Below are 144,179 nucleotides of genomic sequence, written 5' to 3' on the forward strand. Positions count from 1 at the left end.
TTCATTGCTTCATTTATTAATGACCACATCAAGCACCATGCAAAATACCTCAATGCTTGAACCATGTGGATGTGAATGCTAATGAATCAAGAGAGAGTGGTGACCTAAACAAAAATCATTTGCTGAAGTAATGTTTGTAAAATGGAGCTCTTCTGATTGTCCTTCTAAGAAAAATAAAAGTCCCAGTTAATTTGATGTGTGTGCTTTAAAGCATTGGGAATGTTCTTGCATACTTAGAAAACTCTTAATGCCGTGAAGTTACACCTGGTGCATTTTGGGTCAAAATGTAAGCCAGTGGATGAGTGATTTTCAGACCATGAGTGGGTGTGGATGTGGCACCTGCAGAGAGCTTCTAGTGCAACTGTGCAAAGACTGTGATTATCAATAGTGTGCCCATTCAGCTAATTAATTACACACAGCTAATCAAGCTACTTAATTAATCTGAAGTGGTAGGAATGGTTTTCCTTGGCCTGTGTAAATCCCTTCCAAGGACCAAGTCAGGTGGAGAATGCAGACAAAAGCCTGCTGTGCACAGTAGTTTACTGTCCTGTGCACTGTCAAGCAAATGGGGTTCCTTCATGGATGATACTTATAGAAAAGTCCTCTTATAAAACATGTGAAGGAAGCAGTCTGTAGTAAAAAAGATTTTTTCTCCACTTGCCTTTCTCCACTGCCTCTTGATTCTTAAGAGTGTGAAAGACTTGTACTGTGTATCTTAGATTTGACAGGGCTGAGAGCGCTGAATAGATCTGAAAAAGCAATTGCTATCTAGATGAGATGATCTAGCATCTCATTGCTGAAATCAAGTATGCTTATTGTACAAAAGATGGCAGAATTTAGTCCTGACAGTTGTAGATCTAAAATAGCTCTTGGTGGTATAATTCTGCCAGCCACCCTGGACAAGAAGACACATTGTTCCAGCTGCAAGTCATCACTTGTAAACTCAGCTTTATCAGGGTTCAGCTGGACCTGAATTGTTGCTCAAACCTTGACTTGCTCTTGCCAGGGAAATACTCCAATAGATGTAGGATGGGTTTCCTTTTTTAAGCAGTGCTGAATGCTCTCCTGACTCCTGCTAGATTCTAGGTTACAGGCAGGCTGGTGCTGGTGACAGCCTTAAATTATGCATTGACTTTTATCAATCTTGCATCTATTTATTTATTTATGAAGTTCTGAAGGCTGGGAAGATAAAACTGTATGCATTGCAAGAAAACTATTGCAGAAAGACTCTCTGCTTCCAAAATCCATTATCAAATGTGAAAAAGTACAGCCCAGAAAGTCACTTGTTCACTAAGGTAAGGCCACTCTGTTAGAGAAATTGGAATCAAGGAGAATCTGTACTTGGATGACTTCAGAAAGCTGCATGGGCAAGAGAAGGCTGGATGCTGTGAGCTGCTCCTTGTTTCTGCAGGCAGGGGTAGAGCAAAACAGCTGAGCACAGCCCTGGCACACTGGGTTATCCCCAGGGCTGAAGGCTTTACTGTGTTTACTGCTTGGATTCAGTACTGTCAAGGAATCTCCAGGTTTTGTTTGAAGAAGCAGAAAGCTGCAAAGCAATCTCTGCATTTCAGGAGGAGAAAAGGCTGCCCTGTAGAGAGAAGTGTCAGCAGTAAAATGAACAACCAGTGTGAGCAGCAGCAGACTGAAGGAGGGGTCTCCCCCCTCTCCCTGAGCCCAGCCCTGCCAGCAGAGGGCCGGTAATTCACTGCCACTGATGGACTGGCAAGGGGCCACAACAGGAGCAGCAAAGCTGCAGGGAGAACACTGCAGGCACCCAACAGCTACCAGATGGATCTCATACCTACTTTAGCTGAAAAATTACTTTATTTGCATCACATTATCTTCCCCATCCCCAAACCCAGCATTTCCAGTGTTAAGCTCTCCAACTACCCTCTCTTTTACAAGAAATCATCAGTCACAGGGATAGCCATTAAAGGGTTTCTGCAAATAATATAGTTTAATTGTAACTACAGTAAAGATTTTCTATATACATTATGTTCACTGCAGAGGGTATTAAGAGATTTGCCATGCATGTTTTATTGCACATATAAATATTGTACAAAGGATCATGAAGATTCTCTTTTTAGCCATACAGGTTAAGACTGCATAAAAAAAGCTGTATTACAAAATACTTCGAGCTATTTATTTACAGCCAACTTCAAGCAAATACTGAAAGACACTATCAGGAGAAAAACAAAATTTTAATTATGAAAAAACAAGATTTGTCAAAATAATAATAATTACAAAGCTTCATGTTGCCATATATACATTGTAAAAAAATACTCAGGAAACCTGCATTTTATCCCTCAAGATGCAGAAATCAATATTCCTATTTTTATACTTGATCCTTGAATGCTTTTAAAATTTGATAAACTCTGACTTGAAAACTTATTTTCTTTACATTGCTCGTGCTTTTTGACAAAACAGATATTTGTGCAGCTCTGTAAAATATTAAAATACATTTTCATTTAGTGTTAAAGTGCACAGTACATTTTATAGGAAACAATATGCTAGCTGCCGATCAAATTACAATTTCAGGCAATGTTCCCTCTATAAAATGAATGTTTTTGCTTTGGTTGAAGTAACTGGATATTCCATGCACGCTGTCTCATTGTCTGCGAGCCCACTTTCCTCCTCCTCCCACACTGCTGTCACTACCTCCCAGCCCGTTGGCAAGGGGTGCTGCTGAAGTGTGCAGTCTGCGTTCAGACATGAACATGGGTGGGTGTAAATGCAGTGCCTGTGAACGCCTGTGCAGCTGCCTCGGGAGGGGGTAGTGACAAGTATGCATCACTCTGCCCAAAAGCCTTCATACAACAGTTCCCTCCATATCCTCTTGCTTAAATATTTAGTCCTCCCACCCCCTTGCCTCTTTTTTTTTTTTGCCACTCTACATTTCAAACTCCCCTGCTTCTGTGTCCCCAGCCAGCTTCCCTTTTCACCACATGCAGCTGCACCATCCTGCTTGCCCAAGTCCCATCACTGGCTTCTTGTGTGAATGAAAATGGGATGTTCCAGATAGCAGAAGAATCACTGTGCTGGAACTTTTTGATGTCTTAATAATAAATTATGCTTTTAAAAAATCTCTTTGTAAAATGTAAAGTGGTGATAAGGAGAAGAACTTTTATTTCCTATTGCTGACGTGGAAGTAGAGGTCTGATGCTGCAAATGTGCACTACAGAACATTGTGCTTAATTCTGTGGCTACTTTTAAAAAGAAGCACTGTACCCAGGCAGGTTGGATCCGGAAGATCGGGTCTTTGAGACATTCATTTTGCCTCCTCTTGAAGGAATCACTGAAGTTAATTTTTTTGGCTACCTGGTGAATCTTGTTAATGTTCTTGTGCTATTTTTTACTATTTGTTCTGTAGTGCTGTAATCTTTAAAAGAAATCAAGTTACAGTGCAAAATTACATTTCAAGACACATGATCCTAATGCACATAATTCATTTTGTTGTGGCAAAAGTTAAATGTCTTGTGCATAGTAAAATAAGCAATCAAAAATATTTTTTCACATTTATTTTTCAAGTTTACATATTTCCTTTTGGTTTTTTGTTTGTTTGTTTGTTTTTAAACATCTATATACAAATAAAATGGGTGTGCTCTCACTTTCAGCCGATTTATTCTAGTGAGGGGACAGGTGTTACTGGAATGTAGGAAACTCAATGGAATGCAGACAATTTTTTACCAATGTTCCACAGATTCAAGAAATAAAGAATGCCATTCCAGCTAGCTGTTCTTTTAATAGAAGCACCTATTTTGTTTGCTTTTTATCTTACATATTAGAAAATACAATTTACGGAGATCTAGAGCTACTGCACACCAAGTAGAATAAAAAATAACTAAGTATTTATATTAAAATAAAGTGTTTAACCACAAAAAAAGCAGTAATAAAATACAGTTTCCTAATTTACATTTTGCATCCAAAGGATGAATAACAACTCACTAATAAATAATATTTATATAAATATTTTATGTCTGGATATTTTTAAAAGACAATAGCCTGAAGCAACTGCAGAAAAACCTAAGGTGGTAGCAGTCTGATTTACTCTCCCTTCTCCCTCCCCCCAGGTGATTACAGTGATTCTTAGTTTAGTAATACAAAGGTATCTTGCTGCAAGACAGCTGTGTACTCCACACGATTTTAAGTGGCAGAGAGGTGGTTGTTTTAGTAAGTACTGTACAAAGTGAGCTATAAAAGCAGTGAAGCGCCAACTTCCCCTAGAAAAATGTTTCTGTTCAGTTTCTGCTTTGTAGTTCAACACATATGTACAGTCTGAAACATGGGTTTAAAATCATAAGAATACTCTTGGAGTACTGGAGTTGTTTTCAATGCAGTTTGAAAAAACAGGCAGTTTTTTGATTCTTTCATGGCACAGTGTAGCTGGTAACAGCAGAGAGAGTAGTTTCATGTGAATAAAGCTTGTTTCACTGTGGTTACATCTAGCAATGCTTGAACTGTTATGCTCACTTTTACCAAGCCCTTTTCTTCTAGGATGTGATGTGGTAGGCAGAGCTTCTCCTAGAAAAAGACAAAAAAAGGAGTAAAAATTAGAATATTCAATACTCACTGCAGAACCTCACTTCACATGATCACATTTGGAACACAAAGCCCAGCAAGCAGGAATCGTTTCCATTTTTTTATAATTAGAAAGAACTTCCTGTGATTTTGACAGAAAGTCTTTGATTTTACTCCCACTACACCTAAGAGTGAGTGAGAGAACTGTTAATATTCTGGGCCCCAGAAGCCAAGTTGGTCTGTGGTCATTACAGCATGTAAACAGCTAAGAGTGAGGGCCCGCAAGCAGACACCAAACTTTCACCTACGAAGCAGGATAATTTGCCCTGCTATGGATAAAATCTACGGCATTTGCCCTGCTATGACATATGTGTGAGATGGGGGATGGAAGGCTGACTTTTTAAAAAAAAGCAAACCAAAAAACCCCATTCTCCCACTAAGCTCCAGACAGGTCTTAGGATATGCACCTTCAAAACTACACACTAGCATGTACAGGGAAGTGTGTGCAATGCTGTGCATTCAATGGGCAAACTGTTTTGTTCTGAGTATGTGCACCTTATTTGAAACACCCAGGTAATCAACTTTATTCACCATAAGGACACAGCAGTCATGGCCAGGATGGAACACACTAGCTGTCCACAGAGGCTGTTACAGCAGAAGACAGTCAAGCAGTAAATACTGTATCTCCTACAGGGAAAGGAAGACACCCACCCATGAAATTAGAGAAAGCCTTAGAGGGGCAGCCTTGTGTCATGACTGACTCTCTCTTTAAAAAGTTTATCTCAATGTAACCGGGTATTTCTACTAAGAAATCAATGAAATTATGAAATTGGGTAGCAGGTCTATAAATAAATGGACAAGCCAGACTACATCACATAAACCACAGTTAGAACTGTGAGACTCACTGCCACAACAGGGAAGCCAAATGCGTAAGTGAGATGACAAAAATATACAGGTAAGAGAAAAATCCAGACAATGCTGTTAAACATGAACACATGGAAACAGTGTCTGGCTCAGGAAGTCCCTAAGCTGTAAGTCATTGCTTTAGGCATGAAAAAGGCAATACCTGTGTGATCTAACCCGTTCCTTCCCTATGCATCCGTACATGACTATCAGCAGACCTGGAATACTGATTTTTTGGAAGGAGAGGATGGTTTTGATATTCTCAATACTGGTTATTCAATAAACCTTCAGCTTTTAAAACTACTGATGCATTTGAGATTGTTTTAATTAACTGCCTGTCTTCTACTGATTATTCCTCTTGCTTTTATAATGTTAACTAAAGGTCCCTTATTTTATCTTAATGCAATTCATGGTCCTTTTCCACACTTCCTCATATTGTTTATTTCTTCAATTTAAACCTCACTGATCTTCTGAAAAAAACCCCACATTTTTTCAGCTCTAGTCCCTTCCTTGACTCCTGTGGACCCTGACAACTCAATATAACAGAACTGGTACACACAAGAACAATTCATTCAGTCTTTATTATGTTATGCACCTGTGTTTAATTGTTTTTATCTCCTTCCACTCTTGTCCAGTCCTTGCTCAGAAGACCTCCTCTAGTGGGCCACAGCTCCAGAAAAGTATCAGTCCTAAACAGCTGTTCCACTACTTCTGGTGTTTATGACTTTCTTTTGTTAATGAATATTTCCCTTATGCATAACCAACATTCAGCTTGTTTAAATTTCCTGCGAATTTCCCCACACCCCACTCCAGCTTCAATGGGAGGAAAAATTGCAAAATGTACCCGTTAACTACTAAGCCTGAAGAGAAGAGACAAACTTCATTCACAATCACAGCGTCTGATATTGGTAACTGTAATTTATCTGTATTTTGTTTACATTTTATATTTTACTACTGAGGCTTTTTTAGTATTTATTATGTTTTAAAGCTTTTTTTAAGACCCCCAAACAACTTCAAACAGATAATTTTCAAGGAGCTTGGCTGAGTAGGTTGGCAGGAGATGGACAATACTCATTTCCACACATGGAAGATAGCATATGTAGTAATATTCTTACTAATGCTGAGTTACTACTTCTACTGAGTTTATTGATTCTGATTCACATTGACCAAACTACTGTGGCAACTGCCTCCTGGTTCCTCTTGGCCACTCTGCCCCCTCTCGGCTGCAACTACTTGTCCAGTCAGGCCAGGAACTAGCCCCATCCTGCAGCCATTTCAGGTCATCAGCCACATTTCCATTCCAAACCTGCCTACCATAAACCGATCATTTAAGTTAAGATGCTGAGTTATGCAGTTTGTTCTTCTGACTGAAATATTGACCTGCAAGCTTTCAGAGGTGTTTTCCCCCAACTTTTATTCCTCAAAAAAAAAAAGAAAAAGAAGTGTCTTTTCCAGAAAATCATATAGTTTAGTATGCAAACTCCTAAAATGATACCAATTAGCACTGGAGTATACATAAGGCAATTACAGTGATATCAAATAAAAGGGGAAACCCACCATCTCCAATATTCTTATACCTCAAAGGTGTGATTTCTACTAGACATTTTGCCAATCTACTGTCCTGGGAGCCAGTTCATTTAAAAATCCACAACACTCTGATTTTGAATTTATTTTCTTTTTTAAATAATTTTATTAACCTTACTTGAGAATGTAAATCAGACACCTGAAGTGAAATGTTATTCTTCCCACACTCTTCTACTTCTTTCCAGTGTCCTTGCACTGTAGGCTTCTGTTTCACAGATTTGGTGGCCCTTAGCATGGCAGTATTTCATTATTCTTCCATGCTAGACAAAAGGTATTTAATAAGAAGGCCTGCTGAATCTAGTACCTGAAAACTAAGGGACTGGCATTACATGGCTGAAGGGTATGGACTGAACCCAAAAACCCAACTTTAAGAAAACCAACCTAGACATTTATATTTGAAATGATTCTACGTTTTGTTATTGACAGATTTGCTAAACTACAATGTTTACTTAAGAAAAATTCAAATTCCAAACCCACCGTTTTTGTGGCACCTTGTAGCACTCACTGAGCTGTTCTGTCATGTCCCCTTGCTAGGATTTTTGCAGTTGCTTACAAGCACATTTGCACTAAAAGCATAAGGGAATGCATGCCCCATTTCCTATAAAAACCCATCCAATATGTTTTCTGTTTTTTAAAGGCAAGTATTATCTAATTATTTTAAATACAGCATAGTAATTTAGTTTGAAAGAAGCAACCTCTCTCCATCTGCTGTATTTAAAAGATGCATATTCCAATCAGAAAAGCTGTCCTAGGAGGTCTGTAAAAACAGAGGACCATACAACTGTGTTGTAGGAGTGAAAAGTTTCCCATCACCTAACTTTATTTATCATTCTATGTTAGTGCTCGAAATATGCACACTTGACAACCTTCTCTTATGAAGCATGTGGAACTTGGCTAAAATTTTATAATTCTGCAGCTAAACACATGGTTTCAATGAACTTTTCAAACTTGACAATATAATTTCTAGGAGATGGCATCAGTCTCAAACTTCTCTTAATGTATCACAAGTCAGTTCTGATATGTAAGCCCTAAACACTATCTTTAAAGCTTTGTAAACGGCTTTCATCAAACCTGTGTCACATTCTTTTCAAATCAGAGTTTTTGATTCACATATTTCTCAGACTAAGTCAAATCTTGCCAAGGATGGAATCCAAAGCACAAACAACAGCCTGCCATAACAGCAGTAACACCCCAAGTGTCTCCATATTAAAGTTCAGCTGCTGTCTCTGCTTTTCCATGCCTTGCCTCATTCCCTCACCAGATACAACTGGAAACCACTGACAGCAGAGCTGTGAAGCTGCATGCCATGGAGATTTCAAAGCTTACCTTAAATCCTAGCATTTTGAAGCAAATGCCAGACCAACCAAGAGGAGAACTTGCCCTTGACTCTGAGGAGACTCAACTTCACACACTTCTCCACACATTTAATAAAATTTCTGTCTCAATTACAGTAGTTTCAAATGCATAACCCTTCTGTATAGAAGTGTGAATTCTCTCTCTAAAAACACCCCTGAACAGATCAAAGAAATGGATACTAATTCTACAGACCAGCCTAAAACATTTGTAGTGGGAAAGGTTGCCACTCCTCTCAGTGCAGCACCAATCTTTCTATTCTCTATCCACTACAAAAATGAAGATTTAATATATTTTTACTGCCTTTTTCTCTCTAAGAACACAAAGGAACTTAAATCACTTGTTGCAGACAAACCACCTTCTACAGACACACAGCCATTTTGAATGGATAAAGATGTTTTCAAGGTTATCATGAAGCAGAAGAACAAACTCCTGAAGGAAAAAAAAGCATTAAGAAGTGCACAAAAAGGAGGCAGCAGCAGGAGGCTGAACCACAAAGCAGCACAAAGAGACAGTACCATAGGTGTACCCACAAACATACACATGTGCATGTGCTTCCCAAAGCAAGTTTCTAATCCTGGAACAAAATGTCTGATTTAGGATAGAAGAAAGCCAAAAATATACAATGACATTAAGCCCTCAAGAATACGTAACACACTTCACATACGTATTTTTTCGTTGACATTGGTTGTCTTCAAAGTCAAGGCAACTGTTTGAATTAGTTTATGGCAGGGCAAGCAGCTTGGCAATTCAGATACAGTAAGTATTTATAACAAAGACATTGCTGCTATAATATCAGATTGGTAAGTGGTAAAATGACCACATCAGGATAAGAGCAGGGCCCAGCTGTCTGTATTTGTTAGTCAAAATACAGAGAAATGGAATCCCACGATTCAGCAAGAGCCTTTCTCTTTCTTCTTTGTATTTATAGAATATGAGATTTCAGATCTACAGGGGAAAATGTTAATAAAAAAATGAATATTGGAATGTGCAAATTCTCAAAGCACAAATTAAAAAACCTAAGTTCATGTAATGTCCATCATTTCATGTTTGAAGCCAACTATTTTGAAGTGGGAAGTCAACAAAAGGAACTTCAGGGCATTACACTTGAGCAAACTTATGCACAATACACTCAGTCTTTACACTTTTTTAGGTAAAGGCCAATTTTCTTTTTAAAGAGTTGGAAAAGAAAGCTACAGCACATATTTACTTTTTCTAAGTACTTTATCTAAGGCAATTTAAAATTATGTCCTTTTATATATTTTTTCCTTTTCCACTGTTACTGTTGATGTCTATATACGCCCAGATGCAACTGAACTACCATTTCAAGTACAAATGAAAAGTGATATAAAGAAGCACAGTAATTCAGGCTATACTGCAGCTGCAAAATTATGTATTTGGAGTCATAGCCAGTTAGACATCTAGATAGGTGTATCTTCTGCACATTCAACAAATTGGAAATATTTGCAAAACTGCAATTGCTGATGATGGGCTTTGAATTCTTCAATACATTATGACTTTGAGCCATAAAATTTAAAAGTACATCACATATTTTATAAAATCCCTCACAGTTTTATTCTAACATGCTTAGAAACAAGTCTGAAACTTCAAGGAACAAAAACCTTAATAAAGACAAAACACACATGAAATAGTAAGAGAAAACAATCTTACAAGGGAAATACCAATTATACCATAAACTTACATATTAAATTCTGAGAAAGTGATGAGTGTTTTGTATCATCAAAGCAGAATAGGTCATTACCTTACAGTATTTTTCTACTGCTGTTTCTGCATAATACAGCTTGTGTTCTAGAAATGAAGGAAATGGCGAAGGCTTCACAAAACCAGCTGTACCATTTTTTTCTCAATCTGCATGTATGACTGGGGTTTTGGGTGGTTTTTTTTTGTACCAGGAGAAAAATTTTTGTGAAAAACAATGGCATGCCAATTCTTTGGCAACTTATTAATGCATACTGAGCAGAAAACTGTATTGAATATTTGCTCAGGTCTAATTCAGTCCCCGTTCACATAAACTTCAACTTACAGAACACTTATCAAGAGCACATTGGGATCTATGTACAGCTTTCAGCTATAAAAACTTGTTAATATACGAGAGGCATTTTAAGAACTATTACACTGCACTTGAAAATACCTCTTTTTTCTGGATCACGTAAAAAGAAAGCCAAATCCTCACATCAAAATGGCACTTGTGATCCAGTGAAAACACAGTTTGCCTGCAAGAATATATACTACAAGCTGTATTTATTATTTTATCGCAGTATGGATGAGATAATCTCCACAGGGCATAAGAGTGATTAATATGATGGGCATAGTACAGATTGGAAACCAATTTATTAGGAAATCTTTGATGATCATTGCAATGGAAAAAAAAAACGAATGGGAAAAGAAACAGAGGAGCAAATATAATTAGTGTTATTAATGAATATGGGGTGAACTAGAGTGCACTTTTTTTTTTTAAACTCAAGGTGATCAGCTTATTTATGTGACTGGCTATGAGCAGTAAATACCAAATATATCTAACTGGATATTGCAATATTGACATCTCCTGAAAGAGGAGGAACCATCAAAGAGTTGAACTGTTTAGTACTTGTGAACCAAAGTCACAGAACAGCAGCACAGAAACAGGATTCTGAATTTAGCAAAGAATCTATTAGAGTAGATTAATCATGTTTTAGTTTCCAGTTCCCCATTTAGCGTAAGAATTACTGACTTCAGAGATGGAAAGACAGATATTTTTCATATGTGCATTATGTTTGAAATATATTTTGAGAAACTTTATTATATTCAGGCTTAGAAAATGTAAGAGTAATTTCACTATTTCTTTCCCTTTTAATATTTATAGATATTTGCAAGTGCAATCAATAACAACCCCCCAAAATGGATAAGCTTCATGTGTGGTAGCACAGCTGTGCTTGTCATGAACCAAGTATGTTTGGTGTTTTTCACCATTTGTTTCAAGACAACTTCACCATCTCTAACTACCAGAAACTGAACATAATGCTACGCTTTAAATACCAGATATTACTATAGCTGAGAACACACAGAAAATGGTCCCTAAGTAATTAAGCAATGACTCTGTTTGCATGGTAAGCATATACTAAGTTAGAACTTCGGACAAGTTTGAGAGTTGAGTGTCACTGTGACTGGGGGATGTTCACTTGGTCTACACTGGCACATGGAAGTAGTTCAGCTCCTAGCCCAGTGTCTACTCTGATAAAGCATTCAAAACCACTGAAGACATGAACTTCCATTTCTACATACAGAAAATGCAAAGCACACTGATTACTCCTCTTACCACCCTCCAAACTGTTGGACACAGTGGATAATCAGATGTGCTATTAGACAATGCAACAGACACGTATTATAGGATGGTAGCAAAACCTTTCTCCACATGAGTTTCTAATTTGAAAAGATGTACTCATACATGTAGTTCAGCACTATATGAGGAGGGCACAACACAAAGCATTGACAGGAGACCTGTTTACCACTTATGGGAGCAATAGCAAAATCCCAGCCCTACAGAAGACATCACTTCTGTCTCAAATGCCAACACTGGATTACAGAGAAACATATTAATAGATTCTGAACTGATTCAAGCAACATGTCACTCAGTTTCATCAGAAAAGCAAAATAATTAGAACAAGACCACAAAAATCAAAACAAAGGTCTGTTTAAAGTGAAAGCGTAAATGTCAAGCTGTGACTGAGTAAACAAGCGTCTCCTGTTGGAATTGCTGAAATTAGGCACACAGTTAGAAGACAGGCCTGTGCAGGATGAGGCTCAAGTCTATAGCTACATACCAAATAAAAAGCTTCGAAGCACTCACTGAACTCTCGCCTGGTCACAGATGACATTCTTTGCAATAAAGTTGTTTTATCTATGCACTGGAAGCTTGCAGACATCAAACCCTTTAAAATTTTGATTTATCCATCATCTGAATAATTTTCTCATTGTAAAATACGTATCTAATAATACACTTGCTACTTTTTTCTACATCTGTCTCTATATATGTATCTATCTATATCTATATATTTAAGCCACAGAAACCAGGAATAGAACTGCATATAAAAGTTTTTTAATAAAACTTTACAAGTATCTGTGGAGTGGGCATATTTATAGAGCAGCATTAAATAATAACTGTATGGCCAGAACAATCAGTAACATACAAATTCTTATCCTAGTTATACTCTAAAAGTCTATAGCTAATTTTATTATATACTAGACAGGGGAAAACAGATGCATGTATTTCCAAGACACAAAACTGAGGTCCTTTGTTAGCTAGCCTGAGAATGAGTTACAAATTTAGGCAATAGCATTTAGGGCAATATTGCAACTCCAATATGGGTTTATACTTGAAGGTTTATATTTTTCAATCAATTTTCATTTGTATATTTCATGTCAATGAGGAAGAAACCCAAAAATTGTCTTATTTTAAGTTTCAGAGTAGATGAACAGAACACATAACTGGAAGGAAAATGGAGGTCATCAGCCCAGCAGTCTAACCATAGGCAGAGTTCAAACACATCAAAATAGTTCCTGGCTCATGTACATCTAAGCTGCTCTCTAAAACCTCGTAGGATGGAAAAGCTAGAGTCTTTAGAGTCTTCCCAGAGGATTTGTTTTCCTAGCTACATAGCTTTTGCTCCATTGGCTACACAAACAAACAAACAAACAAACAAACAGACAGTATCTTCATTTCCACAGGTGATGAAACAGAGAAGATAGTGATGGGACTTGCTTGACGCCACACAAAAGAATGGCAGGTAAAGGAACCTAATAGCTTATTCCCAAACTGTCTCACTGTACTGCATGATCTTCATCCAGAAACATCCTCAAGTCCCTTGGATTCTATGGCTTGCTCACACACATTGCTAATTTACACCTTTGGGGTCTACTGTAGAAAGTGTTTAAAAGGAGTTCAACACTGTTCTGTGCAACAGAAGAAAAAGATTATTCTACCATAGGAAAACATAACTACTCCGGTATGGAATTAAATCAGAACAGTAGAAATGAACAATAATCTTTAAAGTTACAGTACTCTTGTTAATATGTAAGAATTTAAAAATCACAGTAATTTGAGAGATAGCTCTCTAAGTGCTCTTAACACACTATGTGCAGAGATAATTTGCACCCACTCAGAAAATACTATCACTTGCTGGAAGTGCCACCTGAATCTGCATCAATATCTGCAGTATTCTTGGATTTTCACAGGTAAGAGGCTCAGTTCTATTTAGCTTGTGATACTCATCTACCCTACATCCAGAAGTGGAACAAGAGGAGCTTCACTGCTTTAACATATTCAGTAAGTAGTCTAGGCAACATGAAAGAAAAGCTATAAATAAAGAGGTACATAAGTTCTTAAACTACAGCAGGAGGGGATAGAAGACATAGGACTTGCCTTCAAGATGCTACTCCTCTCTCCAGTTTCAAGAGATTAATAAAGATATTACAAGGAAGGGAAGCAAGGGAAAGGGAGAAGCTTGTAAGGCAAAGGAAGGAAATTAAGTACCTGTAATTTGCCAGAGACAAAGCAGAAAGTTTGTGCGCACATGCGAACAGGTTATGCTGTTAGCAAATTCCAGTGATAAGTTATATACATCAAGACTATAAAAAGTATATGGAAAAGACAAAAGCCTATTAGATCCCAGGAGCGAAAAGCAGAAGTTGATTGTGGGGGTTTCTCCCCGAGGGCGAGCAGAGTGTCAACAGTCTTTCGAATGTGACGAATATCCGACTGCAGGATGTCATACGGAGAGCAGAGGTCAGCCTATCCCGAAGGGCAGCCATTAGAACAGAAAAAGAGTGCAAAAAATTAAAAATACAAAAATAGAAAGATATTGATAAATAAATTATTACAATACTCTAGCATAAACATGTAGGAGTAGTTTCTTCCTAGTATTGCCTTAGTCACTAGACATCCCAGCTTTCTTTTCTCTCCTCTAAATATTGAAGCTATCATATAACATCAGAATGTTAAGACAGAAGAGCTCAGGCCTTCTAATCCTTCCAAAATTATGCCCAAATTCACAAGGCTGAGGAAGCTCATGTGATCCACTTGTTCCAATGAGGTCTGCACGCCTTTGTCCATATGGACCTTATTCAAATGCTTAAATGGAACCAGCTGAAAAAGCTAACTTATAAAATTGCAAACAGTGGGTTAGAAAGCTGTTAAAAGCACAAACAACAGTAATATGAAGTCTCAAGAAAAAGTACTTACAGAAATCATTAGAAATATGCAAAATTCTCTAATATAATAATCTAAAACTTGGTATTCAAATATCACCTCAAATGATACCCTGGGATAGAAACTTAGTAAGTAATTGTAGTACTAATTGTACTTAATTTTAGTAAAGTTTCTAAACTGAATATTTGGGCACTAAATTCCTTTTAGTAGCATTTTTCAAATTATTAGCAGATTAGATTTCCATAGCTTTTTTGGAAAGTATCAATGACTTGATGTGGCAACTTACTCTAGACTAGCTATACAATATGAAGTGTAATATGTAATAGTATCAATATGTTCACACAATATTTAACATTTAAATCAAACCAAGCAACACTAGTACTTTTGAAATGCAATCTAAGATACACCATTTTACATTGCAAATAGGTCCTTACCAAGATAATTAATACTTACTGAACAAAATTACATGCAGTAAGAGTTTGAGAGAACACTCCCTGTGAAGCTTTTCAGCCTCACTTAATGAACTGACAGTACACCAAATAAATCAAGACATGGAAGTTCAGTGTCTGTTCTCTGTAATGCAAAGTTTCAAGATCCAGTTTGAAACAAACTAAACTCTAAAATATTTAAAATGTCTTTCTATCCTGAAAAGTAGCTAGTGAAACTGGAAGTCAAAACTGTGATTCATACACAAATAAAACAGTGACACTTTTTTTTGTTTGTTTTGCTTACCATGACTTGTTCTAGCTTTACCACAAATTAAAAGCTACAAAATTTTGTTACTTAGGCCAGCAGATACAGAGCAGGGAACCAACCTGCCTAGCAACAACACCTTTTTGCTGTCATTTTTCAGAATTTTTTAACTCAAAGCTCTAATGTGATGGTAAACTTCAATGCAATTTGGTTATTTTTCTGTTATTATTTAGACAGCACAAACCACGCTGATCTTGTTTAAAAATGGGATAGAACTAGTACTGTATTCGAGAACACCTACATCCACAAACTGCTTATCAGAGAAACAAGTTTTAGTGCAAACTATTTGTGACTACCAACTACGTAATATACTGCATTTATAAAAAGACACCAATAAACCCAGTAAATACTGGATTAATTTTGGAACAACATCCAAGACTCAATTCCTACTTATTGCAAATACATACCAAAAATATATATCTAAGATACATTCAAGTTAAATTTTAAAATGAAAATGCCAGAACTTTATAAGAAGAGCTTCTCAAAATTTTTGTCCAAATCACCCCCAAAACAATACCAACAGTCCCTCCTGCAGCCAAATGGAGAAGGGACTAATTTCAGAGTTTAGAGACTGAGAGCTGGTAATAGGTTGACTTTTTACAGATACTGATGAAGTTTGCTAACCCAAGATTAACATCCTAAGCAGCATAATGAGAAGCCAAAGCATACAAAAACAGCCACACATGCAGAAGTAACTTTCTACAGAAACTGCCATGATGTGTTTTAGTTATATTTAGTAGAACTTGGGGAAGTCTAAGGAGTGTCTATTTTTGTGTGTTCTCTGATAATGGATAATTTGGTATTATATTCTCACCTTATAACATAAAATATTTGTATTTTATGTATTTCAGATTTCAGTAATGTAACTGTAGATGAAAAACACACAGCTCTTCTGTAATGGTAGTAGTATTTCCACTTATTGCACTGATATTGTGCAATAAAAATACAAAACTAAAACATGACATCATGAAATTGTGAAAAAGCACATGACCCCCCACAAAGTCTCAAAGTTAATCACCCATCCACCTATCCACGACAAACACTGCCGCTCTCGTTTAGGGGACTGAAATTATTGCTGGTAAGAACTACAAAGATACAGCTGCTTAATCATTACATTTATGGACTGACATTGGATGTCTGCAAAGCTGTATGATTAAATCATACAGCTGTCAATCATGCACACAGAATAAACACAGTAAGACAGAAATGGGACAGCAAAAGCATAACCAGCTGTTAGTGTACACAAACCACCCTCATTCTGCATGCCCCTGCAGTGACTGAAAGCAGACAGCATTTCAGAACTGATCTCCTCGGATTTACACTCTGGTAAAAAAAGTCAAGAGTAAATTTCCAGAAGTGTATTAAAGAAAAAAATCTGTAGTGCATATGCACTATACTCAAAACACAAATGAAAGGAACCTCAGAGCTCTGCTTTCAGAACTGTAATTGAGAGTGTACTGAACCACTTAACTGCATACCGTAGGCCAAACGGTGTCCATTACAGAGTTCAGAGGGAAAAGGTGGAGAAAGGGGTCATACCTGAGAAAACTTACTGCACCTTTATGGCTGTCTCATGATGAAACTATGGAGAAGTAACTGATTATGTGACGTGGTCAGAAAACAAACATAAGTGGCAATGATAATATGCCTTGCATTAAACTGAAAAACATGATCATCAGTTGAACAACTAACAGGCAGATAGAAGATAAAACACTTTAAGAGTCACTGCCTGGCTGCCTCCTTTACTTTGCTTTGCTACTTTTAGAATACAAAAGCATCCTATTATGTTTTTCTTTATTATTGTTTTACTTAATTTGCAATTCCAACACTAAATCAAGTCACTCTGATTTTTAGAATAATTCTGTCACACAGTTGATCTCATTATCAGAGGAGAGGCTGAAACACAGAATGAGGTCCCATTTGCAGGATTTGAAAGTCACTCAGAAGGGGCACAGCTAAACCTTTCATAGTCTGCATCTTCATACGTTGACTTGAGATCCAAAAATCTATTCCTTATCACCACCCTCTTTTCTGCTCAAAATGTTCACACAACCTAAATGACTGAAAATTTAAGAGACATGGCAGAAGTCACTCATCCCTACCCAAGATACTATTTGTCCCACTAAATCATGCTGCATTCACTGCTGATGTGCTGGAAAACAGATATTTGGTAAATCTGCTGGAATATTTGGCTGCGAAAGATTTCATTTTATCACTACTTTTTATAAACAGAAATTACCATTCTAGTACTAATCATGAAAACTTCAGCCTATTTTTTTTAAGTGGTATGAAGATTGACATGGTATGTTATGAGGGGCAAGTCTTTCTTTCCTTTTTAAAAAGATAAATCATATTTTTCTGACTTGACCCTGTAAAGGGTCAAAATATGTTCAAATGCCTAAACCCTTATGATACTACATTAGTGTAAGCTGCATACCATAAAAATTCATCTTTGTCTTTTTAAAAGGTAACTTCACAGACATTGAAAATACTTAATTTTCTTTTTTAAAAATGCTTAGAAGATTCTACTTCTGATATACCTTATTTGTTCATAACTGAGAACCAGAGAAAATGCAGACCAAAACTTGTAACTTTTATCTTTCAAACACATTGCATGTACAGCTCTGTTTTGGTCTAAATCTTACTCGTAGTGAAGTATCACTCAACCCACCACAAATAAATTATTTTTTAGCTTTTGAAAGGAGCATTGGTTAACACTACTGAAATTGCATAATATCCTGTAATATGGGTTATCAGGAATAAGAGCTACCAAGAATAAAAGCTCAAGTTTAATTAAGTTATTAATTTGCAGATTGAAATAGGAAAGCCTACATCCTTGCTCCTAGTATGAAGTTGAAGAAATCTGCGTGAATGTTTTTGTCTTTATTTACATATATTTTTACTGGGTTTATGAAAGAGCAGTTATAAACAAATACTCTCCATAACACCACATACAAGGTAATGTGATGATAATTCACTCTTCTGACAGTTTTATTATTTCTGGAATGAGATGTCACTAGGAAGAGTAAAATTGCAATAGAACCATTACATTTGACACTTAGGAGGCCACACTTCCATGCAAAAGAGAAGTAAAAACCCAGCTTTATTTTTCAAACCCCAAAGTATGACAGGGTGGGGGCAATATGGATGAACTGAGTAAGCAGTGAGGGTGTTATTATTTCATAACAACAGGTTCATGTGACATTAGCAATATAAGTCCAGTGAATGGCATCATCCAAGTACTGCATGTCACTGATGTGCAGCAAGACCTCAGCCCTGCTTGCCACACATCTACCATCACTTGGTTATTGAATCTGTGTCAGCCAAAAAGTAGGAATGTTTGTCACTGTAGATACTATAGAGGAAATCAGGTCATTTGATGGGTTTTAATTAACAATGTAAAATAAAGTATTCTTTAGCAATTTTCTAGGAGACAAAGACTGCACCTTTTTCTCCTACAATCATAAGGGGCACAGCAGACATTTTCTGAATCTTCATACTTTCAGATACTTACTTGACAACATGCCTTTCTCACATCAAACAAAAATATTGTTTTGTTTCAAGAAGTGATCTAAGAGGTTCTCTGATAAGCTGCTAAAGCAAAGCCTAGTGGCAAAACTGGACATAATTTCATTGTCCTACAAATCTCACACTTTTGACAGTTCTCCTGGTGCAGCCAGAGCATTGCTGTTTGTTTCTTATAAAGGGTCAGACTTCAAACCTCCCTTTTGCATGTGATCCAGCACATTCCTTCTGCATGCAATCAGGAGCATCATGTGGCTATTAACAGAAATCCATTTCAATGTGTTCCCCACTGTATTGAAATTCTCACCTGGCAGGTAATGGCTTTCAGAGTCATCGACATACCAGTCATTGTAAAGAGACACGGATGTTCCTGAATTTTGTATTTGGAATTCTTTGGTCAAGATGCCAACTCCTGATACTCAGCGTGATACATTTAGGTAGCAGCTGCATTGTTCTACATTTGTATGAAATTTCCCAGGATCATTCTGGGAAAGTAATTTTGATCCAAGAATCAAATGCTGAAAACCACAGAAGTAAGAGACCATGCACATCAGCACAACACAGCAACTATTTAGCTATTTTCTTATTTTCATTTTACATGATTAAACAGGAAATTAATCCAAACCTGTAGAGTTCAAGAAAAGGACATAGTCTATTCCTTAAGTAACTGAAACACAACCAGATTATGACCATTTAAAATCCTTTCAAACCCATGCAGCAGAATTTCAAGTCAATTCTCAGGAACTAGACATGGGCATAAGTACCACAGAAAAGCCCAATACCTACAGGTGTAAGGACACAAAAGTAGAACCCATCACTTTCCCACATAAGGTGCTTGTTTTAAAAAAAGAAATCATTCACTGCACTCCTTTTCCTGCTTTCTCCAGAGATAGTCAGGCGCTGCACAACTCATGAATCTGAAGCAGCATGAGCACGCCATCTGTAGTTCTTTAAAAACGTTGACAGCTGACTGTCATACTTGTTATTACACAACTTTACATTCCTAATCCATGTCCCTGTAACACACGGCAAAGTTCTAGCATCTACCAGCCAGTTCCACAACATGTGTTTTTACAAAATACAGCAAATATACATTTGCAAACTACTGATGGCTAATCAAACAGAATATCCTCAGAGTACCCAAAACCTATTGTAAGTTTACAATTCATTTATTGTTTAAGTGAATGAGTTTTTCCCTTCAAGATAAGTTAATGCTTATTTAGATACATAAAGATGCTTAGTTTACAAATCAGACTGGTAAGATGTGGCTTCATGCCCAAGCCTCAATGCAACTCTTCAACAAATAAACTTTAACAAAATTTTTAAAAATCTTACAGAATTCAACAGTAATTCTGATGAAAAGATTAAAAAGGAGGGGTAATAAATATATATATATGGAAATGCCTATTCACAAAATACGAAAAGATATTTCTCCAGAGAGCTTGCTTATAGAAATCCAAAATCAAAGAGAAGGAATAATTTCTGAAAGATCTCATACCAGCAATGACAATAGATCTTAGCCTTTTCTTTCCCAAAGGCTACAGCCAGGAAATCTGACCTGTATTCTATTCACTGATAATTTATGATGCATCAGAAGAATTTTGGGGCAGCTTATCATATATTCCATGACTAGAAGTCCACAACAATGAGATTTTTATCTTCTCTGAAGTAAAATTTATCTTTAATATGAAATCATTCTAACATAATAAATTACATAACTAAAGAATTAAATGATCCATTACAACTTAAGAGACCCAGCCAAGATTCATTGAAACTGTAAGAAAGTCGCCCCCTCAAAATTCCTACAAATAGCAGAAATGATCTGTCTCTTTTGCTGTTCTCCAAATCAAGTGCTAAAATATAGATAAAGCAAAGAATTGAAACTAGAATTTTTTTTCCCAATGTGAAATCTTGCATTACCATCTGCTCCCCAGGGGGATGGTGGTGGAAATCACACAAATATCTTTCCATTTCAGCATTCTTGAAACAGACTAAAAAGAAGTCAGTCTTCATTATACTGTCATATGTAGGCACCAGTGAAAATAATAATGCAATTTTCTTGTGTTCGGTTTAAAATGACCTTATGTAACACTTTACCTTCTTTTTGAGGGTCACATATTTGAAATTTAACTTTTTCTTAATAGGTTCTTCAAACCACAAGGGGGTCTTTGAAATAATCCAATGCACTCCAGTATTCATTACCTTAATTATGAAGAGAGAATAAATTACATGAGTGATACCATTCTAAATGAAAATCATAAAACACCAAGCACTGACTTTCCCTGTTTTCAGCTACTGAAACACTTCTAACTACATTATAGAATCTTACACATACATGCTTCCATACTTAACATACAAGGCTTTTTCTTCAAATCACTGCAGAAATGTTTCAATAGAAGAGATGAGATCTGTATTAGTCACCAATGCACAGAGTACTTAACATTGTAAAAAAAGGAAAACGCAAAAGAAAAATTAAAAAGAATGAAGTTCATATTCTAAAATCATGACATAAAAATGTAATTATGTTGTGCAATGAAAAGAATTAGCAAGCTTTTGGCTACTTACATAATATATAATCATAATTCCCTATTTATTTTCCATGGCAAGAAAGAGGTATTAGAGATAATAGTGAATTACTACTTTGAGATGACACTTGCAATTTTTAAGTGCTATGAACTACGCCATTTAAATGTATTAAGTAGTATTGAACCACATTATTTAGCTCAATTTTAAATTCTGTGTCTTTATTGCTAGAAACCTGTAGTTGAAAAAGTCATCCTTCAGCTTTCATATAATTAACGTGTTTTCATTTTTGAACCTCTAGAAATAACAGACTTAATTAAATTACCTCTGGTATCCCCAGTTTTCTACATGCATCCAAAAAGTTTTCCACGTTTCTCCTGCATTTGGCCATGCTAAGTTTAGGCTGTAGAACAGAAAAAAAATCATCTATGGCAAAAGAAATAATGAATAACAGACTTATCTGTAATTAACAGGGTCAGTCCTTCAAAACTGTTAACGTGCCTCACAAATTTATAGTAGCTATACACAATATTAATGTCCCTGAAGAATCAATGTCCCATTACTTTAGAATCGCAAACACTTCTATAATTTGTCCCACTCAGGACTATTCACCAAATACTACAGAATTATCACATTACTAAAAGAAAAGAAAAAAAAAATCCAAACTTGTTATTTTAGTTTTTCAATATCAGATGTGAAACAACGGTAATTCCTGAATATACACTTAACCAAGAATTTCAACTGTAGTAGCAAGGAATTCAAAGAACTAATTTTCCAGGCTAAAGGAATTTGAAGGCTGTTCAAGGAAGAGATCATCAATATAAAGTTTGAAACAAAATGAAGAAAAAAATTCAAAGTATGTGTCTTTGGTTACAGAAACACCACAAGATACTTATTTTAAAAATCAGCATGAGAAGTTTTTAGTCCAGAAATTTAAGTTTGCATATTTTGGCAATGTCCTGTTTTACCAAAGATAGAAATTATTTTAAGCAAAGGAACAGCAAAAGAAATTCCACTAGAATATCTGACAAAATATCTTTTTCTTAAATCTGTCTTCTTGGAAGTTCTTACAGATTGCTTCCAAAATCCAGATGGTATTCCCAGAATTGAGTATCAGGATCCACATGGCAAATTTGTACCAAAATGTATATTAAAAAGAAAAAGGCAAATAGTCTGAAAACACACAAAACCTCTTCAGAATCAGACTGTTACCAGAAATCTGCAACAACGATCTATTCAAGAAATAGACATAAACAAACAGAGAAAACACAACAGTGTTTTATAAAGTTTCAAAAAGTGCACACAGAGTTTATGTCATGAAATCTTCAGGTCCTTAGATTTAGGCAAGCCAATACTAAATCACTACAGTGCAAGTTTCTGTTCTGTCTGCAGTTAAAAGAAATCACCTCTACATTTCACTCAACAAGGACAAATACGCTAGTATGTGTCTTAAGCGCTTTAGTAACATGACATCTGCTAAGCCACACACTGCTGAAGCCAACCTCACATTTTCTCATTACAAAGGAGGGGCTAGTTTTATAAGGTGGCACTAGAATAAAAACTTGTAAGCAGACATTTCATACTGCTTTAAACAGAAATGCCATTATCAAAATATCTGATCTTATTGCAAGATCAGGGACAAGGCAGGCTAATATTTGTTCACTTATAGCTGTGATTGTATACATATACATGTATATCTAGATGATATATATAAATCTTACATCTAAAAGTGAATGAACATTTGACTTTGCAATCATATATATGTTGTCCTGAACAGCAATAGATCACTCACTGAAAACAGTAACTGTGTTTATGTACCCAAATATAATTTGGGAATGAAACAGTAATCAATAAAACATTTCAGTGCAGTAAGAAACATGCAACTTACTACTGCTGGTGAGGGTTACATGAATACTCCCGACAGAGCGAGGGCGAACGTATTCACCCAATGGCACAGAACGACACCATCCATCAGGGCTGAGCCCAGGTCTTCAGGCAAACAAATCTTTAGTCTTGACTCTATGTTCTGCAAAGGAAGAATGCAGGCACACTTTGATATAGAAATAGATTAATGGGACAAAAAGGGGATAAATACCTTCATCTCCTATGCTGTAGGCACATAGCCGTTTTAGAGTTTTTATTATAAAAAACCACAATTCCATTATATAACTCATTCTTTAGAAACTAACCATAACCTCCTTTATGCTGGTCACTGAACAACACAAACTTCGTAAAAGAAATCAACACTGCAATGCTACTGCCACAATATGCATCTGTTATATATAAAGAGGTTTAAAACACATCTTCATGCAATTAGTCATGTGACTGAACTCCATGTGGCTCCCTCCTTTCACCATTTCCCAAGTCTTCCACTTATTTATCTTAAATTTTCTTTATCAGCAGTACATTGAAACAACTACATTGTGTTAATGACTGTACAAGGAGAGAATAAAAGGCAATCTTTCCCTAGCAGCCTAAAAATTACTCAGGGAAGCATTAGAGTGATCAGAAAAAGTAAGGGAAGCCAAAACATTCAGATTTAAAAGAGAAATTGTGGAACTGTTAAGAAAACAGAAGTCTCAATGAATAGAATCTGATATTGCAAATAAAATACTTTTGAAAAACTTAAGAATTTAAAAAAATCCAACAGATTGTTATATATGATGTTTCCTGAATTGTGCTCCAATCTTGAAAATATTCCAACTCTACATGGAGATAATTACTCCCATTATCTTTAAATAGATATTTCTTAGTTGAACTTCTTAATGTCATTCCTCTCTATTAATATGTTACCTCAACCTATACTAGTTGAATATGAATATCTATTAATAGATAATTCTTTTTAGAATAAAAGAAGTAGGTTGGAAGGGATTTTTGAAGGTCACAGGTCTAACAAATGTGAGTGACACCAGAGCCCTGGTTAGTTAAGTTTTGGATATCTGCAAGGACAGAGAGCCCTCAAAGTTTCCAAGTAACTTTATTCAGTATTTCACTATCCTTATGGCAACAAATTTTCTCCTTATAACTACTTGAAATGTCTTTTTCTGCAATTTGTACCACTGTGTCTCATGGGTTCACTGTAATCTTTGAGAAGCCTGGCTTTACATCTTCTCTTTTACTACCCTTCAGTCATATGATATTCTCAGCACTCTAAAGCAAGAAATCCAATCTAAAGAAATCCAGCTCTTGACTTCTTTCTCATACATCCTTTATTTGGGTGGCCTCACCATGAAATAGCCTCCACTGAAGCACTCTGGTGGTTTCAATATGTTTTCCCCATTTTTTCTTTTACTAGACAAACTACTAGACAAAACTTGCACATAAGTCTCACAAGTGGCAAACAGAGAGTGCATCATGTTCACTAATATAATGTTTCTTTTTCACCTTGGTTTAATTCACAAATCAGAAAACATTTTTGGTATATAAGGACATAAAAAGAATACACTTTGAGACTGCTTTTACAAAACCTGTTACAAAAAGATTTATATAAATTAATATATTAAAATTTATTTCTTAGAATACTAAGTTGTCTATTGGAAGGACTATTCAGCAGAGATCAGGGTACACTTTTTATAGGAGCACAGTGCATCACAATACCAACTCAATGCCATTCATGCTGGAGTTCATGGCTCTGTGGAATCTCACTGAATGCTAACTTACCATTAAACAATTCAAAAGCAAAATCACTATATATATATTTATTAAATAAAGTACAATTGACTTACGTGTTCTGGGCTATTTTATTGTGCAGGTACATAATCAAAATGCTCTGGTGGTTACTAATGTCACTAAGGGCCCAGCTATCTAAAGAAGTTTTATTAATTTGAAAATCTCACTGTGTTTTCAAACATGGTCAGTCTTTTAAGCTCATTGACTCATAATGAAACTTCTCACAAGAAAGAAAATAATTTGCATTCCAGGTATGATGTCTCAACATGAGGGCAAGGAAAGATAGTGCATGGAGCTGAAGGTCAGTAACACATTAAACAGCACTATTGGTAATACATAATACTGCTTAGAGAATCCTTATACTTCTCCACAATTATGCCTGAATGGTGAATAACCTTGTGCTACTTTTCACTGTGAGGCTTAACTGACAAAATGCACAAGGCAGGCTCTGTGGAAATTATCTATGATGATATTAAGTACTTGGGAACTTGCCATATACTTGCGGTAACTCTTCAAAAAAATGTTAAAAAGCTGCTTTGATGTGCGCTAACAGACTAGGCTAGAATAACTACCAATACTGCAGTTTATTAACTGGTACTTCCCCATTACCACATTTTCTTCCCCATTACCATAAGTCTGTCTCATCTAATTCCTGCATCTTGTCCTTTTGGCATCATTCAAGTTTAGAACTGATAATATACTACATTTGACCAACTATGTTAAATATTCAACAAGACATGTTCTGTTGAAGAAAAGAAATCAGCAGGGCAAAGTTAGGTTAATTCATATTTAGAACAGTTGAGGGCCTGAGGTAAGACAACGCAAATCTAGAAGTCTGCATAGTTCTGCATTAAAAATCCCACCTTTTAAACACGTTTTGGTAAAGAGAAATAGTGTTGCTTTAAAATTAAATAATAGACGATATGTTATTTAAAACAAACATCTTTTCAATTAACCACTTCATAAAGCTAATGAGATAACAACAAATAATCTTATAATTCAGCGGAGAAATGAAAATTGCCTATCACTTTCAGGATTTGCCTCTGTTTCAGGATACCCTCTGTTCTGTTAATGGGATATAACTGGAAACCTTGATAGGTTCATGCTTGTGACAGTCCTTGCAGCAAAGGTTGTCATCTCTTTTTTTAAGCACAACCAGGTGTCACACAACATTGCTACCAAGGTATTAATTGTGTAACACAAATCCTATTAACCAATTTTCCCATCAGGCTAGCTTTTACATTCAAGACAAGTATCAGGAACCACCTTCCTGTATTCAGATTTTCAACTGATGAAAACATTGATTTAATTTCTAAGAAAGCTATCTCAAGCATTAGTTATCTACTTTCAGGTTCAACTAATAAATTTCACTATGCTTTTATATGCAAAACTGAACGTTTCTCCAGCTGTTTGGAAATAGTTCCTAGACTTTTCTCTCTCTCTCAAGCGCTCACTTCCTCCTTTCTGAATAATTAAATAAATCATTCATTCCACCATTGCAAGGCATGCTGATTAAAGGATGTTATCAGGTAACTCCCATATTATTTCTCATTTTTACAAAATCTTTCCCAAAGTACAGACATCTGGATTGTGATAAAGAACTTCAGCAGCAGTCTCATCAATGAGATTTGCAGAAGACATTGCTCATTTAACCTTCTTATATTTTCCTCCTCCGGCAACTTTCCCAAAGAAAAACTAAACAAGACATTCCATCAGCATAAATTAATTCTACCAACACTCACATACCTCACGTAGCTGTTCCACAAGCTCTCTCTCTCTCTCATCTGCTCCATTTTCCTTCGAATTGTGAACTGTGGATCTATTGATTCCAAATTTTCTTTGTGGTCTTAAGAACCACTGAATTTTAAAAAGAGAGAATTTAGTTTAAGAACAAACACTTTTTTATTTCTAAATTAAGCAAAATCCTAGGCATTGCCTCCAACAAAAACAGAAATTTTTTTTGTCCTCAGAAGACACAAAAATCTGATCTTGGATTACAATTATAAATGGCTGCTTTTTGGATATTGCTCTGGACAGTGTCCTGAGGCATCAATGGCACAGACAATTTATCATCCAAATCCTAATCTCACGGGCAAGTTTTGTCAAACGATTAAGCACCAGCAGTGTCCCTTAGAGAGTCTGATCTGTACTACACTTTGTATTTAACATGGCAGGAAACATCTCTTAAGTAGAACTCTCTTCTAACAAGATGCTGAATTGCGTAAAAAGCTGTGACAAGCCTCCTACACTGAATAAATGCTTACTAGATAAGGTTATGCTAAAAAAAACCCCAACAAACCCACGAAACAAAGACGAGTGTAGGAAGACTCAGCCATCAGTAAGTGCCTACACTAAACAGTCCTATTGCAAACGTAGCATTGTACAAACTCCTGGCAGTTCTCCTTCCCACCAGTCCTGTCAACTCTATCACTTTGCCCACAATACAGTTCCTTAAATCATTACATGACATTTCCGCAAACCTCTATCCCTCATTTCTGTGATCAGTGACTGCTTTGAAAGATTTGGAAGAAGATGATGTACAGCCAAAATGCAACTGTCCCCGTTTGTGACTTTGTTTGCCATCTCACACAAGTGTAGTCACAAGGAATCTCACCCAACTGTGTGCAGGCTAAGTAATGAGATGACTGATCTAAGTTACTTCTCTAGCCAAAGGGACAGACAGACAGCACCTACAGCACTTCAGCCAAAAGGCAGAGTTCTTTCCCACAGTTACTACAAAAAACTTAAGGCAACAAACTCCTTGAATATCTTTAGGCTATTCATCTGAGGCATCAAGACAGACTAAACCACGGCCAGTTACCAAACTTGCTTCCTTCCACTACTTGACTCATAGAGTCCTAATTTAACTTTTCTCAGCGAACTGAAATTTGCTACATTGCTGCTAAATAAGTAACTTCTGGAATGGTATATTAATGCTATTTCTTAAACAGAACTGTTTTTAAATAAAGCACCTAATATTACAGTTCTATATAAGTAAATTTTACTCTTTGTAGTGTCAGAAATCCCAGGGGCAGAGTGGGAGAACACATCTTCATCAGTGTTACCATTCAGAAGCATCTACATAGAGGTGCACACATCATAAATAAAAACATTCTTCATGCTGACCTGCCCCACAATGCAAAAGAGTAGCACAGCCATGCCTTCAGATGCAAAAGACCCATAGTTTTATTGATATTTAATCTTTTGCTTAGTAGAGGGCAACCTCGACACTTGGAATTGAATTCCACATCCCAAATAGAGTGTATGAACAGATCCATGCTTCCTAACATTTTGTAGAACGGTGACATGATACGTGACTATGACTGTACATGCTGAAAAACACAGAGGCTGTTAGAACCCTAATATATGGTGAAAAACATCTAAAAAAGTTATTTATAAATCATACCATTTAAGATGGCTACAACAACAACAAAAAAATCAAATCCCAAGATTTTCAAGAGCAGTAACCCTTACCAAGGATTTCTATTACCTCCAGAACTGTACTGTATTAAAATTTCTGCATTAAAAACTCTATAATAATTTACTGGAGACTGTTTGTAAATTTTTAAGAGGTGAAATAAAAATCTCCTATTGTATTAATTAAGACCAGTAGCTGCAACAACTAAGATTTTCTAGTTCATTGTACAAATATAATAATTGAGCTTTGCTGCCTTTCACAAAAGGAATACCTAGATAAAAATCCTTCTTCAAGAGTAAAACCATGGCTTAAATGGTACTTAAAAGCCATTGTAGCTTTATCAGCAGTAGCAACATTACAAATAATTATCTACAAAAACAGCAGTATAGAATCATGTGCAATTTTCATAAATTAGAGTATTATTTTGGTCTACATTCAGTTTGGCCACAGCGATAATCAGAAGCTTTTCAATAAAATAAATATAATTGATTAAAAAACGAATTAAAAAACCTCCACACCCTAAAGCATCAACTGTAGAAATTTTAGCTATGCACTGAACTTTTAAAAAAGTGTTGCCATAGAGGAAGTTTTGGCAGTCCTAAGTGTTGCTTGCTTCTCAGCATTACACACAGTCTCCAGCAAGGGGAGCCCATATCTCACACACACCTGAAAGTCTATTTTTCACTCTTATGAAGAGTCAGCTTCTGTTTTTTAAATCCATGTTCAAGCCAGGTTATTAAGTAGTACTTGTTCCAATAATTTTTTTTAAGTATTTTGCACACGTGTCAACAAGTTAGATGAGTTAATAACATAGTATGTACTCAACATATCACTGTCAAGGATAAACTTCTTGGAGAAAATTTTCATTTCTGCACTGAATTTCAATACACATTTGTGCACTACTAATTGTACATCAAGGAACTCTCAGTGTACTGAGTACTTAGTGTGACAACATCATCCTTCAACAACCCATAAAATGATTTCACCTGACTCTAAAAATAACAAACAAAAAAGAAGGTTGGACTATGACAGGCAGAGATGAAGTCAGGCTGAAAGTTTATAGTTGCATTTCTATTTGATTGACTTATTCAGTCTAAATTTAAGTAAAAAAAAGCAATAGCCTCAGTTAAAAAATTACGCAGTTGTAAAAGCAGTTTCTGCTGTACCACTCCAAGATAATAAACACCAACATCTGCATTTGGCTTGAGATTTGAGTGACAGGAGGCTTCTATCTGTTCCAAATGTGCAAGCTAGTCTGCGCCACTCCTTTCATTTAAAAGATTAAAATACTAACAAATATAGGTTAATAGAGATCAAAATCTGCACTGATAGAAGTACATCTAGGTTTCTGTTACAATATTAATCAGTGAAATATTAACTTAGCTTCACAGAATCATGAACCAAGTTCAGTTTTTTCAACTTACCATTATCAGAATTTTTATATTCCACACTCATTTCCCTTATGGATCTGATTCCTTACATAGGCTATATTTTATGGTTTTATAATCAAGAACACTGAGGCAAATAGGAAATATCCTCAAGTAAAGAACAGAACTAAGAATGAAATGCTCCCAGTGAAGGGGCTTCAGTCCTGAATTCTCGGGTGGTGCAAGTGTGACTTCCAGAGTAGCATCTGAATAGTCAGACAGGAAAGTTTCCGTAACAGTAAGCTAAATGTTTCAATTTATCATTCAATATTTATGGTCTTGGTTTCAATCTGATGCTTTTGACAGTTTCAGTACCTTTTAATAGCTAAACACCTTTCTGCTTTAGGGGAGCTGGCAAAACATGGCCCACTTTGCATATGAGTGCTGTATCTTAGTGTATTATGACAATAAAACTGTAGAGAAAAACAAAACAAAAGCAGCAATAACAGAAGTCCACTAATGAGCTTATTAACAGTTTCTATTAGGCAGAAATCACTATTTTTGCTTAGCTGATTGTTTCAGCTTTGATTCTTTATGGATTCTTCTATTATGCTAGTTATGCACCTGCACCAATAAATGCAGATAAAAGCAAGGTATTTTAATAATCTGAGTAATTTTCAAAAAATAATAAATAAAAAAATGCAGAAGAGAGAGCAGCAAAATTAACTGCTGTTTGAGTACAACCTTTACAAGTCTTGATAATAAAGCAAGTCAATAAGCCACACCAAAAATAGTTCTTGGAGTTAATACCACGGGAAAAATTGTTTTGACAAAGTAGAAAAGAGTGAACTTCACTCATTGACTTTTGACACTATATATTCCAGATCAAAGTGAAGTGCATCCTCTGAGGGATTGTGTCTTATAAACATCCCCTAAACAGTACTGCCTTTTGTCCTTAGCCACATGGGGCATTCACCACATACTCATGTTTCTGAAAACACAAAATTAAGTAAATTATATATGGAACACCTACCATTGTCACTGTCTCCTTCAGAGGGGATACTGTAGCTAAAGCTGTCCCATGTTTGTGCCTGTGTAAGTGTGTTGAAGGAGATAGGAGGAAAACTGAGGGATGGGTCGGCTGGAGGGGAGTGATAACCAGTCCAACCATGGTGGTAACAAGGACCGGAGTGGGGATAAAAGTGGGCAGCAGCATTTCATATATGGCATTAGGATTGTATGGTAATGGCAAAGATGTAATTCAAAGGTGATTAATACAAAATGCATAAATTTTGAAAAAAGAATGAAAGATGGTGCAGAATAAAAAGAATGAAAAGTTAAATGTTAGTACTTGCAAATCATACATTATATGTGCAGTTAAGGCTGTTAAGCTTAACAAAATATTGTAACCATAGCACTTCACGCAACTTGTTACAACCAAGTTTCAAGAAAAAGTACCCATAGATTTTACCTTATAACCTGATAAAAACTTTGACTCTGAATCAGAAGGTAAATATACCAGCTATGAAGTTTCAAGAAGAAAACTTTCACAGAATAAGAATTTTTATATATTTGTGTAACTATGTAATAAAAATACTTCTCAAAAAGACAAAGAAAATTTACACATCCATATGAAAATATTATTACATTACAATTTCCCAGCTGATTTTGGAAGTAGCAACTGCATTATCACTTGGATTCTCATTCTGTTGAAGGATGTTCAGTAAGTACATGTACTACAGATGTTTTCCCTTCATTTAAATTCACTTAATAATAAATGAAGCACTACTTTTTTTTTCTTGCCACCTCCCCCAGCAATAAATTCAAATCTACAATGGGTCCACCATGCTATGTGAGTACTGGTCCTCTACAACTTTTACAGGCTTCTGAGGGTCAAGAACAGGCATAGAATACCCCAAAGGCTGACCCTGAGTTTGTGCAACGAGCTTTGGCAAACTTGCCCCAGAGTCAGTCTTCTAACAAACACAACATCATTAATTATTTGATTGGGATCTCTGAAGTATCCAAAACTGCACATTTCCACAGAAGCTGCAACAATCTGCAGACTATTTACCAGATGACCATAAAAGCATGTCATGCCTACAGTTCATGATCACCCATGAACTCATTATAGAGCTAAACTGGGGCAGCAATATCGTCCCTCTTCTTCCTATTCCTTCTGTCTTCTCTCCATTAACTAATCACAACACCACCTCTTACTGATCCTCAGATCCTTCTGCAGAATTGTTTATTTCTTCCCCATCACATCTACGCTGCACTTCTGTCTCTTGTCTTGATTGTGACAAGGATTTCTGCCCAAGCTTTCCTCAAACCTCCATTCTACAGTGTTTCAGAACTGGATACTGACATCCTTAAAATATCTCCTTCCTCAATCTCTTCAGTATATCATCCATCCTTTCAAAGCTTCACAATGGTTTTCTATTTTCTGACAGAGATTCTGCCTTTTACAGTGATGTTGCTCCTTAACGAACTCTTCCTGTATCTGAATACCATGTTCCTTACCACTTCTGCAAAAAAAATTAATTCACTCATTTCTTGTTTTTCTACATGTATCTCAACATTTATCTACTGAATCCTACACACAGGCAACATTCATGTTCCTCAGGCCAAACTAGAGATTATAAACTATCTGTGCTCTAAATGCTAAACCATAAATACAAAACAATTTAAGACTGCTGTGTAGATCTAAAAGCAACTAAAACCACTCAATGAAGACCACTTAGAAGAAAAGTCCAAAGTGAAGTTTCAGTAAGCGCAGAAAGTCCCTCTTTTCTACCATTCCAAACCAATATTCAGAAGGAACTTAATCATGAAGGATTTCTCCATCTCACAAATTTTGGAATCTGTGTATTAACATGGTAATAATTCAGATACTGTCATGTAAAACTTCACCTTTAACTTAATTTCACAGTTACACAGCTCTCTCTTTTTCAACTTTACCAAGGCTGGGTCAATGCTTCTGGCTATTGGGACACCAGATCAGCTGAACTCAAGAGTCAGCAGAATTTAAACTCTGAATACAGTCAATACTGGGCAACAGAACACAGATTCACAGCAAAAGATAAACAGTCTGACTCTGGTAGCAATTGGGATTCTCAACTATTTTCCAAAGTACACAGATAATGCAGTTAGAGAAGAGAACAAACTGAAGGAATAAATATCCAGAGACAGAAAAACAGTAATGAGCACTCAAATGAGAGAAAAATACTCTCATTTTTCAATGATGGTTTCAATGGTCAGGTTTCAATGATCATTATATGTTCCAACTAACTTGAAATAACAAGCATGTCTACAACAGATCCTAATATTGTGTTTCCCGCTCTCTACAAGTCACCCAAACTGAAGGCCCTGGATTCACAAGTAATGTTACACTATGTGAACAGTTGCAAGGAACAACTTCTCACTTTGGAATTCAAAGTGCTTTGTGATTGTGAGTTTTGTGAGTGCTTCCTTCAGCCTCTGACAGTAGAAATTTTTTTTGTCTGTGTTGCTGTCACTTTGTTCAGCAGAAACTAAGACACATAGTGTCCTAGAAATTGCACAGCACAAAAGGAAAAACAACTCTTAACTGCAAAATGTATAGAAGCTGTTCAGACTTGAAGGTCTGGCATATTAAAGATACCACAAGACCTTGGCAGCTCTCAATTCCAAAAACTAGCACTACTTTGAACATTATAATCAATTCATGGACGAAGGTTAGGGAGAATTTAAATTTATTTGCTCTTCTGAGTGACTCCTTTTCAAAGAGCTCATGCACTTCCCAAGAGGAGAACTACAGCTCTAAGAAAATTGTTTCTGTTCAATGGTATTTAAGGTTCTCAAAATTATTGTGAATTTGAAAAGTCCATACTCCTTGAAAATATTTAAAACACAGAAGGAAATAATATGAAAACTTAAAAAATCATCTGTGTTTTTACATTCAAAGTAAACTTCTGACCCTTGGAAAAAATCTTTCAAGAAATGTAAACATTCATTACCTTTCAAAACATTTTCTTTGGGTACTTTGGGTTCTGTCAGCCATCAGATGTGAGTTTTCCTAATGTTTTGCCTAGCTTAAAAATGAAGGTATAAAAGGACCTTCAGTCCTGAACACATATCAGTATATACTAACACAGAAGTTTAGGCCACTGTGGTTTATCCTCTGGAAGCACTGACATTTGTGTGTGTACTGACATTTGTGTGTGTACTTCACAAAACTGGAATCTTTACCAGAAGTCTAGAACAATTTACTTTTACCTTTCCAAGAGACATAAATCATTATGAAATTATGAGGAGGGTGGAAAATCAAATAGAAAGTAACATTCATTTTAAATAGATGAAAATAAACACACTGAAAATAAACTCTCAAATTTCAGAAAAAATATGGTTGCATATATTTTCATTGAAAATTTGCCACTATTTTTTCCACAAAGCATGATGGACACATTTTAGTTCAAACACTTCAAGGTTCTTTTAATGCTGCACTTGGATTTAAGAGATTTATAGAACCAACTAATTCAAATGTAAGTTCTAACGAAGTTAGTCTTAATGACTTTTAACTATTTAACTTTGTTGGAGCTTACATTTCCAGTAAGTTATAACATTTCCCCTAAGGCCATTAAGAACTGAATTAAAAAAAAAAAAAAAAAAAAAAAAAAACAACCACAATTAAAGTACACTACAAACTAGGCTGAAAAACTTTACTAGTTCATAGAAATGCTGGGCCCCCGCAATAGCTCAGGTCTATGGCAATAAAGCAGTATATAATTAACAAGTACAAGTTCCAACCAGAATGGTTGGAATGATAGAATAGTTCAAATGCACAAAACTTAATACAAAGTTTTAAAGGAAATACAATGAAGAAACTACAGACCTGCCAAGCAAACCAGCTTTAAAAGGAAAAACATGCAGGCTTCACAAACATGCCAATATTTTCAGCCATGTACTACTTCTACCTGTAAATATTTCTTATGCATTAGCAAAACAGCAGAAGATGAAACTATATGCAGCTTTACTATGCCTTTGCAAGGTATCATTTTGCTACATGGTGCTACATAGCTAATATACTGTATTTTTATCTCAAACTGGATGTAAAATTTTACTATTGCCAAGTCCCCTATCTTACCATAGTAGGAATTTAAGGTAAGATGACTGAAACCAGACAAGATCAGGAGAGAAACTGTGCAGTTATGGTTCTTAGTGCCTGTAGTGTCTCATATGGAATAGAAAATAAATTCACATTATCAAGTTTAAAGCAACCATAATGTGACCAAAAGACGCTAGTCTCAAAGCTTTTAGAATATGTGAACTTCAATTAGTACAGTGCAGAAAATCAGCAGGTTCTAAACAATTGACTTTGGTATTCATTGAGGCTGTACACAGCTGCAATATAATCGGGGAAGAACTGTAGGACTTGTGCACATCTGGTCTTGAAGTGTGTGACTTGGTGGTTTTGTTGCAAAGGACTGCAAGTATTGCAGTCCAGTCTTTCTAGAAATTCTCTCCAAAATAGTCACTAGGCTATTTTGCCTGGACCTATTCTAGTCATTAAGTAAATGAAATTCAGGCATGGTATGCAAAGATTCAGAAGTGCACGTTAAGCTAACACTTGAACAAGAAGTCAAGCTTGTATATTCTTCCACAAAGCAGCTTCCAGTCCCCAGTGGCAGATTTCACTGCAGGCTCGAATACAGCCCACATCCTGTGAAAGCAGGATGGCCTGGGCCCCTTTGCTTTCACACATCTTTCTTCAGTGATATCGCAATATTGCCAATGGACTATGCAATGTTTTTTTATTGCTCAGTGTTTAATTTTCAACAAATCCTGAAAGGGCCCATTTGCTCCTCATTGAATCCATATTTTAAATGTATGTAGAAATACCAAGATTTCTAAGTCATCAGGAACAAGACAGAGACAGTGTTTGACATTCCAACAACCAAAGAAATGTAGCTGAACACATCTAACTGTATATCACAAATACATGAGAAACTTCAAGTTTCTTCCTTCATAAAAACAGCTTTCTAACACTTAAAAAAAAACCCCCACCAACAAAAACCAACTAAATCTATGGGTACAATTTCATAAATGTTTTTGCAATGCTTCACCAGTAGCTTCACAAACTGCTGCCATTATTATGAAGTATTTTGTTATGGAAACTACAAGCTTGTAGGGGTTTACTATCACTTGATTAAAAGCATTTGTAGTGAATGACAGAAACCAGAACTATGGTCGTAGTATGCTGAAACATACAGAAAACCTTCAGCTACTCATTAGAGGTGACATGGCATGACTCAATATTGACTACCTCAGAACAGAGAAGAAAAAAACTGAATGAAATGTAGCTGACCCAGTTTTTAAAGGAAGCTGCTATCCAAGCCCTCAAATACATATCTAAGTCTGGGAGGCTTTTTGTCATTTACTCGCTTTTAGGTTTAGTTTGTTTGTTTGTTTTTAAATAAACTGCTGCTTGTTAAAAGACTGGTGGTTATGCAGGTACAGTGCATTGCAAATTCATTGAACTCAGTTGCTGGCTGAAGTAAAGCTGTAACCTTTCCATAATGCTTGATCTTTACTCAAGCGCAACTACTGACAGACTCAATGAAGTGAAAAATTTTCAGAGCAACCTAAGTGTTTTCCAAAACAGTCTAATTATTCACATATATTATTCAACAAAATCTAAACTGCATTCATCACATATCAATCAAGCAAAAAAAATCTTATTTTAATTAGTATGTCAGCACAGATGATAAGTATGCATATGCATATAAAATATGTGTAGTTTTATCCAAACACGTATTTTTTGAATATACATATAACTTTATACAACACCCACTAGTAATGGATGATAATTGATCCATATATCATGTGCCAAATAAATACTTCCTATAAATTCAATCTTGATTCAAAACTAGAGAACCTTAAAATGTTCTAAGCTTCTTGTAACTGTTGTACAGAAAACGTTACATTGCTTATTTCTTAAGGGGTAAAAATAGAGATATCTAACAGAGATGTAAAAAGCCCCAAACCAGTACACACAAACTGCTTTCCCACATTACCTGATCGTGGCTTCAGGCCAAAAGGGATTGTGGTGTTTGTAGTAGGAGACATTGTTGGACTCTTATCCTTACTCTGTGTAATTCAAGAACATACATCAAAGTTAGAATAACACCCAGAACACATCTCAGCATATCTGAACATGCAAAATGCAAAAGTTAACAATACTGCATGCTCTAACTATTACACCATAATCTGATCACAATATGGTCACAAACCCTATGACAATCTCCCTTTTTTATTGCACCCTATTCTCTGTTAGAAAGAAGAGTTTCTGACAAAAGACAAGGTACTCCCTCTAGTTATAAATATGCTCAATTATTTCTCAGTTTTCTCCCATGTCATCACTTGGCTCCATCAAACATACATTTTTGTGGCACAGTACACTTAAAAAAACAAAGCAAAGGCACTTTTTTCCCTTAGACAAGTTTGTTTCTTTCACAGAACTAATTACAATTCTGCATGGTATTTTCCATGCAACACTGAATTTCTGCATTAAAAACAAAAAAGAGGAAATTAAGTTTATGTCTCAGAGCAGGATCGCCCCTGACCCTGAACCAGGCTAAGAGTTGCAGCAGGAAGAATGGAGCAGCAACATACAGGAGAGGGGCAGGTATAATCATCATACCACCAATGGCAGCACAGAAAGAGTCCTATGACCAAACTCCATAATGGGAATCCCATTTAAACAGTGATTGCACTGGGAGCTGAGAACTATACAAGCCCCATCACCAAGACTGGTGGACGGTGGCTGCATGCCCATGAATTTGCAAGATGCTTATGCCCAATGCAATACAGAAAGAAAAGCCCTATTTCTGCAAAAAAAAAAAAAAAAAAAAAAAAGGTAAATAATCCCCATAAGGAGCTCCACACAGCTTTTACCTTTTTAATCTTCCAATGAGACTTGCACTAGAAAGCTACAGGATCAATAAAATCAGATTCCTCTCTAAAAACTAATCAAGGACATGACAACTGTGCAAAAAGAAACTGCACTGAAATCAATAGAAAATCCTGTTGAACAAGGAAGAACTAAAATAAATTAATTTTTAAAAAAATGCATCTGAATGGAGAAAATGTAAAAAATTTAAATGTTTTATGGTAAACTGCATAACTGAGACAAGCTAATCAGAAAGTGAATTTTTATACCCCCTAGTAAATCTCTGAAATGACAAGATTAAACCACACACCAAGCAAACTACACATTCATTTCTGATGAAAATCTCAGTCATATGTTCTGTGGAATTCAGTTAAGTTTCATTTAGTCTATGAAACATTAGTCTAAAGCATATAAGAGACAAACAAATGACATCTTACTTCATTGTGAGAGCTTTGCCCGCTTCTGTTCCAAACAATTAGATCATTCTGCATATTTGGAAAGTAAACAAAAACAAAACAAAACAAACAAAAAAAAAAGACAAAAAACCATTTCAGAACCTATATTAGTGACACACTCCAATGGGACATTTTTCTAATTATAGTCAGATACACATTAATACTTTTTTCACTGAAACAATTAATTTGCATGAATCATAAATACTTCTATTGGTAGTGAAGAACATTTTTTAAAAAGCATGTGGAAACTATTCACACAGTTTTGTCATTAAGTTTTTGCTTCAATACTAAGGGATTACAACTGCATTTATAAGATTTTAATGTTTGCTGGTTAAAATGCAACATATTTTTAAATTAACCTATCACAAAGGTTTCCTTTGGAAATACAGATTTTCAATACAGATTTAAAGAGAGATGTATTCTGCAAAAAATTAAATTTGTAATTGCAACACAGCATACTTTTTGTTACCACTTCTGTTACAGTTACATTGGAAATGTACACAACATTGATAAATATGAAATAAAATTATTAATTCATAACTCAGCAGAAAGACAACTGGCATAAGTAAAAATAAATTATAATTCAATCCTAAACAATTTTCCTAGGGCAATTTTTTTTTTTTAAATGACAAAAAATGGAAACAGAAGAGAACACTTGGAACACTAGGTCCCAACAGTCACAGAGCTTTCCAAAAGTCAGCAAGATGGGAAGGAAGATTACATACCCATTTTGCTTCATGACCTTTCTTGGCCTTTTTTCAAGATTAAAAAAAAAAAATTCAGCCTTAGACATCTTTCATAATATTAGTTTAACCACTGTATTACCTAGAATAAACAGACAGAAATCTTACTCATCTGATTCCAGCCAGTTCTACCTGGGGACTTGTGTGCTTGAGCATTTCTATATTTTTCTAGTCAGAATTCTGAATTTATACTGAATTGAACTCATTTAGCAACACAAGTGCTTACTTAAGTAACACACAGAACACAGCATCATTAAAAGCTTGCTTTTGCAGGACATGTTTCTATTTCACAGAGTGTGCCTACGATTTTCACCTGCATAGGACAGTCCAGATCAGACCCCCACAAGGGTTTAGGAAGATTTTCCTTCTTTTGGAGAGGCGAATTAGTGGCATGTCTTTGCTAAACGCTTCATGAAAGTTCAGAGAACAGTTTGACACTGAATTAGCCTTATCTGTTTATCTCAGCAATGAAGAGCTGCTGCAAATAAAGTATGGTAAATCCAGTGTACAGTAATATAACAAGGGAACTTCAACTCCATTTTTTGGATGTTTTAAAGAAAAATCATAGACAAAATTAGGATTAACAAGGTCACAAGTTTATCACAGGAGTATTTGATGTTATGATGATGATTATACATAAAAATATTTGAAAAGCATCAAGACACACAAACAAAAAAAACCCTATTTCTAGATAGAACAGACAATATTAACATACAGAAGACAGCATCTTCTGTAATTTTGTTCTCACAATCTCTTGCAAAGTGCAGCCACAAAATCCCTGTACAGCAAGTTCTGAAGTAATAACATATGCCCCAAATATTTAAATTTTTTTTGTAGTTCAACATTTCTGGATCATTAAAGTGTACAAATCTTAAAATATTTTTGAAACTTTAAAAACTATCATCTCAACCTATATACAGTCTGCTTGCAATATTAAATACAATTAAAAAAACTGCTGTTAACACAAACTTAAAAATTTATATAACTACAAGAATATTTGAGGTAAGGGGAGAAAATGAGTCAGGTACTTCGTTTTCTTGAAGATCTAACTTTGAGATTACATTTTTCCAGGGGAATGCAACTGTTGCAACTACTATAATTTTACTGGATATACTAATTATACAAATTCTTTCCAAAAGGATAGGTCTTAATCAACTTTCCATTTAGAGTCAAACATTGAGATTCATGCTAAGGCAAAAGTAAAAGCCCAATCCCCACACTGAGCCTAAACCCCCTGCCCGCAGACACAAACTGACAAAATGCAATGATCCATTCCAAATGTTTCCACATATAATGCATATGGACACCTCCGTACCTGGCTCAATGACCATTTTTCACCCTGTTCACAAGTTCTCACTTCAGGCTTTGCTTTCTCCATAATTAACTCCCTCCTCCTCTGGAATTCCAGTTCCTCTTCAGCATTTTCTCTCTGTAAGATAAATAAATCTTCTGTCTGTTCTACTGGAAATGAAACTTCTTTTTTTTTTTTTTTTTTTTTTTTTTTTGCATAACATTACCTTGAAGTATTTCTTACAAATACTGTGATGAAAAGCAGACAGATAAATAAGTAGATACTATATAAGTGCGTTCCAGCACAAAAAGGTGGATAATGTAAATCTAAACCAAGTACTTCATAAAAAACATCACTTCACCAGACAGGATACAGAACAAACAATAAGCAACATTATATCACACTGTAAAACTCAAAACCCATACCTTAACTATGCTCTCTGTAACTATAGTGACAGTACTCTGAAAAAAGACTGATTTTTATTTTACAAAATATTTTGGGTTTATCTTTAATGAATATACTGCTTTCCTACACCAAAAGATGGAGACGGGGTCAAATGGTAGATGATGATGCATAGCTGAACTGGGATACAGGGACATAGTGGGGAAACTAAAATGAAAAAGTAACAGATAAACAGAGAAAAAATTCGCATATACAGACACCCACAGACAACAAACAAACCCCACAACAATTCCATAAATATGTTAAAGAAAGATTAGTTTTGCCCTTCAGCCTACTTACTTTTTATCTTCCTTTCTTGACAGATAACTAATTGATGAAATTGTGGGCTCATTTTCTGTCTCTCCCCCCCTAGTATTTTGTAATTATACACTCATTAACGTACCTGACCAAGAGAAGACATGTCCATCTGTATTTGACCACTATATATAAAGACAAAGGCAAATACGTAATTCATTGTGTAGCAACTTGAACATGAAGCATCTAACATTTTTTTTTTCCTAGAGAAGGTATATAAACACACTTTACTGTAGACTCCTGAAATTCTAAAACTGTTGCTGGTTCTGTGGGATACAAATTCACAGCACTGCTCTCTGAAATATCCATGCTTAATGTGCAAGGTTTGAAATAAAAACCTTGCACTGGGCTATAGCTTTGGTAACCACTCTGTTCAATATTTAATTTCAAACAAATATATACATGAAATATTTTTATGGTTATCATTATAACCTCTTCAATGTTATCTCTTAGGAGCTTTTGGAAATGCCTCCTGATGCTTCAGTTCAGTCTGAAACATCATTCATAGTCTCATCTGCGAAGTACCACCCGGAGCAATGGCTTGTACCAAAACAAAAGGTCCTGTTTACTACCAACAACCATGTTGTTATCTAAAAGCCTAGAGATTTCTGTATCTAACCTCTAGAATCCAGTGTTCAAATGGAGGTCACAGCCCTGCCTAGATATTTCCATTTAATTTACAGTGGCTGAAAATAAAGTAGTGAAACATAAATGAAAGAAAGCTGGAAATATAGGAGAGCAAATATAGAAATACGATGCAAACATAAAAAATATTGAAAAAGGTTGAATCTGAAATCTCTCTTTCCAGAAAAAAAATGCTGCCTAAGTGCAGTAAAGTATGCAGATTTTAAATTCTGCAGAACACTAAACCAACAGTAACTGGACAAGCATTTTACAAGTTTAATAATCACACCCACTAGATAAAAACAGCTTGAAAGAATCCCAGTCAGTGCATATTAGGTGGATGAGCATCACCAAATGCTCCAGCCTCTACAGTGTATTCTCCTAAAGGGCCTTCAGTTTGAGATAAGGATGGTCCTGGATAGAGCTAGTTATTTTAACTAGGTTACCTTGACTAGGCCAGAGTTATATGGATGCACAAAGGAAACTGGAAGAAGTTACAATGTTCAACATGCTCTAGGTTTAAGTTAAAAGCAAATGCCAGTTTTGTGCATCAAACTAAGGAGCAACAGAAGCATTTGAATTCCTTTCTGGATCTGGGTAAACACAAAACCTACTGAGTATGAAAAAAAATTCTCATACTGCTTTATATAAAGCAAGTATACAACAAAATGCCACAAAATCCAGTAATTATAATTTAAAAAAATTACAAGGAACCCATGGGCCAGAAGACTGAAAGTTTATAGCATTATTTGACAAGTACTGGGCACTCAGATGTATCTTGCTGCTTAGGTCTGGATGCCAATATACAGGAGGTATATATTGAAAAGCCTATATGGCGCTCAGAAAATTAAATATAAATGCTCATATTTTAAGGTTAGAAAAAAAGTGCAGCCACAAATGCCCCAATATGCTGTAAAAACAACAGTAGAGAAATACAGACATACATTATATGATTAGCCACTTCTAAAAGTAATTTTTGAAATTTACTGTAGTGTTAATAATGAAAGTATATCTGTGTGTACACAAAAAACAGATTTCCTGTATTTTATTGACCTTCTTAATTTACTAGACGTACCTAAGCATGTAGGAAATATTAGGGCAATGTCTGGAAACAAAAAAACAAAATGACAAAATTTATCAGGCTAACAACTAAAACATTTTTGCTGGTATTTTTTCCAAAGCAAAGACTTTCCTTTTTTAACAACAACACTCTTCTGACAAAGTAATAAGCCTCATATGAGATGCAGAAGGAATGGTACTAGGAAGCTAAGAGAACTAAAGAGATTTCCTAATTGTCTATTTCCTAATTTTACAACATTTTATTAAGCAAAAATAATTTTGATTCAAGTACTTAGTGTATGATTCAAGAATTCAAGTATTCTTCACATGATGCAAAATAAAGCCAGCTAACTGTCTCTCTAGAAATACTAACAGGAATCACTTTCTGTCCTAAAAGTACAAAAGTCTGCTAGGTGAAAAAGCAGTTCAAAATAGGCATTTAAAGTAAAGAACAGTGTAGTCACAAAAGCAAGCAGCTATCAAGGGAGGAAAGAGAACTAAGCATACTTAAGGCTGAAATGACAAGGAAGTATCTAATCTTCAGAGAAATGAAGCTGTAAACCAGCTACCTCACAGAAGTAAGAATTAAAATGAGTTTTGAAAGGAACTTAATTTCTGAAAGTGATTACACTAAGAAAAGCAATAGGAAGCATCTGGACAGACAGAACTACAGGCACCACTATTTTCATACTTTTCCAGTAAGGTAAGCACTTGTTTTCTTTTAAATATTTATTCTTTTTTTAGCCACAGTTCTAGAGCCATTCTATGTAACTCTGGCCACTTAAAATGGGAATCTGAACTATAAAAGCTTGCCTTCTGTAGTCAGGGGAAATCTAAATAACCTTTTTGCCTCTTCTTCTTTCTCTCTTGGATTTCAGAAAACTAAAGAAACTTCACCATCAATTCAGGCAGCTCCCTTATGTGCTTCATTGAATTGGCAAGAAGATAGGCCAGAAGCGCTTCTCATTCCAACAACATATACCAAGCATGAGTAAGAGGAAAATTCATAGTCCCTAAAAGAAACCTGAAAATCCTAGACAAAACTTCAGATAATCCCATTAGTGCACATGAGATGAATGGTTAAGGGGCGTCTCCACCTCTGATTTTAGGTTTCTTTTATACCTTCTTAATTTACTGGGAACTTTGTCTAGATACTCGAGAGCAAATGAGAGCTTCCCTCTAAACTACCTTGCACACACTGGTATGCTAACAAAGCACTTGGCAACTCCAGAGAGCTTCCAGCTGTCAGTTAGAAGAGAACTCTAAGCTAATTCACAAAAAACTTAGAATAGATAACATTATATTATTATTATATTATTATATCAGCTATTGTAAGCATACCTGTTGGAATCTTGTAATAAATCTACTGCTTCTCTTAGTTGTTCTATCATTGCTATATCAATAGTTTGTTCTTCTGATAAATTTATTCTATAACAGAAAACAAAAACATTCAAAAAAAAAAAAAGGTACAACAGCAATTATCAAGGGTAGTCTAATTTTCAATGTGCGAGCTTCACCTTCCAACTGGCATGCAAACACTATAGGGGGAAAAACAGCCTCTCTGCACACTGGGATGTGCTGAATTTATGGAAAGAGCCTCTTCTGAAAAAAACTCTCCAAACACTTTGTCCTTAACAAAGCCCGCCAGTCGAATACATACATAAATAAATGTGATGAAGTAAAACTTCTAGCATTCAATCAAACAGAATGACTTGCAAAATCAAAAATTTATTTACCAATATCTGACTCTGAAAGGTACTCATCCCATGCATTGTTTCAGCACAAAGAGTAAATATAGTGAAGTTTTATAAGGGCCAGCTTGCTTTCTTTTGCTTTTCAACATTTACAATTCTTTTGGAGGAGCAGAAATATAACCTCCCATTAGTTCTGCCAGTAAGGCTCTGTCAAAAAATACTTAATCTTTCCTCCCTTCAGGTTTAGGGGTTTTTTAATATCATATAGGACTACACTGTTCCGATGAGTGACAACTTCACAGTACAGTCATGTTGAATTCCCTTTCCTTATGCACTTATCTCAGGAACTGATGTTCGTTTGTTCTACTCTGGAATGAGTATCTATAAACTAATGATTGCTTCAAGGTTAAAATTATGGTAAGTAAGAAAAAGAAAGATGTTTTCTAATTAAATTGATTTTTTTAAATGTACATTAAATTTAGATCTTACAACTTTTGATAATATTTTTTCAGCAATGCCTTTTATAAACAAAATATCAAAGCACTTAATTAAAAAAGATTGCATTCTACATAGACAAAAAATTATTGGGGCATACAAATTAATTAGTTGTAATATAACATCCACTCTGTTCAGCAATAAAATGTAAAACACTGAGCACATACAAAGTGCAAGGTTATGCTACTGTCATGTGTCAAAATATACAAAATTATTAAACAGTAATAACATACCAGTCTTGGTCAAACTAATTAAATTACATCGCTTATTATTAATAGACACATAAAAAATACTCACATTTCGTCTGCTTGCCATTGCGTGTCCTCCTCTATTCTCAATAGCTCATCACACTCTGCTGCTCTGCTCTGCAAGCAGACAAACGTGATAATGAGAACTGAACTTTGCAATTAAGTAGGCAGATAAATTTTGCTTTCTGACTCAGCACTGACCTAATTTATGTAACATTTTAGGTTGGCTGGCTGAAGCAATTCAACACTTCTCCATTCCTCACTCTATCCCCTTTTAAGATATTGATTACAAGATCTTCTATTCAGAATATTTTATTGAGGTCAACAGCCCTTTACCCTTCTTTAACCGTAAAAAGAAGTCAAGCAGCATAAGAATTCTTTGTTCTAGGTCCCAGATTCCATTTGTGACTTTCTGGCATATAGAAACAATGCTTCAATTAACCATGATCCCAACTCTCCTCCTACTTGCTCTCCTACTGCAGCCAGATTTGTTTACGAAGCAAGGAAATTCCAAACATGCAAACAGTGGCAATTATGTACTTCATGCATAATTATTAACAGGATTCATATTTGACAATTTTGACAGTCATGAATCACTTATTTTTTAAAAGGAACAAACTGGAACAAAAGTTGCATCCAGGAATTCATATCAGTCAGGCAGTTATTTTGGGTTCAGTGTAGTAATAAACCGCATCCCCATCACCTATAAATATGAAGTGCTATTTATTTGAAAACTTGAATCTCTTTAATGCTTTCACTGGGTGTTTTGCAACTCTTCATCTCAGACAGGCTGGAGCACTAAAGTAGTTCAGCTGCCAGTAAAGACAGAAGCTCTCTGAATGAACGTGTATTTGTACTTGTAGAGAAGGAACAGCAGAAAACAGAGGCTTATCCTCTTTTGTATGTGTTTGGTACACCAGTTGCATCATCCTGTACCAATAAATTCTACCCAATTCTGCTGTATGTGACACTGAAAAGTGTACCAGCTTCTCTAACACTCTCCAATGATGGCTTATTTCCCAGAGACAATCCCTAGCAGAACAAATAAAGCCACTCTTTTTCATCTTCCTTCACCTTACAGGAATAAAGACCATGATGTTTTCCTATAACAAAGGTACATACCATAAGACAACAAAAATGGAGCACTTATTCGAGAAGGTGTTTTGATATAATTTATCTTTAAAGATCCCTCAACTGCTACTATAATGTTTAAAAAATTAAGAAAATTTATTTTTCTACCATAATATTACTCCAAAATTTTAGCCCCCACAGCTAACACAAAGTCATCTCACGTTTCAGCAATGTAACAAACACAACAAATATCTCAATTCAAAATATATAGTAAATAGGACAGAATAAACCTGCCATTTTTCTTAAAGCCTTAAACTAGTTAAAGGCTAACTCTCACATATCCTAAATAGAGTTCTGGGCAAATTGTACTATCAGGTGTATTAATTCTAAACCTGCTTATTTTTCCTTTCTGTATATTTTTTAAAAAATGAATATCAGCTGCAGCCTCTTATTCCTTAAAATATCTGCTCTTTATCATTCCTACTTATTCTGCACTTATAAAAGTAGTGGAAATTTTCCCCCACTTAAACATTGTCACAAACTTGCCTTAATGTAGCTCATAAATTCAGTAGTAAGAGTATCCGATTCATCAAACTGGTCTCCTGTTTCTCCTGACTTATCATTGACAAACATGTGTGAAGGTCCTTGATGGAATTCCACTAGGAACAGCCATAAAAAGAAAAAATATAGAAGAATGATTTCAAAGACAAAGTTTAAATTCACATTAAAGGTTTCAAACAGGTTCAGATCCTTTCATTTTAAACAGCGATGCCAATTCATTTCTAAGTTGTAATAAATCCATTCCCTGGACATACACAGCTGTGTATCAGAAGCACCACAGCAGGCATTGATGGAGCCAGTTTTATACCAACTCTGTCGTGCCAGTATCAACTCAAGAGCACAGCTGGCCAACTGTGCAGTATTTTAAGACGTTCAGATGTCTTAGGCAGTGACTTACAGTTGAATGCAATTTCAGTTACCATGCTGTAACAAACCACCAATCACCCAAAATCATTCCGAGCCTCTCCCAATCTCTTGCCTACATATACTATTTCCAAGGATATGATCCTATGATTTACCCTCTCCAGTTTGCTAATAAACACTGTAGGATATAATCCTGTTATCTCTACCAAATTCTGAAGAGTATCTCAACAGAGTTCAATAAAGTGAGTAACACTGAGGATTATGCCATCTCCCATTTATGTGGTTTCCATATGCAACTTGCTGACTTCATCCTGCCATTTATTATTAGTATGTGCAGAACTTGTTTATCAGTATATAGTGCAATTCAGAAAAATAAAAGTTACTTCAAAGAAATTGGATAAAATTAGATCTCTCACAAAAAACAAAGATTTATTCACTTCCAGAGATGAGGCTGATTAAAGCTTTATATACACACTAAGTCCAGCTATAGAATTAGACTCTCTTATTGCACTTTGCTAAATTACTGAATATTGATATTAGTTGTTGGATAGCATCACTCAAACCAACTTTAACCTACCCCTATTCCCCTAGTCAGAACCTGATCTTATTAACTCTTGAGACAAGGTGCAGCAAATTTTTAGGAATTTTTATGGAAATTCACTAGACAGACTCAATTTTCTAAGTGGCATACTTATTTCATTTTTACACAGTTGCAAATGCATGCCCACAGCCTTCTGGGTAAGTAGGCAACCATGGAAGCAACAACAGAATTTCCCTGTATTTAACATCCATGTTTTTTACATTCCAACCTTTTCTTGAGTTAGCATGGTGACCTGACTCATCCTTTATAATATGATCTTCTTCCACAATGTCTGACATGGGAACATTAAAGCTGATAGTATCTTCATCAGACGGCTAGGAAAAAATAAGAGAAACACTAGTCCCAGCTCCAACCAAGAATGATAAAAATGTACATGTTAACAAGAGTGCTTGCTAAAGAGCTGCAAATTAACATGGAAGAGGATACCAGAGCATCTAACATGACCACATCCTGTTGTAAGAAGTTGTAGTCACGCTGAATACATCCTCACAGGAGGTTTGCCAAGTAGAACAATTCACATGTCCTCTTTTCCTGTCTTACTCACTGCACTAGTCCTCTCTTTGCACTGACAGCACGGCACTGTGCTGTTCTCTGTGCTTTCCCTGAGGCTGCTGAAAACAGGGCCAGGCTCCTTGTAGCCACCAAAGTCTGTAGAAACACTGAGCCTCATATCACAGCCCTTTTAATCTTTGTCTCCACAACTCCTCTTACCTGCTTTACCATGCAGCTTCTGAACTAAATGGCTACAGCAAGCAAGATCAGTATCAAGCAAGGAAACATCTTTAACTATATTAACTGACAGAGCTGAATTTTAAAAAAAGCATAGACTCTCAAGTACACTAGCTTTTTCTGACTTAAAAGCTCACCCATTTTTTCAGCTGTATTACCTGGTATACCAAAACACATGACCTGCATCTGTAAGCCCATCCTGTCTATGACTTTACAGATAGCAGCTGCACAAGGAAGCACAATTCTGTCCCAGGCCACTGTGGCTCTGTTTCTCTGCAGGGACAGCAGTGACCTGCTCAAGTGAGACCTGCTCACATCACCTCCTGAGGTGAGCTACAGCAAAACCACAGTTTGCAGAAAAGGTAGAGTTTTTATTCTTGCTCCCCTGAGACAGAGAGCTTACCACTACAACAGTCTCAAAACTTTACAAATGTATTTTCCAGTAAACTCATGTGTGTTGCTTTTTCTTTAAATGCTCTGCGTTTCTATAACTTGCTACTCTGTGCACACATTTTCCATACTGTATTCTGTTATTACAGCTGCTATAATACAGACAGCACTTTGTTCCATATCCTTAAAAAAAATCTATTTTTAAGGAAATTCTACTCCCCATTTTATCAGTTCAGACCACTGTAACAAAAAAGATCTACAATGAAATGTTTTACATATAATCAGTTATTTAATTCTAGCTAGCATCTAGTAAAAATTTGCCATTCTTGCTGTTTTCATATGTTCACAATCTATGTAGAAGTATTTTTTGTAACTCCTGAAGCTAAAGTTTTTGATAAAGGGTGGAGCAAATCCACCTTGCTCTTAAAAACTCTATCAAAGATACATGTGGCTATTCCTATTTTCCAAGAATACCTTGGACTCAAAACAAGTTGTAAATGCTGAGCATGATGAATGTTCTTTCTGATTAACATACTGCATGTTACTAACTCTATGAATTCACTGGCTGTATACTTCAGCCTAAGGAGAAAGAAATTCAAAAGGGTGTACAGAGGCTTCATACAGCCTTTGTAAAATAAATTTTTGATTTTAAAATTAGTGGTATTTAAAAAAGAAATAAATTTATTTTTATTTTCAAATGAAACCATTTATTTTCAACAGAAAGTTGAAAAGTTTGTGCTAGTATCCTAAAGCACAAAAGTCTTTTAGGTCTGAAACAGTGACAATCCAACAGCTTAAAAATAAAAAAAAAAAAAAAGACTAGTACAATATAAATTCATTCAGACAACCAAGGTTACACCAAAGTTCCTTCTCTTTCAGGATGTTATCTCATATGACATTTAAGTACTAAATTTAATTATTCGAGATGAAAGTTCATGTTGTGCTAATTTTTCAACTCTCCTTTGAAAATAGTACAGTAAAATGTTCCTACAAACATTATTAGAAGTTCTGGATCCGAAACAGGTACAATTTTTTTTTTTTTTTCTCAGCAGAGTAATATACACTTCTTTTGTGTGTAAATATTTTGGAAATGTTTTGGAATGTTAGTATAAAAAAAAGGAACAGACTATTCAACTTGGAAACAAGAAAATATTCATTTAATTATTTATAAAAATGTAATTTATTACTAATTATTTACTTATTTATCATTATCTATTCAGTTCAAGTCCACATATATTTAGTGCTCTGTTCAGCTAAGCAGTCCCTCAGAAAAAAAACCCTCCGTGAATCAGTTCTAACTGCTTAGGACAACACTAGTCCCACAAAACTCTTTCTCTTTGCTCAGTCAGACGGAAAAGTTCAAGAAAAGATCTGAAGGTTTATTTTCAGCATTGCCTAGCTGCCAGAATGTTTAAACACATTAAAGTTGGCAAAGTTTCTAAAATTTCTACATGATAGCAATCTGACATAACCACATCACAGAACATATTGGGCCTAGGCACTGTAAATTCCCAACAGGAAAGAGTAATCAGTCAAAGAGGAAAAATACGTGAGAAAGAAGTCATCAACTTGTAACCTGTTACCATGTTTATTTTGTTGAAAACAGCAGATGTGAATTCTGGTTTGTTTCTCATTCTCTAGATTATGTAAACTGCCAGAAAACTGTAGAGAATTTTCACTACTGGCAAGTCTGTAACCATTTGGAAGCAAGTGTCTCAGTGCCCACTCCAAACAGTGTACAGAAGAAAAAACTTTAAGAAACATTTTTTAAAAAACCCAGTCTCCTTTTATCTTTGTTTTAGCCGTTTCTTAGTGTAAAATTCATGTCAAGGATATGGTTGCAGAGTTTTTAAATCCAAAAATCTTTTCACATTATTACCCAACTTAAAACACAGTCAAAATATGAGTGTTGGGAGAGGAGTTTGACACAAAAGGCAGGCAACTTACCTCTGTTGTTGACAAACGCTTATCACCATTATCACTACCAACACCTGAATCTGAGTCCTTTTTACTTGGGTAGATGTCATCAATGCTAGATGTGAATAAAAAAAAAAAAATTAAAAATCGGTAAAAAGCTACCATAGCATTTACATTCAAATTCTGTTCTGGTTTCACTTAACTCTGAGCAAACTTCAAACTATTCTTAATGGCAAAGGTGAAATAGCCTAGCACAGTAAAACACTAAACATTTACAATCTGGTGATGGTAAAATAGAACAGATTGAATGGCTAGTTAGCCCAAGGATTAATGAAACAACAGAAATCACCTGCTATCAGCTTGCTTTTGTCTATACAGTAGAAAAACTGCTTAGTTACTAGGTAAGTAGCACAGGACTGAAGCAATTTAGCCGTGGGAGAAGAAACCAAAATAGTAAAACTCAAAGTGAAGTCAACTGATTTAATTGTAACCATTGATCCATTAAAACAGAATTCATATTTCCCTCAGGGCTGAAGTAATTATTAACACAGAAACCTCCTTTTGGTGCCTTAAAATAGACTTTGGAATTTAGGTTTTTGAAAAAATTACTGTAATAATGACAACTGCTCTCTATTCTGGTTTCATTACCCAATATGACCTCTACTCATTTTAAAGTGTACTAATATGATCTCTACTCATTTTAAACTGTATTATAAGATGCAATACTCTCATCACCTAATTTTTTTTTAAATATACCTGATTATCCCTTTATTTGCTATCCTGAAAGCTGTGATATCAAAATCAGATTGACACAGCAATTTAAGAAAGAAGCTTTATCAGTTTTCACATGTGAAAAAGGTATCTGATTCATGAATCCTAATCTTAAATTGCCTCTTATCAGTAAACTGTTTCACAGAAACTGCTTTTGGAAATCCACTCTGTACCATCCCCTTACCCTAATCTGTATTCTTCAATATGACCAACATACCAGACAGGACATGACACACATGTCAATTTTTTTGTATGCTTAAAGAACAAAACAGAAAATTAGTAGGTGTTTCCTAAATGGAACACCTTACTCTTCATCCTGGATTCTTCTCACCTTTGACACGTATCTGATAGAAATTCACAAAGGGATCTCCAAAGGTACATGGAGAAAAACATAAAATACTATTTTATTGTTCGTAAGTGTTACGTGAAAAAACCAAGTGAGATTCTCATACATACCTCTCTTCCACAGGTTGTGGCAAATGCTGTGGTTCAATGGCATTAAGATACAGTGAATCTGCTGTTTTAATCTGACAGGCTTGGACAGTCAGATATTTGAATATATGCACCTTACCCTTTGTACAAATCTGTGGGACAAGGAAAAAGTTAAGTTGAGAACTAGAATAAAAAAGTAATTTATTCCAAGTGTCATTTAGTCTAAACCTCCCTGAAATTCAACTAATATTATAAATTTCACTTAAAGGAAAACAGATGTTTTAAATTAATTAATAAGTACTTCAATTATATACTCAATAATGTATACTGTCTACCAGTATAAATACCCTCAGAGACTAAGACAGAATTTTCTTCTTCTTTAAGTGCAAACCTCTTGCTTTGTATTTTTTTTAGTTTAAAGGCAACAACACTATTGACTATGAAAAGCATTTCTCCAACGTAATAAAATTCTTAAGTATTTCAACAGCTGCTGATACAGAACAATTGTAGCTTCCAAAGATGCAGTTTGAATCTACTGTCCAGTAAGTTGACAACAAAATTAAGCACCAAACACAGCTTGCATTCATTTATCTTTATTACTCAGAGTGGCCTACAGTTCCAAAGAGGAATTTTATTTATTTCACAATATATAAAATTACACTATAAAGTGAAATAAATTTCACATGGATTGTGTTTTAGACCATCTGCATATTTTTAAAATTAAAGTTAGCAAATCACTGTAGAACCTTCTCAAACTGGATTCTTTTTAACAGAAAGAAAAATTACCCAGGAAGTTTATCCCTCCTCTTTTTCAAAATTATACATGTATTCCAAGGTAAACTTTCATACGCAGACAGAAATTAAAAGAAAAAAAAATACAGCTAACAGAATGGACATTTAGATGTGTGCTGGTTTAAGTGCTGTACAAATTCATATTGAGAATAGAGGATATTTTTAATGTCTTATTTAGATACATCCTGTATCTTATTTAAATGACAACAACTATCAACAGTCTGTGAAGACTGAAATTCAGAAGCCTGCAATTGCAGAAGGTGACATTTTACAGTCTAAAATGTGTTAGCAGCCAACCAATACTAAGGCACAACTTAAATTATACCTGTTACTTACTTGTGCTGGTGGAGATTGCAAAGGATTATTCTCAAGCAGTAATACTTGTAACTGCATCATCTTTCTAAAACAAATTGGAATCACAAGCACTTTATTGCAGGAAAAGTCAAACTTTACCAAGGGAAGCTGTACTAGTTCTAAAAGTAAAAAAAAAGGAGAGAAGGTGTTATATCTGTTTTTATTTTTGGCATAAAATAATAAAATATTTCTGAACAACCCTTCTTTTGCATTCAGAAAAATACAAGCTCAGGGAGGAATAAGATCAACATTTAGTCCATTCTATACTGGGAAATAAAAGAGTGTTGTTGTTATACAAGTGACAATAAATTCTAAAATGAATACTTTGAAATGTTTTTTTTCCTGAAAGTCAGCTGACCATTGCCCATACAGCATTCAGACACTTGTTCAACTTAAAAGTTGCGTAGATTTATAAAGATACATTGAAGAAACCTCACACACTGTTCTTCAATGGATACCCTTGAATGTTATATCCTGCAGATCCAAATGGAATAAACTTGAACACAAGGTAATAATTATTTAGCTGCTTTTTAATCATATCTATTTATATGATTCTAAATACTTTCAAATTTACAATAAGAAGAGCTACAGTAAAGATTTTTTTGTTGCTGTTCATTTGCTTTTACCTTGGGGTAAAACTTCGAGGTAATTTCTTCTGACATTCAGCTCTTTTAAAGATTTCAGCTGGCCTATCTGCTGTGGTAAAGCTGTGATTTCATTACAGCTGACATCCTACAGTAAAACAATAACAACAAATAATAATGAAATATCAGCTCCTACATGTTCCATAGTACACACACAGCTAATTTGCTATTATCATTGTGACATTTTATTAACCTGAAAAAATGCAACAATCTATGTCCTGTAGTCACAACAACAACAAAAAAATACATTGCAAAATGTTCGCACATTACTTAAAGCCAGACCAAATTCTTATTTAAAGAATAAGTTAATTTTGAAAGTTAATTTAATTTCCATCAAAACATTCAAAACTACTTACTTAAGAAGATCTAATTTTTTTCTCTTTTCTTCATATGGAGAATTCAGTATAGTGATTATACAACTAAGTATGTTAGGATGAAATGTAAAAATCCAAGTGTGTGGATCTGCATTTTTAAAAAGGTTCTTGTTCTTCAAGATGGAATATTTAAGCAAAATAAAATAATAATAATACAGCAATAGCATTCTGTAATGCTCAGTAAAGGCATATATTTGACCAGCATAGCACATAGTAGGCCATAATGAAAAGGAACAGAGCTTTTTTAGCATTGCTTAACTATTTCAAGCAAGAAACTGCCATGAATGTGCATGAAAGATCAACTTCTTGAATTAAGTCAGTCTGAATGAGACCACTGTCAAATACTAGCTATCATTTTTGCTGCCAAATGGACATTGAAACCTCTGCTTAAATCCCAGGTAACCTGGAAATCTGAGTAATGTCCCAATTATGCTGTCATTTCTGTACTGAAGAATGAAACAGTATTTCACAGTATGAAAGGTAAATAGGATTATGCCAAATTTTCCTGAAAAGCCAACAGAATGCTCCTACTCTCTCAACTGTTTCAAATAGATTAATAAAGTATCTGGGAGCTCTACAAAAGTCTGAGAAGCCAGATTTCCAAGTCATGTCTTTGAAGATGCTTGCTCTAATACCAAAAGTATTATATTAACTCCTTATCTTTGAGCCTAAAATCTAGTTAACAAAAAACTTATACTAAAGCCAAAATGTGATCTTGCAACGCTATTCCCTGCATGCAACAAGTTTCTTTTTGTAATAGAATCTTATTGCTGCCAAGACTTCCTTCCCTTGTCAAAACAGAGTCAGGAAATTACTGTAGCTTTTAGACAAGGAAATTAAAAATCCCAGTTAATGAGTGTATTTTTGCCCAAGTTGTCACAAACTTTGGTTAATTGTATTGTTCCCTGATCATTTATTTTTAAAGCTTTACTGTCCTATTTTTAATTTACAGTCTTTAAATTACTTCATAATTAGATACTTGATTTTTAGAGCACAGAATTTAAAGTCACCTTGAGGCAAAGAAATTCTAGACCAAGGGTACTTAGGCACACACACCAAAACAAGTTAGGGAAAGAAACAGAGAATTCTGGAGGAAGCATCAAAAAAAAAGAAAAAGAAAGCTGGCAGTGTATAACTCAAAAACAAAGTCCACTTCCACTTACAGCCTTTCAAAACATCCTCAATAAGACTGATCTGTTGTGACAGCATGTCAGCATTCACAAGATCTCTAGAGACAGCAGTATCCTTTATCCTCCTAAATACTGGAGTCTAACTTGCTTTTTTTTATTACTTTGTTTGAATAGCCATGGAAAACAAAGACTTGTCACATTTATTTGTAGTTAGGCTCTTGGCTATTATTAGACTTCATGAGTGTGTGTGACAGAGACAGTGTTAAACTTTCTCATTACTTTGGCAGCAATGGAAACAATACTATCCAACACCTGTGGTTTCCAAGCTGGTAATTTTTTAAGAAATTTTGCAACCAGCAGTTTGAAACTCAGCTTCAGGGACATTTGCAGGTAACTGAAGTGCAAACACCCAAGTTCCATGGGGAACCAGTATTTGCTGAGATCAGACTTCTTGTATTAATTCTATTTTGTTCTCAGCAGATAGGTCATGTCCTGCCATGACAAGGCAATTTGTCAAAATCAGAGAAATGTAAGGTGTTTATTTAATGTTTAATAAATTGAGGAAATTTGACATTAATTACTGTGGCATGAAGATCAGCGGCATGAAAGCAAAATTATCAGCAGTTTCCCTTTAATTATGGTAATGTTTAAATGGTCTTAAACCAATCAAATTCAGCATATATGTTCAGCAAGATAAACAGAAAAAACAATAAGGTACTCTGACTCCAATGAACCTATTTATTCAAACACACAGGGAAGTTTATTCAAACCATTCAAATTGACGCAAACTTCCTCCTTACGTAACTTTAAACTCAGGACTCCTGACTGAGCCATTAATCCTAAAAAGCACATGGCTTTAGTCAGAGCTTGTCACATAGAAGCCACACTGAACAGTAAAACGCAGTTACACAGCATGTGAGCACATGGACCACTTAAGCAAAGAGCAGGCAGCCAGTCCTACATGGTCAGGCTGCTGTCTCTGATTAGATGAAGGAGGCAAAGGACATAAATCCCACAGTAATTTGAAGGCTTCCAACATGAGATAGGAGCATCCCACAGAGGGAGAGCGCTGTTACCTGAAGAAGGTAGACACGAAATACTGCCTGATAGGATGGATAATAGAATTTTACTGCACATCTGCTAGTTTGGGCGCAATTACTGAGCCATCTCTGCCTAATGACTTTTCCTTGGCAGAAAGTAAGTTTTAGATTATCTTCACACCAATTTTGCACTCTCCTGGCTGACAGTAGAGACATGATTGAGTTAAAGATTTTTTTTTGCAGCAAATAAAAGTAAATTTCCCAACCAAATTTTTTGCCAAATAATGGCAATGTATTCTGCAGGGAGAAAAATCTATGTTACAAGCACCAAAGTAAGTTAGGTGTCAGAACCCTAAATTTAAAATACCTGGAAGTTTTCTGCATGTAATATCAAAATTATTCTGTGCTACAGGTATGAAATTCATAGAAATACATACAGGTAATAGGAAAATCATTACCTACCCCATTTGGAGGATAGAAGGGAAAATGCAGAGTTAATTCGAAAGACCTAATTTGCACCAACTTATCCTTGTATCATTCTACAGTGACTATAGTGCTAAATTTTGTATTAAAAAGGTAGATAAAAAGGACTATTTGCTATGTACATCCAGACCTCACTGCATGCAGCTTATGAAATATTTGGGGAACTTGAGGTTGCTTGGAAATGTCCTGCACAGAGCCAGGTGGCATCTCAGGGTCTCTCCCTTGGCCCAGGCCAGCACCAGCACTGTGTACACACCAAAACAACAGAACTCCCTGGCAGAGGGCTGGGTGACACTTCTGCTTGAATCCCATGCTATTCAGGCTGGCATCACTCACACAGCTGAATTCTCTGTGCAACAACTGCAATATGACTTAATGTTTTTTGTTTGTCTCTTTCACTCATTTTAGAACAATGATCACCTTATTATCTAAACTGCTTTATATTATACATGCCAACACAGATCTCCACTTTCAATCCTACCACTATTCGCTTCTCCCAACACATCACAAGTTATGTCATTTCCAGTTAAATAGTGCCACTCATTTCCCTAGAAATGTACCAAACACACATGGTGGCATCAAACTGTGTAATCAGGTCATCTGAAAAGCCTCATGCTTAATTTAACAAAAACTTATTTTTTCGTTCATTGCCCCCCCAATGCCTTCTAAATAATGAAGAACAAGCCTCAGACCTTTTTCAGTTCTCATGTATCTTCTAGGCTTCCAAAGTGACGTGTAGCTAGAGCCTCTCATATAAAATACTTTTAAAGCAAGAATTGTTTTGTTCCTCATGACAAACAGTAACACTGAAACTATACTATAACTGGAAAGTAATATGAAAATCTTCCAGATAGTTCCAGAATTTAAACACATGATATCCTTGAACTAAACAAACCAAATGTGCTTTGGGTATGACTGACGTTGATTTCAAGCTTTTAGTTTTTACTAAACTTTGTATTAAATTTAAATTATTTATAAAACTGGAACCATCGCTCTTTATTGTGTCTATTTTAAGCACAACAAAAACAGTGCTATAACCTAACACATTTTTAAGATTAATTAAATCAGAACCATCTGTGTAAACCTCACTAAACCCATCACACACACACAGAAACTTAAAATATTTGATATGATAAATTATTAATGCTCACCAAACAAAACAAACTTGCTAGTCTTGAACTCAGTCATAACTCAGAACGGAAAAGGTAACTACCCCCATCACCCTCATCAACAGCCATATCAATTGTAATATGCAACAGAAACCTGATACCACAGGATGCTGCTCACGAATATCAGAAGGAAAAAACCCCACAGTTGCCACTTCATACCACCTATGAAGAATCAATAGTAGGGCTGGCGCCTCAAGCAATGTTTTAATTTCTCTAATGTAATTTACTGGAGGAACTAGTATTATAAAGACAAGAACATGGTAATAAGGCACTTTGAGGTACACAAAAGATGTGCAAGGTATTTGCTATCAATGGAAATACCAGCAGCTGTAAGGAAGTTCAAATCAGGTTGCTTTACTATGCATAAACTATCAGTGTCAAAATGCAGTTGGTCAATTTGTATCTCAAAAAGTCAAAGTGAATAGAAATAACCACCACATGTATATCATAAAGAATTCAGAGCCTCAGCCTACAATATATAGCAGAGGAAGATAAAGGAAGAGAAAGGGAAGCATTCTCTTTTATATATTTTCCACAAACACACACAATTAAATTAATTTCATGCTATAGTACCAAACATTTTTTGCTTTTTCAGACTGTTATTGACTGGACATTATATTCTAAATGATCTACTGCTTGTAGAAGCAGTAGTCATGTGGATAGCTTTGAAAACAAGAGAAGTATAATCATTTTGCAAATCTGTTTAGATAGGTGTTCCAGGAAACGAAGGTTGCATGACAAATGTAGTGAAATAAAATGAAAATAAGACTGATAAGACCAGTAACACGAGTGGAATGCAGTGTGGTAAGCAGACAGGAACAACACAGAAAGGAAGTGGGAGGGGAGGGTGCGCTGGGGGGTACAACCTTGCAGAGCCTGATGCCAGAACTTATGAACTTAATACAGTGAAACAGAGAGCCAAGGCAGGCAGTGAGCAGAAATGGTGAAGATGAGGAACTCTGAAACTGAGCTTTGAATTAACTGAGGGCAGTGATTTTGTTTAAAAGAGTCTTGAAGAACATAAAGGAAAAACTCTTACTGTGTTACTATCCAACACACTTGAAGTTAAAAACTTAAAAACTTAAGTTTTGCAAATTACATTATTAAGCACCTGTTCAAATATACGTGAAAAGTGAATTTTACTGTTTCTATTTAAACTCAAAAGAAGCCAAAATTAAAAGTGGAAAAAAAAAAGATCAATAACATACCAATTCCATTAACTGTTTTAGCTGACCTATCTCTTCTGGAAGGGAACCTAGCTTATTGTTACTTGCAATTAAGACTTTTAGAGGAAGACCACACAGGCAAGCTGGCAAAGAAGAAAGCTGATTTCGACTGCAACAAAACAAAACAAAAATATTAAAACCATCAGTGATGTTCTACTGTATACTCACATAAACTCTGAGAGTTGCAAAATTTCTTCATTTCTGTGGGTCACATTTTATGCAGATAAAATTGAAATTTTCAAATGGCAGTCATTAAGAAGACACTTGTACACCAGAAATTATTGTTATTAACTAACAATATTGTGGAATTTACCACTCTAGAAAAAAATGCATCATATCAGTTTAAAAACATTGTAGCAGACCTGTTCGTCACAAAGAACAGCTGTTTCCCTTCCTAACGAATACAGGAAAGTCAACTGAGACAGTATTTTTCAAGTATTTAAACATTCCTGTGGTTTTATGTGCCATTAAAATGGATGCCTTTTCTTACAGCTGAAAGACAAATACCTAAATTACAGACAAAATGGTTATTTTGTCAATTAATTTAAAGCACATTTACAGATGAAAACTACTTGGTGCATTTTGTTCTATGGTTATGTGCTATTAAACCAGGTAAATACAGCAAAAATTTCTGGGACTACCAGTGGTTCATTTCCTTCCAAGACCCCTAAGCTAGAGCATAAAGATGATAAATGTCATGACCCTTTGTGATGTCCACAAGATTAAAAATAGTAATTTGTGGCCCAATTCCCAGAAGAAACTTTATGCTCATCAGAATAACATAGTTATTACTCTTTTCTAGAATATTTTTTCTTTAAAAGAAAACACTTTCTTTCTTATGATTATTAACCTGTAGTAAAACAATGAACAGCAACTTTAAGTGGCACCCCAGTATAAACCATTTTTATTAGCTCCTGCCTACATGCCTACTTTGCTTCAGAAAGCAAAGACAGATGGCTGAACTCTGGAAACACATGGCAAGAATCGTCCTGTGTAATTTCAGCACAAGTTGCAATATTGCGAGGTGAAACAAAAACATAAAAAAAAAAAAAAAAAAGGCAGAATTCCACAAGATGCAAAGCATTTCTTCAATTGCAATCCAGCTGTGTGCTACAAAGCTGCATATAGAGATGAATATTCATGCTCCACACAACATTCTCAAGATGTTGTGCAAAACAAACTACCATCATATCTCTGTTGCATATACCAGGATACAGACAGATATCAGTATCCCAAAGAAAATAAGAATTAGAAATCCAACTACTAACCAGCAGCAGCTGAAAAAAAGTATCAATGCTTATTCAGAAGCCATGTTTCTTAATTCTAGTGTCCTTACAGAAGACCAAGACACAACTTCTTCAAAAAACTACTTGGAAATATTTTTTCAAGTTCTAAAGAACTCAAATTGAGGATCCTTAGACTCTAAAATAGTAACCCTATGCTGCAGATCAAAAACAGATAAAAAAAATAAGTAAAAACAATTTTTAAGCTCTACAGAACACAGAAGCAACCCACTAAGAGATAAGGAACAGAACATAACCAGGGCAAATGAGTAATAAATCATCATTAGTTTCAAAGGAATTTATTTAAATAAGACATGAACAGTATACACCAAGGACCAAAGACTATATTTAGATTTCTTGGCATCACTTTCTAATGCTATTCAACATAGGGACTCTGCTGGTAGCAGGCAGCAAGATATGCATTTTAAATCTATTATGTATTTCTTGCCAAGAAACAACTTGGTTAGAAAGTCAAGAATATATTTCCTTGTTCAGACTGTTGACTACGTTCAACTAACAGGGGAAGGGCACATTCAAGTGAAGAGGGAATTTTAAACTGAGAGAAAAGTCAGTTACTTAATCAAATGAAAAAAATCCCTTTTATTTTGTCCAATTCACTCTCCTATGTGATACAAAATCTATTCTAGTTTTGTGATGACTCTCACAAATTTTATCACTACACAGAGTTCTAATTCATGGTTTCATGATATTAAATTCTAACCAAGTTAATTCTGATCCCTAAATTTACCAAGACATTTTATGTATATTTAATAACTTAATCCAGTTTTTAAGTTCCTTATGTATATTTAACAAACACTAATTCAAAATCTCAAGTCCTATTTCTTGTATGTGTGCAGACACTCAGGATACACTATTCCACTACAATTTTTAGAGCCAAAATAGTGCTCCACAGTAGCCAAAACTGCAGTACGGTAATAATATAGACCTGAGACAGATCCTCAGTGTTGACAAAACTGATGATCAAACCTTCATCCCCTGAATTTAGAAGACAAAGAGCCACTTCACCCTCTTTTCAGACTTCATTCTTGCAAAGACCAGACTTATATCTTCACTATTACAGTTTTTACACAGTTAACAGCAAAGAAAACTTAGTTGCTCCAACTGAAAAAGGGCTCACCTGCCCTCTATCAAGAGCATATTCATCAAGTGCATTCACCTGCACTTGAGCTAAAAGCAATTCTCTGTACTGATCAGTATTCACACAGATTTTTCCTGCAAAGGAGACAAAGATGTCTAATTCTTTGCCACTTTCTCTTAAAAAAAGGCAGTAGCTATATCTCTTTCATAATATGACTATGGTAGTGATAGATATAGTATCACACTCTTCCATTCCACTCCCTATGGTGAAAAATATAAATGGTCTGTCTCTGTCCCTCCATATTTTAACCGCAAAATGTATGTCAAGCTTTACAAAAATTTGTCATCAGAAGTTAATTAAAAGAATAGAACTATGTGGATGTGCTTAGCATTCTGGATTTGTTAGAAGATTAGGGGAAAGAACTAGATTAATATTGCTTCGTTTTCTTTTATTATTTTTACATTTTGGCATTTATACAGAGCTGCCTCTGCAGCCAATGAGCTTTTTTGCATTACCCTTTTCAGTAACATGAAAAAATGCAGTCAGTTGTTCCAGAACTTTATAACATGCAGACAAAAAAAACTTCACCTATTTACAAATAAACACAAAAACGTGGCAAAGACAAACTTACCTCAAATTTAAGTAAGTTAGCATTTGCAAGTTTACTATGGCATCTGGTATAACTTTGATACAATTGTGGTACAGATTTAGTGTTTCCAGTGACACAAAATGGCACAACTCCGTAGGAACTTCAGTTAACCTATTCTTGGATAAATCTGAAAAGAGGAAAAACAGACAAGGCACATTTTTTGAACCATTATAAAGACGTACTTTGAAAAGCTGTATTTTATTTAGGTAAGTGAATAAATATAATTTACAGGGAGACAGCAAATTAGATCAATATCTTTATTATGCAAAGTAAAGCTAGTGCAAACTTTTACAATTTTGAAATGGAACAGGCTGCATATAAAAGAGCAAACATTCAATTAGGATCTATTTGGTCTAATAAAAAGTAATTACTTGCAGGACTCAATATGCTGAGGAAATAGTTGCAAACAGATTTAAAAGCTCATATAACATACCCAAAGATCTAGCCAATACACAGACATCGGCAAATAACGACAGCATTGAGAGAAAACAAGCAACCAGGATTTCATCTTTAACTTTTTTAAATAGATAAATAAATAAACAATTCAGGTAATTCCTCAAACTGACCAGTATTTCCTGGGTCTAAACCATTTATAAATGAATGCTACCCAAAGAAACAGTGGTGGTCTTCAAGAATTGATCTTATGTAAGTAGTAAGTACATACAAAACAACAGTGATGGATTCCAATCCCCCAAGACACTTGTACCCACAAAACAAAAGCTTTTGACTTTTTATAGTTATTCATTCTTCATTTCCCATTCTAAGCAGACAAACACAAAGGAAAATAAGAAGGAAAAAATGTTACTGAGCTTTGTTGCTTAACTACCACTGTATGAAGAATGAGGTATCATAGAGCTGATGTGAGCTCAAGTCATAAAATAACAATGCATGCCAGCATTCAACTGAATCAAGTGGGTTCAAATCATTGTTTAAATAGTGTTGCAGAATAAGTATCTTATCCTCAGAAACTACACAAATGCTTCCTACCCATGTCACCTGCCTGACCTGAAGAATGGTCACCTGCTAAGTGGAAGGAACAAGAATGTCCCTATGCAAAAAGTGAAATATCTGTTCGTAAGGAAAAAAAACAGAACGTAATGATCTCCTCACTTCATTGCTGCTATTTTAAGCCTAGTGCCTGATTCTCCAAAGCTAATTTCAAAGATAACTTAAACTAAAAGGAAAAGGCACTAAAGTATGGGTTATTTCCATGGCCGTGATAATCTGTCTCCTGTCTTTAGGACCATACTTTTGCTTTTTGTGAACAAACAGAAGTCTGAAGCATTTTTTAACTTCCTTATAAGTTTGCTGTGCAGAAGCACAGCTTGAATTCAAACCTACCACCAGTCAGAAGGACCTACAAGTTTTGTTCTTATCTCCTGCAATGCAAGTTGAAATTCAGCACATTCTACTTTTGTCAGCCTCTGCTTTGCCTCGTCTCATTGCTTCCAACAAGAACTTGGTTTCATTATTCCATCCCCTACCAAGACAATTGTGACGGCGTACAGGTGCAGTACCTGAGAGCAGCTCTGCTGACCCTAATGGTAGCATGATTGAATTGAGCACCTCAACCAAAATTATTCACTTGTCAATTACTATACAACAGCAACTCTAATTGCTCTGCTTTCTCTTACCAAGTTTGATGGTGATTAGATGCAGCATTACCTCAGCTTCTCTTCCCTTCATTTCTGAAGCATTCCCTGTTGAGCGACTCTTACTACTGTTTCAAAGCAGAATAAAGCTCTTCATTGTTGCCCTGGGCTTAGTGCTTTAATTCTCTACTGTTTTCTATTTATCCTGAGAGCACTTGTTTACCAGCATGGCATTCCAAAAGAATTCAGCTGCCTTTCTAGCTATGTTTATTATCAGATATTAACAGAAGACTGCCATGCTGTAACCTTCTGAATCATGCCAGGGCTATTTGTATTTTACAATTTGATTACAATACAACCTTGCTTTTTTTAAATCATGTGTTTCTGTGGTGACATTGCCAGGAACATTCTGCTCATTTTCTCCTTAAAGTGGAAAGAGCAGCAAAATCCAGATGAATGAAGTGAATTCTCTGTCTAGGGTGAAAATGACCTGTATGGCACTAAATGGAGAGTAACAACCCATCCTTCACGTGATCCCTGTCCAGTGATACACAGATCTAACTAAAATATAACTTCTTCTCAAGCTCCTAAAACTGCAGCCTACCACCTTAACTCCGTCCTCATGCCTGCTCTCATTTATCTTCACATCAAATAAAAGACTGTTGCCACAATATGACTAACTCTTGAAAAATTCTAGTATCTCAAAAAAGCAAAATAGCAACTAGATTTACCCCACTCCTAAAACAGACATTGCTAACAGTCAAATGCCTTTAATTTTTTTTTCATTATTTATTGCTGTCTTTTGTTCTCAAGGTTTTAACACTGTTAACTTGTTGAAAGAAAAAAAAAAACCCCACACAGATCATAGACAAATCTCCTCCTGTCATCCACAGGACCATGGGTTATAAGACACACTACACACACAACAAAGGAAGTCAATTATTTGTTGCTGTCTAGTTATCACAGTAAGATAATTTTAACACTTTTATCTACTTCTATCTACTGTTACTTCCTAAATAATGATTATAATGACAATAAAAATAACTTTTAAAAATCTAATCTATTCACAGTATAAGGCAGAGGAATAAAATTTGCATGTTATTTAAACTGTTGTAACATAACTTAATAAAAAAGCAGATGTTTGTCCCTATAACTTCCTGACAGAAAGTATCATTAATAAGAAATCTGAATGTCTTTGTGGAACACAGTACTGGAATGGAATCTGACATACAGAATGCCTACCACATTTTTAACTAGTGGTATAATTTTTGCCAAAAAATACATCTCCCTGATCATATGGAAGTTAAAGAAGAAAACAGATTACTTTTATACAATACCGGAGAGAACGTGAGCCTCTGAACATGAGGTAGTTGTGAAGAAAGCTCAGCAGCTTTCTGAAAACTCCACACAGGAAAGCACAAGTTGCAAGAAACTAAAAGGAAAACAGCCTGCATAACAGTTTTATACTCTACCTTATAAGCCCATACACACATGTAGAGAAACCCCTGAAGTTTACATAATTATTTTGATACTACTTTATGTGAAGGTACTTCTGCCTCAAATTTCTGCATCTTACAGTAAGTCTTTATAAAACTCAAGAGCTAACCTGAAGTACAAGTTCTAGAATAAAATACAACGGTTAAGACTTTAGGAAACTGCAGAACCATATGAGCATACTGAGGAAAACAGTTTGCATGTATCTCAGGTTTATCATCATTCATAAACTTTCTGGAAAATATTTTGCTATGGCATTCTTGGGTTATTTAAGGAAAAGGAAGAATGCAGAAACTACACTTTTAAACAACATGTGGCAATACTTTTAAAATACAGAAACAACTAGCTGGCAAACCTTTAGTTTCTTCCTGCAATTTTTTAACTCTACACTTCCCAAATTGCTAAGCTACACATCCCCCTTACGTCACTAATTTGAAGAATACTTCATGGTAATTACTAATAATGAAGTTACTGTACAGACTGGCTTTTGCTGCAGAAAAGAAAATGAACAGAGCGGTGGAATTTCCTGGTGTTGAAAAGAATTTTGAACAACTTGCTTAGACTATGTGACACAAAGGAGATCTAATACAATAATCTATGATAGCAAAAGGGCATTTCATGGTTGCCAAGACAGTACAGGTAGGTTTCACCTGAGGTCATTATTTCCTCTGATTTCCATTAAGAAATTTGTAATGAAATTAGAAATACAAAACAATGGGGCAGGGGGAGTCCATGCAATGGAGTGAGCTTCCTGTTTTAAATAAAATAGACCATTCATTCATTATTTGTGACACCAAGACATTTTCAAACTACGTCTGGCTTTACTTCATCCTTCCCTGCCAAGAACAAGTTTGTTAAAACTCCAAAATAAAGTAACAGAACACAAAAAAATAAGCAAGCCAGTTTAGAAAAATATTAGACGCAATCTTGATCTTTAAAATAGTCAGCAGAATTCTGGCACAATGACATGGCTTTTGTATGAGACATGTTACTATGTTGGAAGCCAGACAGGAACTACACAAAATAAGCACTTCCTTAGCTGGGAGTGAACAATAAAAAGCAAAAAAGTTCACACTGGTAAATAAGCATTTAACAGAAGGCTCCAAGCCTTGTTTGGTGAGTAGCACGCTGCACGGCCAGGAACCACGCTGCCCTTACAGCAGTAATTACTGGCCCCCACCCCTGCAGCAAAACCTTTTCATTCCTACAGCTCTGGCCTCTATCACAATGAAGTGCTACCACTGAGTAGGACCTTCCTGACTTCACAACTTACAGCTAGACAACCAAGTGCCACTATACATATATATATATACTACATACACATGGTATGAAAAATTGCACAGCAGAAATCGAAATGGTTTTGTCAAAATATCCAAAATAATATTAGAAGTCAGATAATTACATTTCTTTCACTAAAGCTACTGAAGTGCTCCAGTTGTACTGCTTTCCAGTGATTAATATATTATTAAGTATCAGTTATTAGTGCATTAAATTAAAATTGCATACTATTCATGGGAAAGCTAAACAACTTAAGACTTTAAATTGTAAAAGTAATTCCTTAAATACGCATATGCACTACTACATCATAAATCTTGACAGAAAACTTTAAAGCAAGCAGTTTATTAAAAAGAAGTGATTTACACATTTCAGATGTGACACAAATTCACTATGAGTTTATGTTTCTAGCACACAAACCTGCAATAGACAAAAAACTGAAATCATGCTATAAGCATCTATCCACCACTGAACAAGAGAAAAAACCATATATTTCATATCTGTATTTGCTATGAAGTTCTGGAATGAACAAATTACAAGGGGAAAAAAGTCGCCCAAACAATCTTAATTCCAGCCCACTGCATGCCTTTTTTTCTGTAGGATTCAGCACTTACTGAATAAAAGACAGGAATCATTCTGAAGAAGCTATTTGCATTTGCACTAAGATACCATTCAAGGTATTCAAATGAGATGTCTGAAATGCATTTGACAAAGAACTCAAACAATTCACTGTAAAAGCCTAAAAAAAAATAGTAAGTTCAACCCTAACTTCATAATGCAAATAAGAACGTTAGAAAACACATGAAGTCCATAAAGGCATAACCACATGGAGCTCTTCCTCTTATACTGAAAGCTCCCATTGTTTTATCAGACTTTGAGGAAGCCTGTACCTCCTCATTAGTAAGGTACATCTTCATTGCACCTTCTTCATTGGAAACTGAAACCACAAATGACGGAACCATATCTTGGATACCTTTTGGAATATCTACTTAAAGTGCATTTCAGATCTTTGGCAATGCTGTCTCCCACTTTGGCAAAGAAGGCAAGTCATCTATGATCAGTGTAATTGCACCTATGAGAATCAATCAAATAGCAATGCTCTCTAATGAAGCAATTACTTTGTTCTAGCCTTCCCCCTAAATGGTATGAAAATCCACCATTCTAGAGACAAATGCAATCCATTAGTCATGAAAACACTTACAGAACTATGAATTGCTACATACTTTTAAGACATGCCCTTCAAGTTGTCATTATCTCCATATTCACAGCAGGATACCTACTCATCCTCTCCCTCTGCCAGAATTTATGAATAATATTCTGGGTGTGCAGCCAGCTTTTACTGCAGTCACTAACTTCTAGGCCAGTGATGCTGCACCAGTGAATAAGAGTCACCAAAGACCTCCACTGCCTCTGGCATCAAATGCATTCTGCTTTACTCATGACAATTATGCCAAAAAAATGCATATGGCATTTCTTCACTACGAGACATTTCTATTTCAGTTATTTAGCAAACAGAATCACAAATAACAGAAGACAAAGAACATCCAGAAAAGTAAAAACAATTCTGCTTCCCTATGGGAAAAAAAAAAAGACATAGTAATGCATAGGCTCAAAGTTTTTCCTTCTGAAAATACAACTCATATCAGATTGAATAAAGGGCAGCTCTAATGTTGATTCCTAGCACAGTATGCAACAATAGCATCTGAACATTGATCAACACTGAGTCCAGATGTAAACAGCTACTGACCCAAAATACATAGACAGTGCATCTGTCTCAAGCAGAAAGACAAAAACATACAGACCTTGCAAGACAAGTATTTTGAAGAGATTATGAAGCAACTCTGCCATCTCATACACTTGTACTAATCACCACTTTTGAGCACTGTCAGCATGTGGTCCATTTCCATCTGTCTCCCATTCATTAATTTAAGAACCAACATTAAAAACTTCCACCTCAAAGCCACAATTCAATTAAGATTACACTATAGGTGTAGGAAATTTCAAAGTGATCATACGTAGACTTTTCTATCCACTTTTCTTTTAATCACTAGCTTTAACACACCAAAATCTTCTCCTTTACCACTGTGTATAGTACCTGGGAAAGTTAAAGGGCTAAAATAGAGAGGAACTAAGTACGGTATTCAGAGGAAAGGGGGGAAAAAACCGGACAGAGGAAAAACAGGCCGAGAGCAGCAAATCGTAGAGCCTGACAGAGATGTCACCACTAGAGGGGGCCCCGATCTCACAGACTTGGCCAATACCCCGCAGGGGCGTCTCTCCTTTTGCTTCTTTCAGAGCCCATCCCCAGCGGATGAAGGGGGCAGAAGCAGGAAGGTTCTGTTTAAAACCACCCTGAGCACTCCTGTGAACCTGTCGTCCACCACAATTTTCAGAAGATTACAAATGTGGCTGCACAGTTGCAAGCATTACTGCAGGAAGCAAAGATATACACTGATTTCCAACAGGAGTAACCCCTCAAGAAGAAAGTCTGTTTTGAAATAGTCACATTGAAGTACTCTTCCCTAACCTTCAGATGACACAAGAATATAAGGCTTCCTTGAATCCTCTGCAGCACATCAATAGCTATGTTTGGCCAAAATGATGATACATTTGACAAAGGCCCTGCCTGCATTCCACCCCAGCAATCCTCATTTACTCTATTCCATCCATCACTCTACAATGGAGTACTTTTCCACAGTGACCTGTAATAAAGTATGGCCAAATCTAAAAAACATGCATCCGACATTTTTTCCCAGGTAGAGCACCAACTAGCCTGGAGCAATCCAGCAGCCTAAACTGGCTCTCCCAGTGATCCCAAAATTTTGCGCAAACATCACTTTAGGGTTTTTTGTTTCCTCTGTGTGAAATAAAAGGGGAAGGAGGGAGCAAAGGGCTAGCATATTCTCATTATTATCCATGGCACACTCCCCTTCCAAGGACACAAAAGGAAAGTTCTCTGCAAGAAACATGTTCAAAAGAGTATCACAAGTCTGAAGGAATAAAAAAATGAAGGCTACAATAGTAGTCTGCTTCATTATTGTACCTGCTTTTAGGTGTCCAACATATAAAATTTAAATTTCTCTTTTATAATTTATTTCTTCTTCTTTAGGACAACAATGGTTTGGGGTTAAGATTATTAGAAAATAAAAACTGTTGGGAGATAAATCTGGTGTGAAAGTGCATAGCACTCCCTAAAAACATACAGTAGAACAAGAGGATTATTCCTGCAGACTTCCATGTGGATACAAACAGATGTGGACTGTGGTGGATTGACCCCAGATGGCCACCAGGTGCCCACACAGTGGCTCTACCACTCCCATCCTCAGCAGGACAGAGGGAGAAAACACAAAGCAACAACTCACAGACCGAGATAAGGACAGGAGAGATCACTCACCCATCACTGTCATGGGCAAAAAAGAGACTCAGCTTGAGGAATTTGATTTATTGCCAATTAATAAGAGAATAGGGTAATGAGAAACAATAACAACTAAAATCACCTTTCCCTTATACCCCTTTTCCAGACTAAACCTCTCTATAATGATTCCCATATTTCTCTCCCAGCCTCCATGTCCCTCAGTGGTGCAGGGGAACAGGGAATGGGAGCTGTGGTTAGTCCATCAACACTTTGTTTCTGCCACTCCTTCCTCTTCTCACTCTTCCAGGACAGGTTCATCCCATGTGTTACAGTCCTCCATGAACTTCTCCAACACAAGTCCTTCCCACAGGCTGTAGTACTGCAACAACTGTCCCTGTGTGGGTCCTCTAGCCATGTGAACCCCATACAGGCATCCAAACCCTGGTACCATGAGATGGAAAAAAGTATCTGGCAGCACACTTGTTCCGTCAAAACAACAACCTTTAATAATACATGGTATGAAAACCGGCTCATGGCCCATGAAGAATTCCTCCTTCTCCCACGCCTTCCACACAAGAGGGAGGACACAAGTCATTAATTTTCACTCCTGAATAAGCAACCAGCTCTAAGAAGGATCAATGGACTGCATCATGCCAGTATTGTATGCATCAGCCTGAACAGGACCAATATTTCAGGTGTTTTCTCAGACACAGCAGCAGTAAGAAGAAATCTTCATCCAACTTCATCCAGCTCTATGAACTTTAAAAACTGCCATCTATTTCCCATTTTTAGCCTTTATAGTAGGTTGATTCAGACCACTGGAGAAAACAAGTGAAGTGTTTACATCATACACTATCCAGCTGAATCTCCTTATGGTGTGGAACTATGTTTCTGTCATCTGCCTGAATTGTGCCTATTGACACATGAAAGAAAATTTCACCGTGAATACCCACAAGTGAGGACAGGGATTTCCCTGCCTTCTCTATGGAAAGAAAAAGTAAATCTTGATACTGAAAAGTCCTCAAGATTGGCTTTGGCCACCACAGGCACTTTAATTATCATCATGAAATGATGAGAGATCGGGTAAAACTGGGCTATAAGGGGAATTCCAGGTATATAAGAGATGCCTAACAGATCTAAGACTTGGATTATGAAATTCTTTTCTGAAAAAAGAAGAGTGATGACTACTTTCCTCAAATGCAAAAGGTAAAAAAAAATGTAAATTTCATATGCATGTATATAAATGTGCAGGCACACAAGCTTATTTCATTCAAACAACTTCAGCCTATTGGAGAACCAGGAAAGATGTGAAATAAAACCAGAAATTACAACCTATCCCAAAGAAGGCAGTGGATCCCTGCACAGACACACTCTTCCAATATCTTCTAGTACTAATCTCTCACTTCAGCCACAGAGATCTTCTTTCTTAAAGCTGTCTACTTTGGAAGCCAACACTTTCCACCTCCATGGAGAAATTTCACATGATGTTCTCAAAACCAGCAGGATGTAACCTAATGGGCTAGAACCTTTTCCAGCCCACAGACAGCACTACTAAGAAACAAGCTAAATGCAATGTCCAGGTTTGTTTTTCACTTCATTCTCTGTTTTAATAGCTATTATTTATATTTTCCTCTCAAGCTGTGAAGAGAGGACACTGTTTATGATATGTACTATCTGCCTCAGTGACCTGCTCAAAGAGGAGTTACCTCACACTCACCATCTGGTATAAGTAGCACACAAACCAATTTCTATGAAGTAGCTCACTTGCCTCCAATTTGAGGATGATTATTTTTCACACCTGACAGACTTAAATACTAAATTTGCCTATTTAAATCCATTTTACACATGAACAGTCTCACTGCTCTGTAAGAAAATTTGCTACAATCATGGAAATGAATAAAAGTTAGTTGATCTTTGGGTATATCAAAGGCGTGAGGGCAAAGACATGAGAAAACTACCTGATGCTAATTTACAGTGGCATGGAAAACAGAGCATTACTCATCTAATCACTTCCCTTTCTGTCTGCCCTTCTCCCACAGATGTCAGGGTTAATCTCCCTTTATCTGCATTATTCATGCCCTTCTCTAGAAATGGTTCTTGAAGTCAGCACAAAATAATTGTAACAGTTTATCAACACAAATCTGTTTTGTACCATGAAAGCTGATTTACACTATTGAGTAAAATCTTAAACAATGAAGTAATTATATGGCTGTTACACAGGAGGTACAATATCTGAAAGAATGGCTAAGAAGTATTTCAGATTTCTAAACAAAACAGAAAAACATGAAAATATTATTAAAAAGTAAGGTGCCAAGAAAGAAAAATCCTGGAATAAATAAATTAGGTTGTAATAAGTAATCAAAAACCAGATGGCTATTCCTAGATAGAAGGAAATAAAAAGGAAAAAATAATAAAAATACTTCCTTGAACTGAAGCAAAATGAGCACAGTACATATTTTACCCATCCTTAAAAAAAATCCCCAAACAAACTGAAAGCCACACAGCTGGAACCACCAGAACTACAGACCTGTAATTTTTGTACTAAGATCTCTATCCTATGTAACTGTTCCCATGGCTCTTTCTCAAGTTTAAGACAATGTTTCTCATCCTTCTAATTTTTCTTTTCTTCATAATCAAAGAACCTTGCTTTCCTTGGGGAAAACAAAACCAAAACAGATATCCAGTATCCTGCCTGTTGGTCAGGGAGGGTTTGGATGGGTAACGTGCAACTTCTTTTTTTAACTTGTTAAAACAAGTCATAGTTTACAACAGGATTTTAATCTAACATCTTTACAAGATGAGACACGTCAGATACACTGACTCCAAAAACGACTTGGGAGGGGGAAGATAAAGTCACACACACAATCTCTATTTGTAAACAACTTAGTGCCTGTGACTGGGCAGGCAGAAACCACCACAGTATGGCACAAGGTTTGCCATAATCCTTGCTGGGGGATACGAGTGGGAATAAGCCAGCAGGCACCAATGACACTTGTGGGCAGCCTAAAATCATAGGTAAGTTATCAGTGCTATAGCTGTGTAACAACTGCATGGCAATGTGAATTTTGAAGAGACAAAAGAAAGTCTCCCTTCTCATTTGGTCTAATTTTTTTCCATTTGGTGTTTTTTGGGGGGGTACACTTCACAGACAGTCTTCTGAAATGCACAAAATAATTTAACACTCATCAGTATAGCCTACTAAGGTTGACCTACAATTTCTGCTTCTGGTGTAGATTCGTTTCTACTTCCTTATTAATTTTCCTTTCAAACTACCTTTCATGAGGTCAAAATTCCATCTTACAGGCTAAGTATTATAATGATATTTTTCTGTAAGAATGATTTTGGGCTCAGTGCTCTTTCTGAAGGAATTCTGTTGTGCTTTTGCTTTTATTTGTCTCTTACCTTGCACACTCCTCTTAGTTTGATGGCTCATGTACTCTCACTGTGGTAACACTGGGTTATCACAGACACAGAACAGGTTGCACAGAAAGCAGGGAAGGGACAGGAAAATGTTAATTCACAATGCCATCCCCATCAATAATTACAACAAATGTAATGAACTTACAGACTTGGAAGTCTTATCCTGAAGAGGCTACAACAGCTCATTTATTTATGCCCAAATGAGACCCCTGCAGGTCGGTAATGAGGAGTCCTGTGAAGAGCTGGTGGACAGAATTATTTCCCTTCAGTTACTGTAGCTTGATGGGTAGACACAAAGTCTAAGCAAGATTTAATAGATCCTAGATTTAAGAAGTCCAGTAACTGCAGTGTTATAATACTGTCATGTCAAAAAACAAAAAACAACCCAAAAAAAAAATCCCAACAACCAAACCCAAAACCCTAACTTTTTACTCAATCTGCTTTCTTCCTGGTGATAAAATATAATAATGCTTTAATGAAACAGTGGGGGTTAAATAACCCTTGTCAGAAGACAAATTTCTTCATTGTACAAGCTGTGAACCTGCTCAAATCAGTGACAAATATTGTTTTGATACATATGCTGCTGCAAATCCAGGTCAGGTTTTGTGAAAAACAGAATATGGCTAAAAGCTTCAGGCCTAGAATGTGAAAGAGTTGGGGAATACACCTTAAACTGTGGCAGCAGAAAGTGCAAAAGATTTTTTTGGGGGGGTGGTTAAGAACTTTTTGTCTTGATTTGTTTATCCAGCACATACATTTTAAAATTTTTACTGTGAAGTGAACTATTAATTTTTAAGTTTTCCACCAGAGGAGGCAGTGAACTCAGTTTTTCAGAATACTGAACCTGCTAACCTTATACTACAACTACTATTACTCAACAGCTCAACTTCTACTGATATCATTAGTTCCAAATGTGCAATTCTGACTTAATTCAATTTTTACATCACTAATGCACTGCAAAACTCACTGATTCAGTAACATACTCTTAACTGTACCCTCTAAACATTCTGACTGAATAACTGGTATTTCAAATGTACCCCAAACAAGTTCACTAACACACAAGTAAAGAGATCCACTGGTGATTTAGGCAATTTTGTGACTTTTCAGACAACACTAAAAGTCATCTTTGTCAGGACTTTGAGTCTCACCAAATCCATTCTCAGGACTCAATATCTCAATGTCAAGTAGTTCCTAATGCTTAGGAAGAAGAGGTTCAGCTACTGAGGAAACTGTGGATTTAATAAAAAAATTGCCTGGCATTCTCACATTACAACCTCATTTTCTACATTCAAAAAACAACACTCTGGCATTTTTATCTAATACACTCTTTTTACCCAGGGAAAAAAAATAAAGAAAAAAAAAGAGGCTAGAGGTTCTAAAATTTTTATTTTTATTTGGACTTACTCTAAAAGTGGATAGTCCTTGTGACTGACAAATACTCTCCTCAGCTCACATCCCCTCTCCCTTTGCATCATCAAAACATTCAGATAGGAAATTCATTATTTTGGGAAGAACTTCTAAAGAGATTCACCAGCAAATGTACAATTATAAATGCACTTTCCTTCAGAAAAAATGGCTCTGATTATGCAGAATTATGAATCATTTCAACCAGCAGTTTTTTCTCTGCAGAGATGACAATATCACATACTCTCATGTGTTTCCTATGCTTACTTAATGAAAGTCTCATCTCTGAAGTTTGTTTATTCCAGATTAGGAGATAGCAGAAAATCAGCTTTAACACAAAAAGCTTCTAATGTGGCTTGTGCTGAGCTCTCTGCCAGGACACCTGCAGATATACTGAAGGTGTTATTCAAGACTATTATTGCGGAGTTATATACTCTGTGCAAGATAGGAAACAACTGCTGTGCTATAAACTGTCAGTTGCTCTGCTTTCTGTACACAACAGGATTTGATTTCACAGAAAGCTAATTTTAACCCTTGACTGTGAACAGAAATATCTATTTTATGCCATGCTCTTGTATCAAGCGGAAAAGGTTAAAGGTTAATTTATGCTTTCAAATCAAGCACCTCAAGATTTTAAAATGCCAGGAAGCTTAAGATATATTCTGTGAAGGTCTGCTATACCACCTGAAATCTTTTGCTGGAAGCATTTGTGAATAACAAATTCTCCTACAGCTTTTTCCAATGCCGAAAGCATGCAGAAAGCTTTTTTCTTGATTCTACAGCTCACCTGCTACATAACAACCCACATGGATACAGAATCCTAAGGACAAAGACTGTCCCTTTAACAATTCCTCCTCCCACTTCTTCCCAGTGATATTCATGAGAACACTATCTTCTCCCAGTCATTCTTCTAAAAGACTAATTAGCAAGCTGGCTTCTTCTAGTTTCCTCTTGCTGCAGTTTTCCCGACCATCCAAGTCCTTTTCTGCACCTGTTCCAGTCTTAAGTCATCTTCCTTGAACATGAATGGGACAGAAATCACCACAGAAAAGTTATATATTACACCACTGCCATGCCTAAAATCATCAAGCATTTCAAATCTGCATTGAAACATCTTCTGATAAAGCCTCAAGACAAAATCAGACGGTTACAATTTGTCATACTTGTGATGGCTTGTGACCATCTTTACAAGTATCACATCTAGGCTTTCTTCCTTTACTAATTATCAGTGATGAAATCATAACTTAGAGCAGCCACTTCAGTTTGTGACCCTTTAAATTTTCTTCTGGAGCATTCTTCAGAGAGCAATGAATTTTTCCAATGCTAAATGTATCTTGAGTGTCATCCTAAATCAGTGTTCTCACTATAAGGAATAAAAGTGTTTAAAAAACACAACACTAGGTAGAAAAAAATTTTAAAAAACAACCAAGAAACAAACCCTGACACTAGAAAATATTTTGTTTCTGTAACAAAGTTTCAGGTCACAGACCTAAGTCACCTATTTCAGCTGAAATTATAGAAAACAGAAACAACGAACACCATAAAATTAAAGAAGAGAAAATATACCATCAACATTTTTGCTCACAAGTAGGCTGTAAACCACAGCATTCTCTACTACAAGTTTGTAACAATAAAGTGTTAGGCAAGTATCTGCAAGCATATCTGACATTACAAATCTCAGTTGTAACTCCAAATATAAAAGTTATGATCCTTTAGTAAACTATGCCAATAGCCAAACCACAGGTTTATCAGTAGATTATTTGAAAACATGTGTGTTGCCATTTGTTACTAAGTTTCCCTAGATCTACTTTTCTCAAACATCTGAAAAGAATCTTCCACACCCTTCCTCCCCACCAATTCATCAGCTATATCTTAATCATGAAACAAAAAAAATGTTCTTGACATTTTCCACTAGCAAAGCCCATTTCAGAGGTTAAATAAACCCCTAAAAAAGAAGAAAATTTTATTTAGGCTTACTTTAAGGTTTGTTTTAAATGTTAATAAAGGTCTAAAGCAATGTTTACTAAAACAAATCTCTTTCACCACATAAAAAACGCTTGAACCAAGAACGAACAGATTAAATTTACTTTAAAAAAATATGCATATGTTATTAAGAAATAATTCTTTTATATAAAGCATATATCATTTATAAGTACACTTGATAAATTAATAAAGTATACTACACTCATGGGTCAGTCTGCTGATGGTTAATAACATCAGTAACCCCCCATCAGCAACTGAGAGGTATGCACTAGCATTTCCATTTCATATTGCATCTTTTCCAATGTCACAGAATCCATACAAACAACCTCAGCAACTCCCATCAGGGTAGACTCGTTTGTTATCCCTCAATACATTTTTTTATTGAAAAACAAGAAAAAATGCTTCAAAGCTTACAAGTCTGGACATTGTAGCCAAATTCCAAGAATATTATTTATTAACTATATAAAACTGGATTTATGTGCAAATATTTTTCAAAGAGGAAAACAAATGCACAGAGGAAGGAGGGAAGTTAGCCTTTCCTTCAGGCACAATGAGCAAAGCATCATTAGCGACCGTGGCACAAAACTGGGCAATGTGTGCACACCAGCAGTTCCTGAACAAACACAGTAACTGTGGAAGAGGACATTGGCAGGAGCAGGAAGAAGCTGGCACAGATCTGGACCAGCATCTCCTTCATCAGGCAACACTGCGACAAAAAATACAGCCTAGTCCTGCTGGAGGCCTGTGCACACACACTAGAGACAAAGTAGGAAGAGGGAATAACAGCACTCAAGATAGAAAACTCTTATTTGCTTAGCTCCGGTGAACAAGTGATCTTCAGCATCATATAGAACACTTAAAAACATTTCAGGGCCGTGAATCAAAGAATGACTCAATCAGAATTAACAGACCCATGAGGTCATTGCCCTTGACAGAAAGGAAAACAGAGCCAGAGTTCTGCTGCCTTTCTTTCAGCAGGTGAATGGCCAATGTAGACTGTACTCAACAACTCACTTGCCTTTGTTTTTCCAATTATATAAAAGCAGAGATGATTTTTTCCCAATTTTTTTCAAATGTAGAAGTTAAAAGATAATAACAGAGAAGGAGCATTTTCTCCTCTAAGTACAGTTCTACTTCAGATGAGCAATGCATACAGACTACTTGCTTCTGCTGCAGTAGGTTAAGAGTTTATCCTCCTGTATTATTTCATGTGACTGATAGTGCAGAGGAAAAATGAAAATGAGTCACTGCCATCCATTTATCAGCTCCTGAATGCTTAAAGACAATGTCAAAGCTGAAAACAGAGTTTTCCTTCTAGGATAATTAATTAGTAATAGGATAGTCTAGGATCACTGTGTAAAATGCATCTGGTTTAGATAAAACCTGAACAAATTAAGATTCCAACATAGACACATGCTTTAGAGAAAATAAAATCCTTCTACAAATAAGATTGCATTATTTTAAGGAGATATAAAAAAGTTGGTCTAAGGTGCAGGGTTTTTTTTAAACATTGTAATTACCATACCTGTTCCTCAGTAGACATTATCATAGTCTAAATGTACCCAAATAGCTTTGGATTTCTTTAAAAGAAAGTAAATTTCAATTCAGACATTGCATGACTGTTACAAGAACAGTTTGTCACTGACTGGAACAAGAAAATAGGGGAGGAGGAAATTTCAATCCTTGCATATGATACACTCATAAATAAGCATGGATAAAAAAAAAAACTCTCAAAAGCACAAATGTCACTAACACACTAATTCTTTTGACTAAAATAGTCCAAGTGTTATTATTATTATACATGGAATATTATATGTACTTAAGTGATGGCATGAAAAAAATCTCCTTAAGCACAGAAGTAATTACTTGAAGTCTCTTAATACATATTTCATTTCTTTTCTTTTGGCATATGAACATAAAGCAACTGATAAAAAGCGTATCACTGAGTTGCCTCAAGCTGCTTCTAGATGTAGACGGGAATTTATTGCCAGCAGGAGCAGTCTACATTTTTTAAATTGTTTCTGCATTCTCTGTATACAGATTGTCAAATTATTTGCATGTGGTAGACTCATGCCATTTCCAGCTGCTCTTTGGTCCTTACTGTTTTGCACCAACAAATAACAACTTTCAGTACAGCTTATTGAAACTTGGCCACCAAGTAACAGTATCCTCCAAAAAACCACAGCCAAACATACAAATGCTCTCTCCCAGCCATTAAAATGCATAACAAACAAGCAATATAACCCTTCCCTAACAGCCAAAGCAAACAACCCAGTAGCTTTCATTCACTGTGCTTTAACAGCTTTCACTGCCCAATTCTGACAGGCTAAAAGCCCCTTTTAGGTCTCAAAGTTTGCTTAAAACTAATTAAGTGGTAGTGCGAAGTGCCTTTTGAGACTTCCGTGAGTCCTTCATATATTTTCAGGAAGTCACACACTGATTTTAAGTCTTACAGCAAAAAACTTGTATCTTATAAATGAACACCAGTTTCTACACATAAGACTGTGCTACAAAAGCAGCTCATGGAAGTTTATCAGAGCACTTGAAAATGTATTTCCAGACTTTGATATAATTTTTTCAGTTGTTCCTAGAAGTTTTTAAAGTACTTTTTCTTAAGTCTTAAGTACTTCCAAGAAAATCCAGCTGTACAAGGAACTATATATTCTTCACTTCCATATGGTTTTCCAATGTTGACTTTGAAACATGACTAATCTTGCACCAATTTAGGAAAATAGTGTTCAAATAATTTATATACTGATTATAAATCATAATTTTTCGGAGTCCGAAGTTCAGTGAGCTCTAAAATTCCCCAAACTCCTCTGCAGCGGTCAATGAACCATGAAGTTCATTAAGAAGTTACTCAAATCCCTGTCTGGGTGCTGCAAATATGAGAAGGATCACACAGACTGACAGGTAACCCATACAGTACCAGATTACTAATTCAATCAAAAATTCATGAATCAACAGAGAAAATACTCCTGATTTTAGACTCTGCTCTTACAGCACGACAGAGATAAGTTGGTGATTATCCTCTCTGGAGAAAATGGATGAGAAAAAAACATTCTAACCAACAATCTACTACGCTTCAGTCAGGAAGAAAACGTGATTTCACATTGTCTTTCAGAATTAAAGAAGTTTCTTAAATGCAGTTAAACCATCCACAGTATTTCTCATCCAAATTTCTACACAAATCCTCTTCAGTTTGCTTTGGCTACATTCCTTGGCTGAACCCTCTTGACCGAGGTTATGTGATCCCCTAACACTATCCTGCCATGGCCAATTCTCAAATACACAAGGCAGAGACTTCTGAGACTTTGATTGCCTAAGATTTTCCTACCAGCTACCAGAACCACTATTAATATAATTCATCAATTCCATTTTAATTTCTCACACAACTTTTGGCCTATTTTCTACAGAGAATTACCCATCCCATCAGCAAGGAAAATAGTATTTTAACTTTTTCTTTATTGAATTATTTGAAGAATTATTTCTTATTCATTTTCTTACCAGGAGTTTTAGACCTGTGCAGTTATTTAAAAAAAAAAAAAAAAAAAAAAAAAAAAAAAAAAAAAAAAAAAAAAAAAAGGCACCAAATGACTGAAGTAAAGTTTGGAAAGGCCAAGTAACTGTAAAGATTAAGGTAGCCTCTTCAAACTCAATGTGTAGGGCTCACAGGATTTTTTTTTTTTTTTTGTAATTTCTTTGTAATTTGGTCTGGAACTCTGGTGTGCTGCTGGCATTCAGGGACACACATACAAGAGCAAGAGGTTATAGGACTTCATCATCCTCCTGGTTTACACAAAATCTACATTTTGATACACAAGTGACAGCAAATTACAGCACTCCATTTTCTATTTCATACCAGTACTGTTCTGATTCATCTTCAAGACATTTTTTTAACTCACCAGTGATTACTCTGATATCTTCAACAGAGCAATATAGTCCATGAATATTTTCCTAGAACACTGCAAACTAATCTAAGCCTAAAAACCAGAACACGTGCCCAAAATAAAAAGTACAAGAACAAATAACCAGCATCTTTTCTTCCAGCTTTTACCAGTAAAAATAGAGCTTCACAAACATGCGATTTTATGGCTCCAGGAACAGCTAAATCACAGGCACATCAAAGTGGCTGTCCATATGAACACAATGTACAAAATCCAGGAGTTCAAACGTCAGCACTGTAAATCACAATCAGTAGCTTGTGACTACCAGTAGATAGGAATGGAAACAAGACCGTTATGATATGCAGTTTTCAGCTTAAATTTTGGAAGTTGTTGCCCAAATCTATTCAAAATGGTGAGTTTATGAGGAAAAAGTGTTGACTGTGCTCTTATTAGTAATACTGCAATACATTTATTCCCAAACAATTGAAATATCTCAAATGTTGTTTTGAAGGCTTAAGCATATGAACTATAGCAAACAATTATGGCAAATCAGCAACTCAACGCAAGTAAAGAAAACAGAAGCTGCTGAAAACTGCTTAAATTCAGTACAGACAAAGTAAAAAAGAGAGAAGAACCACATCTGGAACTTAATAAGATAAAACAGAAGTTCAGCTTTGTTTTTACACTATTGTTTACACAGTACTAAAATTAATTTAGTAAAATGTACTGTGTACATCCAAAACATACTGCATTTTACTCTACACTGAATGAAGAACTTCTTAAATAAAAACTCTAATGTACTATTGTTCCCTATGGAAAACAAACTTCAGTATCCCTACCCTTGCTGTCAGGAGGTGAGAAGTTGTTTAGATATAATAGCCACTACAGCAAATCCAGCTGAATGAATTCACATTACACTGACATCAAAGAGGCACAACCATCTAAACTGCTTTAACCAGGAGTCCCAAAAAGAATGTCTGAGTTACTATAAATGTCTAGGTAAATAGAACTTAAATAGAACTGAAATTAATATCACAGAAATGTAATACAAGTTTCTCTGCAGAAGTTTAAGAACCTAAATCAAGAAATAAAATAATGTTATGAGAAGAAACTGCCTGTTTTGCTTTTTTCCTACTATTCCATCTTAGTCTGATCTTACAACTAAAAAGTCATCACCTACATAATATTCAGCAATGTCTTTTACCACTATATTAAAGAGGTTGTTTATCCTCCATGCATTTAGTTCCAGAATTTTTGAAAATTAGAACTCCCCCAAGGTTCCCCTTATTTGAAATCATTCAAATCAGTAAGAGGCACTTGTGTCCATACATGCAAGCCAGTAAAAGAGCAGACCAAAAGGCCTTTGGCTTTATTCCCCTAGAGCTAACAAGATGAAAAAAGACATTAGAAGAAGGAATGTGAAGACGGTATGATAAAGTTATCAGGGTCAGATCAAAGCAGTTTTGCAAGCTTTTATCTTTCTAAATGAGCTCAGCTTTTAAAATTTATTTTGCAAGCTGTAAAGTAATTCTACCCTGACTAAAGGGAGAAATTGAGAGCAGAATTAGAGAATTCATATGATTCTCTATACTCTTGGTAAGTCAATAATGCTGCTTGCATTCTGTTAGTCAATCAGTGATCATGCCAGATCATGACCCAGTTAACCATTCCAACCTTCCAGGTGATAACACTACACTTCTCATGCCTGTAAAGACAGAAGTCAAATGAAATATTGTCAAACAACACGAACACTGCACAACAAGTGCTACAAGGAAGATGAATGATGCATAAAAATAATGCATATGGTAGGTGGAAAACTGATTTAACACATGAAATTATGATACTTAAAGCATGGCAAAATAAAATCTTCATCCAGTGCAGCGCATTAGAGTGACATACAAGCTCCCCAAAAAATGCCAAGTACTACTAGAAGATTTGCAGTGTGGGAGGGGTGTTTAGTACTTTTCTCCAAGCCCTAGAAAGAGGCATGCAGTAAGCAAAGCTGGATGACACTTTTGCCCCCTTTTTCCTCACCATATGTTAACTTGGGGATAGAGATTTTGAGTTAAATCGCATTATCAAAGAGCAGCACTCAGCAGTGCTCATTATGAATTGTAAAAGTAATTAAAACATTTGGAAAAGCAAGCAAGGAGCAATGCATAAACAGACTAAAAGCAAACGACCATGTTGCCAAATAAATCCACAGAGCTACGGAACAGCTTTGAATACTGCATTTGGTTCTAGCACACTCTGCACCAAAAGAATATGGCCAAAAGAAAAAGACCAAAGAAGAGAAAAAAAGAGTTAAAGTGTCAGAACAATTTTCATTAAATGATCGAGTTGTTTAAGATTGTTTGTGATGGAGACAACCTGGAAGAGAAACAAGAGGCAAAGTCAGGAATGGAATCAACTTACTTAGTAGGGAATAGTAACTCAAGTGTCTCTCTGTCTCCATAATGCAAGAAAAAAACCAAAACAAAACAAGGCATGGAACTCTTTACAAGAGTTTACTGAATTCAAAAAGGAACAACACAAACTTCCTGCAATAAATAGCCACCAAGAACTTTAAGGTGACACTTCTGCCTCATGAAGTCCCTCAGTTGCAAATTTTTAAAACAGGCCCTTTGTTCTGGGAGGTAAGAACACAGCCTGGCTATTCAGTTCCCTTCTCTAGGCACACATGGTGGGCCACTGAGACAAGCTCCTGGGCTAAGCAATACTGATTGTTTCAAGCTCTTCTTTTTCATCAGCATACAAAAAGCTCTTGAGGTTAAAGCCTGCAAAATTTCAGAGAAATGGCTCTTTTAAAACTGCCAATTGACAGTCATACATTACAATTAATGAGTCCAGTTCACTGATTTACTGTAATCCCTTTGCTGCACAACAATGGACAGCAAAGCTGTTAGTCTCTGTTTTATTGCCCAATTCATACTTTTGTCATTTCACTGTACTGCAAACCTGCTATACAGCACTTTTTACTTCAATGTCAGTTATTTTAAGGTTAAAGTGGACATTTAATACACTTGAATATACTTCAAGACTTTCAACCCTAAGTTCTGTATGCATGATTACTTGATATTTTAGGATGACAGACAAATGAAAATAAGACCTTTAAGGGAAAATGGTTGTAACCCCTCTGTCACTGTAATGATGTCTTCTGAGTTAGAATGGAATTTATATGCACTCTCCTAAAAACAGACTGGGAAAGAGCTTCTTCACATCCCAGCAATATACTACTCATTTAATAAAATAATGAACAATATTACTTTAGGGACACATTAGCATAAAAAACCCAACAACATCTATGGAGGAGATGTTAACATTATACAAATAATGAACATGTGTTACACAAACAACCAAATCATCTCTTTTCTGTAAAGTTATTAAATCTAGACATAGACAACTACACACAGAAGATTTGTAACACACCTAAGATCACAGCCAAACTTGTCAGCAGACCTAAGTTCTACATGAACTGTGCTTTCCAGTAATAATCATCTGCACCATACAGCATTCCATTCAGAATGTAACTAAATTGCACAATATTGATTTTACCAGCAGACAACTAGAAACATAACAAAAAATGGAAATGTAACCCACCTGCCTTCCTTCATAAAAACTGGCAGATCCCTGTTAGAATTATTTTTCCTAACAGATAAAGGGCAGGCAACAAAAAGTACTAAATAAGACCTCTCTGATAGTACCTCACATGTGACAATAAATGAACCACAGCATCGTTTAGGTTGGAAAAGAACTCTGAGATCATCAAGTCCAACCTACCACTAAACATCACCCTGTCAACTAGACCATGGCACTAAAGACCACATGCAGCCATGGCACTAAAGACCACATGCAGTCCTTCCTTACATAACTCCAGGGATGATGTCTCCAACACCTTCCAGAGTATCCATTCCAGTATCTCATCACCCTTTCCATGAAAAAATTCTTTTTGATATCCAACCTAAACCTCCCTTGGCACAGCTAAAGACTGTGTCCTCTTATCCTGTTGCTGGTAGTCAGAGAAGAGGCCAACTTGGCTGCAGCCTCCTTTAAGGCATTTGTAGAGAGCAATAAGGTCCCTCCTGAGCCTCCTCTTCTCCAGGCTGAACACCCCCAGCTCCCTCAGCTGCTCCTTGTAAGGTTCCTGAAGTTAAATGCTGAAATTCCCAGCTTTGTGAAATTTCAGAACAGGAGCGAAGTTGAAACAAAAAACCACATTGCTTAAATCTCTGGTTGACCAGTTGAGACACATTCTCCAAAACTCGCCCTAAGTTATATGCGATAAAGCAAAACATGCTTTATTCAATTAATCCAGCAATTACACCTAAGAAGGTGATGACCCTGAACCTGCATCAGACACCTTTGTGAACACTGGTTCACAAGCACAATGGTGACTGTGAGCTTAACACAGGAAACTGAATTCGTGTGAAGAACCAAAGGTACATTGAATTTATTACATCAAATATTTGACTCGCAATTACAGTATTTCATAGCAACCACATTAATAATATATTCACCATTCTGCAAACATGAGAGAGTTCAAGTGTAACTATTCCCATCTGCTTTACCCTTTGGCTTAAACATTATGAAAATTTAGTCACACTATCCTCTTCTGTCTAAGAAAATCATGACCTAAATAAACTGGTTGGACAGAAAAACAGTTGCTTGGTAATACTGGGCAAAAATCAATCCCCTGCAACAATTTTTTTAATTTTTCTTTCAGCAGCAGGTGACGAAAATGCAAACCCCACAATGGATTTCCGAAAGGTGATGAAATTTTGTAGAGCTTTTCAAGAAAACAAGGTTGGTAAAAATTTCAATTAAAACCACGAACAGCTTTCAGCAAGGTCACCTACTGACAAGATCTGAAATAATTTAAATTCAGTTGTTGTAAAATCTGTTTTTATGTAAAATGTTGCCTAGCTTGTACCTATGACACTAATTTTTTTACATAGAATTACCTTAATGCAGGCTGAGAATAAAATTAATTCTACTTGGAATGGAACTTGATCAACCTGGAAAAAAATAAACGCAAACTAGATGTCAAGTAACTTTTTTACTCAAAAAAACACAGGTTATTGCCTAAAAGATGCAGAAAGAATGTATGTCATATAAAAAGACTGATTTTGATAAATGTCAAAACATTTAAAGATATGTGCCTAGATACTTTAGGAGACCAAATTCCACCTTCAGTGATTTCAAAGTCTAAAATCACTAGGAAAGCTGGTGCTCTGAAAAAGTCCACCTACATATATAAGCAATTTCCATATAAATAACAGTCCAAAAGACTTTCAAATCAGAGGAAACTCAATTGAACTCAGCATGTCAGAACATTCTGCATATTAACGCACAGGAGAAGAGAAACCCCAGTAGATTACTTCAGTAATTCATTACCAAACTACCACATCAAAAGGCCACAAAAGCAGCGTGCTTGATTAAGACATTCTCAAATCAGATTGTTGTAAAAGCATTTGTAGAAGAGCAAAGTAGATTAAACCATTTTAACAGTGCCAGAACCATGCCCCAGATTTTAAACTACTGAAAATTTTGGACATAAAATAACCATAAGATAAGTGCTTAAAACAAAGGTTCATCTTGAAAAGGACAAACATTTGTGCTTTGTTTATAATGGAGGAGAGGAAGAACCTCAGTGGCGAGAGAGAATCACCAAAGCCTGACCAGAGGATGGAGAAATCACCCCACATCCTTCCCAATGCATCACACCCTCCTCAATGCCCTGGGGAGCAGCCTCCCCACAGAGTGACATGGGCAGCCACATTCCAATCAGCACAGCAGCAATTGGGAGGGCAGGAAGTGGAGGAGCCCATGGCATGGGTGGGCTGTGTGACTTGGGATGGGGAACACACTTTACTGCCAGCCTACAGCTTAGCAGATTGGTTGGCCCTGCTATAAAGCTGGAGCATCCATACTGCCAGGAAGAGGTATGTGCAATTAGGTGAACCCACATTCCTAGCAGAACAAGCACTGCTTATAACTCACACTGCCCATGGAGATTGTGTGCCAATAACTGTGTGGGGCAAGAAGGGGATTAGAACTTTTCATGAAAAGTTATGGAAGTGTTTAGATATTTGTAGATGTTTAATAAATTTTCTAATGGCCTGACACTCTGGTTTATCTGTTGTATTCTTCATATCAATCCCATGTATACAGTTTTCTGATTGCTGTTTACATTGTATTAATAAGCCAGTAAATTGCTTTTTATAGCTTAAATTTCATAATCTGAGCATTTTTCCCTGCAACAGTCAGAAACATAAAATTGAATGCATCAATCTTTACGTTAATTTCTATTGTTTCTTAGCAGCTCTGCATAGATAATACAGACCAAACGTGCTTTTTCATAGGAAAAAAGAAAACCCAAACATTTCCTCAGAGATGATTCATTATTCAGCTGCATCCATTTAACTTAACAAGATACATCTTTCAACTAGACTTAGACCCAGAAATACAACCCAAAAAAGGCATTCAGTACCATTCTGTACTCTCCCAATTTCTTCACCTCTGATGAAATTCAAGGTGGACCTCTCCATCAGTTGAGTCTTTTAAAATCTTATGCTAGCCTGTTTTCACAGCATGACATTACATCCAGCCTAATCAGAAATCTCATATGTATGCATGTTAGTTAAAAAGAGTTCTAAAAGGAAAGGAAAAATATGTTGAAAATAACTAGACAGCAACCATACTAGACAGCAACCATGAAACTTCACACTGCAGAATAACAGCTCATATACAAACAAACAAACAGGCACAGTTCAAACCACTTGCATTTTAACAACTTAATTCCAAGCTGGTTTTACAGCCTCAAGTTTTCAGGTTTGCTCTACATTGCTGAGTAAAGTAGCAAAATTTTTACCTCTAGGGAACTAAACAAGGTCAGTCTCTGAAATACAGGTCTTGCCTCAGCAAGTCTACCTCAGCAAAACAGAAGTACTTGTCCTCACTGTTTTGCCAGCACTGCCCACACACAGTTACCACGGTTAAAAAAATGGTTCAACCCATGCCACTCCCACTACTATTTTTCTCTTTTAACTGTGAAAGCAAAGCCTCAGTCTGGCCAGACGGCTTCAGGTCTCCTGAATCAAAATGTCTCTGCCCTGAAGAACTACTTCATTACCCACATAATATCAGAACATAATTGAACTTGAGAAAACTTCTGCTTGTAGAAGAAGGACGTACAATACTCAACAACACCTTCATCCAATTATCACCTTCACAAATGGAAGCTAGGCATTGTAAACAAGGCAAACTGGTGCACAACCCACTCCTCCCAGATCACACAGAGCTTTGTTTTACAAAGTCATCTACCTCAGAAGTGCCTGGCAGGAACAGAATTTAAAACTCTATTAAAAAAAAAAAATCTGACTTGCAGGAACAAATTCTGACCTAAAGAAAGAGATAGCACATGACCGTGTAGTTACAGAAGTCATCAACATTTTTAGTAGTTTGTCCTATGTGGTCCATCGTACAAACAAAACTAAAGCAGCAGAAGAACAAATGAGCCCATATTTAAATTGGCTTTCTATCTTCTGGTACAAGCACAGTCCTCAACCTCATCCAACATTCTGTCAGGCAGTTTATTTGAAATGCACAACTTTTTATTAAAAGCTGGCTGATAATTTCTCTGATGCAAAAATTTTAAATGGCTGAGACTTGAAAAACCCAACTCCCTTCTGAATCACCTTTTTGCACTTCTGACATTACAATCCTACAAACTCAGCTGTTTCAAAATCCTTCCAGAAAAAAACTACACCTGAATTTCTAACATGAAGACCAAAGGGCAGGGGGACAAAATCATTCAAGGCAGATGTAAGGAGGTATTTCCAAGTTTTATGTCAGACTGGTTAAACTAAAGGAAAAAAAAAGTGAGCAGCTTCCATAAGCTACTAATAGTTTACACATTTGTATTTTGAAAGAATGACTGGAGTAAAGAATTAGTTGGAAAAGCCCTGCAGAAAGCAAAAAATATGCAGTCTTTCATGATGTATTATATACAATCACTTTGCAAATCCATAAGAAACACATAAAATCGAGGTGTATTAAAACATATATGCAGTATTTTATGATTTACAGTGGGGGTACGAATTGCACACCTACAAATCTTTTTCCTTCAGCTCTTCCCAACTAGTGCAACTGGCTCCCAACCATCTTTTTATGATCATTCGCCAAACTGTCTCAATGCCAGTGCTAGCTAAAAAACCCACTCAAACAAAACCCATTTCTTCATGGTCAAATATAGCTGTACAACAAAAATACAATACACTAAAGGCTTTGAAATTCTAGGATTTGTGTGAGGTAAGAGAAGTTGATGAAAGTCATGATTTAGTTTTTTTGTGTTTGACACTATTCCAAGTAAAAGACTCTCATTTCCTGAGGAATGTAATTAAATTGTGGAATTCTTGTAGCACAGTAGAACAACTTCAGTTAAGAGAACTATAAACAAATCATTTTTAAAAAGTAAACATAGTACCATAAAGATTCATCAGCATATTAAAAACTGTTAGAAATAGAAGAATGCTAAATATTAACCAAGAATCAAATTCATCAGCGATTTGCATTTTCAGCCCTGAAACTTAAGAGAAAAGCTGCTCCTGCCAGTTGCAGACGATAAGAGTTTTCAATGGAGGGAAAAAATCCCCAACACTGCAAAGCAGAAACAAGGAGAAAGATTTACTGTAAGGGAATTCCTAACAATCATTACACATGGCAAAACGAATTTATTTTATTGTTATGAACAAAGTTCATTAAAATTAATTTCTTTAAAAACTGAAATAATTGGTAGCTATTTGGAAAAATAATTTTTTGCAATTCTTTCAATATTCTCTGTTTTATTGCCCCGTCAGAGAGACAAGTCAAAGAACCTGGGTATGTCACTGAAATGTACAATTTACATACCCAAAAATCAGTTTCTAGAGTGCCTTATAGGCTGCAGATGATGGATTTAGATTTATTTTTTTCTTTCCTTTTTTTTCTTTTAATGAAAATGTGACTTTTGATCAAATTAAATTATGCTTTAAAAATTCTGGTACATACAAAAAGTAAAACCAATTGTATTTTGGCAAAATAAAACTTAGATTTTTCAGAATCAGTAAATTCTGATTCTGAAATTCCATCCAAGCCAACAGATTACTCTTTTCCTAAATAAAAAAGATAACATGATAACCAAATGACTATTCCAAACACATGGGGAATGTTATATAATGGATCACTGAGACAGGCAAACTACAGTCACCCATTCAGCAGAATTTTAAGTGTTTTCAGAATACAACTGAACAAGCTACAAGCTACCCACACAATTTATTTCTAATACGGTTGTTTGTTCTATTATTGATTGTCTTCACTAAGTATTCCATAAAGAAAACATGTTGAAGAGATTGAGCGTAAAACATACACAGTAAAATGCAATATATGCAACACACCCACAGGAAACGCCGATGGGAAACAAATTGCCTAATTCTTGGAATTTTGCAACTATCTCTGCAAACATACTCTCAAGTCAGTAGGACAGACTGGATAAGTAAGCCCATCAATCACACTCCCTTGGGGTTGCCTCTCTATGCTAGTTCATATCCATTACATCCAGTTATAGTTGTATTAGGTTATTCAATAACCTCACAGTATAAGCGGCAAACTTAAATCAAAGGATACAAAAGTTTTGCACTCCACGTTTATTTTCTATCTTCTTCCATCACATAAAATATCACACTTCACTCTTTAGGGACTTCTTTTTCTGTTCTATATTTATTTAAATAAATTGGAAGATCCTGACAGGGATCTTTATGGCAAAGTTAGTACTGTTGTGCTGCGGACTTGCAAAAAAACCCCAAACAAACAAACAAGCCAAAAAAATCAACAACCAAAAAAAAAAAAAAAAAAAAAAAAACACCACCGCACCACAAACCTAAATAAAGAGTGATAGCACATAATAGGAAAGAGCATTACTGGAGATTACTGGAGAAAACTTAGTTTTCAAAAACTTCCAGTCTTTCTTGGCTGGAAAAGTGGTACCACATGGTAAATAAAAACAGTGTCCTCCTTTAAGGCAAAACCACATATCATGCTTCTGATATGCCCACCTGCATTATTTTAATTTTGTTGATTGCAATTCCAACAGGTAACTGAATATCAAGATTACCTAATATCTGAAAGAGGATGACCTATTATAACACCTTGGTGCTAAATACTACTGTTCTGAAAACAAAGGGTGACCCATCCTAGTCAGAAACAAGATCAGACCTTGGGCTTACATACCTGCCAGAAGATGAGAAATTCCAGAGGGGAAAACCTAAGGTAAGGCTGTGACTTATGAGCTGCGCGCTCATGAAGCAGAGTCCATGAGGGACATGTGACTGCATAAACTACAGGAAGGCAAAACTGCAATCTCAGGTAAAAGCATGGCCTGGTGAGTTTCCTTTAAGAAATGAAAAGGAACAGTTCAAATTGTCCATGGCTGTCAGTGCCATTACTAATACAGCTGTGCAAGAACCTGGTCAAAAGTCCAGTTCACTTTTCTAAAAAGTCGGGCTGCTTTTTTGTTGTTGTTGTTTTTAATATAGCAACAGTGCCAGCTTGACCTAAATTTTTATTCCCTCATTGTCTTTTTGGGACTCTTTTTTTCAGCCAGATAGCAGTAACTTCCACAGCAACATCACAGCTTGTCTTCCATTGGCCATTTCCTAACCTAAGGATTATGTTTTAAGTGCCTACAACAATCATTGCATCTACTGCTTTATTACCAAGCGTATGGTTTATACATTGGTCTTTTTAAGTCCTAAGACTTCTGTATCTTTTACTACTAGTAAATTTTCACACTCTTTATAAAGCAAGAGAAAGTGGTCGAACTTCTCAACCTAACAATATCAAACATTATTTTAACAACAGAAAAAGTGATAGGTGATAAAATTCCCTCACCTTTTTGTTGTTGTTATTTTGTTTTGTTTTTATCATCTGCAGGTACACACAGAGTCTTTCGAAGTCATTACTAGCACTGGGGAGTACATCCTTTTCACCCAGGAATAAGGACAGCATGCAATACAAACCTAGGTAAACAATCATGCTTCTTGTTGGTAAAATGTACCCAAACACCGAAGTTACACTCCATACAGAATGGCAGGAACCCGGATAATCTCAATTTCTTTGCTTTAAACTGCAAATGGAAAATTAGGGGCAAAATTTACCATCCCTGCTAGAAGGAGCCGGCTTAAATTAGCAGGATGCAAGCAAGATATTATGTATCTTGGCAGTCAGATACTTCTACAAGGTTTCCAGATCACATTTACTGTCTGTCAAACCATAACAAACAATGTTATGTCCTAACTAGAGCGGGTAAAACTTATGTGTCTTGCAATAGTACTTGGCAACGTTGTAACACTTTGTTTATTACATAGAATTTAAAACTAGAGGGAGCACACTGATGCCACGCATACAATCCTGTCACACTATTCACCAAATGAATCTGAAGATGACAAACGAGTCAAACTCTCTTCACTACCGCAGGAGAACACAACAGTCAGTCAAAAGGAAAGTAAACAGTAAAGTAGAGCAGGACAGCCTTACATTTCAAGATAGAGAAGGAGCAGATGACTAAGAACTAAGTATCCTAAGAATTCAGAACCAGCTTTCTAAGAACACTGGTTGGCATAAAGCTGGCATAAAACAAACTGTTCAAGCTTCTGAGATTAAAATCACGTTGTAGAAACTCTCTTCTTCAGTCATTGTGTTTATTAACACAACTGACCACAAATGTAACCAGGCAGCTTTTGTTAAAATAAAACCAGAACATTATAAGCAGTAAAGCTTTCTGAAACTCCTACTACACTACGTCCAATCACATCATGTAGTATGGAGGCAAGCCTCTCTCACAAAGCCAGTGTCTCCTATTTCCAGTTATGGTGGCAACAAAAAAAATGAAAGAAAATTATATGACTGCTGCTTGTTCCTCTTCAAACCAATATTTAGAGTTGTCCCTGAAAAATCCAACTACAAAACCATAAAAACCATTAAGAAAACTCATCTCCAAATATATCTTGCAGATTATTTTCCCCCGTACATAACTGGTGCTTCGCAAATCTGCTGTACAGCAGGTCCGTCCTCTGGATGGCTGAGTTAATCACAGGTAATTGGCTTCCTCGTGGTAAAAGGGACAACTGAACTGGGATTGCAAGGAAGACAGGCATACCCAACAGAAAATTTATTTCCTGAAGTTTACATTCAAAACCAAGTTTTATTAACAGTACTTCAGGAAATATCGGGAAATAAGGGTTAGGAATGGGAGTAATCCTAAAACCCACTTGACTACCCACGTTTACACCTTTACCAGTGTTGGTGTTAAAACAGTTTTGCATAGCTTCTCATATGCTTTTGCATTAAAATCATTCAATCTCTCTCTCCCACCATTCTACTTGTTTCTATGAAATAATTTTATAGCAATAACTTCAAAATCCAAGCCAGAATACTTAGATGATGTGCTAAAAAACACATTGCACATGTAAATCAGTAACTGTGTTTATTCACCGGTATGGAAAGAAAGTTGTTAGGACTCTGCAGGCATTAAAATCCAAAAGTGAAAGTACCCTAACTTTCAGAGGTGATAATCACCCAAAGAACATATCAAATTCCAGCAGAGTTCAGGGTGGTAACCATTTTTTGAATACTAGGCCTCCAATACTGAAAATTTTGTTCTGTGCTGTTGGATGCAATCCTGATACAGAAAACTTGCCGTGAGAGCAGCATCTAACTCTGCAAAGGATCCTCACAGAAAACTAACAACTGAAGCAAAAAGCTTATTTGTTAGGGGTAGGCAAATAGGGCATACTGAGGGACTTAGAGAAGCCCTCCTCTCCTGGCCTGCTGAATAAGAGCTATTGTTCCCTAGCACCTTTCCAAGCATAGGAAGGTGGAGCAGTAATTCCAAAGGACAGAGAGACTCGTTGTAGATACCACATCTCACCACAAACACACAAATGAATAGAAGGGAGCAGTACTGCACTGAACGCCTACACAAACACAGACATCATAGACAGATCCATCCTGTTCCTAAGGATCAATACTAAGAGATAAAAACCCTTCACCATTAGCTTTTGTCTCACTCATTGTACTTGCTGGCTACTACAGCCTGAAGCCGGTAAGATCATGCACACATCCTACAGACATTAACAAAGCAGGGGAATTGGAAGAGAAAAATATTTTAAAAAAGAGTAACAGGGCAACAGGGCTTCATCAGGAAAATGCACTAGCCTGCTTTAAATTGTAACTGCCCCCTTTTAACCCGTCTTTCTCTCCTTCTCCCATACTCCTTCGGCTCCACTTCACTTTGATCCTTTTCCACTTCTGATTCTTGCCTTAAATAACCCATATCAGACCTGTACAATCTCAAAATTATTTTACCCCATCTCCAGTGCCACTCTAGTATGTCTTAGGAACTTTTTTCAAGAGCCACCCCTCCCCAGTTTGCCTGGCATTCCAAAGAGTTTCTTCCAGTGAATCACCTCAGCAGGTTTTGCAACAGGGATGATGGCTTCACTGGTCATCTTTTCTGGTTTTAGGAGCAGCTTAACAGAAAAAGTGCCTCAGTTTTCCACCTTATGACTATTCCTCTGGTATCTGACTATCTGAAGAGCCAGTAATCAGATATCATTACACATATCTCAGAAAGCAACAAGCTTTTGAGACGATTTAGTTATTATTTCACCAATATTTTAGCTGTTTTATTGTACAACCATGCTCTGTTAAACACATATTTTCAGTATACTGTAGTCATTGAAAAATAAGAGGCCAGAAGAAAAACTTCATGACAGCTTAATGAAGCTGCAAATTATACCAAACTCTTAAAACAGCTGCAAGTGAGGGCAAGGCTTCTTTCCCACTAAAGTACAACCCATCTTTCCTCCACTCGTAGTTCCAAACTTTTGTTCATCTTTCCCTGTTCATTCCAGCACTTGTTCTTGCATATTGCTGACACATTTTAATTAGTCCTGAGATACTGGCATATCCTTCTTTACTATACTTGCTTTCATATTTCTAGTTCATAAAAATAACTGCTATGTCTATCTTACAACAAATTGGAGACACAGTGACTTCTTTGAAATTAGCTTTTCAAAGACATCACAAGTCACTTGCCTCAAGTGCAGTGGGAGTTGTATTATCCATATTTAATAAGTAACCCAAGCCAGCAAAGCCAGAATAATAGAGAAAAGCCAGATTTGTCTGTCTTACCCTAGATGTATGTTCTAAGGTGACATTTTATTTTCCTAAAGGAAAATTATCAGGCACAGAGACTGTAAAAGGATTGAGAGAAGGAAAAAAATGTACAGTAATATTGGAGAAAGCAACAGAGAAAGAGTGAAAAAGAGAGGGACTCTCCATCTTTACCACACACAATTCTAAAAACCAGGAGAGGAAGCCAGCTTTCGCCTGAAGAATCACAGACACTTTCAGTTTATTTTTGTTTTTGCTGAAGACTGAAGAGTTCCACTGCCCAGCATTTACTAAATGTAAATGTTAAGATTCAGCAAATATGCCTACATTGGCAGAGTTCAGACTCCTGGTTTGTGCTGGTGCCAGTGCACTAGCAGAGGAGTGCAGACCATAAACTTGTAGCAGTATAGAAAATACTTTTGGCATGTCTAATGATGTATGACCTTAAAGGTCTATTTACCTGTGATCCTACAAAAGGACAGAATAAAATCCTACTATTTTTAAGATTGGTTCCAACATTTTCACATAATTTTTAAATAAGGCACTACTTGTTTCAGAATTAAAAGTGATTTGCAGTGCCTTAGAGAGAATCAAAGGCTAGGCATTCATTTAAATAGCCAAATAGCCTCTCTGCCTTTCTGGTGTGCTCTATTGAACTATGTTCAATAATAAAAAAGGCTTAGTTCTACTGAGAATTTAGATATCACACAGTAGTTGCATGTCAAAAAATGGGTTTATGTTAGCATTTACTATCAACGTCATCCAGCAACTGTGCCTATTCTGTGGTTAGTCTATTTAATTATGGCAAACCACAGGCTACTAATTTGCTAAGTAATTTATAGGTTTTCTTATCTTTTTTCATTGTATGGCTTTATTTGCTTTTCCTCCTTCACCCAATAGTCACATCTTCATTCACATTCATTTCAGACAATTCTACAAGAGCACACAGGCACTGCCAGTGTCAGGGACATCAGCATAATCCTTAAGAACCTACATTCTTTTCTACCACTCTTGTTCAAAGCCTTGCAAATTAAGCACCTCAACTATAAAGTAACAGAAGAACTCTAATAAGGCACACACCCCCCCAAAAAAATACAAGCCAGAAGAGGATTTAAAACTTATTTCTAGTTCTCAAACAAAAAAATCTATGGAATATTTTTAAGTACGTTGTAGAAATATACTATACTTTTAAATTAACAGAGAGTAGTTCCAAACTATAACATAAACCAGATATTTAAATCAAGGATCTTTTCTGAGTCTAGAATATTCATATAAAGCTCAAAAAAACCCCAACCCACTTCAGAGTTGAAGTTGTTACATCAAAGAAATTTCCTTTTTAGAATCTCTGGACTAGGTTGCTTAGCTCTCCTTTATAAAACTGTTTAACATGGAAAATTCTGGTTTGTTTCTGGTCATTGCTCATATTTTCAGCAGTCATAAGGGAAAGAGAACATTCTTCAGAAAAATCCTCAGGTTTCGTGTCAAGGGGCTGCAAATAGTTTCAATGGGATGCCATTTTCAAGCTTTTATGTAATTAATGTTTTTTTTAATTTGGAAACCACTGTTCTAGAGAAACTGTCCAAAGTGAAAAATCAGTACAAGATGTCTTCTGCAGTGAAAAATCAGAACATCTCCATCCAAAAATATCTTCCATCTCCAATTCCAACAGATCAAAAACACTTAAAGAAATTCTCTCTGACATGGAATTTTCAGCAACACAAGTTCAAAGGGAAATGTTTTCCATTCCTTTGTCTCAGTAAGAAATTACAAGTAATATCTGAGTAAATTTTTACACATACTTGAATGTTACATATCTGATAGCATTGTTAAATACTTTTTCTACCTTAATCTATTCTTTCAAGTCTACATACATCACACATCTTGATTTGACAAAGACACAGGAATGACCTGTCTGCTACAGTAGTCCCTATTTCTGCAGCTCCAAAGCATCAGGGCTGCCTAGAGAGACTTTAGGCATTTACTGCCAGCATAGATAGGGACACATCTGTATCAGCATTGTATTACTCTTCTCAGACCCTGCACAATCTTGGAAATAATGACTAAAACTTATATGGACATACCCACAGAAATCATAAAATCATGAGTGAAGAGAAGGTTAAAATATTTTGTTTTCTTGCTAAATTGTAGCCAGACATACTTAGAAAAAGAACTACACAAGAACTCTGACAAAATTAAAAAGAGTAAGATAGAATTAAATGGTGCTAACACTCTTCTACTACTTACTTTACCTGTAAAAACAGAATAGGGATTTTAAACCAATAATTAGCTGAATCCTTTACATAAGATCACTACACAACCTTTATATAGTTACAAAACAAAGTAGCTAATGCTAGATTATTTGTTTAGATATTAAGAAATTACTGTAAAAATAACAGTTTGTATTGTGAGTAGCAACCAAAATCTGAATGAAATACATATAATGTTTCTTTAAATAAATTCTGCATAAATCACAAAAACTTAAAACTGATCCTGAAAAGGCTCAATGATTACTCTAATTACCTCTGATTTTAAAATTATGGATATAAAAATGTGCCTTTTTTTTCTTCAAGCTACAAGATAAAAGCCCAAATTTTCAGTCCATATGCCTGAAGTGTGTACATATGTTTACATCACGTTCCACATGTCTACAGACATAGGCTTGTACATAACTGCAAATGAGAGAATACAATGCACAAAGACTGAGGCAGTTCTTTATTCAAATCCATCCCTGCCTTACAAACTGCTTCATACAAAACTCTGGTTAGCAGTCATTTCAATTTTCCCTGCATACACTTATGGAACTCTGAACAGATGTGTCTATGTGAGTAGTTACCCTAGGGAACAGTCTTTAATGAAATACATTCTCCTGGCTTAACTGTAGTTTTATCTGGCAAAGAAAGGTGTCAATCAAGGTATATCACCTGTGCTACCAAGGCTTAGAGAGGCCTATGCCTGATGAGGCACTACTAAAAAGTGAAGTTCTTAGAGGATGCCCTTTTGAAGCTGTTACACTTCAGATTTTTGTTTTTCTGCAAAAAGAGGTGGTGGGCTCAATCTTCTGTTCCCCTCAATTTTACTTGGTGTCAGAGGCAGACCAGACAGCATTTGCAACAAAATCCAACTTTTTCAGTGAACAAACTGGTTTCATCACTGTAAAATGAGATTAAAGCAAAAGAGGGGAGAACAAAATTTCCAAGTGGTATCCTAAAATCCAGAATTGCCATCTTACTCTCATATACAGTACAGGTCTATTCATTCCGCTACTCCAAGTTAGCTACTAAAACACTGTGCAAAACAATAAATCCATACCATAACTTAAAAGTTTCCAGACTAGCAAAACTGCATGAAAAATGACTAAAAGTGTAAAGCTAGCTCAGTATTTACATAGTAGTTTTATGAGACCAGAAGTCAAAGCTTCTTTAACAACAACAAAAAAATAAAACTGCAGTCTAAAAAATTACCTTTGACCACAGTAGAAATCCAATGGAAAGTCACTAAAAAACTTATAGATTAAACAGTTGAACAGTATCATACTTAAACACTAACTTCCTCCAGTTAAATTACTGCCAGGCACACTGACTGACAAGCATTTTAAATTAAAATCGAGGAAGATAGAACAATCCCCCAAAGAAAAAACATACATGCTATTGAACTACAGAAATACAGCATAGTAGGATATAGGCTCAGTTATTACACTCATTGTACTCCCTTTCCCTTTAAAATTTACAGCTTACTACATTTATGAGAACAATACAAGAGTTTCAGATTTAATCACACTCAAGTTCAAAAACATTCAATGCACCTAAGACAGTAAAATCATAACTCTATTTGCTACTTTTTTGCCTAACAGTCACTCCTTGTTTCTTCAGCTATAAAGGCTAACACAAAGCACAAAAACTCAAACAACAACCAAACAAAAAGAAGGCATTCAGAGGTCTAACGTTATTTAAACATTATTTAGAAATTTGTCGCTTCCCAATCCACCTGCTGCCTGCTCCATTGCTCACAAACTTCTCCAGTTATAACAGGAAAATTCTCACTAGTTGAAATCTACTGCTCTGAAGGTTTATAGCCCTTGACAGTTGTTATGGGAAAAAATTGAAAAGCAACAACTCATAAATACTGTTAAATCCTGCCTTAATGTTTTATGAGGAAGAAACATATTGGTAACCATGTTACAAAGTAGAAAATTTAATTAGTGGAAGAGAGTTTTGTGAGAATAACATTCTAAGACATAATTTGATTAGATGTTACTGTTCAAGAAAATACTGTAGAAAATAATAACCCCAAAAAACCAAACAACAAAATCCAGTGTAACAACAGTGATGCTGAATAAAACAGTCCTCAGTGCACTTCATTACACACTAATACATGGCTGAATCATAAAGTAATCTGGTATCATCTTGCCACAAATGAGTTCTCCTGCAGATTTTCATTTGATTAAATACAGAAAACAGCTTCCTTTTAACAGCTACAGTTTCTGGTGATTTGTTGAAGAAAGCAAAGAGGAGAGAGAAAGTAAAGAGAAGCAGGTATTTGTCATGCATCATAAATCCTGTTCCTCCATCTGTGTGGGAGGAGACCATTCACACCTTAAAACCATATTTAATGAAGCTATATAGTAGACACACTGCATATAAGGAAAATATATTCACAGTTGACATAAATATAAAGGAATAATTTTCTAACATTCAGATCCTGGAAGATAAGAACAAATTCTCCTAATATTTTATTGTTTACATTCCTGCTGTTGTGGATTTCCCAAGACAGTCAGAAAGAGTGAAAATCAAGGCATAAAATGCTAGACCATACACACTATCTAGTGAACAAGAATAACCATATTCCAACAGCTCTAACTGCTTTATAGTCACATTATTTACAGACTATTACAGTCATGGTGACACAGATAAACTCCTGCTGAACTACCTAAACTCAGATGTTGAGAGCAAGCTAAGTAAGCAACATGTCAGCAGACCTTGCTCAGAAAGTAGGCTGAACAAGCCTGCGCTGAGGTTTATGCAGATGAAGGAAGACTGGTACACTTCCTTACACTGCTCTAACCTAGTCCAAAGTATCATTTGTTTTAGAACATTAGGACAGGGAAAGTCCCATATACATCACTCAGAAGGGATTTTGCCAGTAACTTCACTCCTGCCCACGTTTCGTGCTACCTGCATTTGCATACCAAATTTTCAAAACAAACCCACCCACAACTTATTTTGCTTTGCTTGCATGTGCAACTTTTCTTTACCTATTAAATTCGCTATCTCGACCCACACTTTTAACCCTTCTGACTCTTTTCTCCATTCCACTGTAGGGGAGTGAGCAGCTGTGTGGGTTTTAACTACCTACTAGGCTTAACCCAGTACAAATAAGTAAAATTTACTGCCATAAAACTTTAAACAGTTTAGTAATTCTAAACACAGGCATTCCACAGCTGCCATCAGAACTCAAAGAAAAAAAAAACCTCACACACTATCTCAACATAAGCAAGTCTGTGTCTCTGAGTATTTTTACTGAGAACTCCAATCTTGAGTGCTACAAGCTCCTCACGAAAACTTTTCTAATGGAGAAATCCCAACGTACACAGAATAATACTTTAAACTAAGACAGCATCACATTCTCTTTTAAAGTGTTGTAAAAACACTTCCTAAATGCATTAACCTAGGTCCTCTCTTCAGCATTTCCTTAACAAACTAACAATAAGAGTCCGCATTTGGTAATACAGATGCAAAACATGTCAGAATTTACATCAATACACAACTGGAGCAAAACTCTACAAGTAGGTCTGTGGATAAATATGTCAGCAAACAAAAGGTGTCTGAATAGTGTATTTTGCATAGCTGCAAAGCAAGGTTGTAAAACAAATCTAATCACTTTGAGTATTGTTTCAACCACATAAATGCTGGGAATTCATAACAAAAGGAATACCTGGGACTTCAAGATACTTGGGAATGCCTCAGCTAAATGAACTATGCTTCAGCAGACAAGAACAAGATTGAACAAGTTTAGACTTGACTCAGCTTTGCAATGGTGGTTGGACTAAATGACCTACAGGGGTCCCTTCACCAGCATCTTAGGTCCCTTCACAGTTAGCCTGTGAAATCCTATAAAATTTACATACAAAGTTGGAATAAAGTTTTTATTAAATTAACTGCATATTTTGATTGATACTCACCATTTATTTACAAACAAATATTCTCTTAAAGGAAGGTGTTTTTGTGAAGTTGTAATTAGATCTTAACCAAAAGGTTTTAAAAGGACAATTCAAATGCCAGTGAAATCAAAATTACCACAGGTAAGAGAAAAACACATATAAGAGATCCAAAATAAGTGAACATGGCTCTGCCATACAAGAAAGGCAGTTGAAGGGTTATGTTTTAGATCACAAAATGACCTGGAACCTACACTGCAATTATTTATAGTATTTTAAATGGAATAGGTAAAAATCCAAACCACCTACTACTCTATCTTTATTGCCTTAGATTTGATCACCTGGACATCTGTACCAACAATTCACCTTAAACAGTAACACTGCTTAGAATGCAATCCCTTTTATGTCACTGACACTTCTAAAAGCTGGTCCTTCTGTATCCATAGCACCAGCACATAAAAAATTCTGATGTCATCTGCATTCCACCAAGGGTGGAGGCAGACACTTTCTCAAAATGAGTTCCCGAGAAATCCACATTCATAAAACCAAAACATCCTGTTTCTATAAATGGAATTGTCAAGCAATCCATTCTAGGACAGATACCCAGGGAGGGATTCTTAATTACAAAGCAGTTTTACCTGTATTTGATTTAAAACCTTCCTCAACATAACTTCCATTTTTATGTTCCTAATTCATACAGCAAAACAGGAAAGGAAATGCAAGTGAAAAATTATCACAAGGAGAAGAGTCCACTTTGGTATCTTTAAAAAGACATGGTCATAAGCTAGATTTGTACACTACTGAAAAAAAAATCGTATTCTACAACCATATGAATATACTACCAACTAGAAGGCATTTTTTATTTGCTCACACCTGAACATCAGTCATTTCAATGAAATCTACAGAGAAAATGGGCAATACCCTCAAGGAAATCATTAAGTGTCTCATGGAAGAAATTAGTTTTATTTCTTCACAACCTAGCATCAGTCAGATTTTCAAGACTTTGCTCCCTAGAATACAAAGCCATTGCTGATAAAATCTGCGAATGATTGATGGTAAGGTCCTGTAAGTATCAGGAAGGCCAAGGTATAGACACACAGGGACCTGAAGCACACGGTTGGTCAGACACAATTAAGGTCATATTTAACTCTATCATATTAAAACATAAAAATACAACAAGAAAGAGTGCAATCATAGAATCACACTCTTGGCAAGTGATAGCATAAACCTGAACAATGACATCAAGTCCAAGGCACAAGTTACTAAAATGGAAGTTGGGTGCATTAACAGTGACTGTTGAGAAATTAGCTGAACACACATTACCCCAAGGAAGGTATTTACAAAGTAACTCACAAGTTGCTATGTCCAGTTGCTAATAATGAAATAAAAGACAATAAAACTGTTAAAGCACCCAAAAACCTGTAAGGTTCCGTGAAACTGCAAGATTTGGGATGTGAAATAATATTTCACAGCAGAACACCAAAGGTTCATTTGTTTAGGACTGTCTCACAAGTCCTTGCAACATTTAGTACAGCAGTGTAAGACAGGAGCAGGCTCAACTCTGTCCCCCATGGTTCTGAAGGTCGTTTCCTCCCCAAGAGCAGGCACAGCAGGCGAAATTACGTACCAGCTCCTTAATGTCACAATTCCAAGCCTGTACTAGTAGTTTAAAACCCATCATCACCATCATTTAGGTCGTTACCCTATTTACATGGGCAGTAGCTTTCAGCAGGAAGCTAGATGGACAATTGCAGTGGCATCCTAAATTACTGTAATAGGAATTATCTCTCATTAATCAAATACCTAAGCTCATTAAATATAAAATTTAAAAATAGTGCATAAACAACTGCAGAAAGAGTGAATGCCTGCTATGGTGGATTAGCTGATTTAGAGAAGAAAAAAAGAATAAATTACCAGAAGTTGAAGCTACATAATACAAAATACAAAATTGATTATATATTTTCTTTGGAAATAAATAAAAGAGATTACGGAGCAATCATACTATTATCATTGGCACACTTTAAAATTGAGACAGTACACATGAGCCATAGATTTCTGATCTAGATACACAGACTCAGGGAAATTGATGGCCAGCATTAGGCAGAGGGACAAACTGTATCAACATAAAGGTCTCTTTTATTAAGACAAATCAATTGCTTCAACATGTTTCAGCAAGGATAGTCCACTAGCATCAGAATGTAAATAGCAGCACAAGATAAGGTGAGACATCTGGTACAGAACAACATGACTGACTAAATACTCCATGACTTTCAGAGAAAATCCTCTAAAAGCAAGCAGCTTCTGTTAATAAAGCAAAAAAAACCCTGGCAGCTTGCTATCCTCTATAATTTTCTTTTTTTGTAAGACTGCTTCCCAATGATTTATTTACACTGTCCCACAAGAAAAGCAAAATTATGTTCACATAACCTTAATATAATAACTTAATCATAATAACTACCAATAAAGTAATTTATTTCTTCCTATGTTCTGTTTTTCCACACATATTCATTGGTTTGTCCTTATGCTATCACTATTTCATGCATCAAGGAAGGGTTTAGAAACATACGAAAAAGTAGAACTCTATCAGGCATAAAGTGGAGCAGGTGAAATGTTTTTATATATAAATACATTGAATAAATTTAACACACACAATGACATAATGGAAATGCACTAAGATTCAGCACAAGCAATACTTGCTTTTTTCCAAGCACAAGAATACCTCCTGACTGCAAATATTTTTAATTCTATGATGAGAACATTGAAAAACACGATGGTTTTGTTAAGAGACAAAGAAGATAAATTTTTAGACACAGAGTCATTCCTTCAAATACTGTTAACCAAGAATGTGATTTATCTTCAATAAGTACCTTAACAAAAATAACTTTTAAAAATACCAAACATTCTATAAAACTATTTGGCTGAAGGCTACAAGCAAGAGATGCAAGCAGCACATACTATATAGTCATCAAAACACAAAACAAAAGGTATCTGTTTTACAGGGACACCTGTATTTTGGAAAACTGGCAAGTTTTCTGCCTAGTCCAGTAAGCAAGATTCAAGCTTTCTACAGACTGAGCACAAGTATTATATTATCTGGAATTAGTCTTTTTCATAAACTGTTTAGAACATCATGATTTGTATTTTAGAAACTGTAATTCTGGAGGAAGATAGCTCTCTAAGATGCTCATACTTCACTACCCCCTTCTAATACCATGATTTACTTCTTCATTTTAGAGCCTTAGCACCAGTAATGAAACCTAGTAACTGTTTTTGAAAAGCCATTCACTGGACCGATCATCTCAGATTTGTGTGATCACAAATTTGACCAGAACTCATTTTACTTTGCCCATATTTTCCAGATTAAATGTGTGTTAATAAAGCCTTACACTGCAAAGTTAGAACACAAAAAATCCAATATTGATTTCTTGGATGATTTCAAAATGAGGGTTCTATGGATGTTTACGAGCTATGTCTAGAAAAACTGATTCTCATGCAGAATTTGTCCATGTTGACTTCACACACAAGAAGAAAAAAAAAGTGTTTTTTTAAATGAATTCTATTCCTGAAAACTTTACTTTCTTGCAGCACCATGCATTATTCTTATTTAGTCCAATACAAAAAATTTGGGAAAAAGCTAACAGATTTGTGAGGCATGTAGGAGGAAGCAACCTCCAGCTTTTTTTGCAAGTTTTCAGACCTTTTATTGGCATCAGATTTTTCAGATTTAACTAGCCTGTTCACTATTCTGACTATTTCAAACTCCTGGTTTAAAACTCCATCCAAAGTATGCAGAAATCATTCCGAAACTTACATTTATAATAAGCACACATTCACATATAGTAACCAGTACATTTGTTTCTTGGAGGAGGGCAGTGTTTGGTTTGGGGTGGATTTTTTTTCCTTTTAAAGGTAAACCCTGCAACACTGGAAAGAAACACATGGAAACTTCACAGATTCCTTCTATTGCCTACATGTACAATCTCAACTGCAAAGCTTGAGTCTCACTGTTCCCACAGAAAAACCCTGATTCATTCCTTCATTTTAAAGCCTTTCCTTGCAGAGGCTAAACCTTACACTGTCTCTTAATTCCCTTTAAAAGTACTTATAGAAAAGCCTCTTTTTCTTCAGGTTACCAATGCTTCATAGATAAGCATGGCTCAAATTTTTCTGATAAATGGGATGCTGGAGGGATCCCAGAGCCACATCTCCCCACAGCTTAACATTTAAGTGCATAACTAAAATGCTTCAGTGAGACTTCCAATTGCTGCACTTCTGTTACTACCGCACAGAACTGCTCAACACCAAACGGAGCTCTGAGATTCCAGAAGCCATTTTTAGCCCAAGGCACCAGGCCAAAAATAACCTTTTCAGTTCGCTAGGAAGCCAAATGTACAAAGATATGAAAACTGGCAGAAGGAGTACAGCACTTCTTGCCAAAATACAGAAATTTTTTTTTATTGTGTAAAGTTACTACTCTTTCATATTACCTGATTCTTAACTGATTGCAAATCTATAGTCATATTCTTTTTGAGACTATTTCTGAGTTGTATGTCTGTGCCAGATGCTACTATAAAGGGAGTTTCTGCATTGTGTTAACATATTTAAAACCATTCCCAGGACTTAAGACCTTAATGGAAGCTTTACTGCTATCCCAGCATCTTCTAGCACAAAATTAATCCAAATGCCTCAACATCCATTCTTCAAGATACCATACAATGACAGTCAAAAAAAAAAAAAATTAAAGTAACAATAATAATAATAATAAAAATACCAGAGAACCAAAGTTAGATTACATTCACAGTTTTGCTTCTGATCTGTTCTGAGATCTGGATTAAGCCATTCAAAATTCCTGCTTCTCAGTTTCTCAGTTTTTCCAATCTAGACAACCAGGGATAACCTGCATCATTATAGAACAATGAAATAACTCATTGAGCAAAGTTTGCACAGCAATTGCTTAATGCAAACATAGAGCAAGATCTGTGCTGGGAACCATTCAAAGTAGAAATCTTAAAGTCATTACATTAATGACCTAAAGACTTAAGCTCTTAAAGTCATTACATTAGCAATCAATATAATTACATAAAAGGCTTTCAAATTACAAGAAATTCAAAAGACAACTTTCTCTACACTTAGAAGTTCCTGACTGGTTGGCTAAATGTCAAAGTCACATACAGCACACTTCAGCAGAGCAGTAATACCATGACACAAAAGTGTCTCATGGTCTACACCATGACAGTGTCTGTCTTATCTCAAATTCCCTCACAAAAATGCTAGCAAACTGAAGTTACTGGTAATTTTAATTAGTTTATATTTTCTTTCAAATCATAAGATTCACTCCACTCGCATGAAAGATTTTTTTTGGAGTCTGCCAGATTATGTTCATTTTTATGGTGAATTCTAGACAGCACTGGGGGGAAAAAAAAAAAAAAAAAAAAAAAAAAAAAAAAAAAAAAAAAAGAAAAAAGAAAGCAGTTCCGAAGATTGGGGAGAAACTTGACAATTTTTTTTAAATGGAAAACAATTTTAGACTCTGCAGCCTTTTCATCCCCCCTAAATAAAACCTCAAAAAATAACATATAAAACTACATGTTGCCAAATTAACATAATAGTTTTCCATCACATTTGAAAGTTCATAGAGTGAATAGAAACACCCATTAAAACACGGCTACAATTCAGTAAATCAGTGTTAATTTCTGCACATTGTGACTATGAAGCTACATCACCACATTGATGCTGTATAGAAACTAGAAGGAACTGGTACTGATGGGTCTCAAAATAAGACCAAATATGGAAATATTTCAGAGGGATGGCACAAGGATATTCTTGGTCATACATCTTCCTTCAAACACACTTGTAAGCAAGGCAAAATAAAATACCATGTCTAGCAAACCTTACAAGTGACAGGACGTCTGTGAGTGAGGAAAAAATCAAGTCAGTAACACAAGGCAATGTGAAGGGCTGCTAAGGGGAACACAAGCAAGGAGCAGGCATTCAGCAAGACTGGAATCCAAACCTTGGAAAGGGGATCACAGAAAAAACCTACCAAGCAGTTTTCTTGAACTGGGATGAACTCAAGAAACAACAACAAAACAATCAAACAAAAAGCCCTAGCAACACAACATAAAATGAGCATGGGAACCCCTGGGTTCAGTTGTTCCCCTTGATCAATCACAGCTGGATGTAGTAACCAGGGCGTCCTTGTCCTGCCCCAACTGCTGAGAAAGCTCCTTTCAGCTTTGACCAGACACCCATTCCAGAAATCTTCACAACTGTCTGCATTTTTTTTAAATTATATAACATATGAATGACACTATGTTCTTCCTCCTTCCCCACTGAATAGACAGTCTATTTGTTGTTAATAGCCTTGCTCTGCCTTAAAAAGACTGAACTGAATCAACTCAGCTAAGCCTCACTATTCTCAAAATACAGTAATACAACAGCAGCAATGGTACTACCTGTCTATAGTTCAATAATCTCTATTTCTCCTGACATTAGGTTTTTAAATAGTTAAAAGTTCAAACAGTACAAAAAGTCATATTAATAATAAAAGCTTTGCTGACCATGATAACAATTTCATTGTCTTTAAAATATGACATAAGGTTCTTACTGTACATAAACTATTGCACTTGCATTCTAGGTATCTTGCCTTACCCTGTAAAGATTATCCAAGGGTATACTCTGCTCCACTTCTTTCCTTGACTTAACCGCTGATTCAATTTTCTTCTCCTATCCCAATTCTTGCCAATTTTACAAAACTTCATCAGTTCCAGTGATTTTTCTTGGTACTCTCATTTTATGAACCAGTTTCTTTCTGTTCACCAAACAACACATCCAGCTCCTTATTCATGTATTTATCTCCACAGTTAAATGTGGTGGTTTTTTCCTCCATCTTATTTATTTTCAATTTTTACTTTTTGCCTGTCTTATGTAATGCTGTACAGGAGAGGCATCCCTTCAAATAGCACAACCAAAGATGCAGACTCTAGATGCTAAAAAACTTCATGCCTTTTCACTTCAATTTACCGTGTGTGAACATGTCATTTGCAGTCACTTTGCTACTTTTGAAATATACTACTTTAGAATATAAACTAGTGTTATGGTAGTATTTTAGTATTCTTTACAGTAAAGAAATCAAGTCACATGCTATGTTTAAGGATACTTCCAAAATATACTTTGCTGAATTTTATTTATTTAATTCAAAAAATTATTTGCCTTAAATCCTCCACACACATATGCCAGCTGCTCCAGCAATGTCACCTCCTACCAGAAATAAGTATTTATCAGACTACGATAGTACAAAACACCTAGTTTATATAGTGAATTAATAGAAATTAAATCTGTTATTAATCTAGTATTTTAAAGCACCACAGTCCTGAAAGGATATAAAAATATTACAGCTACTGTACTTCGCACCAAGGAATACAATCACCCATCTGCAGAAAACCAACATAAACACCTTATCCATTCGGCAGCACAGCTCACTGCTAACATGGTGCTCAGCTATTTTCCCCTTGTTCTGCTTCTCATAAAGACCAAGAACTCTATTCTGATATTTAAAACCTCCAGCTACTTCCAGTAGTTTCTCTAACCATTCCTAGAAGAACTACCTTACATAATCATCATGAACTTATCAGTTAGCTTTTAACAAAACCCACACAAGCTCAGCTGAACATGAAACACTTCATGTGGCTTCAAAAGCAAGTGCAAACCTCAGGCTCCAAATTAAGTGCAAAACTAACCCCCCTTCAGCTCTGCCACGATCATCCTCTCACAAATTTTGACTTTTTGTTTTTTCCTTTAAGAATATTTCTCCTACAGACTGGGATAAGAGGACAAAAGACTGTTATTGTTATTTCTATTTTTAAATAGTTAGGAGGTTTACAGGCATTAGGGTGTTCTGCACCATACAAGGAAAAAAAGAATAAAAAGCTGGCCAGCAAGACACCCTTAGAGAAAGACACTTGGGATGTGCGTTAGAATTTCATAAATGAACTCCTCCCACAACGACACATCTATGCACAAATTTAGCAGAAAGGAATTACTCCTCCAGAAGCTTAACTCCTGAGTACCATTGCAAAGAACTGCCCTGTTGTTTGTGTAATACCTTGCACAACATGGTCAGCAGAGAGCAGTCAGAAGATGTAACACCCATTTCCAGTATCGACAGCTGAACACAGGGATAACGTTTCTGGCTCCTTCAGTTTTACACTTTGGAGGACAACAAATGAGTACACTTTCCAAAATTCTGGTCTCAGCAGAACAAGTTTAAGATATCTCTGGTTTAGGAAGTGTCATTTCCATTATTTAAATCATACTGATTTTAACTGTGAATTAGCAATCTAACCAGCTTGGGAACGTTCACAAACCTAGTAAATGCTTACTATCAGTCAGCAAGAACACAGCAGGCAGAATGATCAGCCTGTGGCCTGGAGAAGTTACTCATCCTTCCCAGAATGGTTGTTTGGATACACAAAACATCAGTCTCTCCTTGGTTAATCTTGCAACTCTGCAAGCAGCAAAATCACTGGGTTCTCCTTATGCAGGCAAATGGATGCTAAGCTTCCCAAACTTAAATTCAACAGTTAGTATTTTAAAGTATGAATTTGAAACTATTATTTGTAGCATCAAGTCTGTAAATGTCACATATCTTGGAGGCAAATTATTTTCTCCATGTTTAGCTGATTCTCTATGCAGACAATTCTATTCATTATGAACATAACTGGCATTTTTCCTCAGTTCTACAGATGTCAGAGAATTATCCCAAGCTATTACATGCATTTTCCTCCTTTGACTTCATATATTTTCTTTCAATAGTTCATAAGTTTTCATTCTCTATGACACTTCTGCCTTTAATAGTATCTTCTTCTTATCTATTTCCTTGTTCAAACCTATATTGTATTGGCATTTGCCCCCTTCCAAGCCATGGACAGCTCTACTGTGCAAATATTCATTGTACTTTGTCATAGCTGATTCTGCCTCAGGCTCTTCCCCTCACAGAAGCATTCAGTGTTTCCAAACCTCTGTTTATAGTAACTCTGTTAAGATTCATAATCTCTCCTGTTTAAGAGATGTCTAAACCAAGATGCCTTTTTTGCTGAAGCCACAATAGTAACAGACCAGGGAAGGACTAAAAGGAGGGTCACAAACAATGTGGGGATATTTGGCTTCTACCTCCCACCTGGTGAACACAGTGAACACAGGAGAATGGATCTGCAAAACTGCTTATCTAAGAGTGTATCTAATTTGAAAGGGAACCTGTTGCACCTTGACTTCCATAACAGCACTTCTGGAGCTCTGAGTCAGTCTGTTCCAAGCAGATTGGTCAAGGATGCACAAAGTGACAATATTTCTACAAAAGCTTTCAGCTTTTATTCATTTACATGCACAGCATGTCCAAACATGGCAATTCTAGGCAGAGACATTTAAAAAACTGCCACCCTAAAGGGGAAGTTTATTTTGGGGGTAAAGGTTCAATCCACAGCAGAGCCCACTCCTGCTGAAAACTGAGGGGTTTCACCTTTTCTCCCACCCGAGGCTTTCTAGGCTGGCATCTCACCCAGCTCTTAGCCCGTGCACTTGTTTTGAAGCCTCCGTACACAGCAAGCAAGCCAAAAAGAACAAACAAACAAACACAAGGGAAAGACACATACACACAGAGTCAGCGGTAGAAAGCCATTAATCTGCTCAAGCCACATTCTGAAACAGTAACCAGGCAATTGTGTACTCATCCCTGGTTCCATGCAACGAAGACAGACTGAGCTAATTCACTTTATTTTGTGCTGAGGAGAGTCTAACAGTACCTGTAAAGTCACTAGCTGCATTTCAGCTCTGGGGGCATAAATCTCCGGACAAAAGAGGTAACTTTCAAAAGCACCACTGACTGGACTTTACAGCAAAAGAACTAATAGACTCTTTTCAATAGAAGTCAATAGCCCTGATGTTTATAAGACCCACAAGCAAGGATATAGTCAGGCTTCAGGAAGAATAAAAGGGCCAAGAGGGTTTAAATGGTATTCTGCAGTTACAAGTTGCTATGCACATCAATGTTTCTAAAAGAACTCTTTTAGTCTGATGATAAAGCTCTTTCCCAAAGCATTGCTCATTAATAAAAACAGAAGCCAGAATATGTTGGCACAGAGATGTCCAGACAGAGCACACCATCAGGTGGTATCAGAAACTGTTAAATATATAACAATGTTACATACACTGCTGGATACATAATAATGAATACAAAATTGATTCCTTTTCATTTTTTAGCCATAAGAATTACATCTCCTAAGTTTTGGCTGCAGGGTAATATTCAATTCATTAGTGATAATAAGCAAACATATTTATTGTTTCTCCCTGTCCTAATATACTTAAGATATTATTTATGAAAAAAAAAAGTAAGTAAGGTTAGAAATCTTCAAAGAAACACAGGAAGGCTGTAGCAAGGGACTGACTTTTGAAATGAAAAAGAAACAGAGTTCTATTCTTTTTTTAGGCTTATAAAGGCGTTATTTATTGATATGAGTTTAGATTAAATGAGCAAAATGAAAGGCTCTGCGCCTTATCCAAAAAATACCACAATTTAATCAAAAGATGAATTCAAAATTATGAATAATTCAAAGTAATTATCAGAGAGAATTCTTAAAAGGAGAGGGACATATCAAGTATCTTTTTCTCTAGTGGCCAAATAATCAAATTCTAAACCAGAATCCATACAGTGATCATATTTGATATCTGGAAGTCTGCAGTAGCACAAACGAAGCAGTCTGGATGTGTGAGATCCTGCCCAGTACAACCTGCACTTAGAACAGGTGGAACCAACTGCACATGTACTGCTGTAACCAGTGAAGGAGGAATTCTGTTAATAAAGCAGGAGAAAATAAGAAAAAAATAAACTATGGCAATCTAATGCACATAGAATCATAGAATGGTCTAGGTTAGATTGAACCTTTAAATGTCATTTAGTTCAATTCCTCTGCATGGAGCAGCAACATCTTTGACTAGATAAGGTTTCTCTGAACCCCATGCATATCATATTTTATTTTTTTTAAAAAAGAGGGGGGGAATAAGAAAAACTACTGTTGTTATCAGCAAAGAGGAATGAAAGGAACATATTTCACCCAAACCAGCATCAATGCTCACAGTGATGCTGTGATTTTTCTACCATCTTGAGAGCAAATCCATAATTATACAGTTGTTGGGGGTGAGGTACAACAGTCAAAACAACTATTTCAAAGACACTGCCAGGCAAAGGTGTCTTCAACACAGCATTGTCTGACAAGTACAAGTACAGTCCACTGAGAAACACTTTTAAAAACAGCAGGTAGGAACTTTTATCAAGAGAGCTCTTGCACAAAAAAAAAAAAAAAAAAAAAAATTCCTTCCAAAATTTCATACTGTCCAAAGCAGAAATTAAAATCTTCAATATGTAATCCTTTTCTAATAAATTCTTTAAATTACATGCCAGATTATTTTCTTCTCCACCAGGTCACTATAAGCAGCAGGTAATCCCTCCTCATGTGCCTAACTCACCCAACAAAAATGGATGAAGCAGGTATCCACCAGAAAAGGTTCAAAGGATCTGTCTTCAGAAATACAGTCAAAGCCCACAGAAAGAGGCTGAAGGAATACAGTAGACAGCCATGGTTAACATCTTTGGGGCCTTTGTTTGCTCTTTTATAAAGTAACATTCTTCCAGCATTCCCAGTGGTTTGGAGGAATATAATTGCATGCTATTACTTAAGAACTATGTTATTACTGTGCCACTGCCTTCTGCATAACCCAGCCTGTAATAAAAGTGATAAGAATAGCATTTATTATTTTTGAAATTGTTTTTGCATTGCATCCACACTGATGTGGTTTAAAATGTCTGACTGAACTCAGGACACTTTACATAGAGGTTTTATTTTCTTCTAACAGTTCTGAACACCATGAAAACTCCGTTCTGTGTGCAGAGATACTGCCTGAGAGTTCCATCTGACCAGGTCACTCAGCACTTGAGCAGAACTCTCAAAGACCTGAGGAAAGAATGTTCCATCACATTTCTATAACCAAGGTGTATATAATGCAAAGAAAAGTCACAGAAGAAAAAGCATAACAAGAAGCTGCAGGAACAGAAAGTGACAAGTAGAGTTCAGATTCTGTAGTTATTACAGAATGTAACTGCAGTAAGAACTAGAAAAATCAAGCTATCCCATCCCAGCTGCTAAAGGCAAACAAGCCATGTCTCTTTCATAAGTGCATCAATTGCTATATAAATTTTGACTTCTAACTTCAGGAAAAAAATAAATGCATGAACAGAGAATTTAAAGTTGATCACATTTTTCTTCCTCAGACCTACAAAAAGCACTCAAAACCTTCCTAGAAAACAAGTCTGATAACATTTTATTTGAGTGTAGCTGTGGATTATCACTTTCTGAAGCAAAAAATATTGTCAGTCTGTAACACTAAAACACTGTCAAGTGCAGACATGGTTTCAGTTTTCTGGAAATTCCCTGTGTCTCAGACCTCTAAACTCAAGCCCCCTCACTAATCTCCTCTACATCAAGGAGTATCTTGTTTTTCAGTGAGACTGGCAATCCCCTTCTCCCCTTAAAAAAAACAGTGAAAGGCTACCCCTATGCCAATAACCAATGTTTCAGGACTTCAGAGACATGTCAGCACATCAGATCCAAAACTCTAAGTCACTCATTTCAAGGATCTATTCTAAGTAGCATAAGAAAGTTTTATACTATGCACATTTATGGAGAGGAAGCAGGAAAGAAAATTCCCATCAAGAGTTTCAAAACTCTTGGCCTTAAGCCAAGCATCTCTTCTGTTTATATATTTGTTATGTAATGTAACAAATTTAAAAAAAAAGGATTTTTTTAAAATATATCAACACACAACTTTCAAGGCAATTCCCATTAAACGGTTACAACAAGCTGTTACAAACAAAACCTTAAAGCAACTATAGATTAACACAGTGTTCTTCTAAAAAGGGACAATGATAAAAGGGCTGCTGTTGTCACAAGATTAAGACATGGGTTGATCTACACTGCTGTTTATATGAAACAAAAAGAGAATGAAAACACAATTCTACATTCAATTTCATATTGAATGTTTTCCACGTAAACTCTGACCAAAGCACAATAATGCTTGAAGACTACTTTTTTTCAAAAAAAACCAGTAGAACAAGCAAGCATGTAACAAGCAGGTGCTACCTATACACACTACACACAGCTCATGCCTGTACAGCACATACTTAAACAACACACAAATACTGACATGCATTCACTACCAATCAGACAATTTTCTCCCCAGTATATAATCTCCTCAGTATACAGTTTGGTTTTCCAACAGTCTGGTTCAATACTAGGTCAAACTAAACAATTTCTGGATTTCCAAACTATTTATCTTGTATTGCGGCATGTCTGCTAGACTTCAGCTTTAAAAACTAAATGAGATAAAAAATTGCCTTTCTTGGGATGAAAAGTCATTCTTCTTACCACATACATGCCTATCCCTTTCACATCTGCTACTGAGTCAGCTAAATGGTAATTCATGCTATCAATTCATGCCAGCTCCATTCATCAAGCTTCCTTTGCTTTTTTTATTGATATTATGATACAGGTGCTCACACAGACCAATGTGAAATCCACTCAGCAACAGCCATCAAGTAACAAAGTTAAGCAACAATAAAACAATAACAGTAATAACATGACACCTACCACACATCTGAGGCACTAACCCTGGGACAGAGAAAAAAAGCAGGCAGCACATGTGTCTCCAGACACAGGAAGGTATAAATGCCCTCATGTGCAGGAGTAACTGAGAATTTAGATTCATGTTATCACATGTCTGCATGCAGGTATAGCACCTGCTGTTTTGTGGGACAAGAACAAGTGACTGCACGTCTCCTGCTCTGCTGCCACAACACAACTATCTCCAGCAGGCAACTGGGGACACAAGGGCATGCAGAGGCCATACACTGAAGACCTCAGCAATACACTAATATAGTCTTCTAATGTGGGTTTGTACCACTCTGCCTAGTGACACCATGTCAAGAAGGGATTAGGTTCCATCACCTGGGATAAACCGGGGCAGGAAAACTGATATGACCCTTTGAGGTGGGCCTGTCTTCCTAGGTGAGAAATAAGCATGCCTTTTTCATGTTGGAAGAAAGGCGTGAGGGCAAGTTAACACAAACTGAATACTTTTCCCCTCACCACTCCTGCCTGCAGGGTAGTCAGGCCTCCACAGATTTACGTAAGGATGGTGTCCCCCACTGTAGAATGCATACGGTGTCTATGAAGACAGGGATTTCTCTCTACATTTGCCCTGGAAGATAACACTGCACAGAGTTGGCACTTGTGGCTACATGACTGTAAGGACACTACGTGGGGATGTCAGCCCCAGTGCTGAACAAGTGGCATTTGTGAGAGGTAGTATGCTCTCTGCGGCCCCTGCACAGCCGTCTTCCTATGGACATGCCTCCACCTAGGGCATGCAAATAGGTGACACGTTCAGAGGCACAAGAGTATCTCAGTGTGGCTCCATACTGACTTGCATGACCGCCGTGCCAGGTGGGTTCAGCCACGAGCAGCAGGACAGAAGCAGCAGGTATGCACCCTGGCACTGTGTGTGCATTCCTCCCGCGGCTGAATCAAAGGTGGGCCGGCTGCCTCCGCAAACCTCAGCAGTCAGGGAAGGGTGGCACAGAGACGCACATTCCCCAGAGGGGGAAGAGGACAGGTGCGAGCAAGAATTCATTCCGCCAGTGTGCCACGAGAGAGGCAGCTCTGCCTCACCAAACGCCGAGCGGGGGGATGGAGGGGAGCGAGCACAGATCCAGCCATATGGAAGCAAACACCTACCTCACACACCAAGGCGGGGGGAATAAAGAAAGCACGGGGTCCACGGCGAGATGGGGGTGGGCTCGGCTTCCGTATGGGGACGGGCCCCGGGGGAAGGCGAACGAAAGGGTGGGGAGTGGGCGTTCGCCGCTCAGGGAGGCTGGAGGGCACCAGTGTGCCTGAAGGGGCGGGGCGGGGGTCCCGGGCGGCTGAACAAACCCACCTTCCCCGCTCCCCGGCCGCCCCCTCCCTGCGCGCCCCCGGCCGCTCGCCCGGGCTCACCTGCCCGCACCGTGTCGGAGAGGTCGTGGCTGTGAGCGGCAGCGCTGCGCGGGAACTCCTTCAGCTTCCTGCCGCTCAGGTTGAGCCCCCCGGAGTGCGCCGCCTCCTCCAGCGCCCGCTCCAGCCCGCGGGTCAGCGGCGCCTGCAGACCCAGCGCCCCGCCACCGCCGCCGCCGCCCACCCCGGCCGTCGCCGCCAGAGCAGCAGAGGGGAAGGGCTGCGACTCGCCTCCCAGCGTCGCCATCTTTCCCTCGCCGCTGGGGGTACCCGAGAGGGCCGCCGGACCTGCCTCCCTCCCTTCTTCTCTCCCTCCTTCCTCCTCCTCCTCCTCCCGCTCGCGGCGGCGGCGGCGCGGGCAGGGGGCGGAGGCGCGCGGCCCGGGCGAGGCGCGCCCACTGCGCATGCTCCGCCCCTCCCGGCACCGCTCCCCGCCGCGGCGCCCCCTAGCGGCGGCGCGCTGCTGCCGGCGCTGGAAGTGCCCGTGGGAAGGCGGACAGGGGGCGGCTCTCCATTGTTTCCTTGCCGCAGCGTTCCTTGTAAAGCCGGCCCGGGAGGCCTGCCCGAGCCTACTTGGGCCCCTTCTGCCGGCACCCGGCGGAGCTGTCCCCCAGCAGGGCCCAGGGGCTGGCTGGGTGGCGATGGGCGGCGGGGCGCTGTGGGCCTGCAGGTGTGCCGGCAGCAGCGTGTGCGGGCTCGGCTTTCCTCGCCGGGAATTAAAAGCTCCAGCGGCTGTTGCCGCCGAGCCAGGCCTTGGGGAGAGCTGCCCTGCAGAAGGGCTTTCCGTGCCGCTTCTCCCGCAGGCCCCGGTTCACACCTGTCTGTGCCTCCCTCTGCCCCAGAGGGACCCTCGAAGCATTTACAGTGACCAGCCAAGCGCAGGAACCACCATCCGCTCAGTTTCCTGTGGGATGACCTCTCCGAGCCGCTGGGGTGCTGGGTTTGGTTTATTTTCCACTTCCTCTCTGCAGTTTGGCAAAGCTGAGCCCAGGAGATGGAGAGGAGCAAGGCCGAGTGTTCCCGCAAGGGTTACAGAGTTCAAAGATAAAACAGACTTGTACACCATCCCCCCTGACCTGTGCTTTACAGACCATTACATTTCGCTCACCCTGATCCGTGATCAACTTTAAACCAAAGCCTTCCCAGCTCCAGGAAGTTCAACCACTGAGCGCTACAGGAACAAGGAAGACCTAACTGGCACAAGGAAATAACCCCAAGTCTCTGAAGAACACGAGACATCAGAGCGAGTTCAGCAGTCTCTACCAGAAAGAGCACTTGGGGAAAAAAGTGTTAGGAAAATGGGAGGAAGGGTGTTAGAGGTGGACCTGTTAACATAAAATATCATAGCATCCATTAAAAACTTGTTCTTTATCATTAAGATACGTTCTCAGTTATCAGCATTTTTCATTTATGTTTTATATGCATTGTATCATTGCAAAAGCATCAGCAAGCAGCATAACAGAGTTTTTAAAGAGATGCCTTTCATTAAGGAAAGAGCTGTAAGGTAGATGGCTAGGAGGGTGTTATTTTACTGTAATTACATTTATGATACACCTAAAATACAACCCCTGAGCTTAATCTCCAGTGCAAATTCCCCTCATACCAACTACTGCTGTGTTTGATGGCAGAGATCTTAGTTTCCGGCATGACTAAGTCAGTGTACTACCAATTCAAGAAAATTTTGGATGCACCAGAGAGTAAATCCTGACATTCCTTGGAACAGCCCCAGCTGAAGTTAACCAGCAGTTACCACAACATTTGTGCCCAGATATCACATTGCTTTTCACAAAGCTTGTTGGTGGGTTATGAAGATCGTATTACCCATAAATTTCCACTAGTCACAGCATGTTTTGGTTTTGTTAAAATGCTTTATTCCAGTTTGTGTGCAATCTTTGCATTGCTGCTGGAAAGCATAAAGAAATAGATAAATAGCTACATCTTCTCAGCAATTTAAAGTGTTAACAAACAGTGAGTAATAAAAACATTATTCAACTTGAATGAATTGTGAATGAGATCTAACTGCTAGGCTCCCCCTATATTTTTAAATGCAATTTCTTAAATGAAAGTTTAATGAACTAAGTACTATATTCTTATACATTTAAAGAAATCTGAAATACTGTAGGTTTTATAACTTAGTAAATTACTGCATGGGACATTTCCTGTGTATTAAATTACCCAATATCATGGAATTTTATTTGGAAATTTTAAATAGTAGAACTAAACCTTCAGGTAGCATAATTAAAAAATTCCTCTTCCAGCATCAGGTCTTTAGAGTCAGGAATCAGGCCCGTCTTCTGGTGAAGTTTATGAAGTGTTCTCACCAGTGGAACACGATGTGCCTTCCTCCCCCACTTCTGGTAAGACAAAATTATTTCCTAAGCTGATTTTTTATTTAAAAAAAAAAAAAAAAGTTTTATTTTTCTCTTCATTCACCTCACACCATAACACTAATCCTGGGAATTGATTCACAGCATCTTGCTGAAGGGAGATTATCAGCGATACCTTTCTCAGCCTTATCTGAAGGATAACTCGTCCTCCTTTGAATGAGGTACTCAAAGCCCAGAGGAGCCACCAGGTCACCCTGCTTGCAGGCAGACACTGTGTGCCCACTTTGGCTGCCCTGCTGGGCTCACATGAAGGGTCTGTGGCTGGCAAAGGCAGACAAGTCAGTACACCCTTCCCTCTTAAGACATGCAACATCAGGACAGCTAAGATTACAAAAAGGCTGAGGCTACGCAGGCACTTGGCCTAGCAGGGGTAAAGAGGTAGGTTTTGCTTTATAGCAGTGCAAGGGCACACACCGGTCATCAGGGATCAAGAGTGATTTAAACTCCTTTTTGATCTGAGCAGCTGAGCTGCAATGCAGACATGTCCTGTACTCAGACACTGAGTTGAAACTTCTCGAAATAACACTATGAAAACTGCCCATGTTATCAAGATCATGGAAAGCAAAAAAAAACCCTGCACAGCACTGAGGCTGTACATTGCCTTCACTTTCTCTCCTCTCTCTGCCGGAGCACTGCGCCAAATCAAACTCTGTTCCTATAGATACAAAGGATTAGAAACTGGAAGCACTACAAAAAACCCCCAAAAAGATCAATCACACCAGCGCCAGTTGCCTATCTATGCAGATGCATTTGGAAGGTCATGCTCCATATATTGACTTTGGTCAGATCACTAAGTGGGCACATCCTGGCACAGCTAAACTAACCTAGTGTCAAGCTGTCACTGAAAGCAGCTCTCCCATTCCTTGCCCCCACCAGTTCATATGTGACAGTAGTTGTAGTTGTTTGACTCTTCAATAAGACTTGGAACAGCTTAAAAAGGGCTGCTAGGAGCAGCTCTAGGAGGAAAACAGTGGATACTCTTCATCAAACTGATAAGTGTAATAGAGGAGAGAAGAATGCAGAAGGAAGTCTTACGGATGGTATCAGAAGAGAGGTGACTGTTCTGCCAGTTGTGTCACACATAAAGGTTGTGATAAGAAAATTCATGTCAGAGATGCACAGAAAGTACCACAGCTAGGGAAGACATAAACCTTAGAGTTTCAGAGTTAATTTCTATGACTCTAAATTAGCAGAAAAAAGGCAAATGGCAAGGCCCCATGTGGCTTGTAAAGATCTTCACCTCATGTTCCATGTGCTCTAAGATAATGCTGAAGAAGGAATTGTGTGAAGTAGCTCAGACACAGTCTGAGTACACCAATGCTTTCTTCATGTGAATATTGCAGCTGGACAAGGTGTCTGGTTTGGAGACAGAAATAACACACACATTAAGTAAAATGTCAAACAGAAAGTGTGTGGCACTCAACCTGCAGGGCTGCCTCTGTTTGGTGCCACACAAAACAGCAGCTACAACTTAGGACACATTATACATCCTTGGTAGCTTGACAAACAGCACCAGGACAAAGAAAATTACTAGAGGAATCTCCAGAGAAAAAGTATGCATACTGAAGCATCAGGTGGCGCAGAATGAAAGATGCTCCTTTCAATTAGAGCACAGACTCCCTACCCTGCTCACAGCATTCCTGGGACGAGCAGTTCATAGCAGACACACCAGAAGGATTAGTAGACTACACAGAACAAACACATCAGGGGAATGAGTAGGCTACGCAGAACAGACAATGCTCTGGAGCTTCCTTGCGGCAAAGCTGGTGAAAGGAGTTTGAAAAGCAAGGAAGCAATATCAGGAAATGGCTCAGAAAAATCAATCAACAGAACACCTACCTCTCAGAATACAAGAAAGCAGGAAAGAAAAGAAAGAAAAAAAAGACAGAAAGGAAGGAAGGAAGGAAGGAAGGAAGGAAGGAAGGAAGGAAGGAAGGAAGGAAGGAAGGAAGGAAGGAAGGAAGGAAGGAAGGAAGGAAGGAAGGAAGGAAGGAAGGAAGGAAGGGAGGGAAAGAAAGAAAGAAAGAAAGAAAGAAAGAAAGAAAGAAAGAAAGAAAGAAAGAAAGAAAGAAAGAAAGAAAGAAAGAAAGAAAGAAAGAAAGAAAGAAAGAAAGAAAGAAAGAAAGAAAGAAAGAAAGAAAGAAAGAAAGAAAGAAAGAAAGAAAGAAAGAAAGAAAAGAAAAGAAAAGAAAAGAAAAAAGAAAAAGAAAAGAAAAGAAAAGAAAAGAAAAGAAAAGAAAAGAAAAGAAAAGAAAAGAAAAGAAAAGAAAAGAAAAGAAAAGAAAAGAAAAGAAAAGAAAAGAAAAGAAAAGAAAAGAAAAGAAAAGAAAAGAGAAAAGAAAAAAGGAGAAAAAGGGTGAGGGGAAGAAGAGAACAATTAATTGATAGGAGACGAGGGATTAAGGGGAGCTTATATATAAAGCAGGAACTCACAAAGTAGATAAGCAAGATAGTCGCTGCTCAGAAGACAAACAAGGTTCATCCTTACATAGACTCAAGCAAGCTCACTGTATCAGGGAACAGAATTATTTAATTGCTACAGAAAAAGAAGCACTTCTTGGTGCCTGACATTGATTGTGACAAGCATTGGGAGCTCAGGAAAGCATCTTCCTCGCTGTGTTCTGAGACCTAGCAGGTGAGCAGGCTCAAAACACACCCTGAGTGATGGTTGGTGGGACTCCATTGCCACAGGATGGATCTCAAACACCACTGTGTACACTGGGCAAATTGGCAAGGTTCACTGCCACTGTCATGGTAGTGATGCTCTGTACAGACATTGATGCAAGAAGACAGAAACTGCAAGTGATCATGACTGCAAGCTCAGTTCTCATGAAAGGTCATGAAAATAGACCTAAATGCAAACTAAAAGCAAAATGAAACTTAGTATCACTGAAACAGTAGAAATGACTAAAGAGTTAAAGGCAATGCATTCACATGTCACTTGAAATACTAATTTAGCTCACATTATTAGTTGTAAACTGGCAGTTTCAAATTTTTCAGACAACTTTGAAATATCCAATGTGATAGAGTGATGACTATAGCCCTTCTTACCTTGTGTCAACTTCAGCAGAGGATTGTAACGGTGATGGGAGCCTTGCTCTTGAAACAGGAAGAGCTGATAGGTGTTTGAACTGTGGAGAGCAAAACAAAGACATACCTAAACTGGGAAAGGATTGTCTTCCAGGAGTTTACCTTTTTATGAAAATTTGAAACAGCATCTGGTTGGGGAAGAAGCCATCAGAGTGAGATACAACTTGTCTTTTAACAAAAATAAAGAAAGCAATTGGTTATTGCCAAGAGCAATGAGGCAACATCTATGGAGACACATTGCTGGCAGCCTCACAATACCTCCAGTGTATGCTGCTGAAATAAAACAGTTTATATGTCTGTTGCAAAAAAACTACGCAAACCTGATTTGCTACCCACATCAGACTATTAGCACAGACACAGACACATGAAATGAAAATAGAAATAGCGAGTCCTAAGTCTATTGCAAAATTCAGAAAATGCAAGGAGATAGAAGACATCAGCCAGCCAGATGAATTCAGGTCTCTAGGTGGAGCACACAAAGGAAAAACTTTGTAAGACCTGTGTTAATGATTATGGGAAAGACAGCAGGTAGAATGCTTCATGTCCCTTTAAAGAACAGGAAGAGCATTGGAGCCAAAGAGAACTACTGCCTGGTACACCATTCTGATGTAGAAGGCGAAGGAGAAGGCCTAAAGGCCAAAAGCAGCAGTGGAAATGAAAGAACAGCTCAACCCTACATGGAAGCCCAAATATATCCCTGCAAACCACACAGACCATCTCTCTGGTATAAACAAGTTCTTGAGACACCTGGGAACTCAGAGCTCTGAACCAACACAAACATAGTGGTTGCAAACCACTCAGCTGACTTAGGTAAGTGATTTCAGTTGACCAGCACTGTGTTTAGGTCATGTCCTCGCTCATTCCAGCCATGTTGCTGATAGCAGTCAACCGGCAGCAGTAAATTTGGAGGTGAAATTGCAAAGAGGGTACCTTCCATTGGGGAAAAAAATACATCATGTGTGCAGTTTTTGAATGGGGAATTGTGTCCAAAAACATGTTAGTAGCCAGATATGCTTTGATAACGTGCACAGATATGGATCCATTGCGGCCACTAGCACCTCTCTGTCCAGAAAGTGTTCCACCCCAAAGAGGTATCTTTGCTTTCCAAATATGTGTCCAGGACCACTGAAACAAGAGTTATTTGCAATAACTGCACCATCAGAATAAGACGTTTACTAGCAAAGAGTAATCTCCTCATTGGTTGTCCTGCTAGGACCAAACATCAGTAAGGATGGCAAGATGCAATATTTTATGAAGAGTAAGTCATGTACTCTCAGGTTTAATCACTCGGTTTAAATCACTTTCCAAGGGAAGTGAAGCTGTATGTGTTTTATAGACAGATTTTGGCTCATACAGGAATGTTGCCTTGCTACATGGCCATGGGAAGCGCTGGCCTAGGAGGGGATACTCAGTTTACTTTGTATTTCAAGAACTGTGGCTGCATGAGTGAAGAGAAAATGCAACCTTGGAGCAATCTTGATTCTTCTCTATTTCACGTATGATGCCAGAGCAGCTGATAGTGTCTTGCAGGGGATCAAAAGTAACTTAAATCCACATTTGCTATGTTGCAAGTACTATGGTACAGGTCTTGAAAATCAGTGGCAAAGAATCAAGATCAAAGTTTACCATTTAATTGCAATTTATATCCTCATCCTTTCCATAAAGATGATGATATGCTGCAATTAATATTGAACTTACCAAAACCAATAGTTTTGCATAACTAGCAAGAAATATATAATTTCCTAGTTTCTTTGACAGAAAAACAGCAAGTTATCCTGTTTCATCATAACTCTCTAACACATCTAAAATAACTATAGTAACTCTATACCAAGTAAGTTTGCAAGCAATATTTTAGAGGCATTCTATTCACAATTAGTTACAGAGCACACCACTTAGTTTAGAGCAGTTCTAATTTCTTCCAACACATAACAAAGCCTCCAACCTGTAGTCATTGGACATTGGTTCCCAGCTTGTGAGCTTGATCACTGGAGCCCAGCATGGGCTGAGCTGGGGTGCAGTGGAAATGCAGAGGGGGGAACCTGAGGAGGTGAGAAGGCTCTTCTAGGTGTGCCTTTGGTGCTATACCTGCAGCAGGGAGCACTTCCCAGCACTGCATCACAAGCTTGCAGCATCTGTGAGGTGAGCAGAATCCTCACACAGCAGACCCTTGGTGCCTTCCAGTGAAGTCTGGATCTTGCAATCACAATACAGGGATGTGAACCTTCCACCACGCCAAAATCTCATGTGCTAGATACAAGTGAGTGACCAGAGACAGTAGGAGTTGGGTGGGAACCACAGGCAGGACCAGTGTTCAGATGAACCATGCTGGAGAAGTACCACTCTCCACTGCAGCCTCCCTCCAAAATCCATGTAACTTGTCCCTTGTTCCTGTCACTTTCAAATCACACCTTTGTATGAGAGCATCTCAATCTTTGCCAAAGATGACACTAAGTGATGGGTTGTTGTTTAGGGGAAGTTCCTCTTATTTTTATTTTAAAAGTGCAAGAAGACAATTACTGGCCAGAATCTCTTGCATTATAAGAATCAAATCGTATTTAATATATATAGGCCTGCATGTTTGGTGACTGAGTGCATACCATGAAGTAAGAGGCATAATATCAAGGATCTTGATGGAAACAGTAGATTCCTCTTGGGAAGGAATAGTATGCAGTGTTCCTAGTAAGACTGTCTGCAAAAGAGCTCAAAAATGGGTCACATGGGGTAAGTCCAGGCTCTTGCAGTTCTGGGCAGACAACACAGACAACACCCCTCCCTTTACCTCCTCCTCTTTCCAGACACACACTGTCACTCTGGGCAATACACAGCCAGCAGAATAACTTTTCTTCTCACTGGCAGGTGAAGTTACAGCCTGCTCTTGGACATGGAAAAAATAAAGGCAACCCTGTTAGCTGCAGACTTTCATATCCTGCGTGTATTGTAGGCCAGGAAAGTGCCCAGATATGAGTCGTGCTCTAGCTGCTTTCTCCCAGTGGTTTGGCTCCTGAGAGATGCCAGAAGATCCTCCCATGCTGCAGAAGCTGATGGGAGTGAAAGGTGCTCATTTTGCTGCAGAATCTGTCTGTAAGGGACATCCTTACATTCTCAGTATGCACCCATTTAAGGACAACTACATGAATGTCCTTTTCTGTTCTCTCAGTTTTGTTTGAGCCATCTCCTTTACCTTCAAGTGCCTTCAAGTGTTTTCTTAATGTCTCACACTCTATTTTTAACAATAGGAGCTGAACACTGAAACAGTAGAGCTAAGTGAAACGTATGTAGAGAGAAGGGGAAGGAAAAGCAATTCTTCACCCGTCCCCCCATCTGTGATCTGTATATCTCTGTTAATATGTAAAACACAGAGCAGCCTGTACAGCCTACATTACATGTAGCAGTTAAAGTAGGGATGTTTTTTCCATGTGTTGCCTATGGCACTGAAAACACTGCTATTACTACAACACCCAAGCAGTAATGCAGATTACTGGTCTTCAGTGGTTCTAACAAATGAAAGAGAAATAGCAGAATTCCCTGAAAAAAACAAAACCTTTTTAGGGATCTTGCTGCCTTTCCCTGAACTCATTCGGGCATATATTTGGGCAAGGGTATATCCTTTAGCTGATTCATGAGAGCCTAGACAGCTGTTTAGAAAGAATGAAAATAGCTAACAAAGCAAAACAAATGTTCTTAGTACTCTGAAGAAAAATAAAAATAAGAAGGAAAGTGCTAGTCAGGGAAAGCATCAATTTAAGACTTTCCATGATAGGTAGAGGTAGGTGATAGAGATTATTTTTATAAAAAAATAATGGAAGTAGGAACTAGATGTTGAGAACAGTGCTTTACTGGTTGATTGGTTGGTGTTTGGGTTTTTTGTTGCTTTGGGGGTGGGGGGGGTGAGGGGTTTGGGTTCCCCCCCCCCCAAAAAAAAACAAAATCTTGATTCTCCATCCTTGCAAAGAAACAATTGATTTTTCCAAGATATTAAGATCAGAAATTATTAGGATGATTGCTACTATAATGCTTCTTTATTGTAGAAGTTTCCACAATGCTACTATAATACCTTGTGCTCTGATAAGCTACCATTCTCTGTAATTACAGGCCACAAAAATGAGGTATATTTCATAAACAATCTCAGAAGTTTTATTCTGATCTTATAAATCACCTTTCTTTTTGTACATACAACACAGTGCAAGTTCACACAAATAATCAGCAGACTCCTCACATCTTTCATCCATGGCCATTTCCTTGTTCTTTAGGCCAGTGAGTCCTTCTGCAGCAGCATCTCTTACAGGACAAGTCACAGGGCTCCATGTGTCTCTCAGCAAACACTGCCCATCAGCACTGGAACATGGGGAGCTTTTGATACACTCCTTGAGTGAGTTTGGCTTGTTCAGAGCAAACTTCTAAACGCCTGTAGGACCTCCTCAAACCGCCTTTATGTGGATGTTTATGCCAAGTGTGCCTAATTTTGGACACTGCAGCTTCTTAAAACTAGGATTTGGGATACTCACATTCACATGAAACTCATAAAATGTCTTTCCTGTGCTGTGTTGGAGGTACATATCCTAGGCACTTAATTCACAGCCACACTGCATCTTTCATTCACAGACAGCGTCTCCAAATTACCTGACTTTTGTCAGGTCATGGATATTTAACCAGAGAAGTGAAGAAGACTGATTTCAAGACAAGGGTGTATTTAAATCCTAATTACCAGGTGCACCTCATATTTGCAACATATCTGCAATAAAACCTCCGAAAATTGGCCAGCACTCATGTTTTTAACAGAACGCCACCCAGTACTAAGTCAAAAGCCTTAATAAATCTAAATATATTACAGTACTTTTATCAGCTAACTATATAAATTCCTCAAGCATGAAATCAGGCTTGCTACACAATAACTCATTTTCACTAAACCAGATTGATGGCAATAATTATATTTGTATATGTCAGTTCCTTTGAAGTCCCATGTAATTTTTCTGTCATTTTGTCTACAACTGATGTAAGCTAACAAGCCTAAAATTAGTGGCTTGTCACACCCTCTGAATTCTGGCACAGACTCAGTATTTTCCCAATCTTCCTGAATTTTTCTGATTCCAAGGTGTTTTCTGAACATCTTAAACTGCTGATGTGTTGAAAGTCATGTATGGTTCTGCCAGAATACAAGCACACCTTGCTCTATTCTGAAGAATACTTTTCTGAAATATTTCTGCCTGTTTTGCATCACTAATACTGTTTTTTCCTTCTTTTACTAGTGATGGGCCTATACTATTATCATTGTTCCTAGTAATTCAATGATTTCATATTATCCTTGGCTGTCATTTGCAGATTTTTATTTACTTATTTTCATCACATGATGACTTCTTACTTTTATGGATTGGTCTTTTTTTCACTATCGAAGTTGTCTTTTCAACAACTGATTTCCTTCTGTCACTGAATCATAACTGATGTTTAGTCCTTCATTGACAAGGGGGAAAATGTGACACTTTTCTATCTAAATAAATGTCTCTAAAATAAATTTCCATTTTTATTTTTCTATTTCATTTCCCATACACTTTTTTCTTAATTTATCCTGGATCAGGAATTTACTTTTCAGGATAAACAGTACACATACACTACTGATGGTCTGTGTGCAACTCCTGCCCATATTAAATATAGTCAGATCATGGTCAGTGACCCTGAGGCAACCAAAGCTTTCTGTGGTAGCTATTAATTCTTCTTTATGAACAGAGACTAAAATGCAAATCCTGAGCCAACAGCTAAATTAAAGTCATAGAGATTCTATGAATTCCAAAAGTTCCTACCTTTTGAATATCTGGTTTTTACAACAAACCTGCATGTTCTTCTAAAATAATGCTATAGGGAGAAGGTAGGAATGCAGAGAAATTTTTTGCCTGTTCTTCCTTTTTCTTAAAACCCCTGAAAACACTGATTCCCTGCCCCTTGATTTTGCCTTCAGTGGAATGGTCAGCACCAGGGCCAGAGCTGACTGGCACAGCAAGTGCCAGAGGATTGTAGGATGTTACAAAGTGTTTTGCAGGTGATTGTCTTCTCAGTGGCCCTGTCCCCGAAAGAACAGGCAAGGGTCAAATCTGTCTGTGGATTAACCAAAGTCTATGGACCCCTCATGGATTTCCCCTCAGCTTTGCAGTATAAGCAGCCACATTTTCCTCCCAGTCCTTCTCAAATTTGACCTCTTATGCTCTCAGCCCATCCAGACTCATCTTTTCCCATTCCTGGCTTCTCATTCCCACTCCCAGCCTCCTACATTTTCTCATCCAGCCTAAATCTCCCCTCATTATCCCATTTTGCCTTTGCTCTATCCTTGTCCAAAAATTGCTCACATGTGTCCAAGCTCTAGTTCTGATTTTTCCTGTATTTAAACCAAACTTATCTCTCCTTACTACCACCTGCCAGAAAAAGAGGGACATTAGGAGGCCAGGAAAAACAGAACCCAAGGCCATGACAGCCCAGAGCTGCAATTACACAGTCCAGAAGGAATGGTGTCCAGCTCAGACAGATTTTCAAGGTATTTAACACACAGCTGCAGCAGAGATTTACAAAGTGTGCTAGCTGCATTTTTTCTGCCCTAAAAGGTCTACAACTTGGCCATATTTGGGTCCATTTTTCTGGAGATGAAAAGTATACAAAACTCATCTACAGTTAGTTTCATGTCCCTCCTACAAGCGTATGGACCAACTGGAGTTTCCAAATGAAAGACAGAAATTAACATCATAAAAACCACATTTTTTCTAGCCACATTCTTGGAAGGGGCTGAACTGTTTTATTTATGCACTTAAATTTCAGCTAAAGGAGCAGATGCCCAGCAGGGAATCTTTTATTCCCTATTGTTACCATTTGGCAAAGTTATAAGCATAGGGAACAGGAGCTCATCATGGAAAGCATTGGGCAAACAATAGACGGTGCCACTATTAATACAAATATTTTTATTTTTAGATTTCCTATAAAATCTTCATTAGGTATGCAAAGAATTTGCTATATACTATTCTTCACTGCAATTACATGAATATTTGACTAAAACCTCTGGGGAATCAATGAGAGCTAATAACACCAAGAAAGTGCAAACCACCTGCTGAGATGGATACAGTTGAGGAGATTTTGGAGGCAGCTTTATAATAACAAATAGCATGTTACAAAATTGGACCTACTTGTTAAAAAATACTGTTGGGAGGGTGAGAGGAGGGAAGTGGGGGGGGGGAAAGAGCAAAAAATGTACCAGAAAGCTAAGGGAAGTAAAGCCTCAATATCTATTAGTTGAGTTTATATGTCCTTCTCCACTATAATAACCAAGAATCTATTTTGACTGCATATAAGAAAACAAATAACAATGAGAATACTATAAAGTTATCAGCAAAAATATAAGCAGAGAATAGGAGATAAGAGAAACTTGAAGAAATTGTCAACTTGGGACAATGCATAATACCTTAGGATTTATATTAATTACATAGGTGGACAGACAGCAGTGAGAAGAGATGGAAAGGCCCCTTTCTGTGGCCCAGTAATCACTAAATAATAAGAGCATTAAGACAGCAGATGTGCACTGACACAGTTCAAGTGCATCAGAGCTGGGATCCTTCAGCTGACTGAGGATTGCACCAGGCATGGCCAAGTGCAGCCTTCACCTCATGTTGTGCAGACCTAGGTTACTCTTGTCCTCATTTTGGTTACTATATTTATCTGTCTTAGAAATTCAGCTACCTTTTGCCATTTGCCTCACGCCATAATACATGAGTTCTTGACAGCAACACAGTGAGGTTGGAAAGTCTCATTTAATAGGCAGGAATGTGGAAGAGCAAGACCAAGATACTGCAGTAGGAGGCCTTAAGCAGAAATTAGGCAATAATTTCTGTATTTTGTTCCCTCTGACGTGAAATTACTTGCCCAAAGACACAGAATAAGTGGCAGAATCCAAGTCTAGATTAGTCCTACCCTAAGGTTGTAGTGACCTTCTTCCTTAAAGCACAGGCAGTCCTAACACTGCATTTCCACATTGAATTCCACAGTGTTTGAGACTGTTCAGCTTCAGTCTGAAGAATATTTGGGAAGAAATCTCTCATGAGAGTGTTGATTCATCAAAACCAAAATCTTCTCCGTGGAAAAGAAAAGAAAGGAGCACGGCAAAATAATTTGCAGCTCAGACCCACCCAAGGCTCAAAGTCATTTGGCCTAGGATGACTGCTGCTGCAGCCGGGTGATTACAGGCACCTCAGCTGGTTTTGGCACTTCAGCACTTCTATTCAAGGTCAGTTTGGTGCATCTGCATTGCACTTATGGCTCTGAATGCAGCATAGGCATATGCTCTGAAAGTGGGTCATAGCTTTCAAGATGATGAAAGCTAAATCATACAGCAATTATGCACAGGATCTAATCTGTTGCACTAAGACTCTCAGTGCACTTCGAGTCTTAAAATAAGAACCTTTAAGTAGACTGTGCAATACTAGTTCAAAGAGATTTGTGCTTTACCTAGTCCCAGTGTAATTATTTTTCAGTAAAACTTTAGGAAACCATTCAATCTGCAGCTATTAGCAAAGGTCAAGTGTCTAGCTTAAAAAAAAAAATTCTAACTGAGGACAAGTCTGTGGTGATACTTGGTTTTGCTGAACATGTCTCTACAGATCAGACCCCTGCAGAGCTGCTTCTTACCTGCATTGCAAGACAAGCCTAAGTGTCAGGTGCTGCTCATCCACTACCTGGCTACCCCAGTGACACAAAGATGTGAGAGTCCACAACATCCCTCCCTGCAATGATAACTCCTTTCTCACTGGACTTCCACCTTCAGAACTCCCAAGGCAGGTGACGTCCCACCTGTGCCAGCAGCGTGGACATCTGTGAGCTGAACCCCTTCTGCAGAAAAGAGAGGCCAGAGAGGTGGGCTTTTAACACAACTGCAGGAAACAGTTTGTAACATACAAGATTTAGAGACACCAGTTTAACTCTGAGTCATTACTGCCAAAACACATGGAAAAAATGCTTAACGCTTCTATTTCCATAATATATAATTCCACTGTCTGGGCCTTTTAACAGTAATGTAGGTTATGAATAAGATAGATTCAGAACAATAGAAATGTAAGCCTGGGTGCTGATAATCTCTTGTTGCTTTTTAACTAACATGGGAACAACAGCATTTAATTCCTCAATGAAAATGACTCAGAGCTTGGGTTTTTTTCCTTAAAAAGGAAAAGACACCTTAAAAGATGTACTAGAAATAGGTGTTCCAACATTCAATACCTTGCAAAAGCTTTGTTATGTTTATGCTTTGATATAGCTGAACGCATTAGAATTTGAAAACTATGACAGAAATTTGTCAATTTAAAAGCAGTTGTCTTCTATCATCCTTTGAATGCTTGGATACATATATATATATATATATGTTTAATTAATGCTGTTATTGTAAAATTATAAGATGTGACTGATTTGGCTCTTTACACATTGCTATTGATAAAAATCTCCTTAAAATAAGAGGTGTCAGATGCTTTGAGAAAAATACCCAATATTTGTTTGCCTCTTGTGGAGCTGTGGGTTAGCACAAGCAAGGTATAGACAAAAGAAATAATGTTTCTGCTGCTGTTGGCCAGGCTCAACAATATTGCTTCCAGGTTTGAGACCTAGAACATCATTTCCATATTCCTCCCTATACAAAAGACAACTGTGCTTCAATAACCTTCACTAATAAAGAATTTAATTCCTTTATTTTTTGCACAGCTGCCAGTAGTATGGGAAAAGGCCATAAAAGGGTTATTTTCATTACAGAAGTTTTTTCAAGGTCCAAGACAGCCATAAACGTGCATTTTGTGATGATCTCCACATTGCATAAAAATATTAGCTTAAAATATAAGCTAAAGGCATTCCAGAAGAAATGGTCTCTGTAGTTCATGGATCATTGAAATCTTAAGTGTAGCAAATATTCATGTACATGAAATACCTCTGCACCAGGATCAGATGAAAGCTTTAAGGAAGGAAGTTGTAAATTTAAAGAGAACTAAAGGTCTTAGGTAGGAAGTAAAATTTTTGGTGAGATTCCACTACACTACATTGCATCTGTGGAGAATTTGCCACACACCACATGAATCAAGTATTGCCAGAAAGGACCAGAGCAGCTTCAAGTCCTTCTGCCTTCCTACACTTTTCAGTTTCATACAGCTCTTTAAATCCTTATCTTTCTTACACCAATACCTGTGCCAGCTTTGCATGTCTCCAACATGCAGCAACAGATTGGTGTTTTTTTACCTTTGGAGTGCTGTAAGGCAGGTCAGCTGTAAGGAAAACAGGACACTCTGCAGAGCTGAGTGTGATCCATGGTGCACATCCTATCCCCTGGGGATTAGGGTGCTCAGGACAGCTCTCAAGGCAGGAACTACAGAACTGAGAAGCAAATAAGGTGTTCTTGGGAGGAGGAAAGGGCCTGTCCACCTTCAACTTTACAGCAACTGTCATAGGGTTCTAGCAGTACTGGGGGTGACTGGAGTTTCATGATGGTTTCCAAAATCATTACCCCAGGTTTTCCTCATCTACAGCTTCTCAAGGCTCATTTGATAGTTCATGGAAAGGAAGAGAATCAAACCAGCCCTTAGGTAGACAAGGCACGATATGATCTGCTCCTGTATTTAATACAAGTCACAGCAAACATTACCAAGGAACAGAGGAATTCTGGTAACTCTCCAGCCTTAAAAACCTCTAATGTTTGTTTTTAGCTGCAGTGCTGAAAAGAGCCATTACAATGACGAGTGACTTGACGAGCAGCTCCTTACAGTGTCAGTGACAGCTTACTAAGTCCTATTTATTCTGCTTTCCCCCCAGAGTTATCTATGCAGCCATGCAGTGTGCCACTCAGGGAAATGGATTGGATTTCAGTTTGGGGGTTTTTTACATTTTGTTTTTGAGGTGAGGAAGTCAGGCTGGGTGTTTGGACTGGACGAGAAGATAGGAAAAATTATTTAGAGAAGAACAAATAGCTAGCAGACTGGGTGAGAAGGCAGCTGCTGGCTTAACACTTCCACACGTGTCAATGCCACATGAGAGATCAGCATTGTTGGCTGGAATACCTAGTAGCTCCTCTAACAGATTCATTTTTTCTTCAGAGTTTGGAATTTTTTTTAAATCTGGATTTTTATAGTGCATTAAAATCTCCAAATGAGTAATTAAACTGCCTTATCTTAGCATTATATATACAGGACACAACGGAGGAGAGAAGCAGTCTGTTTTGATTAACAACTAATTTGATATTTCTTTGACCAAAGGCATTGATCTTTAGCAAACATTGCTGCATTTATAATTCATAAGCACAGGGAGTGCCAAGTCCCACTATGAGGACAGAGATAAGATAAATTATGTGCCTTTGCTGTAAGTTTCCATATGGCACCATATTTTGTTTAGATTGTTTTCTGGTAAGTTTATTCTTTACTCTGAATTTTCTTGGTTTGCAGTGTACACTTGTGCCATAAGGAAATTACTTGTGCATTTAATCTTAACCCTTTGTAATCTGTTTGTATTCCTGACCATCACCTCAAGTGTATCTGATCCTTAGTTTTCTCTTTGGCATCAACTTCCCAAGCAATTTCCAGTTTTTATTTTCAAATAGAAATGACCCTCCTTAGAATGGCTTCTGCTGGCTGAGTTTTGGTTAAAGACTGCCTCTGCCTGAGCACTGCCCTGCAAACACTTGCAAGCACACAGGAGGAAAGCATCACCTGCCTTGCAGCAAGAATGCCTAAGACAGACCTGAAAGGCTCTCTCTGAAAGCCTTTGTGAAATTTGTTTGCCTTTCACTGTTTTGTTTAGGTTTCTCTTTTTTTTTTTTTTTTTTTTTTTTTAAATGCAGCAGGTAACAAAAGGTAACTAGCTGCTTTGTTTCATTGAAACATTTCTGAACTCTGGTAGGTTTACAAGTACGCATGAGAGCTACTGGCAGCCAGCAGCTCTAGATTTCCCCCAGGGCCATATGCCTGTGGCAGGAGGAGCCTGCAGGAGCTCCCAGGGCCCACAGTGGGCTGGAGGGGGTGAGCAGTGAGGTCTGGTGTTGTGGCTACACTTCAGCCTCAGGGGTCTCCCTCCAGAGGATTTGTTGCCAGGCTTCAGCATGTTCCCAGTTCCAAGCACCAAGATCACTTCCAGCAGCAAGTTGCCCCTTGTAGGCAATGATTAGCGGGGAAATCAGAGGTGATTCCTTTGGCAGTTCCTTGGCAAGGGCGAAAAGTGGATACTTCTTGCACCATGTGTTTTGCATGCATAGCTATATGTTCATGTTTATGTATTATGTTTATACATAATTTATATATTCTATTGCAATAATGACTCAGAACTGAGAAACTTGAGCTGTAACTGGATCAAAATAATTGGACTTAATGGTCTTAGAGGCCTTTTTCAATCAAAACAATTCTATGATTAAAAAAAACCCCTCAGTTTTTCTCAAGCTGCATTTTGAACTTGATTTATTTTTTTTTTGTTAAGTCTTTTTGAACAAACAGTGGAAACAGGACTGAAAATATCTATATCTATCTAAATCTATTGGTTTAAAGTCATGCTTCAGTGAAGAATGTTGTGGTAGGACAGATAATTTTGCCTTTTCCTTGCCCTTTGCCCCGCCTCTTTAAGCCAACCACAAGTTAATTCAACAAGCTGAGATGTACTGATCTGCTTATTAAATCATTATAAGCCCATGTCGAAACAATTTCAGCTGCAGCTAAAGCTGAATCAAGGGTTTACACCTAAATTTTGCAGGCTGCTATAGGAACGTATCACTGTCTGCTCAACAAACACATGCAAAGTGAGAATGTGCCATATTATGCCTCTATGAAATGGACTACCTACATGTAGAAACTTAAAGGCCTCCCTTCACTTCCACTAAATGAACTCCACTGATCTCCATGAATTTACCTTACCATAGATATGAACTAAACTGGATCTAAAATTACTGTAGGCAGAGGGATCTGTTGGCTACAACAGGTCATGTCCCTGCTCAACCACTGAAAGCTGCCTTTGTGACAGCCTGCATTGCTCATCATTACTGCTTCACCCTCTAAAACTCCATCACTGAAATGGGCAAGTTGAGAGGTCGCTGAGAACATGCTCCGGTCTATGAGATGCAGTGAAAAATTATATAAAGAAATGCCCGATCAAAAAATATGAAGTCCAACTCCTTCTTTTAAATCGTGATGCTTTACTTACAGACCGGCTTCTTTTGTAATAAAATATTCCTGAAGTTCATTCCTCAAGAGCTCTCTTTTTTTCCCCTACTGTTAGCTGCATATGGGCTATAACTTAAAGATTTGCATCTTTATTTACATTCATCAGTGGCAAAACATCACAGATCTAATATCTAATCTTAGCAAATTAAGATCTGCTTGTTGAAACCCCCTAAATTTTGCAAGCTACTGTGGAAACACATTCTTGTCTTCTTAGCAAGCCCACAGAAAGTGGAAATTTGGCCACTGATAGAAACTAGATTCCATATACAAAGGGTGAGCTATCATTACATATCCAAGTGACAGATCCAGAGGGGTTACAGACATCTAAACCTGGCCTTTGTTACCCAAACCCAGAGCAGCAATGCTGGAGACAACTGGTCAATTCCAACTCATCCTGGGAAGATCCCAGCCTATAAAAGAGGCTGTCTGCAATGTCAGAGTTTCCTTGGCTGACTGAAGGGCTGCATCTCTACATGAACAGCAGCAGCACTAATGCATTTTGGCTGTGCTGGAGAATACCCACCATCCTGGAGTGGGGATGTCTTCTGAGTCCTGTGAGCAGCTGGGTTGGGAAGTCCTCCTTTCACTGTTGCTGGCATGAGCTTGCAGGGCAGCCTTCCATGGTAAATGTAATGAGATGCTGATTTCTTTAAAACCTGGCAGAGTACCTCAGGCCCTTCATTGAACTGGACCTTGAGTGACCATTCTCCTCACTGCACTTGCTCTCCACTTTCTCAACCTGGTGCATATGCCAGACAGATCAACTGCCTCTAAGACTGTTCTCTAACACAATTCAAACCTAGCTTCAGTAGCTTAAAAAATATCATAAATAGGCCTTTGCTATTAAAGCCTGACACACTTCATCTCAAAGAGGATTGATTGGGTGTGAATGTACAAGCAAACAAACCATCTGTCGAGAGATGGCAGGGACATGGCAGGGACACAGAAACAGACAGAAGTCTCTGTTTACACCAAAAGCGAGGCAGAAGCTTTTGATGGCTCCTTGTTGCAAAACCAGGGCCACATATACCTCTTCTCCTGGGAGTGTGCGACAGACTGGGGGCAAATCAATGCCATCTAACCTGACATCTTTAAGGGGAGATGTCTATATCTGAAATGGCATCTCTGTAAGCAAAGGAGAAAATAAAACATTTCTAAGACACAGATGATATAATTTTATATGCTACCATCTGCTTTGTCCCGATTCTCTGTCTCTCACCATCCCTTTAGCTCTGCCTAGCAGGGTAGCCAGAGCTTGCATATAGGGCACAATATTAAGCAGGAAAAGAACATGAAACACACCCTGAAACAGCTTCTTTATCCCTGCTGCCCATCAGAAAGGTCCAAGTATTTACTGATAGCTTCCACCTATCCCACCTCACCATTCTTGTAGTCCTACATCTCTTCACCCTCTCCAGTTTTTTATCTTGCTGGATTCTGCCTCTTCAGCAAATACTGATGTCTAATGAGAACTAGCTGTGTTTTCAGCAGTCACTAACAACCTGGTTTTCATCTTTCAAGGGTGTCTGTTATTGCCCCCTTTCCAGATTATACCCCCCATCCCCCCCCCCCCGACCTTTATATTGCCTATCTTGAGAAGTTATCGATTAAATTGCAAGTAAATGTCTTGCCTTTGCCTGTTATGTACAACACATTTATTCACAAGGGTCACTTGTAAATAAGAAATTAGAGGAGAGATGAGATGGGTCTGAAGACGCAAGCACTCCCAGGCTGCTGCTAAAATGGCTTGAAAAAATGCATGTGTGCACATATATTAAGGGCTTGGTATATTGCTGTCTCTATTTTGGTTCACTCTTCCACCTGCTAATTAATTTTAAGAGCCCATTAGGGAGCTCACAAAGCTCAAAAAGAGCCTGATTTTCCTGTCACCTAATACACTTGTCCCAATATCTGCTCTGCTCTACAAACCCTCCCCAAGCCCCAGCCCCAGTGAGGGCACCCACAAGCCAGGCAACTCTGCAATATTTTTACCCCAACAAGAACCCTACATCCTGTCAATCCTGCACCACCCAGCTCATATCCACAGCTCTTGGAGTATGCCCCACAGGTGGTGAGGGGAGGAGATGGCAACCACGGTGTCACAGCTGCTGCTCCTTGCAAGCTGAGGAAATCATCTAAGAGGTGTTTTCAGCTCCTCTCCTTCTTCCCAAATGAGGTGATGAAGGGGAAGAGCAGTTGTAAGGACCAAAAATGACACGACAGGGAGCAAGATTTCTTTGGGTTTCCAGTGGGTTTCTGTTCTCCCTCCTCAAGGTAAATCTTAGGGAACAGGACTTCCTCCCCAACCAGAGCCAGCCAAGGAAGAGCGCAGGGTGGTGGAAAGTTGTGGAAAGGGCCTTTCCTGAGAAGGAGAAAAAGGTGTTCAATACTAAGTGATCCTCAGAGCTATTTGAACATTTTCTCTTCTCCTCCAGTGAGCACTGGCACCATGTGGTCTTGTATCAGGCAGAAAAGGTGCCTTTTACAGAAATAACTGCGAAATGATAGGAAAAGTTGAGGTCTTAACTGAGGCAATGGTGTGTGGCTTGTACATACTCAGAGAGTACAGCTTTCTGGTGGCAAGGGTTGGAGAATGTGTTCCCCCCCAGGAACTTTTCAGAGCCAGCCTTCCAGACGTGTTCCATCCCACAGGGGCAGGGCACTGACTTAGTGGGGTGATGCCAGGGTCTTGAGCACCCCATCAGCTCTTTGCCACAGTGAACACCTCCATGCAGTTCTCCTGAGCTTGTGCAGCTCAGACCTGACACTTTAAGCATCACAGAGGCCATGAAGGATCACTGAAATAATGGCTCCCTGCTCTCCCTGCCCTTATCCTCCATCAACTGTATACTCCCTCATGAGCTGCTTCTCCTGTGCTGTATGCTCCCAGAGGCTCATAGCTCCCTGATGCTGGCAGATTTTGATCTGGCTCTTCCAGTTTTGTTACATTCCCATCAGAAGCACAATAATCGCAGCAGGTGCTGTAGCACGATCTGTCACATGGGTCAGCAAACTGTGGATCCTCACATCCTGCTGGGCAGAAGCTGCATCTGTCTCTCACAGGCAGAGAAAGCCACTCTGGGTCTCACCATTGCTATGCAATTCCTTTGCATACAGCTTTCATCTTCTTTGGACCATATCCTGGTGGCTACATTTAAGCAAAACTCCGTCTGAAGCTGATGGGAATTTTCCCTGTAGAAAGTGGAATTTTTCCATAACTTTCCACCTATTTCAAAGCAAATATTTATCCAGCCCATGCTGAACCAGACTGGTCAGTTTAGGGAAACCCTGATTCTTCATGTCCCTCTAAAGAACATTCCTGCATACCTTCTTATCCCAGAAAAGAAGATTCTTTTCTCCCTCCCTGGGGGCATGGGAGCAATCTTACAAAACTAACAGAGAAAAAGAAAGGTTGTCTTTCTCTCCCTCTTCTTGATTTCTTTTTTTTTTTTTTTTTTTTTTTTTTTTTTTAATAAAGAAGCATGGACTTGTTAGCAATCATGGAGTTTCCTGGACAAGAACACAAGCACCCCAAGCATGTCATCATTGCCCCATAGTTGCAGAACCTGGTCAGATTAGGCTGTACTGGCTGCTGGGATAGAAGGCAGGATTATGAGGTAGTGGAAGATTTCCAGGCAATTTTCTTGGAGAAAAATCCAGTTTGACTGCAGCACTGTTCATTTGTCAGAAAAGATCAGCTCTGCAGATGTCATCCTACAGTGCAGATCCTTCACCAAAAGGATTAAGGTAAAAATTGCCTACTTAATCAGAGTGAAACATGCATTGAAAATGGCTGGAGATGCATTACCATGATTTCTCCATCCCAGGGAGGGATACGATATCTCAAAAATAGCTCCAGTATATGCAGGCTGCATCTGTACAATGAGGTGGTGGTTCTCCACGATGTGGCCTGATAGGAACAGCTGCTGGATTTTAAGGATGAAGTCTGGAGAGCTGGTGGTGAACAGAGAGGACAAACGACTCTGTGGCAATCTGTTACCACAGTAAACAGAATTCCTCCTCACCCTACCCAGCACATATAACAACCTTGCTCCTTCCAACTTGGGGTGAGAGAGGAGGCCAAGATTGCCATTTAATGGAGTGGGTTTTGTGTTCCTGCTGATGAATCTACCAGAACACCTCTTATCATATTTTGCTAAGACTCACACAGAGCCCATCTGCATTTTGTGCAGAGGAGTTTGTTTCAACATATCAGAAGTGCTCCACAGCCTCCAGGAACACAACAGTGCCTCAAAGACCCTCCTCCAGAGGAGCTACAGATCTCCAAAACAGTCCCTACATGACATGCTGGCATGGCTTCTTCCCCGCCCCCCTCACAGCTCCTGATTCACTTGCTCACAAGCAGATTCATGTTTTCCTGCTATTTTTACACACAACAGTCATCCTGGTTGTTTGCTGGGGTGCATGATGCACACTTATATGACCTGACATCCTTCCTCACATATGTGCATATTTGACTAGACCTTGGCTCAATGCAGGCAAAATCACACAGGCTGGTCTTTTGAGTGTCAGGTGTGCATTCATCTACAGGGATATTCTATTAGGATAAGCTCATGTGTGTATTCACAAGCTATTATGTGATGCTCTGTTATGTCTGGATGAACAAGACATTCAAATAATCTTAAAGGAATTTATCCATATGGCACTGCAAACCCTAGTCACAGGAAGGAAACAATACATAGAAAGATCACATTCAAAATTTTCAGTGATGACCCCTGATGCTGGGTGCCCAGCATCCAAGTTTTTCCTCTCATGTTTGGTACATTTTTGTTTCCCTATTCTGTTTGCATTGAGGACTTTGCTATTTACTGTTTTTTGAATATAAAGCTCCAATTAATGTCAGTAGAACTTCTGCTTGCAGATAAGGGAGGAATATTAAATAGATCTGCAGTGCAGAGAGAGATGATGATATTTTAGTTCCTTTCATGCATTCGAGTTAGAAAATAACACTGTAGTTGGTTGGTTGGTGCCTTAAACTCCCAGAGATTTCAAAGTACTCTGCTCAATATCCAGGCAGAAAACTTCCCACCACTGAAGGGAGGCTTCTCCTGGTGTGGGAATCATTGGCTAAGCCTGACATGGGAAAGAAAAGCTAGCACACTACAGGTGAACTAGAGTAAAAATATAGGTGGTCTTCCACTTCCATGCCTGGGTTAAACAGGCAGGGTTGCTCAGCGTCGGCAGCTGCAGCAGAGGGACAGTGGGGGGCTGAGCTGAGGGCACAGGAGCAGAGTACAACAGTCCATCTCAGGTAGAGGTTTGTAGAGATGATCAAACATTTTTAGCCTTTATGGGTAATGGGCATGGAAGCATTTATCAAACGTCTTTTTTCTTTTCCCAGATCTCCAGCGTCCCTCCCTGGATATATCAGGGAGTAATTCAGATGCTTTTCAAATGCTAAAATTGAAACAGCATTGGACTTCTGTATGGCTAGAAGATGAGCACACATTTCCAAACACCTTTATTGTTGACCACTGCATTAGTGCAATTTATTTGAACCGAAGACTTTGGAGCATTTGGGACGTGTTTTAAAGAGTATCACCTAAAGAGCACCTTCACCTTGGCTTACAAAGCACCCTCTGTGTGCTTAGTTCTGGAAATCTCCACCATAGTGAGTAGTCAGATCTGGTTTTGTCTTCAAACCTCATTTCAGGAAGTAATCTGGAGCTTTTCGTGCCTGCTCCCACTCACAGCAGGACATTCTTACCCTCCTTTGAGAGACAAAATCAGAGGAAAGCAACATTTTGGTGATAAGCATATGCTGGCAGGAACACTGCTATAAAACTTGCAACAAAGACTTTAAGAAGCCAGTGTCATAGCAATTAGATCCACAGCGTCTATCAAATTATAATTCCAGCAGCACTGAGGGTGAGAGCGCTTGTCACACAGAGCCAGCACCTCTTCCCACCTCCCCAAACATTTTTTTGCTGGTGCAGTTCGATGGGTTGAAAGAGAGCTTGATACGGCCAAAGTCACTCCTTTAGAAAGCTAAGACAAAAACTTACAAGTGTGTTGCATTAGCTGCCTACAAATATCTTTCTATCCATCTAAGCATCCGCCGTTAGTACTGTCATGGAACACGAGTCAGCCATGAAAGCTCAGCAGCCAGGGAGATGGCACTTCCCGCTGGAGGGGCAAGGGGCTGGGCACGGGAAAGGAGCGGCGGCTGTGCCGGAAGAGACGTGGGTAAACTATAACCAGTGCAGATGCACAAACGGCACCGTGAGAGGGACGGCTGCCCCAGTGCCGCTTGCAGGGCTCTGCAGTGCCCCAGCCCTTCTCCCTGACACTCCAACCCCTCCACAGCATGATGAGCGCTGCCCAGCCTGTTGCTGGGGCCCAGCGGGGCAGCTAATAGTAGTGCAAAGAGCTGAAGAAGAGGATGAGGCGTCTGCTATAGCAGGGAAGGAGAAGCTGGGTGAAGGCACTGCTGCGGTGCCACAGCATTGCCCCTGGGTCTCTGGGCTGGTGACATGCCTTCCCCTTTCGGGCTGCCTTAGCATAATTCTGCAACTGGCTCTTCCCTCGTACCTACAACCTAGGGAGAAGTCCAAGCAAACAACAGTGAAAACGAAAGAGCAAATGCCAAGCCAATGGGAAAGGCTTAGGAGCAGCGCAAGCGCTCAGCATCTCGCTCCGCCAGAAAAGAGAAGGGAGCAAGAGGGGAGGAACTGAGAAAAGTGTAATGAAGTCACAAGGAGCTGGGACACTTCTGGACAAAACATGCTGCCTAGATGAATTAAAGAGTACATCAGCAGGTTCCTAATGAGAAGTTTTTTGATTTTAGCAACATTGTCTGGATCAGGGTTTTAAACCACATTTATCAGATTCTGGAGCAGTAGGAAAATGCCTTGAAAATCATGAAAGGTTTTTCTTTATTTTTCATTTTATTTTATTTTAATAAATGGTAGGTTCTCTCAATTTGCCTGCTGGTTTCTGAGCCTTTAGGGCCTATTTAATTTACATATGTCATATTATGCAACGGTTCAAACCTTTTAAAATTATCTTTTTTAATAAAAGCTCGGATTTTCCTAGAATCAAATTCCAAGTAATGGAAAAATGCAGAATATTGTCATGGTCATGATAAATTAGCAAGCTAAATTTAATAAGAATTTTCTGATAAAGAGCAAGTAATCAACAGCAATCTGACTGATTAAAGCAATCTTTTTTTATATGCTGTTGACCAAAATGCTATTCTTTTTATGTGCCCTAAGTGTGGCCTGACTGTATTAATGTATGCACAGATCCTTAGTATTCTGAAATTTGGGAGTTAATCATATGCTGAAGTAGAATTACAATAATCTAGTGAACTTGTCATATGACCTTTTCCTTTAAATTACTTTATTTATATTTCTATTTATTTTTAATTAAATTTGTTCTCTCCTTGAGAATCCCCAAAAGAAGGTATCAGACTGGAGTATTTGTATAGGGAATATTGTGTGAACTCAGCCTGCACATCTTACAGACCTCTGGGAAATATCTTTTGATAAGCAAGTAACCATTCTTCAGTGGTTTGAATTTTTGTTTTATTTTTCAGCTGAAACTCTCTTTTTTCCCCACAAAGCAAAGCAAACCTTTTTGTTCAACCGAGGACAAGTGTCTTCCCCAATGCATCCTTTTGAGGATGCTAAAGAAGTCAGCCAGTTCCAGAATTTTGTGGTGTCTTAAAGGCAACCATGGGCACAGCCCATTGATTTAGGGAGGAATCAGAGAGCTAGGAAGGTGTAGGAGACTAATGTTGTGTGACATGATACCCACTGACCCTAATTATCAACTTCAAAGCAGCTCATGGGCAGCGGAGTTATTGCCTTCCAGCAGACAAATGCTTCTGACTTATCTCAGCCCTGGCTACAGCCCCAGATGTCAGCATCATTTTTACAGACTATAAGTGAATTAAAAATAATGTCAGGGAGCAGGGAAGAAAAGACAGTGGGAGAAAGGCCAGTGGAGCCACCAGCATTAGTGGGAGGATGGCTAGAACTGGAGGGCAAACTGGAGCACATCGAAATCCTTTGGGTAAGGGAGGGGCAACTCCCTCCTACACTGCCCTGGGGGTGAGGGAAGGCTGGCAACACCCAAAAGAAAGGACACACAGGAGACCAGGAGTATGACACAATTTTTTAGAGTGGTGCTTGGGGATTAGCAGTCAACAGGACCAAATGTCACGCCAGAAAGTGTGACACTCTAAAACTGGGCTGGCATTAAAGGAGGCAGCTGAGTTACACAGTCTGTTTGCAAATTGAGTGAGATGAATAAGATTGGGCTGGAGGGAGAAAGATGATTTAAATCATTTGTTGTAGGATGAAAGCTTTTCCTCACAAAAGTTCAGGACATAAAGGCAAAATACAGCCTAGTGCCAAGAGGCACTGGAAAAGGAACTGTCCATCCAAGTTTCAGTCCAACAGGGAGTCTTCAACATCAGTAAAAAGAAACTCTGGTGGGTTTTCTTGTCATTGTTGTTTGTTTGTTTGTTTGTTTGTTTGTTTGTTTAAAAAGAGGAAGATTTTTATGCACTTTGTTCTTGACTAATGTCTTCCAGTATCACACAGGAACATAAGCAGATTCTAATCCAGGGATATTGTAGATCAAAGTGGTGCCCCAGCTGCTGCATCATATCAGATACGGCTCTTGTAGTGGGACTCTGGTTTTCTCTTTTCAGACAATTTTTCATTAATAAAAAAACCAAATCAAGAAAAACAAAAAATGGAGGAAGGCGCTGTTACTGAAATAAAAATTTCCTCTTTGAGCTGACATGCCAAGAGATATCCAGCAGCCAGCATGGGAGAGTGAAGCCTCCTCTTACCTTTAGAGACATAGAAGCAGTGCCATTTCTCCACATTAGGTACTCGCTTTCCATCCCTCCAGCTTTGAGAGCTACCTGCATAACCATGCTACAGTGTTACCAAGAAGCATAACTTCAAAGAGGATTTTGGGGGCTCTGAGAAGGTGACTGTAAGAAATAGCCTATACTTTGTGCCAGTGTCAGGATGCCTCTTTGGGCCACTGAGCTGTTGGAAACATCACTACAAGCAGTTGTATTAATCAAGTGATGGTGAATACCCAATAACTTGGACATTCCTACAGCTTCCCTCTTTCACTGCAGCTAGTTTAATTCTGATGTTGCTAGGATATATCATCTTAAAGAACATAAACCCTACAAAGCCCTCACTGACAAGAGGATTAGAAGAGTCTGCCTACCAGTGGATTATGTATATGAAAGAAGAATAAAATCAAGCATAAAATATTTCATTTCTGGCTAAAATTATGTAATTCTGTGGATACAGAGATGAAATGGTCAGGGTGGCTTTATCTGTTTTGCACCCCCAAACAATAATGCTCTGCACTCCAGCTGTTCTCTCAAGACACATCTCTGCAGAAAGGCAGTGATGGTTTAGGGACTACCACAAAATTCTGTCAT

The 144,179-nt window shown here is 37.4% G+C and overlaps 2 protein-coding genes across 2 annotated transcripts in view; one reads left to right on the forward strand and one right to left on the reverse strand.

The window, feature by feature from the left end:
- ESD (esterase D) overlaps positions 1-195 on the forward strand; it is a 10,871-nt gene extending 10,676 nt beyond the window's left edge. The window contains exon 9 of the mRNA XM_066313288.1: positions 1-195. This exon is cut by the window's left edge and continues 21 nt beyond it. Coding sequence (XP_066169385.1) covers positions 1-60 — 60 coding nt within the window. The 3' untranslated portion in view covers positions 61-195.
- A 4,255-nt stretch (positions 196-4,450) lies between these two features.
- On the reverse strand, positions 4,451-116,411 carry LRCH1 (leucine rich repeats and calponin homology domain containing 1). The gene is given in 26 exon segments (XM_066313291.1): positions 4,451-4,521; positions 13,889-14,146; positions 21,690-21,767; positions 23,253-23,267; positions 23,269-23,303; positions 23,306-23,390; positions 26,780-26,811; positions 26,814-26,879; positions 27,768-27,776; positions 30,852-30,959; positions 36,874-36,946; positions 38,186-38,233; positions 40,262-40,375; positions 41,082-41,118; positions 41,220-41,309; positions 44,018-44,104; positions 45,163-45,230; positions 46,731-46,843; positions 47,918-48,023; positions 50,776-50,860; positions 51,973-52,100; positions 53,077-53,213; positions 53,721-53,826; positions 59,143-59,269; positions 62,174-62,318; positions 116,071-116,411. Coding segments are annotated over 25 exon segments (2,343 nt in total). The 5' UTR covers positions 116,315-116,411; the 3' UTR covers positions 4,451-4,521; positions 13,889-13,939.
- Between the last annotated feature and the right edge of the window lie 27,768 nt (positions 116,412-144,179).

This window comes from Sylvia atricapilla, chromosome 2 (assembly GCF_009819655.1).
Source record: "Sylvia atricapilla isolate bSylAtr1 chromosome 2, bSylAtr1.pri, whole genome shotgun sequence".
Lineage (NCBI taxonomy): Eukaryota > Metazoa > Chordata > Aves > Passeriformes > Sylviidae > Sylvia > Sylvia atricapilla.